This window comes from Rhamphochromis longiceps, linkage group LG18 (genome assembly GCF_057381845.1).
Source record: "Rhamphochromis longiceps isolate RC_006_pf linkage group LG18, R_longiceps_female_GT1.1, whole genome shotgun sequence".
Lineage (NCBI taxonomy): Eukaryota > Metazoa > Chordata > Actinopteri > Cichliformes > Cichlidae > Rhamphochromis > Rhamphochromis longiceps.
Genome location: NC_140574.1, coordinates 2,297,995 through 2,408,504, shown reverse-complemented (window position 1 = coordinate 2,408,504; position 110,510 = coordinate 2,297,995). Strand labels below are relative to the sequence as shown.

General features: G+C 46.5%; 1 protein-coding gene across 15 annotated transcripts; it reads left to right on the top strand.

The window, feature by feature from the left end:
• Nucleotides 1–6,992: 6,992 nt before the first annotated feature.
• dlg1b (discs large MAGUK scaffold protein 1b) lies at nt 6,993–109,910 on the top strand. 15 transcript variants are annotated; one of them, XM_085388821.1, is made up of 27 exons: nt 6,993–7,758; nt 11,206–11,337; nt 28,669–28,832; nt 33,108–33,179; nt 67,031–67,195; nt 72,275–72,421; nt 92,512–92,607; nt 93,245–93,298; nt 94,014–94,064; nt 95,086–95,210; nt 95,893–96,062; nt 96,532–96,668; nt 97,673–97,817; nt 99,435–99,564; nt 99,775–99,931; nt 100,153–100,255; nt 100,644–100,758; nt 100,842–101,018; nt 101,412–101,478; nt 103,620–103,719; nt 105,725–105,766; nt 106,876–106,926; nt 107,035–107,136; nt 107,218–107,390; nt 107,483–107,592; nt 107,669–107,760; nt 108,417–109,910. In XM_085388821.1, the coding sequence occupies exons 1-27, from the start codon at nt 7,740–7,742 to the stop codon at nt 108,521–108,523; spliced, it is 3,003 nt and encodes a 1,000-aa protein (XP_085244947.1). In that variant the 5' UTR covers nt 6,993–7,739; the 3' UTR covers nt 108,524–109,910. The 15 variants fall into 15 exon arrangements, with proteins under 15 accessions (XP_085244947.1, XP_085244952.1, XP_085244949.1 ...); XM_085388824.1 differs by lacking the exon at nt 103,620–103,719 and adding an exon at nt 104,031–104,064 and having other exon boundaries at nt 6,994–7,758; XM_085388822.1 differs by having other exon boundaries at nt 6,994–7,758; nt 103,623–103,719.
• The last annotated feature ends 600 nt before the right edge of the window (nt 109,911–110,510 follow it).

The window sequence follows — 110,510 nt, the reverse complement described above, 5'->3', positions numbered from 1 at the left end:
TTGATTTTTCGTCATTTGATGAATCAGATAAGAGTTTGTTTCATGTCTGAGGCTCGCCCTGGTTTCTGGATGCCTGGGAAAGTGACACGTTCCTGTAACGAGGTTCTCAGCAGCCACCTGAGCTCAGACGTTTGCTTTGGATCCCTGGACATGGACTTTAATCACTGAAAAATGATTATGGAAGCAAACAGATGTGTGTTTTTATACACATCAGTAATGTTATGGTCGTATTTGTGGAGGATCCTGAAACAAACTGTGCAGAAGTGATGCTCTGGGTGACGACTTTGAGATATCAGAAGTGGACTTAGTTGCTCAGTGTTGTAAGCATCAGGTCATCACAGGTGATTCATCGGCTTCTGCTGCTGCTTGAAAGAAAAATGTGATGATGATGATGAAGACTGTACAGTAACAGTGTGGTCCAGAGGATATGATTCATGGTTTCTCTGCTCTCTAACGTCATTAACAATAAGCTGACCCAAAGTCATGGGCGCTGAGGATAAGTCATATTATAGAAATCAAAGAGAGGAACCTGGTTTGAGTGGAGGCAGACGGGAAACAGATCTTCAAAAAAAAGTGAAAATTTATGGAAATGAAATGAACTCCTGCAGATCGTATCATCGCCTCGCTGAACATCTGCTGTGTAAAAATCAACACAAACAACGTTAAGTCAGTTTAACATGGAGCAGCTCAGAAATGATGGACAGGCACAAATCAGCATCAACAAAGGAGGGAAACACACCTGCAGCCTGTTTCCTCCACTGTCTGCAGTTCCATTTGAATCTCAGTCTGTTTCTCCATCACTGTTTCAGCTTCTTTATTCTTTAAACTGAACTTTAATCTCAGCGAGTCAGAACAAAAATGCAACCAGAGCCGGAAATCACTTCTACCCACTACAGAACAACATTTATAAACTTCTCATTTCTGATGTTTTCATATGATACAGACTTTAATTTGGTTAATGATCAGCCTGCAAACTGAAGTATCCACACCAGGGGGCGCTGCAGAGAGAGAGGTTAACCAGGTGCAGGTGTTAACTTTCACTGCTACAAGGACACTGATCCATAAGAAGCGCAACTTTTTATCTTCAGTACATGTTATAAGCTTTTTATTATTATTTGCAGGAGCAATACAAGGAATAAAAGTGATGCAGTCAAAATGAAATGATGTCTTTTGTCCAGTGATCGTGGAGTTTGTTAATCTGCTGTTATATTCAGCTCTACAGTTCTGCTGGAGATTATTTCTAACTGATAAGAACGTCTAAAAGTTGCATTAAATAAGGTTCCAGAGAAATGAATATTTATTTATTTTAAATGTTTTTTAAATATTTAGTTTGATTTAGAAACACGAGCTAACAGCTGCTGGTTTTACTGAGTCAAAGACAGACTTTGCTTTGTTTAAAGAAAGAAATCTTTGTGTGGATCTTTCCCTCTGCTGCAGTAAAGAAACCTTACACTGAGTTTTAAACGAACATATTAAATATAATATAAAATTATAAACATATCTTACCTTAGCTCAATTTAAACGGTTATATGGCAGCAAACAGGCCTGCTGGGCCACAGTCCTGGATCACAAACACAAAACAATCTCAGCCGTCTGTCCCCCAGCGCATCATTTTTCAACGTCAGTGTTAATGTAAGAGAGACGAAACCTTTTATTATTCCGGACCAAACACCTCTAAGAAAACTAAGTAAAATGTGGAAGTGATGACGCAGTGAGATCAAAACAGTGATTTTAGTTTAAACTAAACAGTTAAAAAGTGAAACCAAACAACAATGATCCAAAAGATGCTGGACGATAACCCTCCATGTCCAAGTGCTCCAAAAGCACAAAGTGCTGTTATGTGACCTCATCGTTGCTGCTCCTGTGAACTCTGAACATCATTTCTGACCAAGCTGGAAACACGAGTGTTCAGACAGGCTGGTATCCAATTAGCATCTCCAGAGACAGATACACGCAGAGACTTTCAGGTGCTGGAGAGGAGCTGATGAGATGTTCGCAGAAAACTCAGCGACTGCTTTGTTTCTGTTTGGACGGCTTTTGTTCCCTCATCAGAGCTGATGCAACGTTTGCTCCAATTTTATCATCGTCACTGTTTATAGTTCAGAAGACGACTATAGTGAGTCTGGAGGGTTTCAAGCCCAAACTATTACAGGACCGTGAAGAGGTGCACAACAACCAATAACTGGATGGACAGATGCACAAAACGACCGTAAATTTCAGGTCTTATTAACAAACGAGCAGACATAAATACTGAGCTGCTCTCAGGATGCCAAATAATCATTTTGGAAGTTTCTCAGATATGTCAGGGCGTTGTTTGAAGGTTACAACATGATTTAACCCAAAACATCTGTTTTAACCCTGGTTGGGTCATTTTGAGCAGCTAAAACAAACCAACAGGGTGAAAGTGGAAGTAAAAAAGGAAAAATGAGCCACAGGCTCATTGTGTGGACTTTGTGTCTCGCTCTGATATGTGCTGTTATTTATTGGTGGTCAGTAACGTCGTGGCTGTGGGTCAGAGCGCACAATGAGACACAAAAAACATCTAAAAGATGTAAAAATAAAATTACCAGAAGAGGCTCAGGAACCCTGCAGCTCATTCATAATGAAGGACGCTGTTAGAATAACGTGACTCCCACATCAGAATCACGTGATCTGCTCCTCTCTTCATCACAACAGTCTGAAGGTATCGGACCACGAGTCTCTCTGATTGGCTGGAGATCAGCAGCTTCTCTGGTTTCGGGTCATCGCTCCGTCTCGTCGTGTTTGAGGCGTGTGGATTGGCGGTGAGAGCACAGCGGGCTCTCCTTCTGTACTTTCATACGGCGAGCCCGGGACTCGCGGCGAGGTCATTCATTAAACATGACCGTCTAAAAATAAAGGCCTCCTCCTTTCACCAGAACGGCGCTCTTTAATCTGGGCCAGAGCTTCGAGTGGTTTGCATCAGCACATGAGAGGCGACACGAGAGACAAAGAGAGACAAAGAGGGATGTTTCACAGCGGGAGGCGGAGGAGGAGGAGGGCGCTTCATCTTCACAGTGACCGGCCGCTGGATTTGTACTTCAATGGGGACGCAGCGCGACCTCTGACCTTACTGTGTGGAAATCAAAGGCTTAAATTCATTTTGTTTCTCAGCACACAGCAGAGGATTCATTACAGCACGTTTATGTTGGCACATGAAAGAAAACCTGGATTTACAGCAGACGTGTTCATTATTCAGCTGTCGGCTCTGTTTTCAGTCTTTATGCTGAAACATCTTAAATACCTGCTGAGGACTAAATCAGACCAAATCAGACTCAATCAGACTAAATCAGACCAAATCAGACTCAATCAGACGCTCACAGAGGGAAAATCTTTGTGTATTTCACTTAATGACAAACTGCTTTCCCTTTACTTAAAAACATGTTTGCATGATAACAGATGGAGGTCCGTGAGAGAGCGCAAACTTCCACAACACCAGCGGTCCCACCGGCAGCGTCATCGGGACTGTCAGGATCCTGTAATCAGCACAAATACTGTAAAATGCATTTGTGGCAAAAATGCACCTGAGTCCAGTTTCAGGTTGGGGCTGCTGCCCAGGGCCGTGACACAGAACTCTGGGGCCATGGTCACAGAGTCTCTGTGGGCCCCCTTCACCTCGTTCATCCAGCTGTGCGGACAGCTGCACTGATTATTAGGACATGAACTGTTAACTGCTGACAGATCTGTAGCGCGTCCATGAGTCTCAGCACATTTTGACCTCCTCTGTTTTTACCATAGAGCCGTTCACAGCTTAACCACGGTTACACGTGTTTTACTTGGATTATTGAGCTGAAGAATGAATTCTTTTCTTTGTTTTCATTGAATTTTTTATGATTCCTGTGAGATAAAAAGCTCTAAAAATGTGAAGTCTGTTTTCTAAACCTTTCCTAACACTCAGTCCTCATCCTTCCCATCAGCCTCAGAGCAACCTTCACGGTCCCTGCTTCCATCATCCTGCAGCACTCAGACATCCAGATCATCACGGCACATCAGAATAACTGTAAACAGGGACATCTCAGGCCCTCCAAGGTATGGAGGCCCATCTCCACCACCACTTCCCCTGCCAGTGGCGGACTCCCTCAGACATTGGTGCATTGGTGGTTCTTTGTGTCTGGGGATGGGTGTCCGGGTACACACCGGCTCACTCTGCTTGTCGGGGCCTGGAGCCTGGGGCTCGCTCGGGCCACTGCGGAGGTGGGGTGCCCCCGGCCTCTCGGCCTGGGGCTCGGTCACTGGCACAGCTGGCTGCCGGTGGAGCTCACGGGCGCGTCACTGCAACCCCCCCTGGCTTCTGCTCCGCGGCTGCTGAGTGAGCCCTCATCTGGGACTCTCCTCAGCTCTTTCTGGGACAGTGGCGCGGCTGCCCCTCTGTTGGTCTTCCTTGGTCTCTTGTGTTCTGGGGGCCTCTGGATGTCTGGAGTTTTGATCTCCTCCATACCTGCTTCATGCCCTGGAGGACGGGGCTGTGGCCCCCCCACACCCTCTAGCAGATCATTACATGAAGGAACCTTTTAAAAAACAAAAAACAAGCGCATCCATGCTCACAGGTGTACACACAGGTGATCACACCCACAAACTACACCCTTTTTGGCTCCTACCTCAAAGCACACTGTGTTCTGTTGATCTTATGTGCTGCACAATAATGTTTAATATTTAGTATTTACTGTCATATTCCCATATATCATTGTGATGCTGTTTATTCTATTACTCTTGTTCTTTGCTTGTTTTCTCTTTTTTCTTTCTCAGCAGGTGATCCAGGTTTTGTTGGTTTTTGCACTTTATCCCCGTCCCTCTTCCTCGCTCTTTTTCTTCCCCTCTTTCTTTCTCCTGTTTCTTTTCCCCAGTCAAGTCTGTCCCGTGTTCAGCAAATGAAAATAAAATAAACAGTAAAAGGTGAATCATTTGGTCCATTTGGTAAAGTAAATCCGTTGGGCATCTTTCTTTACCTTTAGACAATAATTCTGATGAAAAAGAGCCAAACGGGACAGGCAAAAAATAAATAACTGTAAACAATGTCATTATCTTTATATGGAGTGAACTTTAAATATGTATCCAGATATTTTTATGTTTCTGAAACCGTAGCAGCAGAGTTCCCGCGCTGTGGGCGAGCAGGTGTATCTGCAGCGATGTGATTGATGTTTTTTATTGTTTCTGGGACGATATCGAACCCACGAGTTGCAGACGTCACACGGAGCAGAGTGATGGTCCTGCAGATGTAAGCTGCTGATTCACTGATGCAGAGAGTGTACACGGGTACGTCAGTGTGCTGCCTGTGCTTCATCACAGTGAACTAAAGCTAAGGAAACACATGTGACTCCCTGCACACATTCCTCTTTGCTTCTTATTGAATCAGGAAGTGCTGTCGCTGTGATGTTAAATGTCCCGTTACCTCAGAGCAGGTCTGGAGACAGTGAAGCTGAAGGCTGCCTGATGTCAGCAGATCTCACAGCTGCTGATAGCCAGACCATCCTTAGCCTGTTCGCTGTTCTTCAGAAAGCCTTCCATCACGTTGCCTTCTCTCCTTTCTCCCTTTTCTTTTTTGATGCTCTCTTTGGGAAAGCCGTGACTCACAGTGTCCATTAGCACTCAGAGAATAAATGAGCTGTGCTGTAAAGGTCAGTGTGAGTGCGGTGCAGTAAGCCACTGTATGAGCTCAAAGTGGGGTCAGCCTGATGCGTTCAGGTTATTTAGGACAAATTACTAAGAAATAAAATAATACAAACAACAGCAAAGTGGGACTTACACTTGACCTCCTCGCCACTGGCGCTACAACCACATTAAATATGGACGTAACCCTCTCGGCGTCGTCCACCGGGTTGTTTTGGCAGCTGCCGTGTTGTTTGTTTGGACTCACGATCACTGCTGCTGCTGAGCGCCGTGTCAACACCTGCAGTTCCTCTAACGTCCACCAGAGGCTCCAACAGTGAGTCCGCATGGAGTCATGTTAAAAACTTAGAGCAGAAATAAACGTGTTTACAGCCTGATACAAAACGGTTTCAGTACTTCCGCTTCGTAACACCTGTACTGCCATAACTCACCTGTTTAAATTGTATTAAGTCATAAACCTGCATTGTTGGGGGCGTGGTCTCTTTGATTGACAGCTGGATGGCGACACAGGCTTGACCTCAGCTCACCCCTGACCTGGACCTGTGGACTGTGTTTGGGCAGTTGGAGCATCCATCCACTGTTTTAACAGCTTCATCAGCTGCGGGAGGGTGGAGCCCGTCCCATCATGTGAAGCACAGGCTGGCTAACGGAGCCTGATGGGGTTGTTAACATGTATGTAAGTGAGCGCACATGTTAGGGAGAACATGCCATCTGCACACAGCATCCATTCATCCTTCTTCTCTGAACTCAGTGAGAACTGAGTGAAACACAGAAGCCTGAAGCAGCCGCTGCAGATGCTTCAGGCTCTCTGAGCATCAGTGAGTTCACAGATGCAGGTAAATGGGTCGTCCAATAAGAAGCTGCCCAAACCAAGGTGTGCCACGCCTTCAGAGACTCGTGCTAATACAGGAGTGGCTCGATGGACAAAACGCCAGTTTTACCAGGTTATAATTAAACCTTGAACACAAAGGAGACACAGTGAGAGTCCTCGGGGCGTTTTGAATTCTCGCCTCTTATTTCAGCTGATTTATTTTTAATCCTTCCTATGATCTACATTTTCTTTATCTCATTGTTTTCCACGTGTGTTTGTTTTCGTTTCTATTTGGTTTAAATAAAAACAGAAGCCTGACTTTGTGTTTTCATCCATCTGTCCCGCTTTCACCTCCATCTCCTGTCACCTCTCTCTGCTTTCCTCAACTTTCACTCCTCTTCCTTCCTCTCACTTTCCCCCCCTTCACAAAGTTTATCCCCCTCTTCCCTGCCTCCTTCCCTCCTCCCTGACCCTCCTCTTCCTCCTCCTTGGCCTTGTAGGTGAGCTGCATGATTGGGCGGCAGGTCGGAGGGGTAGGCTTTTGGAAATCACATGGTTTACGTTTCCAGCTCCCTGAGTCGCCATTTTGGAGGAAAGTTTGGGAATTTGTAGACCTGGGGAGGTGCTGGAGAGGGAGAGGAGAAGGAGAAGAAGAAGAAAAGAGGAAAAAGGAGGGAGGAGGGATTTCACAGAAGTTTGACACGAGTGCACGTCGCAGGCGGGGACACGGCGGAGCGGTGCGGACCAGTGCGGACCAGTGCGGACCAGTGCGGGATAAGTGAGTGTAGGTGTGCCGCCAGCCTGGCTTTGAAGTTTTTTTTATTTCTGGACGAACCCGCAGCGCTCCGGAGCCGCTCCTCCTCCACCCAGCAGCAGCGGGCAGCTCATGCATGCGCCGCCTGCACAGCAGCGGGTGTTTCCCGGACTTTGGCACACTGCAGGTCCCGCTCGGTCCGAGCCAGATCTGCACTTTTCGGAGCCAGCTCCAGAGTCAGCCTGCGCGGTGCACGCCGGCGCACACAGCCTCTCCGGCGGGGAACTACATCTGTGAGAGTCGGCAGCTCAGCGGAGCTTCACTTGTTAGCGGGACTGCTGGCTGAGCCGTCCCCGGAGGCTCGCTGTTGTTGTGCCAGTCTGCCCCCCGACGCTCCGTCCGGAGGGCTTTTGGCTCGGAGGGATTTTCTTCAGCCCTGACTTGGAGCGGTGACAGCGGCGGGTTTATCCGGCGGAACCGCGAACAAAAACCGTCCTGTGTGAGGACTGCATGCGGCTGAGGCGGATCTAGCCGAGCCAGACCACCACCATGCCAGTGAGAAAGAAAGGTAAGCCGCTTTCACTTCACATATTAACTAGCAAGCTAGCAGGCTAGCCGTTCAAACTCCGGCTGCTCCTTCGTTTTTAAAGACACACAGGACTCGAACAAACACGGGACACGCAGCGGCTCACACGCCACACGAGCCGAACACGGCCCACACGGCTCGCTTTGGCCCTGCTGAGCTGAGCGGAGCCGTGCCAAGTCAGGTGAAGTCAGTTAAAGTAGGAGCTAGCCGGTTAGCCACTGCTGCTAACCAAGTTGTAAATGGGGCACCTTGTGTGGAGAACTAAAAATAAACTCTAATATGAATAAAATATTCACCTCGTCCTCAGCAGTCAGCGCGCGATTTAGGAATATAATGAACTGTAAAAATTTAGAAAAATATTCTGAGTTAGTTTACACGTTATTAACCGTGTATAACTGTACTGTTATCCCGGGAAAAATAAAGATTGTGCCCGGGGCGGTGGAGGCAGTGAGTTAAAGAAAAGCCACTTATTTAAGTCAATGAAAGATTCACCTCGTTCCCAGCGCTAAGTGCACATTTCATGAACTAGATGAACTGTAAAAATTTAGAAAAATGTTCTCATTTAGTGAACTCATTCATAAGTACGGAGACCTCCACTTTAATCCCAGGAAAAATAAAGATAATTTCAAAAGCCTTGCAAATGGTGCGTCAAATGCCTCCTAATTATCCATAGTAATTATGTTTAGCCTCCCTCAGTATGAAAAGACAAGAAACATTTTAATGATCGTTTTTTTTCTGCAAACTGCAAAAACAAACCTAAACTGTGCCATCAGTGTGGATGAGTCACTGCACAAAGTATTCAGTGTTTCAGTGTTTCAGTGATTGCAGTTCAGGTACAGCCCAGTCTGAGCTCAGGTGGGCTGCACCAGCAAAACCACTGCAGTTTAAAAAACGTTGCTTTTATTCAGTGTAAAAGCCTGAACTACGAAGACATCACTGCTGTATTTGTCCCTCTGCATTAAAAACCTTCACCGGTGGAGATTTTCTAACCAAACAGCAGCATTTTGTGCCTTTAACAAATATTTAAATATAGAAATATTAAATCCACACACACCCACTCCTGAGTGAAACGACACGGACATAAAACGTGTGTTTTATTGGAAAGTGTGAGCTGTTAATCACTGTCTTGAATAGGACCGTGTCCATTCTGGTCCTCGGGCCACATATTTGACAAACCTCATGCAGCTGAAGGATGACAAAGACATCAGCTGATACTTAAATGAAGTCTTTTAAAGTTGGCAGCTTCCATTGTAGCTCACACCACATAACGCACCAGCGTTCACCATCGTGTATTTAAGCTCCACGTTTTAGCGCTCACAGCGACGCGCGCAGATATGTTGATCTGGGTCAAACCTCAAAAACCGACACTAACGGAGAGAATTTAATTTAAAGCTGTTAATTGGCTGAGGTAATTTTCTGCTGTTTAGAAACTGACATGTGGGCTGTGAGGTCAGCTGTGAGGTCAGCGTATCAGGCTGAAGCATCAGGTCAGCTGAGGGTTTGTAGGCCGTCACAATCTGTCTCAAACTTTCACTTCCTAATAAACCAGAAGACGGAGGAGTGTGATATTAAATGTCTTCTGCGCTGTGACACAAATCGCCTGGTTTATGTTTTATGTTGTATTTCAAGTTCATACTTTCAATTAATGTGGCTTTTAAAATGAGATCTGTGGCTTTCCACCTCAGCTACAGTGTTACACCTTCTAACTCGGGCGTGTGTGCAGGTTTTCAGCAGCCCTTGAAAAGCTTTATTTCTTAAAGCTCTCGACCATAAAGTTATTAAAGTTGGTGTCTTTGATTCGAGAGGTCTTCATTCAGTGAAACATTCGCTCTGAGCTTGAGTTAGACAGTTTTTGGCGCTTTGTGAACGTAGACTTGGTTCCTTCCTGGATGTTATCAGTGAACAGGACCCCGAGGCTTTGTGTTTCGGGCAGTTTAATGCTGGCAGAGTCTCTGAGACACACTTTGGCAGATATCAGGATCGTTACAGACACTCGAACATTCGTGAGCGAGGGGACATTTATCGACATCGTGTTTCTTTCATCACGTCACTTTCGTGATGGCTGAATGTTCAAACGCGTATCGATAAAACCGTTCAGTCACACAGGCCTGGAGACGGGAAAAATAGTATTCCTAAACTGACCAATCCAACGTGACGAAGCAACCACAACCATGTTTCCGGTGCAGCGTCCTCTCTGTGACCGACTGCGACACCAGCAGCCTGCCGCCAGCACTTCCAGCTCCACGTTGTTTTATGGTTTTGATGGTTTTATGTCTTAGTCGGAGTTTTCTCTGCTGGTTCCAGCGTGAGCCGAAGGATTCAGGCTTCTTGCCTAAATTAGGCTTGAAACAACAATAATGAAACCAAGACCAGAAGCAGGACGCAGCGAACTGCCAATTCATCTAAATCAGTGCTGACGGAGGCGAGAGGCCCAATGCGCCGCCTCCTCGGGCTTTGTGTGTTTTATTTACAGGCGAGACTCACAGCCAATCAGCAGCAGGCATGAATCAAAGTGAGAGAGCAGGTTAATGATGGTAGAAACAACAACCTGATGGTAAATGTGTCGCTGTGTGCATAACTGTCCAGGAAGCTGTCTGTGTGAGGTTCTTCTGTCCTGTAAATGATCCAGTTAATTAGAAAGAAGTCGTAAGAGTCACATGACATCGCTCAACAATAACGACCTCGGTAGATTCCTTCGGGTTCTGACTTCCTGAAACTCTGCGCCGAGCCGACGCTCTCGCTGCCGTGCTGCAGTCACGCACTGACCTTTATTTAAAGCTGATTCACCAACAAGTAAACCAGCAGAAATGTGACCATCCAACAGGGTTACAGTCAAAGTCCTGAATCTTCTCCACGTCCAGCTGCAGCGATGTTACGCTGTTTGCATGTCTGTGATCGATCGGTGTTATTGGACGATGATCTGCATTAAAATGATGTTTAGTTGAAGCCTCGAATTTAAAACAAAGCTCTGAATGAAGCCTTCGGGTCATGATTTGAGGCGACTTTCTATTTACTACTTTCAGCTTAATCATTTTATCAGATTTGCTTTGGTCTGAATGTGACTGTCAGCAGCAGACATGTAGTAAATCTGTCCTTAATGCTTCCCTCTGAGCCGAGCCTGATACTCTGACCTTTATACTTATCCGCTGGGGAGAGGCCTCTTTAACTCATTTATACTCCTTTAAAACCTGCCCGCAGTCTTAAATGCATGCATGTTTGGATTTTTAAAGTATTATTTCCCTCTCCCGGTGCGTGCTGGCTGCCAGTGCAGCTCAGCGTTTCAGCACAGAGGGATTATTTGTGCCCGTCTGACGGTTTGAAGCGGCCCTCTGCTGCCATCTCGTCTCAGATCAGTCCTCGTTAGTCGCTGAGCCTCGGCTCTGTCGTATCCCCGGCTCACCTCTCTCGCTGCTTCCTCCTGTTGTACAGACGCACAGCGAGCGCTGCAGCTGCTGGAGCAGTACCGGGCCAAGCTGAACCACACCGAGGACCGGCAGCTCCGACACTCCATCCAGAGGGTCATCGACATCTTCCAGAGCAATCTCTTCCAGGCTCTCATAGGTACGGTCGCCTCTCTGACCACAGAACACCTCACACGGTTACCACACATCCTGGAAACAGGACGTCTCTAGTCCTGGAACATAACCCTGGAAAATAAGGACCTGGCCTGATAAAGGTTTCACATCACAAGAAGCAGTCTTTGTACTTCAGCAGTTTGTCACAGTCTTGACATGAGAACACTGAGCTTATCTGTAGGTGACACAACCACAGAGTTATTTAACCCTTTAAGCCCATCGAAGCGCGCACGCTCCCATTTGTGTACACAGCACATAAGCTAGCGCAATCATTTTTTTTTTTTTTTTTTTTGCATATGAAACCGGAGGAGTTGTACTTGCATAACATGCATTCAACTTGTCCCAGGTCGCAGTTTCCTTTTACATATGGCTTTGCAAAAATCGCATAAAAAGCGCTTGTGACATCAAAAACATCACAATCCAGAAGCGCGCTGCTGATCCCATCAGCTGTTCATTGTTTTTTTTTTTGGTTTATTTTGATGCACATGCTGTTTTTCTTTTTTCTTTGCAAATTGTGCACAATAATGTTCATTTTAGTTTTTGCTGCAGTTTATAAAAATGAGTTTGCCTCAAAAATGAAACTGAAGATGCTCAAAATAAATTTCCTGTTGTTGGAAACTATTTTGTGCAACGTTTGCATTTACAGGCTTGAGGGACAAACCTCTGAAGTTTCTGTAAAGAGAACGAGTTTCAATTTTGTTGTAGTTTATTGCACTTTTTTGCAATTTATCTAGTTACTGGTGGACTTAATCGTTACATCTTATTAAAATTTCCGATATAACGGTTGTAGTAATGTATAACATTACTCCCAAAATGCGCCCAAAATGTCTCTACAGCATCTAAAAATATAAAGATGAGCTCTGGTGGATCTATGTGGTCTATGGTGGGCTTCCATAATCCAGACCAAACCTGGGAAGAGTTTTGGGGTATTTTTGGTATTTCTTGTTCACATGTTGTGTAAAAATGTGTGTTTACATCATGGATCTGAAGATGTTTCAGTGTCTGTTTGCCATCTGATGTGTCATCAATCCTTTAATATTATTGTTATCATTATGATGATGATGATGCACTTGTGCCACGTTCATTGTCCTCCTCAGTGTCAGAGCTGTTTGATGAGTCACGCTGAGGTTTCCACTAACAAAGAGCTTTTAAAGGATTTGTTGTTTTGTGTTTTATTAAGTGAACAAATATCAAACAGCTGAGTCGGTCTGTGAGGACCTGACATCATGTCTCTGTATGTTTTTGGCTGCATGGCAGCGCACAGCGGAGCAGACTTATTGACGGCGACGTTTCCCTGAGCTCTGATTCAGCTCTGCGGGTGAAAGTCAGAGACAGAACGACACGGACGGGAGGAGCAAAGCAACAATGCAGATCAGTGTTGGGTCCTCGCAGCATCGTTTGCACATGTGCAGCTCGTTCATGTCCAAGTCAGCTGGCCTGCAGTTAAATGAACGCGCTGCGGCTGCTCGCTGAGGAAAGTAGACCCAAAACATTACACACGAATGAAATGTGAGCCACACGTGAACAGCATCCCTCACACACTGCGTCTGATTGGACCGCTCTGACCACGTCCACGTAACCGGAGTTGATTTTTGAGCTCTAATGTGGAGAAAACCACTAATTAAATCCTTTATTTAAAGTCAAATATCACATGATAATTCTCACTGAAGCGATAATGTGCTTCCACCTGCAGGTGACCTCTGACCTCGTCACGTTTGTGGGTCTGTAGGGTAGAAACGGCCTCGTGACTCGTGGCTGCCTCTGCTGTGAGGCGTCACAGTGGGGCGAGAGGCCGTGAAGTTTGTGTTCGTGTGCAGAGCTGTTTTCTGTAGACTCGCACAGTTTTACTGGATCAGGGTCATCATATATCAGCTCTGCATTGTTGCTAATTTACCACCTTAACAAGCCGACCTGCAACAATTTAGCTGCGACTAAACCCTGAAAACTGAGTGCAGCCTGAGACGTGTCCACATTCATTTCATCCTGACATTATGCAAAGCGATGAAATCAAACAGACTGATACTGCACTGAAACCTTGTCGGCTGATAAGATGTTTATGCTTATTGTGTCATCAGCTTTGTGCTGATACATCTTCAACTGTGTGATGAAGAGCTTAACGACTGATTTCAGTCCTCTGATGACCCGTGTGAAAGAATCGCGGTGACATCGTCGCTTTTGGCTCCAAAACAATAACTCTCTGTGCTGCGGGAACATTTTTTATTTTTTGTTACAAAACTCGTATTTTGCCTCGTTTGAAAGGCACCTCTGTCCATCACAGAGCCGCTCCTTCACCTCTCCCAAAAAGTCCACGTGCACTCGTGGTTCAGTTTGGCTCGAGATGATGAAAATAGCCTTTGATTAAAAAAAGAAAATCCGTGTAGAGCGAAAGCTGTGAAATGTGCCCGACTCCCTGCGTCCTGCCCTCAGGGTCATCTGGGTTCCCTCTAATTTTCGAGGAGATCCTGTTAAACTAAACCAAACCTGCTTTTTGTCCGTCGGTTTTCCACAGAGTCACATCCTGATACTCTGAGCCAACTCGGCCGGAGCAGCAGGAGCTCAGCTCTGAGTGACCGAGCCCAGACACACAACACAGATCAGTTAATACAACGTGGGTTTGGTTCTTGAGCAGCTTCTGTTCGCAGTCCGAACATCAAAGTTTAGATTGACCGTGTCACACCGACGCCTCCTCCGTCCATCCAGCATGGATGAACCCAAAGTGTCACGTCTTTCACAGGGACGCCAGGTTGACGTGACTCACGAGCTTCACATAATCAGCTGTCAGGCTGTGATAATGAGACGGCTGAGCTCCTAACGAGCTCCTGGCCGTGGACGTGTTTCTCCACAGTGCACCAGCGTGTCGGCCTCTGCTGTGAATATCGATTAGTTTTTCCTGCAGACGGTCGTTTCATTGAGAAAAACAACAAATCTGTTATTTAACTGTTCGCCTCTCCTCTGTAATTACGGCGAAGCAGAAGTCGCCCTGCAGGTTTGCAGATGTCTGCGTTTCTCTGATGTTCTGCCAGCGTCATGTTTCTCTGATTGGCTGTCGCCTCGCTGCCGGCTAACGGGACTCTCCGAGTAAACGCAGAAGCAGCTGCAGGGTTAACGGACGCCGAGCAGCAGGAATGTGGTCCGATGTGTTTGAGTTTCCCAGGAACGACTCGCTGAAAGACTCAAACACTGAGTGTGTTTGTGCCCCGGGACTCGGCAACAACAGGAAGTCTTTCTGGACGTTCGCTTTAACTTTTTAAACTTTCAGGCTTCGGTGCTGCCTTTCTGTCGGCTCACACGGCTCTGAGTGGGCAGGAGCAAGCTGTTTGTAGAGGTCACCCTCAGTGTCCTGCTGCTGCATCAGTTTGGACAGCACTTTCACCTCCTTATCATAAAGCAGCAGACAAAAGCGTTCAGTTTGAAGCCGAGCATCACCATCTTTGTGTCACGAGGAAAGAAAACTGTCACAGATTAGTCTATCGTTCCTCCTCCGTGTTTCCTCCTTTCATCAGCAGGAAGCTGAAATGCTGTCGTGTGATTGGTGTAAATATTCCTCAAGTATAATTCGAGCACGGCGGCTCGTTTCCCTCAGTCCTGCGTGTCCTGCAGCGCCGCTCTGTCTTCATCACTAATACATGAGTGGAGATCATCACTGGCCTGGATCCTGCCTTCCTGCGTCCTCCGCCTGCACGTTTGCTCTGCAGCTTACAGCCGAGTCACGCCACGCTCACGACTTTCTCATTCAGTGGGTGGAGGTGGTCTCGTCGCTGCTGGGTGCTCAACGTGCGATCACCTCCAGCTCCTCTGAGGATGTTTGTGTTCAGGTGTGAAGCAGAGGCCGAGTCTGTGGTCGTGGTTTCAGTCTGAAAAGGGTGGAGTCCCTGCTCCAGGGCGGGGATGAGCTGCTGCCTCAGGTAGAGGCGGGTTGGTGGACGCTCTCCTGATCCGCTGTGATTAAGACAGAGCTGAGTGTGAAGGCAGAGGTGCTGATTTCCTGGTCGATGTTCCTAAAGAGGAGGAAATAATGGCCGGTGTTAGAGGCAGAAATGAGCTCGTGTTCTTAGAGAGATGAGCTGAACAGGAGCCTGTTAAGGTGGACTGACAGAGATCATGTGTCCTGTATGTCGCTCTGCACGTCCAGAGGAGCTGGAAGATGTGGCTGATTAGATGATGTTTGAGTCTTTATGGCATCAGAAGAGTTTTCCTCGTCTTCATGTGTCTCGTTTGAAACCCGCCTCATCTTGTGATGAACTCCAGCTCCTCCGTCATGCAGCTGGGGGTCCTCGTTCTGGTCGGTGTAGCGGCTCACCAACCAGTGCCTGCTGCAGGCAGAGAAGAAGAGAGGGTAATGGTCCCAGTCCAAGGTGGAGCTGAGCACGCCCAACCATGGAGCGAGACTCTGAAGAGGAACCTGAATCACATCGAGGATCAACCAACCAGAGACCGGCTGAGACTGCTGGGACAGGCAAACACTAGACAGGAAGTGCAGGGCTAGAATGACTAAGGGCTGAACTTTCAAAATAAGAGTAAGGAGATGACATCATTCTGTTGCTTGGATATAAAAATAGGAAGTGAAATGTAAACTGTGGTAGACGATGGCTGGACGAGCAGCCCGAGTAAAGTCTGTTTTTATGAAACCTCTTTTTTAAAATTTATTAATTTACAGTATGAGAATACAAAACTTTAGGTCAGCATGGAAGACATACACAGTCTCAACATTAGTATCTACTTACATCATGGTAATATTTAATTGTTCAGTACAAAAGGACTACACAATAAATTTTTCCCAGAGCTTCTTGAATTTCTCAAGCTCAAGTCTAAGGACAAAAGTAAGTCTTTCCATTCCAAAAATTTCTTCCACTATCCCAAACCACTGGGCCCGAGTTGGAGGGTCAGCCTTTAGCCATCTTCGGGTTTTGGCCTTTCTGCTGCTAGCCAAAAGTATTTTTAATAAATAATTATCTTTATGTGGAAGCGCCGTAGGTAAATTGCCAAGATACAACGTATCAAATGAATAGTCTATTTTTATCCCGACTATTTTGTGGCCACCTCCCCCCAATATGGCTGGATCCTTGGGCAGGCCCAGAAGACATGACAATGGTTTGCCATGGGGGTTCCACAACCTCTCCAACATAGGCCCTGGCTCTGTGAGCCTGTTTGCTCACATTTGCTCACATTTTTCCAACCAAACTCTCTTAAGGACCTTGAATTTGCAGTGGTAGCCTGAGACTCACATATTCCCCACCAGCTGTCCTCTGATATTTGTGAGCCTGATTCTCTCTCCCAGTTTTGCTTAATATACAACGTAGAGTGATTTTTAGAGGCTTGTATACTTCCGTATATTTTTGAGACCAACTTTTTAGAGTACTTTTTTTTTGTATGCCTCTTGAAAGATATGAATTAGGTTGTATTCGTTTTCATCTCTGAATAGTAACGTCTTGTTGTAATAGTCTCTAACTTGCAAGTATCTATAGAAGTCATGCTTTGCCAATCCGTATGTATCTGAAATAGTTTTATAGCTTTGAAATCCCCCGTTTGTTGCTAGTGAACAAAAAGAAGTAATTCCTCTCAGTTTAAAGGTTCTGTTTAAAGGTCCCATCCAGCCTGGCAGGCACAAACTCCGGGTCATAAGCTATCCAATTCAAGGTCCTAGCCTGTTCTTCTATTTGTAGTTTCCTCACTACCCTGAACCGTAGTTTCAGGGTGAACTGGGTCAAATGGTTCAAATTTTTGTAAAAATTTTCAGCTTGGTTTTTATTTCCTAAAAGAGACTGTAATGGGAAGTCTAATTGAGTAATTTCCATGGTTTTCCATTTAGCTTCATGATTCGGGGAACACCAGTTTACCAGGGGTTTCAGTTGTGCAGCATAATAGTAATCTTGTAAGCACGGCAAAGCTCTCCCTCCCGTCTCTTTTTTCAGTTGCAACGTTCTGTACTGGACCCTCGGTCTTCTGCTGTTCCAGATGAACCGTGAGATCCATCTATCCCATTCGTCAAATTGTTTTTGGGGTATCTCCGGGGCAGTGACTGGAAGAGAGAGCGAATTTGTGGCAGAATGTTCATTTTAATTATTTCTATTCTATTACTCATATCCATGGGGAGGAGAGACCACCGAGTCAGATCTTTGTTGAGGGGCCATAATTGATTTCATAGAGTTTAGACATTTTATGAAACATCTTATCTGTGACACAAAGTGAGCTGCTGAGTATTTGAGGATTAAACCTGTGACGTGTTTTTGTTAGTCCTCCGTCACACTTCCTCTAATCTTAGCTCTTTGTTTTGGCTCATAGAAATAATTCCTGCCGGCTTTCTCCACACTCACGGGTCTTTGTGGGGTCTTGGTCACGCACACAAGCACCAAAGGTTTCCACATATTCAAGTCTGTGTTATCGTACTTCAAAGGAAATTAATAAATTTTTTCTTATTTATGGTAAAAATGTGATTCCTGCTGCAGTAAACGAAGCCCTGCTTTGAGTGATTAAAATATTTCCCGCTGATTTTCCTGTTGGGGGAACGCCGACGTTTCCCCCGACGACGGCTCGGTTTTGATCTGGTTTCAGATCGATAAGCTCGGAGCCGAACGGATGGCGTGTTGCTGACAGACGTTCTCCGTCTCCGCTCTTTATCTTCATCAGATTATGGCAGCTGCAGCTTATTAATGTTGATTCTCCGAGTTTCATGCAAAGCGCCTGTTTAATGAGCTTTCTGCAAGCCGCACTGATCAAAGTTAATTTGTAATTTTAAAGACGAAACATTTTGTTTGGAGAAGTCTTCACCACTGAGACCATCGTGCAAAAATAATTGGACCCAGCTGTATTCATTACGTTTCTTTCTGACTGACATTAATATTTAGGTGGTGTGGAAGGATACTGGTGTAGTAGATGCGTAGAAAAACGTCGAGTCAGTTTATATCAGGACAAAAGCCTCAAATCCTGGTTTTAATCGTTTTAATAGTTTGTTTTTTAGTATTTATTTATCTATTTATGTGTGTTTTATGAAGGGGGCTGTGAAGAGTTCCTTTTGGGACATCGGGGCTGACGTGAGATGCTCTGTGGGTCGGTGTGTGTCTGTGTTTTGTCCATCTTTCCTCTGATTGGCTGCCCCTCGTAAACAAAGCATTTGAAGAGCGGGTTGGTGGGGCGACTTAAAGGGGTCGTCACCTGTTCATTTGCAGCTTCATATTTGTCTTCTTGGACACTCCTAGGGTAGCTTTGCATGTTTGTCTTATACTGGGCAGCCAATCAGTTCATCCCTACATTTAAGCTAACTTTATTCTCATTGGCTGCCCCTCGTAAGAATGTGGATGGGGCTTCTGAGGTGAGCTTTGCTCGTACTTTCACTCGCCTCATCATTAGAAGCTTGAACATTCCCACGAGAACAGCAGATACGTGACGGGAAGACGAGAAAACTGCGTCGACAAAAGGCTGCAGCTTTGCTCAGCGCATGAATCCCAGTATAGAAGGCGTACGCCTGCGGTTTTAAATTACAGCGGCTCGAGCAGAATTATAACCCGGTATGATCTTATAATCCACAGAGAGGTCAAATGCTAGATCAGGAGCTGCAGTGTTGGATTAACACTCTCTGTGCTGCTGAATGAGTTTTCTAACGTGGCTCTTTACAGGGAATTTCCTCAACTTATAAATAAATAAATGAGTGGAGAACAATGGGGCGGGTGGTGGGGGGCACGGGGATGTCTGGCAGGGAGTTTTGGGTCCTGTGCAGGGAAGGATCTCACTAACCGACCCCCACTGAAGACCTGCAGGCATCACGTCCTCCACAGACAGAGTTGTACTTCCTCTTTGGGACGTCTAGACCAAAATACTTCATTTTGCTCTACAAGGGCCTGATATCCACTTCCAAGGACATTATGCTGCCACTGTGCTATCAAAATTTAAAACCAATGTCCTCATATGTGGATCTCAGGTAATTCTTTGTTTTGACATTCATCAGGTCCCAATCAGCCCAAATAGCAAAGGAAAAATAAATATGCATGCCATGAACGAGTTCGGGTCTTAGGAGGTTAAAGCTCTGTCATCCACAGCAGCGAGTGAGTTTGGACAGAGTCGAAGCTGCTGCAAAGAGGTGCGTTTGATTCATAACACAGCACAAAGGAAACGAGCAAGAAAATAAGTCAGTTTGTCCGGATTGTTTTGCTAATCTTCAGAAGGAAAATAGTCATTGCATGTAGCAGTCATGTTTGTGGAAGTAACGTTAGCATGTGTCACGTGACCTCGGCATCATACAGACTTCCTGTGACGTCGTCTGTGCAGCGCGATGAGGAAACCTCGTGTTAATGAATAAAACTACCGCCGTGGGTTTCAGTCGTTCTCCACTCTTCACGCCGTTTCCCGTTTTCCTGCGGTGCTTTAGCATCGGTCAGAGAATCTGCTCCACCTGCCGTTTGCCTTCATCAACCAATCACCTCTCATTCAAGCAGCTGCGGGCCAATGAAACGAGTGCCTGCATTTGAGCTGGAGTTTACATTTAGAAGCTGAACTCTGCCGTCGTGACTCATGACTTTAAATAATAATCACCTTCATCCGTCTGACTGACGCTGCCGAGCTTCTTCCCAAACTCCTTCCTCTGGCTCTGCGTGCCCGAGGCCTGGGCGTGTTTGTCACGCTCACCCTGACGTCCCAGCATCCCTGATGAAAAATAGATTTCTGCCACACAGTTTTCCAATCTGCCAACCCCCCCTTCACCAAAAGGAGACGTGTGCAGCAGGCCGAGCATGGTGTAATCCCTCTGTGGACACGACGATTACCCCCGGTCCATAATCCACCCCCCACCCCCGCCGCCGCTGATTTGCAGAGAGCGCGAGCCGCCAGCTTCAGTTTGTTTTCCTTCTCATTCTTTCTGTTCAGACCGGCTTGATTCCTCCGTCAGAAACAGATGGCGTCCCGCGAATCTTTTCAATTTAATAAATCAACATCGGGTTTTCAGCCCAGAAGATTTGGATGTTATTCTGCTCATTGCTGCCGCTCTGAACTCGGCTGCTTTTGGCTGCCCCAGAATTTAGGTTTCTAGCGCTGAAGGTCAAAACTGCGACTCATAATTATTATAATTAAACCAAGATATTCCCGCCTCAGAAAGGCTCAGGTGGAAGGAAAAGCATCCAACTTGTGTCACGTTATAAGATGTAAACTGTGGATTTTCTGAGTATTTCACAAACTGGAAAATGGAGCTAAAGTAACTTAACCTACCAACCACTGTAGGTGAACCATGACAGTAGGACGGGGCAGCGAGATGTGCTGCAGTTTTTTAAAGTCACTCGGACTCTAACATCAACATCACGTTCCCAACAACACTGCACGGAGTTTTGTTTCCTGGACTTTGAGTGGAAACATTTTAAATGCATCTTCTGTGTTTTATAACTGATGTGAGTTAACCCTTTAAGACCTTAAGAGCTTATCTTTATATTCTTTATATTCTTACATGCTGTGGAGCCATTTGTGGGAGTATTTTAAGTAGCTATACAGCAACACAACCGTTATAGCCCAAATTTTGATAATATGTCTGCATTAAGTCTATAATAACTACATAAATTGCAAGAAAGAGCAATAAACTACAGAAAAGTTAAATTTTTTTTTTTGTTTTGGTTTTTTTACACATATATTTCTATTTAGAGAAATTTTATCCCTCAAAACTGTAAATACAAAAAAGTTGCACAAAATAGTTTCTAACAACAGCAAGTTTATTTTGAGTGTTTTCATAGTTTTATTTTTGAGATACACCAATTTTTATAGACTGCAGGAAAAATAAATATTATAATGCAAATTTGCCAAAAAACAGCAACACAAATAAACTATTTCCAGCAGCGCAATGTGAGTTCTAAGCATCCCAGAAAATCATGAAGTCAACATGAGTTTTAAAAACACCAGTACAGGCTTATAAGGCCTCGAAGGTTAAAAAAACTGCGTCACTTCCGGTTCAGCCAGGTCATGGCGGACATGGGATAGTTCGGGCTGACGTCTGTTCCAACGTAGGAAATGTTTTGAACAGCTGATCGGATCAGCAAAGCGTGTTTCTGGAATATTATGTTTTTGTTGCTAGAAGGGCTTTTTATGCTGTTTTTACAAAACTATATGTGGAAGGAAACCGTGACCGAGGACAAGCTGATGGCATAAGATGTAAGTACAACTCCTCCGGTTTCATATGCAACAAAATTTATTGCACTAGCTTACGTGGTTGCAGAGCTACTGGGATTTAAAAATAGTTACACAAAACGGAGCGTGCTGCTCCGACCGGCTTTAAAGGGTTAATGTCGGTTTGCTTTCATCTTTGCATTGATGATATTTTAGGTTCCCTCCAGGAAAAAGTGTTTATACGTTTGGTTTGATGTGCTGCTGTTTGTTAGCAGGAATAATGGAAACGATCGGAGTCATTGATCCGGGAATGTTTGGACAGATTGTGCCGTAGCAGGATTTGGCAACATCGGAGACCTGGTGTCCTCGCAGATGCAAAACAGCCTGAAATAAGAAATGTTTGTACAACTTTGAGTGAATGTGGAGCTGCTGAGCTGCTCCCGATCGCGTCGTTAGAAACACAGAGGAAACGTTTGCATCACCTCTCAGTTTATTGTGTGATAATTCTGCCCCTCCTTTGTTAAAGCCGTGAGGACCACACACTGAACACAGGAAATCTCCACGTCTTCATCTCCTCACACAGCTGCACATTTAACGTGTACGGTCACGTCTGTGAGTGCGTGAGTTTGTCCAAACCACGCCTTTATCGAAACCAGCTCGAGTCTGCTGATGTTTCTCAGCAGTCCGTTTGCAGGACCAGGTCTGCCTCAAGGATCCAGGCTCCTCTGATTGTGGTTGTTGTTGTTTGTGATTTGGGGAATAATTATGATGATGACGATGATGATGAAGCTTTATTTGTCACTTGCAGTTGCCTGCAGTGAAATCGGACCTCTTCAAACCAAACGTACATTACACAAACATCACGTCGGGTAGACGGGTCAGAACAGGTAGCATCAAGAAACACAATGAAATGTTCAGCACAACAAATTCTGACTGAAGCTGTGATAATTCAGCAGGTTTAAGAGGCCTCGGGCTGCACAGAGACGTGGGAATAACACGGCGCCGGCTTCTGAAGACGTGACGATATGTTGAGTCAGATCAGTTTTAAGTGAAGCTTTTGATGTTGCATTTATAATCTGGACCTCTGCGATCCTCCCGACGTCACTCACAGAGGCCGCGGTCAGCGAGTCAGAGTTCATGGGATGAAGCACACGAACACCCAACGACGTTATTCGGAGCATCGTTATGAAACGTGAATCTGATTATTTCTCCTCAAACTCGAGCCCAGTTTCATCCTCTGGAAGCTGAGTGTTGTCGTTCCACTTGTAGCTGCACCGTGGTCACGAGGCAGCGCTCTTATTCTGAAACTACAGGAAGGTGTTTGTGAAATGTGAGTGTGGAGGTGCGTTTCTGTGTGCGATGGGAGAAACGAGTAGACGCACAGATTCACTGCTTGTGTTTCTTGTGTTTACATCACGATGTACAAACATGCTCGCAGTGTCATGTTCAGGCTTGTGAAACAGGTTGTTGTGGGTCGTTTTAAGAGTCGTGGTGTCGTTCCTGCAATCAGGAAACTTTTATGTGGCGTGTTTACTGTGCGTGGAACAGCTGAGAGACGCTCGCACACTGAACTACACGTTTGACGTGAGTCGTGTTTCACACACGTCCTCACACGTGCACGGCTTTGACGTTCAGCTGAGCAGCAAACCTGTTTGTTAGGCAGATGTGTGACACATTAAAGGAAAAACACCTGCCCACTCCACTGACACTGAGTGTTCATATCACAGACAGGCTCAAACCCCAAAATGTTTGGATGTTTATCAGTAAACACGAGCGGCTGCGGGAGAACAAAGGGACTTCTCATGATGTTAAAGCTGAAACGTATACGAGTGAGTTTTCAGGAGCACCTGAGACGAAACAGTTTGACTCCAGCGATCAGTCGTCGTCAGTATTTCATCAGGTTCATCTAATATTTATTTTCTCGTCTTTCTGTTTCTGCTGCAACAAAGCCGACCCTGGATCGGCGACTCTAAATCTGCATGTTGGTCTGCGGCTGTTTCCGGGCTCAGAGTGAGATTCATAAACCTGGAGATGAGTTAAAGCTCAGCTTTGGCGAGAAGGTTGCGAGGAAGGCGAGCGATGCCGTGACCAACAGCGGCGGCTGAGAGACTCGTGTAAACGTTTCCTTTGTTCTTCGTCGTTTTCAAAAAGACTTTCCAGCGTTCTGCTTTTGTTTGTAGTCGTCGGTGGGATTTAGATTAATCCGCGTCTGATCTGCACTGCTGACCTCTGCGAGCTCTGGGTGTGGCCAGTTCATGCCGCTGCAGTGTGGTCGTGCTGATGGCGACTGCAGTCTAAACAGGCGTGGTCTTTTCTTAGAGCGGACAACAGACGCTGCTGTGTCCGACTCGCTCTAACTGGCTAATGTGATCACAGTCACTGGGCCAGTTATCTGTCAGCTGGTTTTAATTAAATCCCAGTCCTGCAGGTCAGAAATGAGAGCTGAAGACGTCTGAGGAAACGTCCCACTGTGGATCTCAGACCTGTGGATTATGCACCGTGTACACGATTTATTAAACCTGATTAATAGATCAGTTTTTGCATTTAGGCCGATGATGTGCTGCTCTGCTTCCCAGTCACCCAGAGTTCCTCTGCCGTCCTGCAGCCGTCGAGCATTTTAGTCTCGGTCAATAATTAAATGTGGAGAGAAAGTCTCGGGTAAAAACAAAACTAAGCATCATCTTTGTGGTTAAGCTGCTCGGGTTTGAAAAGTTTCATGTTTGACTGAAATCAGGGAGTCTCTGCTGTTTTTTACTCTTTTATTTAAAGTAATGATTTGGTGTTTAAATTCTGAACCTTTCTTTGATTCCTGCTTTTAAAAAATCCCAGATTGCTGCCGTGTTTCCAGGTTCAGGGTCTCTGCGGTTCCTTCGTCTTGCAGACTGTTTGACAGCCTCTGCGGTCACAGCAGAGGCTGTCAAACAGAAAGCTCTAAGTTGGGAAGCAGCTCGCTGGTTTCACTGTAAAACGATCTCCGAGTCTCCCACAATTCCACAGAGGTCTCTCTGTTATTGGGCATCAATTCAGCGCCGTGTTTAAGGTCGTCCCCCGAGGACAGACGGACTGACAGCAGGGAAACCAGCGCTCTCACGGTCAGGTGACCCCGGATCCTTTCATTTACTCGGGCTCAGTTTGCACTGCTTAAGTTTAAAGAATAAAAAAGCTGCATTAAACCCTTCAGTGAAAGAAGCAGCTTAAGCTGGTTTGAAGTGCAGGTCAGTGTGTGCTCTCGATTAGACCTGTTAGTCTCCTCAGTTTAACAGTTTGGTTCATTTACAGAAGTCTGGAAACTAAATACTCAGTGAACATCCGTGTATTCAGTGACGTGACCTCGATTACTTCTGGCTGTTAAATTGTCGCACGCCCTTTGTTGGACTATATAAACCAGCTCTTCTCCTGCTGTGTGCGTTTGCTTCCACTAACCTCTGCCCACCAAAGCCATGTTCACCAGAGAAGTCTTTGAAAGAGTCCCGAAGGTAAATATTTGGTGTTTGGAGCATAACTGTCAGGAAAAAGTGTTTTAAAACCATTTTTGAGACATAATCAGAAACTTTTAAAAGAATTTTCCCTGAAAATCTGATCAGTGACTGCACATGCTGTTTACATCCCGGGACCAATGAAATTAAAGTTGCTGAGTGTGTGCTGCATGTCACAGCCTCTAGGGGGCGCTGGCTGGGAAAACAAAAGCAGACTTGACATTGAGCATCATTTCTGGTTTTTATTTCTCGTCATTCGTCTCCACATTTCATCGTTTAATCCTCTAGCCTGCTCATGGTGACCTCCACCTCCCTGTAATCCAACTTTGTCTTTCTATCTGTGTCTGTATTTGTTTAAATCTACGCTTTGTGCAGCATCTGGTCTCTGCAGGAGGAACTGCAACATGCTGCACACAGTGATGCAGGCCGGCGTTAAAATGTTATGATATCCTTCACTTTGTCGTCTTTAAAGGAACGGTCAGTAAATGTTATTTAGGTTAATAGAAAAAGTGAGTATGCTCATAAAAACAGATGCAACAGCATGTAGTTAAATCTGCCATTAAACTAATGCATCCACTAACAACTTATAATGAATCTGTTAAAAACACTGTCATGTTCCTCAGTCAGACTGGAGTACCTCAGCCTGGAGGAACACAGTGCTACGGCCTCTCCCAGAGGAAAGAAAGCTGGATTTTTATCAGCCGGCAGTCTGCTGACATCGACTGGTGGAGGTTTTATCCTCTAACTTTAACTTCTCTCATTTCCAGCTCATGATTTTGATTCTTGAACTTGAGCTTTGCATGATTTTTTCCGCTAAGAATAATCCTTCTTTGTCTCAGTTCATTCCTCCTCCGACTGAAACAAGCTCCCTCTGCTCCACTCTGTGAGGAGGTGCACATCTGCTGCACTCTTCAGGATTATTTCACTCATCAATAACTTCTGTGTATTGATCTGTTATCTTGTAACGATGTAACCTACCCCGGTGTTGATGCCGGTGTGTGGTGGTCGCGTCCTGGTGGTTTAGAAACAAACCAAACGCTGCAGCTTCGTCCCTCTGGCGCCCTCGCTGTTTGTCGTGGTTTCCTCACATCCTTTCTGATAGTTCCCAAGAATTACTGAGCAGGCCCGTCACAGGCGCTGCGTTGAGACGACGTGTAGTTATTCTTCCAGGGAGGTGTCGGCCTGCGGCTAATGACGTGTCCGCAGCGTGGATTTATCACAGAGTGTCAATCGCACAGCTTATGACTGTGGGGCTCAGTATCAGCAGATATCCAAAGCTAAAGTGTCTGTACGCTAGCTGAGCTTAAAGTCTGGATGGATCTCCACCGTCAAGTCTTTCACTAAGTACCAAAGGTGTCACTGGTAAAACAGTCAGTGGGCTTCACCCTGTGGGGTCATGAGTGTGGGAGCCTGATGGGATCCAGCTGCTGCTGAGACTCTTCAGTTCGGGGCCAGGATGCTGCAGACGAACAGAGTTCACACAGTTGTGGAAACAAAGAGGCGACTTTGTATTTTTAGTTCTTGCATCAGCTTCTGCGCTGATATCTGAGGCTATTTTCAGTCATCAAAGGCTTTTACAGAAGCTGCAGTCAGAGAAAATCACAGCGCTCTCCTGCACTGATGTTGGCTCCATGTTGTTCTCAGTCATGTGACCGACCGGCCCACGAAGCACACCTGATGATAAATGTGATAATTCAGCCCGGTTCAGGGTGAGTCTGCAGGTTAGAGACGTTGCAGCTCCACGTGGCACTGCTGGTAGCCATGGTAGAGGCTTTTATTGTGAAAGAGCAGAGCATAGGAAGCCCCTGAGTGCTCAGAAAGAACGTAGTTTAGTTTGGACTGTTACAAAGCAGATAACACCGTCATTAAAGGCTGCAGAGGCAAAGAGCCCAGAGGCTGAGAAAACAGTGGGCAGGTTGAAAGAATAAAAGTTTTGATGTTTGTCTGTGAAAAGCAGTCGTGTTTCTTTGTGCTGGGAAAGCAGAGAAAGGTCTGTGGGGGTGGGTCAGGATGCAGGTGGGTTGCAGTGGGTAAGATGGCGAGCAGAGCTGGAAGTTTGAAGGTGATCCGCTGCCTGTCGACAGGCGACGGTCTGCAGAGGTGGAGCCGGAGCAGCTTTTATTTGATTGGTTCGGATTGTAAATGTGGACCCAATGAAAGTTTCCAGTGGGTGTAAAAGTAGGAGACTTTATGGCGGAGCGGCTTTTTGTTTTATTTATAGCACTCGATGTGCCAAAGCTCCAAAATAGAGGCTGTAAAGCCTCCAGGAGCCCGGAGGATGTTTGGGATTCCTCATTAGTCATGATTCTGCTTCCTCGGATCGATCCAGGCGCTGCACTCGTTTTACATTTTTACTGAGCTCGGTACTTTCTGAGGTCGTTAGAAATCTGTGTGGAAAGGGTTAACAGGCAGCGAGACGCCGCTGCGGGCTGACGGCGGGGAGTGCCAGAGATTTAAAGGCCAGTGGTCATCCCGAGGAGCTGTTGAAGTGGTGATCTGACGGTTTAGGGGGAAACATCTGTGCCGGCTGGGCGGTCAGCTGCCACGGCGAGCCAAAGAAAGCCCGCTTATTTTAGATCCGCTCGCTGTGAGCGCGTTTCGGGATGTAAAAAAAGCTCGCTGGATGCGGCTGCCAGGGCGAAGCTTTTTATAATAACAGCCTACTGTAAACATCTGAACGTGGAGTCATGATATCAATCACGCCGTCAGTCGCTGTTAGTCCCTCGCTGCAGCAGTTTGACCTGCTGAGCTCAAACCGAGGAGGTCAAAGCTTCATTATTTGAGCGACGTGCTTCAGCTTGTGGCCTCATCAGGAACGTCTGCATATAATAAAACAACCAATCACAAGCATCCATACAGTGTGGCAGAAGCATGTACGGCTGAGTATGATAGCTCAGGTTAAAGTCAGCCATCGTCCCTGGAGACGATTCATAGTTCTTTAAAAACAGGACAGACCTGCTCGAACACTCACAGAGATGCAGGTGCTTTATTTTGAAAAGCTCTGCTTTAAAACTCCTGATCTGTCTGATTCTTTTACTCCTGCTTTAACAGTGAAATGAGTCACTGTGCAGGAAGATTTCCATCTGAGATTCAGTGTTTTTTGTTTGCTTTATTCTTCATTTCTCTGAATGTGACAGGTGTGTCTCAGGTGACTCACCTGTGGAAACCTGATCCTGACCTATAAATGAAAGCGTGAGCAGCATTTCTTTAATCTGTTTTAAAAGTTTTTAATGGCAGAGGAAAACCTCCAAACGTGTCACGTGCTGTACTTTTACTGAACGTTAATGTCGGCCTGATGAAGCCGTTTCCTGTGTGTCGCCTCCGCCTCGAACAAAACCCGCGGTCGTGACCCCGACGAGTGTCAGGTCGGTGTTTGTCCTCCACTCTGGCCTCCCTCGCCTGCTCCGTGAGCTCTGAGCTCAGCGAATTAGATTTTTAAGTGAAGAAATACTCAAATCTAAAATGTTTTATGAGACGGGAACCTTTCACTTCTTATCAAAGCTTTTATTGTGAAAAATTAGTAATGGAAACTGATCAGATTTCAGCTTAATTCTGATTAAATAAAATATATTTCTACTCTAATTACACCTGCGACCTGCGCCAGGGAGAGCAAAGGACGTGCAAGCTGTTAGACAGGAAATGACAAAATAGACGGAGCCTTCAAAATAAGAGCGAGGGAGGAGTCTACCAGTCAAAGACAAATAAAATAAGTGAAGCTGAAAACGACTCCATTACCAATTGCGTGTCTCTCTGTGTCCTCGCAGATATCCAGGAGTTTTACGAAGTGACCTTATTGGACAGTCAGAGATGGGTGGAGTCTTCCAAGGGGGCGGACCCCATGGCGCCCGTCAACCTATGGGACTTCTCCAGCCTTCAAAGTACAACGGTGACCTCGGACACGCTGCCCAGCCTTAGCACCAGCATCGAGGTAAGAACTCCAGCTGCTGACAGCTGCCGCTCCGCCTGTCAGGACAGGAAGTGCCACCAACACTCGGGTTCTTTTTCCTGCTTCCTGCTGCTCTGTAGCAGAGACGCCGACCGTTGGTTAAAAATAGAAAACGGTAAAAATAGATCAAACCTTTCAGACCTCGCAGGATGAAAAATGAAGCTGCATTTGATTTGCAAAGCAGCTCGATGGACAAACTGACGCCATCTGTTCCCCGCTCGCACTAAACGAGGAAAAGCAGGATTCCCGCCAGCGCCGGCTCCTCGACGGGTACAAACGGGTCGAACTCCTGGTCACAGCGTGTTTGGTTTGATTAGTTTGGGCTGATGAGCAACTCGTTTCACTGCAGCAATAATATTTCTGCTTGGGGCCTCATTAAGTGTCGGTTTTCTTCCTTCAAAAGAAAATTCACAAAAACTGTGATGAGACTGTTTTATCCAGAACGTTAAAATTACAGGAGCTGAAATACAGTTTTGTGCTTCTGATTTCCAAAACCCTGAAACGCATAAATGCATCTTTAGCTCACGCTACGCTGAGCGGTTGTGGTCGGTCGTCTCCTAAAGGCCAAGAAAACCCCTCAGTCAGTGTGTGGATGCCATCTGTTATCACTCCTCCTGCTCTTATTTTGAAATAAGAGCTGGATCTTCCTGTCTTGTTTACCAGTTACAGCAGCCATGTCTTGGTATTTCCTGGCAGTGACAGAAACAGTCATCACTCATACATGAGAGATTTAAAAATAGAGAATGACACGGTGGTGTTTTGGCGTTCGTAACTGGAGAAGCCAAAATGAAACCTTTTCTTTCCTGTTTACTTTTCTGGGCTTTTTTAAAATATAGACGTAACCACAGTGATGTCACCCTTTGGTTTTGTCCTCAGTCTTAGCAGTTTGGCTGCCACCATGTTGGTTTGTTTGGAGCCAGTAGTGAACATGTAGGTAGTTAAATGCTCAGTTACCTGGTAATGCTAGCAAGCATGCATTCAGAGACATGGAGTGGTGCTAATTAATGCTAACATCCAATTTAAATTGTTACATTTCATTAAATCTGGAAGTCAGACTTCTTGGACGGTCTGTTAGTGCCGTAACCTCACTGTTGGTCAGATGATGTCATTAAAACAGTCCAGAATACCAGCTCAAGCCTGGGAGCCAGCTAGCAGCTACAACCACCTGTGTCGCCATTCACCTGTCAAAGAGGCCACGCCCCTGAAACTACAAACTGTAAACCCTTAAACGGCTCTGGAGACCAAAGCGGTTTCCGTATCCGGCTGTGAACTTTTTATTTAAAAAGTCTGTGGGAACTCACTCGCTGCCGGAGCCTCTGGTGGACATTGGAGGAACTGCAGGTTTTCTTTTGATCATGAATTAAATGTTAACTTAATTTTTCATGTTTCAAATGAACTTTTAGTAATTATGTTCTGCAGAATTCGTTCGGCAGCACTTTCCTAGTTTGTGCTGTTTTTAACATTTGGCATTTCTTCTTAGCTGCTCTCACATGTTAACTAAAAACATGTAATCACTGCGCCATCTGGTGGTACAAATTGGTATTGAACAAAATGAAAGTCGCGATTCAGCCTGAGCTTCTGTTTCACGCTGTGCGCAGGTGTGTTGGACATAAATCTGGAGCGGCGTTTCTTCACCTTGAGTTTAAATGATGTTAAAACAGAAACTCTACCAAAGTGCTTTTAAATGTTTGACTGGGTCTGATTTTCAGCCATGAGAGCAACTGTTCAGTTTCTCTCTGCTGTACGTGACCGTGCGCCTCCGCAGCAGCTTTGAGCTAAAACACGACGTTTGTGTTGGAGGACACGATGGCGTCAGATGTCCTTCACTAGTCCACAGGACAGTGATGATGATGATGAAGATTTAGATCAGCAGCCTGAGGAAGAACAAACTTCATGAGTTGTGCAGTTGTGTGTTTAACCTCAGGTGTGGTTTTGTGCTTCTGACTTCCTGATGACATGTTTGAGGGGCCGTGTGTGTGTGTGTGTGTGTGTGAGTGAGTGAGTGAGTGAAGGGAAAGCAAAGACCAACTGTTTCCCTCCACCTGATTTTTATCTAAACTGTCATCAGTTACACTTCATCACCATCTGGCAGTTTGGTTACGTCAGTAATTTATTGATTGTTTGGTTATAAAACGACCAGAAAACATTAAAACTGATCCCTCGTTAGTCCCTGAATCAAAGCGAACGCATTAATGTTCGAAAATCCAAACGACGTTCAGTTTCAGGGAAAAAACAAACGATTGTTGTTGTCTGATGTTTTTAAACACGCATCTCAACAAGAAAACAAACAGAAATAATGTTGAACATCAAACTGTTATTGATTGGAAATCCACAGATTTAAGTTACACTTTCTATAATATAAGAAGAACAAATCTCCTCCAGTTTCCAGTTTTGTGCTGATCTGATGTAAACCTTTGTGAGGACGTTTAAACTTCTCACTTGAAAAACAGTCCGAGGTCACCGACGCTGAGATTTCACTCTCGTGTTGATCTCACAGTTGATCAAAGACATCATTGATCAGTTTATTATTGGAGTTATTTTACCTGCAGAATGAATCTGTGTGTGTGCAGACCTGCTGCTCAACCCTCAAACTACAACTTGGTTTATTCCAGATGTTGTGAAGTTCCAGAGTCAATGCAGCACATCAACAGTCTGTAACAAACATCAGAAATACAACAGAGCAGCTCGATAAAATGTAACGTCACAGAACAGAAGATAAAATCGCACAAAACCAAATCAAATGGGACAAAAAGTCAAATAAAATAAAGACTCGCTGAAAGTAGAACTCATGGAAAATGTTCAGTTTAGTAGAAAAAGTGACTCTGCAGGTAAAACGGGGGAAAAAGACAGAGTGAAAGTGGTGACTGATGTTTTAGTTTTCTGACGTCTTATAATTTGAAACAATCGATTGATTATTGGTAAAAGTGAGAGATTAATGCCAGCGATCTCCATCAGTCTGCACGCTTCACATGCTTTTAAAGTTATTTTCAGTAAAGTTTCTGTTTTCTCTTCCTGAAAAACGAGAGCAGAGGCGGCAGGTTGTTTGTTTGGTGCTTTAAATCCTCAGCTGAGCTTCCGTCTGCGGCACAAACACGTCTCCAAGATGTGATTCGCGACGTTGTGGTGAACGCCAACATGTGAAACGTGAAAGCCGGCGATTCTGTTAGTGAAACGAAAACGGAGCAGTCTGCCTCCTCTGCTTCTTTCATTCGCTCTAATCCCGTGTTTTCATAATAGCAGATGGGATCAGCCAGAAATTGGAGTATAATCCAGAAAATGTTATTTTGTGTCTTTGTATGAGATTGTTTTTTTGGGAGGGGGTTAAAGCTAAAGTCTGCAGAGGTTGCCGTGGCAAACAGCTGGAGTCTGGATGTAATGCATCATTATTCCCGTGCTGTGCACTCGGGCAGGTGGACGGAGACGTTCGTCCGCTTGCGGCTGGCCTGAGGTTAGCGTTCAGGGTTGCGGGGCAGCTGATGCACGCTCAGGATTTACTCTGACGCTCGCTATGTGAGTGAGCGGCACATCCAGGTTAAGTGGAGGTTACGGTTCTCATCCGATGGAGCTGGCCAACCGTTCCTCTCTTCAGGCAAAGCTAAGCCTGCACTTCCTGAGTGAGGCATCGGGCTTCTCGCTTTGAGGAAGACAAAGGAAAATGTCTGAATTTAAAAATGACACGAGAAGCTTCTCCAGAACGTCTTTCACCTGCTTGTCTGTTTGCTCCCGCCTGATCCAGTCCGTTTGTTGTGTGAGGAGCTTTTCCAGAGCCGGACTGAGCTCGTTCATCCTGGTTTTTCAGTCCTGTGCTTTCAGCTGTCCAGGACCCGGGTTTGGGTCACATGGGTGTAAAGGTGAGCTGGTTGTTTGACCAGGCGATCAGTACTCCATCTGTATCCTCTGGAGCCAATAAACTGGCTCCTTATTTTCAGAACAGGTCGAACGTGACAGCCATAATGACCCCGGGAGTTTTCTGCCAGCCACCATAACACGCTGCTGCAGGTGGGGACTCGTGTCAGTGAGAGCACAGCTGGTTGGGTTTCAGTCCTTTGCAGATGCATGAACGGAGGCAAACATGCGTCAGTGTGAGGTGGACATATTTCAGCAGTCAGAGATGGAGGGCGGGACGTACGCATCATGTTTAGATCGGAGCACAAACCTGACGTTGGCTGAGATGTTTCAACCTGCTGTTGTTTGATTGAATGCTTTTCTTCTTCTTTCCTCTTTTTCCCGACTGTAAATGCTCATGCTCCCCCGTAGGACTCCCCCCTCCTAAACGAAATCCTCCACACGTTGGCGCAGGCCAAGCGCCCGCCTGGCCGTGACGGACAAGTAAGTACTGCCTGCTGTTGGTGGGAGGGGCTGTCGGTGTCGTCCACCTTCGCCGCATGTCCCATCCAGTCCTCGTGTGCTTTTTTTGGGCCATCGGAGGGGTGGGGGTCAGGGGTCAGGTTCGCCCAGACGGCCTCAACGTGTCGCTTTGAGTCGTTCTGATCTGAGTTTGGATGAAAGTGGAACCAGAGCTGAAGTCTGAGGGTTGTTTTTAACACTGATCAATAAAACAAACTCGCAGCTCTCACCGAGGAGCTGTGGCTTTATGGTCGGCGTGTGAGCTGAACTCTGACCTGACGCTGCGCTCCTCCAGTTTTCATCCTCCATCTTCACGTCTGGTCTCAGTGTTTAAATATTTCTGTCAGCAGGAACGCGGCGGCACATCGAGGCTGTCTGTGCTGTGTTCAGGGGTCGTGGGTTCATCGTGCTTCATTCGTTTTGGTTCATGTTGTCGGGTCTGAACGGTACACCTCCGGTCCTCAGAGCTGCACACACAGACACACAGCTGTCACTGATGTGGTAAAAACTTTATTAACTGATTTACACGAACGACTTTTCGTCGAGTGAGTCTTCAGTCGTTTAGAGTTTACGCATCGAATCAGGTGTGACGAGCTTTTCTTTTCACGCTGTGACCATAAATGGAAAACGAGACACCATGTTTCACATGAAAACATCACAGCTAGCTAATAGATGCATGTGAGCTGTTATTCTGCAGTTATGAGCTTTGAGAACAGTTGGTGCTCAAAGGCTTCACTTTACTGGAACAACAAACCTAAAATGTAACCAGTGTTTCCAAAACAAGCTGTAAATCAAAGTTAAAGTGATATTAAAATCATTTAAAGTGTTAAACGTGGATTAAAACTGGCCGAGGGTCTCAAACTGAAGCCAGATGAAATAGATTCATTTACCCACAGCACAATAGAAACACAGTAGATTTAATAGAGCTGTTCACAGCAGCAGTAAATGTGTTTAAGAACATTTTACTGATGCTTTTAATCTCTTTAAATGATGCAGATTAAAAATTCACTTTAAGCTCAGGATACGGCAGCAGAAGTTTGTTCGTTAGCGCCGTGCAGATGTTAGTTCCTGATTTCAGCTCTGCAGCACGGTTTCATTTACATTCAAGTCCAAATGAATCTGAAATTGAAGTGAAACTCTTCGATCAGTTCATGTTTATTGTTTTTGATTGAATTTCACTTCCTTATTTTATCCAAACTGAGCAAATAGACGTTCAAACTTCACTCAATTCATGTCAGCATGTCTCAGATATCAGCTGATAAAAAGTAGTGTTTGAAATGGGTCAACTTTACATTTTGAGCTGTTAGTGAGAGAGTCCGTTAAAAAACACCGGGTATGACCCTGCAGCCAGGCTGAGAGCCTGCCTGCTCCTGACCCCTGAGTCTGCATGTGTGGAGCTTTTATTGTGAAGGAGCCTTGCGAGGCCTCCCCCGGACAGACTGGAGCTGTACTGGCGTTCAGCACCTTCGTGGTGGTGGTTCGTGTGGATTTCAGTTCAGGTTTCCGTGAGGCTTCGGTCCTGCGCCGCCTCTTCAGGCTCCTGTGTGTCTCGTGCTGCTTTCAAATACCATCCTCATGTGTTTCTCAGTGTTGTACGTTTCTGAGCGTCGCAGCTCGTCCGGGGGACTTTCTGACCTCACATTGCTGTGACCCACTTATGCAAAATCTACCTGCGAAGCTTCGTCCATAAGCAAACATTATTCACCACAAGGCAGCAGCGGCTCAGAGCCTCGGCCTGGAAAGAGTTAATAATTCACACAACATGAAGCTGTGGTCTGAGGCTGCTGCTGCTCAGTGAGTCAAACCATCTATCAAGGCTCAGCTCCCTTTTTATCCCACATTGTTTCACTGTCGTCAGGCTGCAGGTGGAGAACACCTGCTGACAGGTGAGGCTCCTCAGCTGCAGTGGAAACAGACTGTATAAAACAGATGGACGTAGCGTCGTCACCTGTTTGTTAGTGAAGTCACTGAAGGGTACTGTATGCTCATTGGTGAATGACTTTCAGTCACAAGTTGTTAGCCAATGAGCATCTCCCTCTTTGTCTTTTTTTACAAACTCTAATGGGAACAACACAATCAACACTGTTGCGTTTAATGACACCTGAAAGCAGCGACTGAGACCATGAACTCATCAGGATCAGATGATCAGGCTGGAGGGTCAGAGGAGGCGCCACCTGCTGGACATTCAGAAGAATGCACTGGCTTCATTTTGCACAGCTGGAAACTGCATCCATCTTTTATTTACAGTCTGTAGTCGGAACCCACAGAGCCACAGCATCATCGCAGGAAGAGGCGGAGACTTGGACACGGACGAACTGTGAACGCGTCCTGTAAGATGCTCATCGACCAATTAAAAAAACCTGCTGTGTACCTGGTGAGCAGGTGGTGAACAAGTAGTGTTTCAGAGGCGCTCACATCATCTCGACTTTACCTGAAATGTTTCCACAGTGCTGAAGCTGCTTGGGCAGCCGTGCAGAGAGCAGAACAACCAGCAAAGCTTTTCACTCTGACTTTAACTGATAACGCTCGTGATGTGTGACGACCACGGCGCTGTGAGCGGTTTGAGATGTCCACACCTGAGGCAGGTGCTGCTTCTCTGCAGCTTCTCTGCAGGGTTAAACTGTTCTTTTCATGTTACTGTGAAACAAAAGTCCAGTGCTAAACACAGTTGTGGGTCACAGCAGCTCGATAAAGGTTTTTTAAACTTTTCTGCAGTGAATTATCAGAAACGGGTCAAACATGCAGGCATGCTTCTCCCTGCTGCTGCGCGCAGACGTTAAACTGCTGCAGCTCATTTAAACTCCGATCGATCGCTCTGATGCTCTCAGCTGCTTGGAGAACAAGTACAAAAGCACTAATAACTATTTCTCTTCAGGGCAAACGAGCTCATCACTTTAATGTAAAGCCCGGCAAACTGTTCTGTGGAAAACGCCACTCGCATCACTTCCTGTTCTGTGTTAATGTCGAGGTGTGAAACACGCCATATGATGATGATGACACGCATGAGACGCGACGCAGCTACATGACGGATTCATGGAGCTGTGAACGATTCCCACCTGCCAAACGCCCACGCTGCCCCATCTCCTCCTCCCCCTGCTCCTGCTGAGAGGGACACTGCTCCTCCTCCTCCACCTCCACGAGCATTTGGCGTTGAGTCATACATGTCATCAGCAGCAGTTAGCGTGTTTTCAAACCTCAAGAGGAAAAGCCGAGGCACAGTCTGACTCAGACAAGATGAGTTTGTGGTCTATTATTGAGTAGGACGTCACAGCGCTTCAGGGACACTTTAAAACACACTGATGGTTACAGCGCAGCCACCAGTCCGTAATCCAGTTAGCCGATTGATAGAAAAATTACTCATGAATCCTTTTTATGTAAAAATGTCAGACATACTGCTGTTTCAGCTGTTTGTTTAATGTAGAAAATATCAGGGAATAGTCACATATCATATCAGTCACTATTTCACATGATTATTTGAAGAAATAACTGTTTTATTCTATCAAGTTGAAATTTATCTATAATCAAGTCTTTTTAGAGTCATGTTGCACTTGTAATAAAACTGTATTATTCACTGGTAAGTACAAACTAATTTCAGCCCAGATCGTCATCTGCAGATATCATTCATGCCTGAGTGCTCAGAACCTGCAGGGGAGAAAAATAATAATTGTAATGATTTCAATCACATGACATTTACGTCATATTTGCATCAAAACTGTTTTGGTTTTGGTTAAAAGTACAATACCTGATGGCAAATGTAATTACTGAAAGGTAAAAATACTTGACTCAGTTCTTTATTACAGAATAAATTCATATTTTAATTAGTGTAAATTTATAATATGATAAATAATTAACTACATAATTTAAGCTGCTCCAAAATGTATTATTTAATGTCTTTGTTTATTTTTTTTAAGTGTTAATAAATACGCTGGTCTGCAATTACGCAATCATTACAGTACAGGTATTTAGTGTTGCATTCAGATACACTCTGAAACTATTTTTCCAGTCAAAACGCGTTTGATTGATCGGTTTAAAGTGAAAACTTGACTGGATAAAATTATATTAATAATTTCTATCTCCTGTAACCTCGCTAACAAACAATACAATACACTGGTTTTAATAGTCCCGTGTTAATCTTTTAACCTCATAACTTGGAGGGAGTGGGTTTTTCCCAAAGCGCCTGAACGCAGCTTGTGTGTGTGGAGGAGCCGGGTTCGCTGAGCGCTGCTCCTGCTGAGCTCCGGATACGGTATGAAGGAGGACCGGGGGAGGGATGAGGTGGCTCTCCGGTGAGCGCACTCTCTCTCTTGGGCAGATTTATGACCGCAGTCGGTCGGTTTGTGAGTGAATGTGAAGCATTTATGAAGAGTGGCGCCTCGCTGGAGTTCGCTCAGCAGGAAGGACGGACGGAGATGAGATGCTGATGTTCCCGGGCTTCACTCCCGGCTCGGAACGATGGACTGCATTTGTATTGTCACCACAAAGGTAACGCTTGAAGAAAGCTCATAAAATACCGACACACGCACACACTGGAGGGCGAGTTTAGTTAAGAGTGAGTCGGTGTTAAATTCGGCTTTCATTACATCATTCAAACGGCTTTTTAATTAGGTGAAAATTCACTTTTTTCAAGGGTCCGCGCCTCATTCCCGCCGTTGGTCCCCATTAAAACAGCACCGCTGATGAAGTGGTTAGTATCGATTTGTGACGATACATTTATAAAAGTGAGATTTCGACCAAAAATAGTGCTACCTCCTAATAGGTGGTATGTTGTCATTAATTGTGAGTCGATGGTCAATTCGGCTAGTATATTATAATAAAGACGACTTTTTATTCAGTAAAAAAACTTACTTTTCTGAAGGGTTCGCGCCTCATTCCAGCCTGTTATACCCATTAAAGCAGCATCGCTAATGAACGGAGGTTGGTAACCGGTTTGGATGATATGAAGCGATGATTGTAGGGAAAGTAAAACCATTCATTTTACTGTATCATTGCCGAATTGAAGAAAAGTCGATGGACATATACAGCCCCAAGCCTTTTATTCTTACTCATCGGTTTCTTTTCTAAAAAATAAGGATTAGAAATAAATTTGACTTTTCCTAATGCGAGTTTGGCGTGACATTTTCTTTGCTCTTTATCTTATTGTATGGTCTTTACCTTACAATATAACACACCTTAAGGCAACAGTTGTTGTGATTTGAGGCTATATGGATTAAATTTAATTGAAATTTTCACGCCTTTGGTTTATTAAGCCTCTTCTCTTTTTAAAGTCATACTTATTTTTGGGATTCAGTTCAATCCATTTATTGATTACTGATCAGGATAGTTACCAGCTGACTGTTTTCACTTTATGCTGGCAGTGTGTGGGGTCTGACTTTGAACTGAACACAGGCTTCTTGGTGTTTTTAGAGCTGTGAATGAAATTTGAAAGCATCCGGAACATATTGACATTTTGATTGTTCATTTTTATCACATTATTAACATGTAATAATGTGACAGAGCTAATAATGCTGCGTGTGATCTGCTCTCTGCTTCCTGTGGCGTCACTGTAGTTGCTGAACGAGACAGAGCTGATTTTTGCGCTTTCACGTTTTTTTTTTTTTTTCCACACCAGTTGGAAGTCTGGAGCCGTCACCTTACTGAAGCTATTTTGAGCTCTTTGTGTTCCTGGACAGTCTGTAAGTTGTAGTTTCGTAGGTCAGGGAAAGATTGATAACTGAACATTGTCTGTTGAGATCCATGGAGCGTTTTAAATTCATTATGAGTGTTTTTAGGTGACACATGTCTACCTGTGTCCTTGAGCATCATGGTCAACCTGAAGAATCCCAGGTTTACTCCGTGATGCACTTTCTCTTTGTGTCATAGTGTTTGGTTGTTTTATCGGGTTTATAAAAGCTACTAGGGCAAAAACATTTATTCAGTTATTTATTGGTACTTTCAAACTGTAAAAAAAAAACCTTTATGATGTTGTTTTAAACAACAAGCATGAGTTTAAAAACCAAACGTGAACCATGACGTTCAATAACAGAACATATCGCTGCATGTATCTGGTTATGATGACGACTTCTCAACCTGTCGTGTGATTTAAGGTTTGGGTGGCCTGCAGCAGTGGTGCTGGTGTTTCCTGAAGTTCAGATTTGGCTTTTTGAGGCACTGTCAGACTTCAGCCAGTCGCCATCTTTGTGCGCTGAAGTTGCTGCTCCTATCCTGGAAGTTCAGAAATAAGTTTCAGGTTCAGCGCGTATCCATGACTTGAGCTTCTCGAGGTGAAACGGTCTAATGGGGGTTTTAAAACATCTGCTGTAAAGGTGACAGAGGACAGGAAGATGTTGTAGAAATGAGAGAGACGCCTCTAAGACCAACGATAGAGCAGAAATGAAAGCAATAAAACAGAAGCTGAGGTTAGAACAGGAGGTCGGGTCAGTGTCCATGTTCTGTCTGTGGGAAGCGTTAAAGGAGCAACTTTGTCCTGAAAGATGAGTTTCAGTCTCTTAAATGTGTTTGCTGGGCTGAATCGTTAGTGGCTGTATGTAAACGAGGTTAACGTCCTGATGCGGCGTCTCCAGCTGGTCTGGGATCAGTGTCCCTGCAGGCCGTCATCTCTTCTCTGAAATCCCATTTCTGTGATCCGTGTCTCTCCTCTGATCTGAACCCCCGCTGCCTCGTCCTTAAAAACTCCCTCCGTGTGACATTAAACTTAAAGGACATTTTTCTCCCTGCACCCGCTGAGCACTGATGAAGAGTCCTCAGTGGATTTGAACCAGCAACCTCCGTGTTCCTGTTGGTTTCAGGCGTCTCCTCCCCGCACAGGAAAGGTGTCAGAGCCTCAGGTGTGTGTTTGTAGGGCAGTGCCTCGGCGTTGGCGCTATTTTCAGCTCCTTATTAACGACGAGCTGCAGCTCGGTGATTCAGCAGGACAAAGCACAGTCGGCTCGGTCTAAATACAGGAACACCAACAGATCAGCACTCGAGGAACACCTGAGGACACGGCTACAGGACGCACGCTGCCCGGGTGACTAAATATGTTACTTAAGAACCAAAACCAGCGTTTACAGTTTGAAATATGGTGAAAATTATCCACAGAGACCAAAACTGATGTGGGTTCAGCCTGTAAACATTTCAATGTAGGAACTGAGTCACTGCTGGAGCCTCCGATTGGAGGTCGGTGCTCGGATCAGAACCTGGCCGGGAGTTCAGGTCCTGGTGGCTCATCACTGATAGAAAGTTTGCTGGTTTCAGGCAGTTGTGTTTTTAGATGTTTCACGAGGACCTGTTGTTGTTCCTGGCCCCTCTTAGAGCTGCTTTGCATGATCCACAATTCAAAACAATCCTTCTTTGTCTTCCTCCAGGCCTCGATGCAGCCCCTCAGTTCATCCAGCCTGATTAGCTTTGATTAGGTTTGAACACCTAGTGGGAGTGGTGGCTGTATCCCCTCTCTGTGACATCATTCAGGTCCAAGAGTAGAAAAAACCCTGATAAACTGAGAGCTTTAGAGCAGTCTGACGCCTGATCATTGGAACACAACGTGAATGACAGGAAATGAGGAAAATAAAACATCTTTTTTGTTTATAAAGAGATGCAAAAAATGACATAAATTGATTGATGTGTATAAAATCTCTCTGCTGTGTTTCTCGCCACGCTGAAACCAGCAGTGCAGGCGCTCTCACGCAGATTCAGACACTTCCTGTCAGAAGTCTATTTATGTCGACGTCCTCACCCCCCGGAGCGAAAATTCAAGCACGAGATGATGTTTAATTTAATTATGACGCTGTGACAGGACGCGGCGTTTCAGCGTCTCCGTTACGGTGCAGTCATGTCCTGTTACTGTCCATTTCCTTGTTGATGTGAGTCTGTGCGTCCTCACAGCTCTAACACAGCACTGAACCTGTAACGAGTGTGTGGGTGGGAAAGAAGTTATCCAATCACAAATCAGCTCGTTACTGTGGGTTTAAACACGGAGTCGTCCTCACAAACGCAGAAACATTCAGAGCCGCAGTCTGTTGCAGCCGGAGGTCGGAGGTCAAATCGGCCGTCTCCACTCCTTCCAGAAAACAACCGCAGTAGCAAGGGCTGATGGGAAGGCTGATCGGCCGCTACCTGCAGAGAAGCGTAACGAGCTCATGCTGTCGGACTGTTGATGCTTCGATCAGCAGCTCGCCGCTGCGCCTGGAAACAGCCGCCTGAATTATTGATGATGGTTACGGGCAGAGCGAGGAGAGTGAACCTGCGAGCACGAAGAGTTAGAAACATGGAATCATTCCTAGATTGACTTTTGTCTGTTGGTCGTTACCTTTGTTTTTACCTGTGTTCAACTTAAAATACTTTAATTTACTTTCATTTAAAGCTTTTTATGACCTTGATGGCATTTTGTTATTTAGGTTTTCACGAGTTTACTCGACAGTTTTCTCTGATTTGATATATACTTAATGCTTAATGTCGTCAATAACATTCATACTTTTAAAGTTTGCATTTTTAATTTATTACTTTTTTGCTAAATAATTTTAATACTAAAGTAATTTTATATTTATTTTAATAACTTTATATATCTGGTATTTTTTTATATGTAAGTTCTTTTAAAGTATAATTTCATTTTAATACTGTCTTAAGTACTTTCAGAGCCCGTATTGCAGTACTTCATGGCCCAGAGATGAACACCTGCATTGAAGCTATTAGTGATGATTATGTGCATAAACTACATCCTGAGCTGCTCGGAAACACTAAACCTTCTGACCCCAAACCTTTATCGGTAAAGCCGGTCACATGACTCTCTGCGGTCACATCTGTCGCACGGTCGTGAGATGCGGTTTATTTTCTCTTTGCTGTAGTTTGACAGGACGGCAGCAAATATCCACACAGATGTGCTGATGTTCAAGCGATGCCCGGAGGAGGAAACAAACCCTCGATGAAAGCCCTGCGACAGACTGGCGACCTGTCCAGGGTGTACCCCGCCTCTCGCCCTATGACAGCTGGGATAGGCTCCAGCACCGCCCGCGACCCTGGACAGGATAAGCGGAAGCGAATGGATAAAGTTGAGGAGTTGTAAAGTGTTTTGTCTGGTGTCAATTATATCGTCAGTTATATCGTTATCGCAAATTTTCAAATGTATATCGTGATAAATATTTTTGGTCCTATCGCCCTGCTCTACTGGTTTCACCTGTTCTGCTCTAAGCTGGTGGTGTTAACCCAGCAGATAAACCGCGCGACACGTCGTGTCGAGTCCAGCTGTGGCGGCCGAAGCTCGGCACAGGAAGCTCAACAGCTATCTCTCCCCTCGCTGTAACGGCGCTCCTGCTGTGAGTGACGTCGAGGCGCCGTGAGGAATTTTTAATGGCTGTGTTTGCACTGCAAGAGGCTGATGGGCCCTGAAGGAGGACACAAGCCGAGAGGAGCAGCCATGCAGTTTAATAAGACACACACACACACACACACACACACACACACACACACACACACACACTCACACACTCAGCAAGCTGCCAGCAGTCTGCAGGGAGGTGAGGAGAACAGAAGGAGAGGTTGGAGAGGAGGAGGAACAGAGAGGATGCTGGGAAGCGTGGGCAGGGCGCTGAGATGAAAACAGAGGCAGAAGACTGGCTCTCACTTCTGTTTGCTTTCTGTGCGCTCTGACCCTTGACCTCTGCTGATGATGCCATAATCGCGTGGCACCACTGGGAGTTAAATTGGCAGGTTTCTTAAGAAGCTTCTCTGTGAGTGAGTGGAAGGTTCACACTGACGCTGTTTAATAAACGAATCTTCAGGTCAACATTTTAATTTGTCTGTTGTTTCAGTCTGTGGCTGGATACCTGCAGAGCACCTGGCCTCATTCAGGACTGTGTCCAACCCTAAAAACAGCTGTGCGACACATTTATCGCAAAACTTCAAGTATAAGGTGTCATCTTTTTAAGAAAATGTGTAGCTTTCATTCTGTTACTGTTACACACTGGAGCTGATGCCTCACGCCTCCATACTGCTGCAGGGGGTTGAATAGTTTTGAAAGGCGTCTGGTAACACAGGTGTGTGTTGGCTGTTTGAGTCGGTTTCTTCTGTTGCTGTTTAACTGATCAACTTTCTGTGTGCTGACTCTAAAAACGTTTTGTGTAAAATCAGACTGTATATAACATTTGTTATGTTTAGTTGTTTATGAATCCTTACTAAGATGATATGACAGTGCCTGAAAATAATTTGCTTTATTGGCAGCTACTCGTCTTATGCTCTGCTCGACTCGGATCAGCCGATTGCTGTTTGTGACGTTGCTGACAGGGACGTTGCCCCCTGGTGGACAAACTCACAGCATTGGACTGGGAAAGGTGCAAGCTATCCACCTGTCAGTGCTGCAGGGCAGGTGGACCAAAAGTCACGAGCTTGACTGGGATCACAGCAACGAGGTGTTTGTTTTGGTTTAACCACACCACCCCTGACACCATCCGCTGGGCTGGGGCACCCAGATTCACCTCATCCTGCCAGATGTTGTTCAGGTTGTTTCAGACGTGACCTCCGCTGGTTGTGTTACTCCGGGCATCAGTGCTGACTCTACCCTCTGTCACCAAAGACAGAAGCTGGGCATTTGTGGATTTTCAGTTTAAATTCTCACTTGGTTAATGTTGTGCTATCCACCCACCATAACACTGAGCGCTAGCAGCCGCGGTGGAGCAACTCAGTCGTTTACACATAGCAATGAGTGATATCGCCTGCTTTGAATAGTGGACATAAGGTGATATCAGCTATCTGCTAAAAAGCCATTCATTCACATAACGAGACAAAAAGGCTGCAACAGCATCAGATTTTATTTTAAAAATCTATTTTTGTCAGTTTTTCTGTTCCTGTGTGAAACTTTGCTGTTTTCTCTCTGATGAACAGACGGAAGTCAAACAGATGATAAACACCCGTCATTAACTGTGACGTTTGTGGGTCGCTGTCATCCACGTCTTTTATCACTTTGATGGAAATAATCTCTATTCTTCTAATTTATTCTCACGAGTCTGCGGCACTTTCTCTGGATCTCTGTGTTTCTCTGCTTCAGTCGAGTTTCTGCTTCTCGTCTCCGTCGTGTTGAAGTCTTCATTAGGCTGTGGTTAAACATGCTGTTATTGTGCTTAAGAGCTTGATGCTTTGCTCTGCAGGCGTTTTTACAGCAGAGGAAGATTTCCTCCTCCTCCTCCTCTCTGATCCTCTGCTCCCCCCGGGCTTCCCCCCTCTTTCCCCCTCTCCCTCCATTTGTATGCATGCTGATGGAGAATCTCTGTGGTTTCCCTGCATATTAAACCGAGCTGTCATATCTCTGCTGCGCTGAATAATAGATTTTCCCTCTTTGTTTTAGAGAGAGGGAAAGATGAAGGAATAGAGAAGGATGAAAACACAGAGAGCAGAAGGAAAAGAAATGTGCAATATGTTAACATGATTCATTTCCATTATTAAACAGATCCTTTTATAGTAGCAAAATCACAGGACAAATGTTGAATTTGGAGAGTAAATGTTTGATTAAAGCCACAGAGCTGCAGCTGTTCCCTTCATAACCACAAGAAAGGAGGAGGAAAATTAATCAAGTAATCGTTTGACTTATTTATGGCTCCAAAATGGAAAATTAATCACTTGGTCCAGTCTTTCCAGTGTGAGGTCTTTGATTTGTGCTTGATTTCTGTTATTTGGGCAAAGAAGGACATTTTAAGGGTGAGCTAACTTTTAGACCAAAAGAACTAACAGATTAATCAAAAACTCTTCGGCCAAACTTAATTTTTACCAGCTGTGGTTGGTAGACACTGCAAAATCTCTTAATGCTCTCTGCAAATGTATTTTTTCAAATGAAGGAGAATCAATCATAAGAACTAAATATACTACACTGTAAGTAAAGTAAAAAAGCTCTACTTCAGTCTGCTTTTAATATATTTGGAGCTAATGCACTCAGACACGTTATAATAAATAAGCTTCGTATGAATAGATTTTTGTTAATGTTGGATCTGTAGAAGAATATATTTTGTTCCTGTGCCCCATACACCGCACGGCTGCATGAAAACGGGCTCCGCCGTCACTCAAACAATAAAAACACTAGAACTAAAGTAGAAGCACAACTATGTGACGTCTTCAGGTTTCTTGTTTGATTCATTTTATGTGAAAAAAAATGTTCCGTAACAGAAACGTGTTTAGGAAGCTAGGTTTATGTTGTTCGTTTTTTAAATTAAACTGAAGTCAGTTTTATGTATGCAGCACCAAATCACACCAGCAGTCGCCTGAGGTTGCTTTATATACTGTGAGGACCTGACAATGCTGTTAAAAACATGACATGCACGCTGTTTTGAGAGACAGCTGTGGGGTTTTTGTTAAATGTCGGTGCCCCATACACCGCACAGTCGCACACTCTGGTTGTATTAACATTTGTTGTCAGTTCTTGGGTTTCCTTTCATTAAAGTGTATTTTTAGGTTGCAGCAGACTGATAAATGCAGGCACTGATGAGCAGAACTCAGTTAATGTTGGTAGATAAATTAAATTGGAAGTGCATGACAAATTAGTGAAAACATTTGCTTCAAATGGCAGGAAGCAGAGATTCCTTCCTGTGCGGAGCAGGGAGGAGATTTTCGGTGATAAGAGTCCCGTGGGGATCAGAGATCGTGATGTTGGACGGCAGGAGGACCCGAGCTGCAGACTCCGAGGGGAATCGCCTCTCAGTGCAGTCTGGTAGTTTGTCATTGTTTTCACGCCGCCTCTGACTCTCTCAGTGTTTGTCGCGGCCGCTGTCGAAACAGGAAGTGGCGGCCTTATTGACTCACTCCAGGGCTTTCCCATAGAGAGCAGATCACAGAGCTCCGGCTTCCTTTGCCTGCACTGCGCTGAAAGATTTTCCAGCTGCCACTTTCTCCTGAAACGTGCTGCGTGCCTCGGCCTCGCTGCGTGTCTGCAGCCCGAGCTGATCTCAGGTCAGACTTCTCCCTACCTGAGTCTCTCCTGCAGCTGTGTGACACCTGGAGGACTTCCTGTGGTCCGTTCAGTCTGCTAATTATGGTCGTTGAGTTAAACTTCAGTTATTATTCGACGAGAATGGATTGGCGTCTGCTTTATATTCTTTTGGGTTTGACCTGCTGGTCAGACAGAAAGTGAAACAATGAGGTCACTGCGTGGAAACGGTGGACGACTGGAGACGATAATCACGGACTCCTGGGCTGCTAAAGCTTTCAAAGCTGTTGGGCAATTATTACAATTATGGTTTTGTCAGTTTCTTTAAATAACGGTGAGAAATCAGGTGATTGAACAAAGTAGAACTGCAGCTAATCTGCCCGCTGTGTTCCCGGCCTCCTTAATTTCACTGTGACGTCTTCAGTTGTTGACCTGCACAGTTACAGGAGAAGAATTAAAAGCATAAACATTTAAAACTTTAAAGTTTCTTTACAGGCTTTAAAGAGTCTTTGCAGTCATGCTTTTAGGTAAAAACTAAACGTTGCAGATCCAGAATAATCTTTATTATAATTATGTGATAATCTGGAGCAGCTGCTGGTTTTGTCTTCACACGGTCCTCTGACGTCTGTTATTTATGCAACATCTTGACTGTAAACCGATTTGAAAGTATTTGGTTTCATAAAAAGATGACGTGGGTGTCTTTAATGGAATTGTCGATGATCTCACTGGGAAGCTAAACATTGGCTTCTTTTTTCAGGAATAAATCCGCTTTAGAAAACTCTTCTGTCTGCGATTGTTTATGCTGATTTACTTTTGTCTCCTCAGGTTTGCTCAGATGATTCAGACTTGTTTGACTACAAAGTCTTTGACTCACCACAGCAGACTTCTAGAGTTTAGCGGGTTGGTCATCACGGACCGCTCGCAGGAAACGTCTCTGATTTGTTCTTATCTGTAAATGATTCCAGTTTATCTTCTTCTTCAGTTTATCTTCTTCCTCCTGTGTGCTCGGGTTTTGACAGACATGGGAAAATCCGTCTCACTGACGTCCTTGGACCAGGAAGTGTTTCCAGATGTTAGATGTGAACTTCATTATAAGTGTCGCTGTTTGCTTTTTAACATGTTACGGGCATAACTGTTAAACGTGCGTGGAGCTGATTGATAATCTTTACAGATCAGCTGGATTACAGTGAATAATACATATGTTTAGATTTGACGTCACAAACACGAGTGAGCGTGTTTGATGTGTTTATTGTTGCTTCGCTGCTTGTTGACCACAAATGGACCCAATCGATCGTTTGATAATTAAGGACGTGTTTTTAAAGCAGTACTTCTTGCGGCTTTACTGCAATCTAAACTAAAAATAGTTTGGGTTGGCGGCGTTTCATGATCAATATTTATTGGTGCAGTAATGCAGAATAACGCAGCTGTTGTATTACGCGAGTCTGTTGAGTTTGTTCGGCGTTTTGTGTGCACGTGTGACCCGACGGCCAGTAACTTCAGGTTGGTTTGCACATCTGTTCTCTGGAGAGAGCTGAGGAGTCTTCATTTTAAAACCTGCCTCTCTCTGCTGCAGCGTGGGAGCACAGAGGATTGTGGGTAGGGAGTGGCGCTGAGCCGCTGCAGATACGACAGGGACGCTAAGATGCGACCTCGAATGGCTCAGACGTCCCCCCCTCCTCCTCCCTCGCCTCAGGGCGACTCCTCGCCATCTGGGTCGGCACAGGCACAAGAAGTCACTGCCAAACTGTCATTTGGGACAAAAACACTCACAGGCAGACGTCTTAGAAACACTGAACGAGGGGGCGTGGCCTCTGAGGTACAGGTGAGACAGAAAACCTGGATGGTGATCATAGTTTATGAGCGGATGAAACACGGCACTTTGTTGGAGTTTGTCTTGGAGGAATAAGGAGAACACAGGAAGCTTCACAGGAAGTTATCAAACGTGTGGACTTTTATTTATGAAGGAGCACGTCGGCCCCAACGCCATCAGCTGTCATTGGATGATTATTGGTCAGCTGATACGTGGGGAGTACGTGTTTTTCATCTATAATTAGTTTGTGTGCTTTCAGTGCATATTAAATTATTAACAGTGTGTTATCTCTGATACTTCTGGGAAATGAAGGCTGGATCACGCTGTGCGAAAGCTTTCCATTCAGTTTGGTGCATCAGTGTCTGTTCAGCTGCAGCGCAGGAAAGGAAACTTTGGTGTGGCTGAGGCTGTGCTGCCCCCTGCTGCTGGTCTGTGGCGGTGCTCGTTTCCTGCACATTGATCGGTCTGTTCCAGCCGGTGTTTAAAGTTGGCAGAGATTTGTAAGATTTCAGTCCTGGTTGCTTAGCACCAGCCGCTGCCAGCAGCTCTTATTAATATATTTGGGGGGTTTAATGTTTGTGGTTGAGGACTACGAACAAAAACAGTGAGCACACAGCGCAGCAACGATCTTCTCCTGTTTATTCTCGGGGTCATCTGCTGGCAGAAGATCAGCTGATTGGTGAGGTTTGTCATTTGTTCTGATCTGAGATCTGCTGGAGTCGTGTTTTAGGAGTGTTCAGGTGTTCAGCTCTCCGTTTCTCAGTGTGTTTGACAAAAACGAAGCCCTCGGCTGCTGTCAGCTGGTCTCCTCTGGACCGTGAGGTCGGCTGTTTTCGTCTTTCTTTGGTGGATTTTGGATGTTTGGGATCTTCAGCAGGTTGTTTGGTTAGCTCGGAGCGTCCTCACTCTGACAGAGGAGCACATCTCTCTGTTTGGATGGTTTCATTCAGCTCTAATTGAGGTCCAGCAGGGGGCGCCACCTCTACAGCTGTTCACCTGACTGTGCAGGTCAGATACAGGCAGCAGTTTGTTCTGACTGGAACTGATAAAAAGTTTAATTTACAGATTTTGTTTTTCATGTGGCATGACAAACTATGTGTGCCTTATGTAAACCCAAAGTCTTAGTCAAACCAGCTGTGTGTGAACAGCTGCAAACACCTGGATCAGACTTTTCTGTAGTTTTGTTTCAGAGTTTAGCTTCTCTAATCAACATCACCAGTTTTAATGAACTGATGAATGTGCAGACATGTGAAGACCATCTCTGAGTTTAGGGCTTTTGATTGGTCAAAATGAGGATTTATACACATGTGACTTTGAGTGAAATGTTTCCTTATTGAAGTTCCAACAAATCAGTTTTCAAAGAGCTTTGAAAGGTGAAACATCTGCTGCGGCCAGCGATGAGAAGAAAGCCGTGAACCCCACAGCTCACTGTTGTTTCTGTTTCCGTATTTTTATCGTGTCGAGTGTACGGCGTCTGCCGTAATGAGAGCTGAAGGCGTGAAGCAGCAGCTGAGATCACAGGTGTGCGGAGGTGAGCTGCTGGATCGGGCTGTAGGTCGCTGGGTTGCACGGCTGACCTGAGGTTTGCATGAAACTTCTGTGAGAAACTGGGAAGAATATCTGTGTTTGCAGGTGTTATGTTACCTGTTTCTTTCTTTATTTTTACTAAAATACTTCAAGATAAATTCCTGAAGAAAATACATTTTTATTCCAGCCCAAAAGGAGACAAATGTGCAACTTAAGTAGAACATAGATCAGCTGGAAATGTTGATATCTGCCACCACTAGGGGGAGCTGTCCTGCAGCAGGCATTCACCTGACTCAGGTGTTGCTGCAGGTTTGATCGGGTCTTTTGTTTCCTGACTGATTTCCAGCTGGCGTTTCAGAGGGCTCGTTTGTTTTGCAGGCGTCTAAAATGCCTCCCACTCTTCTGTTTTTTTGTTTGTTTGTTTGTTTAAAAAAATAAATTAAAGCAACACTCACGTTATTTTAACACCTGTATTCCAGGAAATTGGCCTAAAACCAGCATGAACAGCAGCGATGGAGCCTGTTATACTCCTGTTTTCTGTCTGAACTCCCTGAGAGGACTGAGACTACCTGATCCCGCTCACGTGCTCCTGAAACGACCCTGCGTCTCTCTGCAAGCTCCTCGGTGTGGCGGCCGGTCGCCGAGTGGCGTGTAAAAAGCAGCAAGGTCGCTGTCACTGCACACGCTCAGTCTGCTCTCCCGTCTCTGAGCATGTGCAGGCTTCTTGTTTGTCTGCACGTGTGCGAGCCTGACTCAGACTTCCATAACAAGGCGCTCAGACAGACGCACGCCCAGATGGAAGCTGATTGGTTGAAGTGTCTAAAGTGTAATGAGAGCCTGAGCGTCTTGCTCCAGTCTGTCTGTGCTCGGTTTAAGGCGTCTGAATCAAGCGCCGTGATTGGTGTGTGTCTTTTTTCTTTTTTTCTTTTTGAAGGGCAGTAAGTTTGGTGACCTGAGTCCTAAAACTACACTACCCATGATCCTCAGTCGCTGCTAAACCTGGGTCCAGTGTGATGGTAGTAAAGCACAGTTCACCCAGTCTGAAGCCTGAACTTGATGGTTGTTATTACCTTTAAAAACATCTTGTGATTATTGAACTTTTTAGTGGGGAGCGATGTTTCAGTCGAGTTGGACTTAAGAAGCCGGGGTGGGATCGACTCGTCAGCAGAAAGGCGAAGCCGAGGAGCTCCTGCCTCCAGCAGCAGCACAAGCTCTCTCTGAACAGCTGAAAATAATACAGAGGTCATCGATGAGTAAACGGACTTCTCCTCTGCACACTGCTGTTTGTGGTAACCGCTCACTACCCATGATCCTTAGCTGCTGTTGGGGGATTGGGTTTGGATGATGCGCTGCTGGTTTTCAGGTTGCAGGTACTGGGACTTGGGAGCTGTGTCTGCTGTTCTTTAGGCCCGCAGCTGTGGGATAAACAAGTTTTATTTGGATGTTTTGAGTCGTTTACCAGAAATATTGGAGCTCAAACTGTTGGTGGATTTATTGATTGGACACTAAATGGAAAATAATGTTAAACTAAATGAATATTTTCAGTATTGATGAAGTAAAATAATGAAAAACTCAAAAACTATTTGCCGACTCCAGCCTGTAAAATTACAAATGTAAACATTTAAAGCTGATGTCTTTTGTAGTTTCCTGATGTGGGCTGAGTGATTGATTTTAGAAATAATCAACAGATTAGTCGTCAATAAGCCCGATCGGCTCATTCCTCTGATGTGAAGCAGCTTCCTCAGAATCTGGTTTAATGGTACAGAGCTCCTTTCTTCTCACTTCTCACATTTTCTCTCTTCACCCTGAATGACTAACACACACCGAGGAGGCGAGCGGCAGACAGTGGGTGGACGTGTGTGTGTCTGAGAGTGTGTGTGTGTGTGTGTGTGTGTGTGCGCGCGCGCGCGTGTCTGAGAGTGTGTGTGTGAGTGTGAGAGACGGAGATAAAGCGGCAGATTTCGGGTGGAGCAGAAGGTACAGAGTGAATCCGACCGACTGTCTGTTTGTCTTTCTGTGCTGGTTCTTAATTGGAGCGTTACTCTGCAACACACACACACACACACACACACACACAGGATGAGATTGGGGGGGTTGTTTATGTTGATGTATTCAAGATTCTCTTCGGTATCAACATATTTTAGAAGAGACCAAGAAAGGAAGTGACTTAAACAGAAAGCCCCTCAGACGTGCTGCAGTCACAAACACGTCGCTGCTGTTACAGGAGGAATAAAGGGTTAATAGGAGGCTTAATTGATTAGAATTAAGGCTTTTGAGAAGTGGAACGAAAATCATACATGATTCCAAACATTTTTTACAAATAAATAACTGCAAAGTGGGGTGTGTGTAATTATTCAGCCTCTGAGTCAACACTTTGTAGAACCACCTTTTGCTGCAGTTCCAGCTGCCAGTCTTTCAGGGTCTGTCTCTACCAGCTTTGCACATCTACAGACTGAATCTTTGCCCATTCTTCTTTGAAACAGCTCCAGCTCAGTCAGATTAGATGGACAGCGTTTGTTAACAGCAGTTTTCAGATCTTGCCACAGATTCTGGATTGGATTTAGATCTGGACTTTGACTGGGCCAGTCTAACACATGGATATGTTTTGTTTTAAACCATCCCATTGTTTCCTGGCTTTATGTTCAGGGTCGTTGTCCTGCTGGAAGCTGAACCTCCGCCCCAGTCTCAAGTCTTTTGCAGACTCCAAGAGGTTTTCTTCCAAGACTGCCCTGTATTTGGCTCCATCCATCTTCCCATCAACTCTGACCAGCTTCCCTGTCCCTGCTGAAGAGAAGCCCCCCCAGAGCATGATGCTGCCACCACCATATCTGACAGTGGGGATGGTGTGTTCAGAGTGATGTGCAGTGTTAGTTTTCCACACATAGCGTTTTGCATTTTGGTCTCATCTGAGCAGAGCAGCTTCTTCCACATGTTTGCTGTGTCCCCACATGGCTCGTGGCAAACTGCAAACGGGACTTCTTCTGGTTTTCTGTTAACAGGCTTTCTTCTTGCCACTCTTCCATAAAGGCCAACTTTGTGCAGTGCACGACTAATAGTTGTCCTGTGGACAGATTCCCCCACCTGAGCTGTAGATCTCTGCAGCTCGTCCAGAGTCACCATGGGCCTCTTGGCTGCATTTCTGATCAGCGCTCTCCTTGTTCGGCCTGTGAGTTTAGGTGGACGGCCTTGTCTTGGTAGGTTTACAGTTGTGCCATACTCCTTCCATTTCTGAATGATGGCTTGAACAGAGCTCCGTGGGATGTTCAAGGCTTGGGAAATCTTTTTGTAGCCTAAGCCTGCTTTACATTTCTCAGTAACTTTATCCCTGACCTGTCTGCTGTGTTCTTTGGACTTCATGGTGTTGTTGCTCCCAATATTCTCTTAGACAACCTCTGAGGCCGTCACAGAGCAGCTGTATTTGTACTGACATTAGATTACACACAGCTGACTCTATTTAGTCATTAGCACTCATCAGGCAACGTCTATGTGCAACTGACTGCACTCAGACCAAAGGGGCTGAATAATTACGCACACCCCACTTTGCAGTTATTGATTTGTAAAAAATGTTTGGATTTTCGTTCCACTTCTCACGTGTGCACCACTTTGTGTTGGTCTTTCACCTGGAATTCCAATAACATTGATTCATGTTTGTGGCTGTAATGTGACAAAATGTGGGAAACTTCAAGGGGGCCGAATACTTTTGCAAACCACTGTAACTTGTGCGTTGTGGTTTCAGAGCTGATGGGAGACGCACAAAAGCTCGTGATCCCGCCGCGTGCTCAGATCCTCCTGAACTGTAACCAGAGACTAAACGAGAATCAAAGGACACAAACGGCAGTCTGCACTGATGCTGCCAAACCTCCTACTGTAATATCAGTTAAAGCGTTAGGTAATGTTAGTCACAGTGTTTAAATTGTTAAACATTATTAAACATGTACTGTGTCAGCCAACATCAGCAGCAGCTTTACTGCAGAAACCAGCTAATGTTCACAAATCAGGTTAAAAAGCTGCTATTTTTATTTTTCCTGATTTAGTGGTGATGAGGGTCGATGTGTTTACAAAGAGACTCAGTGTCTGAGACTAGTTTCTACATTTCTGCCATTAGTTTTAAGTTATTAACGAGGTTGAAGGACCTGGTTTATGTCGGTTGCTGTTTTTGTTGTAGCTCGTCTGTAGTGAGATGAAGTGTGATTCAGTCAGATGATTAATGAATATTAAAAATACGAATAAACGGTGATCAGTGAAACTTTAGAGCAGTTATATCAACTTTACTGTCCAGAACTGGTGCAAAGAAACAAAAACCAGCCGAGCAGTAAAAGTGACGAAAGTTAAAAGTCGTTGTCATGAAATGAATTTAACACTGTCGCGCTAAACAACAGGAGAGAGAGAGAAATAAAAATGATCCGGGCTGATCGGATGGTTCGTCTTCCATTTGCTCGTTCCCGTCAGATTTCCATGAAACGTGGGGCTTAGTCCGTCCTGGAAGAGACTTTTGGACAGATGTGGATCCAGGATCGTTTTCTTCATCAGAAGCACGGGCTAATGCTCTCAGCAGGAAGTTGTGCCCCCTGGTGGCTGTTAGAAAGGCGGCAGGTTTGAGGCATTGTGCGCCGGTTCACTTTTCAAACCCGGAAGCTTCGTCCATCTTTTATGTAACGCCGCCGTCAGCCCAGCCGACCAATCGCCTGTCGTATCTTCTTCTTCGCTGTCAGATTAAAACGCACCTCTCTGATGGAGGGAGCGCTCGCTGCTGTGTGTGGGCTCGCTCTTCCTCCTCAGTGTCCTCCTCTTCCTCCTCTCCTCCACATCACTGACTCTGTCCTACATCACTCTACCTTCCCTGAGGATACACCCCCACTCTCTCTCGCTCTCTCTCTCTCTCTCTCTCTCTCTCTCTCTCTCTCTCTCTCTCTCTCTCTCTCGTTCAACCCTCCTCGTTTCCGATGAGTCATGTGACCAACCTCTCTCGCCTCCCCCCGCTCCCCAGAGACCAATCACACCCCCACAGAGGGACGCTTTACGAACACACAGCAGCCCTCGCTCTCTCTCGTCATCATCGCGGGAGAGAGAGAAAGATAGAGGAGGAAAACAAGCGTGAGGACGAGGGAGAGAGGAGTCCGGGCGTGCGCCTGAGAGGAGGTCAAGAGGGAGAGGAAAACATTCAACCAGCAGAAGAAGAAGAAGGAGGAGGGGTCAGCAGGGAGGAGGAGGGGGAGGTTCTCCCTGAATGAAGGAAGAGCTCTGGGAGTCGTTTCCTCCCCGCCGTGATGGAGCGATGCGAGGAATGAGGGCGGATGGTGAGAGCAGGGAGCAGCAGCAGCAGCAGCAGTGGAGGAGGTGGAGAGGCAGGAGGTGGAGGCGGAGGAGGTGCTGCTGGGGGAGCCGGAGGCGGACGGCGCGGGAGGAGCCGGCAGCGCTCCCGGAGGAGGCGGCTGTCGGCAAACTGCCCCGGCGTCGACAAGATGTCCCCCAGCAAGAAGGTGGAGTGCTTCTCGCCCATGCTGTGCCACTGCAAGGTGGCCTGCACCAACAGCACCATCTCCCTCATGTTCGGCTGCAAGGTGGGTGTAGGAGGGGGCGGGGTCGTCGGTGAAGTGGGGTCACGGCGAGGGGGCTGGGTTGGTTTGTGGTAGGTTAAAAAGTAGAAACCCAAAATAAAGTTTGAGGAAAAGTCTCCCGATCATCGTTAAATGATGCCAGAACGTCACAAGTTACAAAAACGAGTTCGGAGAAATGTTTCTGAACGCTCGGCGACGAATCCTCCTGCAGACGCCGAGCTGCTCAACGTCTGAACGCGAAAGCCTGACAGGCGGGTCACATGACTGTCGTTTACCAGTTAACTACGATTTCTTTTGCTGTTTTGTTGTTTTGTTTTTGTTGACTGTCTAAATCTTTGTGAATCTTGAAAAGCGCCGAATTTATGATTCTAAAAACAAAACCTCAGGTTGGGTCGTCGAGCCGACCCCCAAACGATCCTCGGCTGAGTTTAATACAGTTGAAGATGTCCCGTCTTTGAGCAGCGGCTTCAACGGAAGGTAAACATTTTCATCCCAACAAAACTGAAACTGATCCCAGGTTCAGTGCAGATTTTTAAACTCGTTGGGAATCGCTGTCCTCACGTTTGCATCAGCAGAGGCCAGATTGGCCCTGATCAGGTCATCCTGATCCAGTCAGAGCGATAAGTGCTGAGACTTCAGCGTTTCATCATGGGATCACAGGATTTGTCCGTTTATTTCCAGAAATAAGAAACGAACAGAAACTACACGACGTTTTTGATGACGATGGTCGCCGTGCTGGATGAGGAGAATTTAACCTTTTTATGTCACACCTCCATGGTCGTTCTGGGCGTTATAAATCAGGAGGCGCTGGCCAGCAATGATTTCTGGGTAAAAAATTTAAAACCATGAGCGGCGCTGTTCGTGGTTCTGACTACATTTCAGTGTCACTGAGCTACAGCAGCGAAAATCTTTCCTCTGGAAGAAAAACGTCAGCTCTCCGTTTGTTCATCGGTCTTTCTGGCGCACTCGTCCGTCTGCTAGGATGCTGCGGGCGTCTCGTAGGTAGCATCAGTTTTATAATGCTCGCCGTACACGATGCCGTCTTTCATCTCCAGCTCCGGAAACACACTCTTAGATTTCCCATAATCCACCTCCACAGCTGCATTTGTGAGGATTCTTCAGGGTTGTGTTTTAAATGGATGAAAACGAAATGATTTCCTATTTAAATCAAACACTTTGTTGCATTTAAACGTCAGCGTGATTTCAAACACAGGATAAAGTTGCTGTATGTGTGTATTTATGCTGTTTACACTTCAGTGCATGTACACGTGTGGAGTAATCAGAGTAAATCGAGCTCATCTTCATTGAGATGGAGCTCCAAAGCTTGATGATGTGCCGTCAGGTTCCTCGGTGACGAGCTGGTATTAAATGAAAGTGTTTACACCGGCCTGCTGAAGAGTGCAGCCCAGATTATTCTGATCTTTAAAATGAGCCGGCGGTCTCACAGAGAAGTCGTTAACATTTGCTCCTGTGATAAAATGGAATAAATCTTTGATGGTGATCATCGCCGCTGCAGTCACACGGGTCTAAATTTACTTCTACAACTCAAACCAATCAGTAGCTGCTGATGTTTTCTTACATAAAGCTGTGCAGGAGCAGCGATGGCTGGACTGTGAGCGTAATCAGAAGTGTGTGGGTGAGACAGAAAAGCTGCAGGGCACGTTGTCAAACGCACACTCAGACGAGCTGCGAATCACAACCCTGAAAACGATGAACATATAAACCTGCTCCTGCTGTGTCCTCCCGCTCTGCTCCTGTCAGGCGACAGCTGAGGGGGAAATAACCCGTGTTCGCTGGCTGTCACCGAGCGGCTGTGTTTACCGTTGTGACCTGACGCCATGCCATTGGCCGCCCGAGCTGCCCGTCGCGCCCCGCTCTCCGTACCGTCCAATCGGAGGCTGGGTTTGAAGCGTCGCTGAGGCGCGATTGGCTGGCGGGGAGCGTCAGCGGCAGGCTGGAGGGCACGTGCGTGTGTGGTCATCATGTGCTGTGCAGGGAAACGCCAGCGAACCGAAAGCTCGCTCCCTCGTGAGCTCTGCTGTCAGCCGAGAGACGTCAGGGCACGGCGTGCACACAGAGACTCTGCAGAACTCATGAAATATTCACACGTTTTAACAGATTTACTGTCTCAGTACTGAAGAAAAAACCCATAAATGCACAAATATGGAGACAAATGAACCTGAAAAGGATCCAAAGTAAAGACGCACTTACAGTTAACAGATTTCATCATGTTGCTTTCTGTTCACCACCTCTGCATGTTTGACTTTGATCAATCTGTAGAAGCCAAGAAAGTTTCCCACGAGCTGCACGGTTACAGAGGTGATATCACGACTGCAACAATAAAACAGAACCTTCAGGGAGTAAAATTATGATAATTATGACGTCATGTCAGAGAGTAGACGGAGTATTTGAATTACAATGATCATGGCAGCGTGGTGGCCTCACAGCAGGCAGTCCAGAGAGATGCCAGTCAGGTCTCTGGGAGCGAGTTTGTGCATGATCTCTGCATTTATTACAAACTGTAGTGTTGTGAGAATAAGGCAGAGTAACTACGCAGTTTAATGTCTCAGTGGGGATTACACTCTGGAGATCACTGATTGGAGGAGACAGATCAGGTGTCTTTTTAAACTCAGCCAGTCGTCAGAGGGGCACCAGCAGACCCGAGGATGTACAAAGTGATCGTATAAACTACTTTAACAACATTTCATTTAAAGAACTTGCTGTGAGCAGCTTCACACGTCTTCAGAAAAACAATAAATCTGTTTTTCCACGTTTCAAATCATGTTTTAGTAAATTTGGATTAAACTTATTATGACAAACAAGTTAATTCAGGAAGATGTCCCGATTTAAACCCCAGTTGCTCTTTAATGCTCCATGTGTATGAGATGGGGTGTCTTTAAACCTGTGGTGGCTCAGCCTCTCCTGATCGTGTCCGCCGGCCTGGTTTGGAGGTTTGATCTTGCTCGGCTGTTTCCTGTTGTGCGGCTGTGTCTGAGCGTCTTTGAGGAAACGATGAGCGTAAAAACTTTGCTGTTCAACAAACGGCTCCATTTTTCATGTCTCGCAGCTCGTTTCCGTAATTGCTCTTCTCTTCGTGCCGGCCCTTGAACGACCCCTCTTAATGTGATTTCTGTGTAAGTGAGCAACACGTCACAGTCGTCCTCCTTTACTTGATTCAACTCCGAGGCTTCAGATGTCTCTGTTGGTCAGATCAAGTCGACTTCTTCCAACGATCTGGCATGAAATTACAGCCGAGGAAAACAAAGAAGGAATTCTTTACTGAAGCGGGAAAAACTGGAAGATTTTCTCTTGATTTGAGATGCTCAGACTACTGAAGCCCGGATTAGCTTCACAGGAAGTTTAAAGGAGACGGCTCACCCCAAAAGCTCTCATTTTCCATCTGCCCTGTTGAGCCGTTGTTTTTCCTGAGTGTTTTGAACTAAATCAAGTGCTTAAACTCGGAAAACTTGCACCGATTCTCAGCTGGAAAACATGGATTGGCAGCTCCAGGTTGTTGAAGTTAACTCAAAGTCTTTCTCTTGATGAAAACCAGAGTTGGAGATTGGCAGACGGATTGGTAGTGAGGGCTCAGCTGTTGATCTGCAGGTGGACTGATGTTCCTGTCCTCGCCTGTGACCACGAGCTGGTGGTGACTGAAAGGTGGTCCGACCGATAACGCGATGTTTTCTGAATGGGATGTTTTTAACGTTCCTAAGAGCATCTGATTGTTCTGGAAACTCCTTTAACCAAACTCTCTGAGCTCATTGATCCCAACCCTTCGTCTCTTTAAAGTTGGTGCTTTTAATTTGGCTGTGTCCTCCCGTTTATGACCTGACTGGCTCTCAGGTGATGTCACAGCAGAAGTAGGGGAAGCTATTCAGACTCAGAGCAGCGTCTGTCCCAGTTGACCTCTTGGCCCTCTGGGCTTTGATTGGGCAATAACCCATCGCCTGGAGGAGGAGGGGGAGGGGTTTGTGGTATCATGTGGAGCAGCGTGTTGACCTCTGAGCTGTGGTTCAGGAGCCGCTCGGATTACTCCCGTGTGGATCAGGGTTTGATTGGAATCTGGTGTTAATCTGTCGGGATCGGGATGCTCATAAATCAGGAGCTTAGACGTTCACACGGAGACGGTCGGAGTGCGAGCTGCCGCCGCCGCCGACACTTCTGCTCTGCTCACAGAGCTAGACTCACAGACTAGTCTTAATTAAGTCCCATTGATCGGCTGCCATCGACCGCTCTCACAGCCACTCACTCGATACATTGTGCCGGAAGTTATCAATCATTGTGGCGTCGAGTATTTAGGGAGCTGCTGTCTTTTTCTGAACCCATTTTCAGACTTTTGAACGGCCGTCTCTCCGGGTTTGTGAGATCATCTCGATTCACAGATCAGACCGACGGCTGTCAGATTCAAACGAGAGCGACGTATGAGGACCTTCTGCTCTTCACAGAGCGCATATTAATGAGCTCATTTCACATGTTATTAATAAAGCTGGAAGAAGAGACGAATTTAAAATTCCAGCCCTGAAAAACTGCAGATTTAGAGTCTGGAGCCTCAGGCCCGTCGATACACTGCACCAGTTTAACGTCTGTGGCACAGACGAGCAGGAACAAGACCAGGACCTGGATGTTTTTAGCATCGCTCACTGGAGGAAACTTCAAAAAGTTCAGGTGAACTTTACAGAGTTGTCACCCTGTGGGTCAGACGCTGCTTGAAACCAGTTACAGCTCATGAACACTGTGGTTTTTACCATCTCGTGTCGTCGCAGGCTTGTTTAATTTAGTCATCTCACTTTGATCACACAGCCCTGTGGGTCCTGATGAAGGGCCTGAATCACAGAGCTTCTCTTTGGCCTATCAGTGACTGTAACATGTAGATTGCAGCCAAACAGTGTACCTAATAAACTGTCCTTTGAGTTTTTACCTCACTCGTGTAGAAAGCATGTTTAAAAGCTAAATAAATGGGCAGTAAATCTGATCTCAGCAGCGTGTGCTTAGCGTGTTTTTCTGTTCTGCTCTGCGGCTTTTAACGACACAAACAGCAAAGTCCTCCAGTTAGGTGGTGGTGAGTGAGTCCTCCGTCGGTTGTTTCTATCTTTCTCTTTGCATTCCTCTTCATCACCCCCTGAATCATCCAGCAGCCCTCCTCCTCCTCCTCGTCCTGAACATCCTGCTACATCCTCTCTGCGGTGATGCTCCTATTTATAGCAGCTTTTGGCAGGCAGGAGTCGGCGCTGTGCCGCCTCCTCCTCCTCGACAGCTCTCAGAGAAATGAGGAGGAGGAGGAGGAGAGGAGGAAGCTCTCTTCATGCAGAGAGTGTCATCAGTGGAAACCTCCCCGTTGCCTCCCACGTCCACACTTCCATTTGTGCCGCGGTCCACGGTGAGTGGGCTCGGCGTCTCGCTGATGGACCCTCTGACGTTACGCCGCATCGCTGCTTCAAACCTTTATTTCTCTTTGAATGTGGCCCATGTGGGCCCGGGCAGAGGGATTCGAACCTGTGACCTGATGCTTGGTTTGCGTGTGAGCGTCGCAGCGCTTCGATCTGCTTGCAGCTGCCTGATGCTTCGCCGACTGCCGCTTCACATCCAGCTCGAACTGCTCGAACATGCAGCTACCTGGATGATTAACCAGAGCAGAAGCTTCTCGTGTTCAGTCACAGGTCAGGTCAGAGCAGCGCCTGCAGTGGAAACTGAATCTTTGACCAATAAAACAAAAAAAACAACCCTGATGATGACTTTAAAATGTTTGTAGGAGAGATGGCTGAAAACTATGAATAATTAGTAACTAAACTTTAACCTCAGAGGAGTCGAGCTGTGGCGACCTTTAGACTCCCCGTGCTGCTCTCTGCCAGATAGTTTATATGTAAGCTGACAGGTTTCACACACAGCTGTGGTTTCAGTGGATTACAGTCTGTGGATGGAGCAGGCTCTGAAAAAGGTAACAGGATCGATGATCAGCGTTTCTGAGGACAGGAAGAGCCGTTAGCGTTTGTGTTTTCTAAGCAGAGAAAACACAAACGCTCACTCTGCTGGATTCTCACTGTTTGCTGGTGTAACTCGACTTGATGACTGTTAACAACGAGAAAATCGGCGGCACTGTCGTGCAGACTTTACATGCTTGTAGTTCACAGCTCTAACGGAGAGATTTTCTTATTTTAGGTTTAGGAATCTCGCTGAACCCACTCAAAAACAAAAGCCTGTTTCCTGCCAGGACGAGTGATGAGTAACCTCGCTGTTCCTCGAGTGCTGCGGCGCCTTGGTGAAGCCTTCGATCTGAGCTGCAGAGGAGCGTTTCTCTACGCTGACCTCAGCTGCTGCCGCCCTCACTTTTATCTGCTCTTCAGCACCATATGCCCCGACAGCGGCGGCGGGCGACCCGACCTCGCCTTAGCTGCAAGTCATCGCGTCCCCTGGGCTCCTGGTCATGTGACCTGGCCCCTTCTGTCCGGTCCCTTCCCAGCTGTCTCAGCTGATTTTTCAGTTCTGTGCAGGAAGCAGGAGGCTGAAGATGCTGAACCGTCAGCGGTGCTTCCCCTCGGTCACGTAATCTGTGTTAATCTGTGGAGGGAATTCCAGCAGTTACTCCAGTAATTAAAGCAGGAATTAATCAGCCCGCACACCAGCGTTCAGCTTCACTTCCTGCTTTCAAATACTCAAACGACATAATCAGGCCACAGCGCTACAGAGCGCGCTCACCACGATGTGTTTTCCTTCTCTGGCTTCGCTGAGCCCAATGCGATCAATCGGGCTGAGAGGTCACACGAAGCGGTTATCAACTGGATAAGTTGCCCGGGGTTTATCCTAGCTGTGGAGGAGTCGGAGATTACAGCAGATACTCCGTTAAGTGAAAGTTCAGACGCGTGTGAGACGGTTTAATTCTTCCAGCTGAAGCTCTGATTACAAATATCTGATATCAGGTCAGTTCCAGGATCACACATGAAGCAAAACCACACAAGAGAAAGCTGGAGTAAAGTTGCTTCTGAGAGTCTGTAGGATGTGGTTCCACACCTGCTCATCTGTTACCATAACAACATAATGTTCTGTGGAGCAGGTTCGGTTTCCATGGTGAAAACACTTCTTCGTGGACATGTTCGCCTTACTGTTCGCGCGACTGTTGACCTCGCGAGCAGCTGCTGTCACAGAAGCTCATGAAAATGTAAATCTAAAAGTTTTCATCTCAGCGGTGGTCTCCCGTCACCGGGGTTCCGGCTGTTCGGGGACGTAGGTACAGAGGCCGTGCAGCTGTAGGTGATCGGTGGACGTTCTGCAGAAGCGTGAGTCAGACGATGTGATTGGCAGCATGCGATTAACACGAGTCTCGTCCAGCTGCACGGTAATCATGCACCCGTGAAATTATTCCTCCTCTTAATCGAGGTTATCTGCGTTTCAGATTTCTGCAGCGAATCATTATTTTTAATGATTAACTGAAGTGAAAGTGTTCGTATTAGTGATGATCTTCAGGCTGAAGCAGCAAGATTCAGTTTTACTGTGAGGTGTGACAGCAAACCGTCATCTGAAGAGAGGTCAAAAACACGTCAGCAGACATGTTTGAGTTACAGCACGAGGCCTGCTCGCCGCTCAGCGTAACGTTTGTACCGCTGACCTGAAACCGTGCAGAGCCCAAAACAGTAAAAAGTTACTAATAAGTTAAAACCTTTTAGCTTGTGAAGGTCATGTCTGTATGATGTGCTGGCTGTAAGTCATAAGTGAGCAAACTAAAGTGACCCAGAAAGACTGATCCAAACACTGGGTGACAGTTCCTCTAATGACCACTAGAGGCTCCAGCAGAAATAAAGATGTTTACAGCCTGGTCTCTGGAGCTGACGCCTCCCTCATCACTGTATTCATAAGCAGCCAGGCTGTGCAGGTTTAGAAGAGTTGAGCTAATCCACTTATTTATCCACTTATTCTGAAGTTTACACAGGTTTGTTTTAAATATAGTCCTTCGAGCGACCTTACTCTGAACCTTCAGAGCTTCAGCACGTCGACGGGTGACTCATGGCGGCATCATCCATGTTTTCAGTGGACGAGGACAAAACTGTTTCGTTTCCATAGAATAAGCTACAGTGGTCGTGACATCACACACAGTCCTCTGTGTGGTGCTGTCATTAACAGCTGAGCGGTGTCTTGCATTGTTTAGCAGTTAAAGCAGGCGTGGAGGCAGAAATCGCAGCTTCAGTTTGATAAAATAACAGAGAGGTTTGGTGGAAGCAGTCAAGAGTGCTGAACACGACTCGGAGACAGAAACTACTCCAGTGTTTTTCCAGGACGATCATCTCAGACTGGACAGTTCGAGCTCCTTCTCACGGCCGGATGTCTGAGCTTCCTGAGCTTCCTGCGACCTTCCTCTGTGTTTGTCCCAGCTGGGCTAATCATGTGTCTCTCCTCTCAGACCGGCTTCATGATGCAGAGATCGGAGCTCTGTGGGGACCACGCCATCTGCTGCTAGTTTTTGCATCTTTGTTTTGGTCTTCCTCTGATCAGAATTGTGTGTCCTGCCATCCTCAGCCTGTGTGTGACAGTGAGAGAAAAGCTGACGCCTCCACAGCCGGTTCCTCCATAAAGAGCCAGCAGTCAGGTTAGGTCAGCATCAGACTCCATGTCTGTGCAGATCCGACTGCTGCAGACGCAGCCTCGACCTCATTTCCATTTGGACTTCCTGCTGGATCTGAGAAACATCAGCTCACAGTCAGGCTTCCTGCAGCCTCACAGACCTACACGGGTTTTGTAACAGCAGCTCAGCTGTAATTCAGCCAGTCTGACAGGATGAAGGTGTGATGGAGGCACCTGCACCGACATCAGGGGGACTGCTGTAGTTTGAAACATGAATCTGACGATGCTGCTGAGAGCTGCATCAGAGACATTTCAAATGAGACTGAGGTTTTTGAAGAATGTGATGGCACTCAGCAGCTGGAAGTCATGGTGTGGATGTTTTAGACCAGGCCGTGTTGACACCAGAGTTTTGGTGCTGTTATGAAGTTGAAATGAGTCGCTGTGCCTCAGACTTGTTCAGATTCACACTCTACATCTGTGGGTGTCGTCTGCGTGCCGCTGCCGCCTCTGTGCCAGCTGTCGTCGTCCTTCTTGAATTCACCAAACGCTGGCCGGCTGGCGCCTCTCAGCCTGATGAACGGAGGTGTTGCCCTTCGCGCTGTTTGCTGGCTCTGTGCCGGTCAGCAGAGGGATCGGGAGGACGGAGGCGTTAAAGGTTCAGGCCCTCAGCGATGATGGGAGGTCTGCAGTTTGAGGCGCTGCTCGTCCAACAGCTCAGCTTCTGACCTGCCGGCTGATCCGGCCCACAGCCAATCAGGCGTGGGATAATCCCGTTCAGCCGCAGCTTAGCATCTCTTTGAAGTTGCTGCTGAAAGTTTCTGAGGTTCTTAGAGCGCCGTCAGGGTTTCACCAATCTGCCTCACGGCAAAACCTCCAACTGCAGCAAAGCGGGATCAGTGTTTGAGACCCTGATCGAGAAAAAGCCAAAACACTGGAGCCAACACCCGGCTCTGAAATCATCCCGAGATCCTGTCAGCACGTTATAAATGTACTCAGGTTACTCCTGATTTTTTTTCCCCCCCTTTTTAACCCATTAAAGTTGAATAATTCCCCCTCTTTAAAATCCCTGAGTGAAAACAGCCCCTGAAAGCCGAGGATTTCCTCAGAAACACTCACAAACCCCCATTTCTCCGACTCTGAAGCAGGCAGAATGAAAACCAGCAGAGAGCTCAAACCCTTGGATTTTCTCTGCATTATTCTCTTTGCTCCGATATTAAAACCAAACAATAAGACTTTGACGCTGAGAAATGCCGATCCAGCTGTGAGTGAAGAGGATGTAAGCGTTGGAGTAGCTCGGCAGTTATAAAGAAACTGTTTAGTGTTACAGCACAAATGAAACTGTGGCTAAACTGTGATCATACGTGTCTGTTTGTGTCATGTGACCTGAAAGCCTCGTCCAACGCGCTTCCTGTGCTGCTGTGTGTATACGAGCCTAACCAAGACACTGCCCGGCGTCGGTAACCCTCCAAAGCTGCGCTGGTGTTGTCTCCATTCATCAGCCACACTCATCATTATGTTGGAGCTGAGCACAGTTTGACTTTCTTTAGAACTGAAACAAACACTGTTTTAGTCTCTGAGGTCGGGATTCACACGTATCGAGTCTTTTAAATCGACTTCTGTTGGTCTCACTCTCATTTCTGAATTTAGTTCTTGTCCTTTGGGGCTCGTTTAACGCTCCTCGTGTTCAATTAGAAACACTCGCATTTTTCTTTTCAGACTCCTCAAAGACTCTTCGAAGTGTTGAGATGAAATAATAATAAAAACGCGCTGATGTTTCTTTAGCCGAGCCTCAGATGGTGGACTGAGTGTTTTTACTTTCGCAGCACTTACTGGAGCTGCATTAACTTCTATTTTCCTGAGCGTGGGCGAGCTGCCTGCATGTTCTCACAGTTTGTCTCAGCTGTTTAATTCTCAGTGGACTGGAGACGAATTTAGTCCATAAAAGTGTTTCTTAAAGTCAGGCCGACACAGACGGAAGGTTGCAACAATGTTACCACTGCCCTCAGATCGAGCAACGTGATTGGCTGCTGAAGCGTTTAAGTCCGTAGCTCCTTCACTGGGTTTTTTTTTTCTTTTTTTAATAGGGAAAAGAAAGACTTACTTTCATAAAGAAACTTTATGATTTTAGGAAACAAATAAATCCTGCGATTTTAGTTTTTGGTTGAAATGTTTTCAGTCGGTTGAATTCCTGTTACACCTCCGTGATGTTCAGGTTTCTGATGTCCTCCTCCCGCTCAGCGAGTTGGCGCTCTGAAAAGTGCCCATCACTCGGTTTGGTTACGTAACCGCGTCTGTGCAGGACCGTCGAGTCGTTCACCTGTCACACTGAGCGTCTCTCCTCCCAAAGCCAGAAAACAGATGAGTAAGACTGGAGAGCTCTGACTCATCAAGATGTGAAGGCTGCCGATCAACGGACGAGGCCTCCGAGGAGGACTTCTGCTCTTTTTCCATTTATATCCTTGTTTTTATTTTATAAACTACACCGACTGGAGCTCTGACCACAACAGAGACCCAAGCTGTGATTGGATGTTTGTTGGAGAGGTGCACTCTGGGACTTGAGTTTCTTCTCTTGCACAGGTTTTCTTCACCTGCACCGATGATTCAGTCACAAGGGTTTGGTGCTGACGAGCAGTGAGTCACCTCCTTTTGTTGAGAAAAGCAGTCAGAGGATCAGAGAAGGATTATCCTTTAAATGGACTGGTTCTTATATAGCGCTTCTCTACTCTGAGCACTCAAAGCGCTTTATACAACTAATTCATTCACCCATTCACACAAGCACTTCCAAGCTTAAGTATCTAACATTCACACACATTCACACTCCGATGGCTGCATCGGAGAGCAACATGGGTTAGTATCTTGCCCAAGTATATTTGGCATGCAGACTGGAGCAGCCTGGGATCGAACCACCGACCTTCCGGTTAGTGGCTGATCGGCTCTGCCACGCTGGCGTTCTTTCTGAATTCCTTCCTGGGAATAACAAACTCACTTGGTGACACCTCCAGCTCACCAAGGCCAATCAGAGCCCCCAGAATTTTGGCTCTGTGGACCCGTGGGTCACATTACTGACCAAAAACTGCCCGTTTAGAAAGCTGAAACACAGAAAAGCAGGTTAGCTCATGTTTGGGTTTAAAATTTATTACAAAAAAGGTTTTAAATATGAGGTCTCTGCTGGTTTGTTTGTCTTTTATCGCTTTGTTTTCCCTTCTTTACGTTGAGGTTTTTGTTTTGTTAGTTTGTTGCGTTTTCTTCTCTGTAAATAATGAACCCGTAATTACTGATTCTCACCACATGGTGGAGCCGCCTGCACTGTTGTTGCGCTCGAGTGGAGAGTTTCATGAAGATGTGTCGTGTATAATCGTGACAGCTGCTCCTCCCCGAGCCTGATTCTTTTGGTGGTTCTTCCTCCCCGCTGTCGCTGCTCATAGCGGTTCAACTCATTGAACTAGAGTTGTTGTCACATTGCTGTTGGCCCCGTTTTGCTGATTTTTGTGTTTTCCTGTTGCAGAAGTACAGGCACCACGATGAGGACTCGTCCCCCCAGGACCAGAGCTCCCCCCAGCTGACGGAGGAGGCGGGGGGCCCAGAGCTGGTCCAGGTAGCAGAGAAGAACCTTTCCCTGATCGAGAATGTGCACGGCTACGTCACCCACGCTCACATCTCACCGATGAAGGTAGGAGATGGCATTGTCTCAGCCTCCCGTCTCTCTCATTGGTCCAAACGGCGACTTTACTGGCTTCTCTTTCAAACAGTCAGCGAGCCACAGCCTTCATTTCAGACGTCCGTCACAGTCAGATCATTGATGAGCGGTGCATCATTATGTTCTGTAGCTGCAGCAAATAAAAAGCTTGCTCTCAGTTTCAGTGAAAACCTGCTTCTGGAGGTTTTTAATGTAATGTTTTTAAGTCCAACGGTCCTTCTGAAAAGACCTGGCTGAGCCAACATTCAGGCAAAATCCAAGATTTCAGCTCATAAAATATTCATGTAACGGGAACGTTTCATGGTGCACGAACGAGCCTGATATTCTGACCAGAGTTTGTTAAAATGCCAGTGAAGTTAAATGTTTTCATGTGTTTCTCATCTCTTTACATTTGTTTCCTGATGGCGACTTTTCGTGTTTATGTGTGCACACCAATCAGAGTCGCCGCATTCCACTTTAATCAGTCAATCAATCGACGAAGCAGGTTTTTGTCATAAAATGAGTATAAATGTCTTAATCTTAATCTGTTTTAGTCACACACACACACACACACACACACACACACACACACACACACACACACACACACACACACACACACACGTGGAGGATGAGGCTTGTTGCTTGTATGTGTTGCATCATGTGACCCATTAAAATGCTGACGCTGCTCTGAAGCTCACACCTGTTTCCTCTCATCGCGCCATCACACACCTTTCAAATTCCTCTGGTCCACGTTTCAGTGTTACAGCTGCAGCAGGTAAAAGTCCAGGTGAGATCACCGCATGGTATTGTGGGCGGAGCCTGAGAATTCCCCCTGAGGTAAACCTACAGGATTAGATGTTTGGGGTCTCGATGTTGAGGCCGTCCAGGAGTTCCCGCTAGTGGACGCTTCCTAAAGTTTTCCATGAACAGAATCAAAGCTGTGCGATCATAAATGTGAAAGGACAGAAATTCTGTCAAACATGGATTCATCCAGCTCCTGATGTTTCATCCAAACATTGAGAGGGAAGTAGCAGCCCTGGCTGCTGGAACGCCCTGTTAGAGCTTCCTACTAGTTTCCCGGATTTTCCCAGTCTGAAAATAATTTAGGTGACTCAAACGCTTCAGGACAAAAGCACGAGCTGATATTTAAACACTTTCCTCGTGTGATGTGAGCAGCTTCTCTCACAGCCGGGCCTCGGTTTGGAAACCAGATCGCGCTCGGTCTGTTTCTCGCCGTCCTGGAAGCTCGACCAGGGGAATTTGGCGTGCTCCCAGTCACGTGACTCTGCCTCCTGTTCGTGCTGCTTCTGTCAGCGCCCGCTGTGTTTGTGTCTGTCGCCGCTCGGGCCTCCACGTTACTCTCATAACGACTGTGTGTGCCGTTAAAGGAGCATTTCACCAACTCCACACGTCCACGTTAATGTGTGTGCCCATCGTCTGTGGAGAAGAGCTGTCACGGTGCATTATGGGAAGTGTAGGATCCAGTGTTTTTGTAGCTTGGCCGATTAATTAGGGACAAGTGGACAGTATTTAGAAAGATGCTTTTTTCTGACGAGCTGTTAAAGTAAGACTGAAAATCTCTTTAACGCTTTCAAAACGTTTGAAATTATCTTTAAGTTTGTAAAAATAAAATGGATACAGAAAATAACCTTCAGTTTAAGCCGTTCTTGACAAAGAAGGTGATGAATTATAAATAGTCATTAAAATGACTTTTTCTTCCCACGTTTGATGAATAAATCGTTTAATAAAAGATCAGTTTAAATAAAAACCAAAGGCTGCTTCGGTGAGATGTCGCTGTATTTCCAGCTGATTGTCACATAAATGTGTTTCCTCATCAGTGTGCAGCGGCGCCAGAGAACAAACGGAAAGGCCTCCTGCCTGAAATCTGCCTCCGTGTTTCGTGCTCAGAGCTGATTAATCCGATCTCCGATTAGCTGAGATGTGATATTTCACGGAGGTTTGACCCGTTTCACGCTGCACTGCTCGTGGTAACGGAGAACATGGGATCAGATCAAAGCTGGGTGGCTGTGACTCGCAGATGGAGCTCTGCTGCCATCGTGTGGAGATCAGATCATCTGCAGCACGAGGCCAAAGCGCCCTCACAGAGGGTGTTGATGCCGCACCAGGTGGATCTAACCCGACTTTCTTTGAGGCTTCAGTCTCTTATTTAAACCTTATTTAACAGAAATCTCAAAAATGTCTCTAATTTCTTTTTAATGTCTCGTGCTTTAAATATGAGACCTGTATGAAATCTGTAGGTGACTGCCTCCCAGTGTTTGTGAAGGGTATTACATCATAAATCACATGAACGAGGGAAATGAAAACAAAGTCATGTTTTATAATCTCTCTTAATATAGAAAGATTTGTGTTCATTCTAAAGACTTTCGAGATCTGTCAGATTTTTGATGCTTTGTTCTTTGAAACAGAATAAAAAGCTCGTTAATTTTAAAGATAAGGCACGTCCACATAGTTCAGACAGCGGCTGACATAATTATGTCAAAGTAACGCTTAACATCGGCGTCCACAGCGTCAAAACTGGGAACCTGCTCGTGCTGAAAACACGGCTCACGCCAACACAGGTTCACGTGAACATCTGGAACTCCTGGAATAAAAATGCACCACAGTAAATGTGGAGAGCTGAGAGGAGCACTGTGTTTGGTGTAAAGATTTGAGATGATGTGAGAAGAAACTCCACTAAACTTTGTTTCTATGCAGGAAACAATTACCGTTAAAAAGAAAAGGAAAGAAAAAACAGCCGAACACGAAACAGTCGAGCTGCAAACGGTTCAAACGCTCCGTCAATCGAAGGGAAGGACGCGCATTCTCACATCTGACCAGCCAAACTCGCTGAAACAGTCGGACCAGCGTCAGATAAGCCTCAGAGAGCAGAAGGCATGAATAAAAAACTCTGTTCACGTGACTGAGTGAGTCCATCGTGGTCCAAGGGTTGGAGAAAGATCCGCTCAGTGCAGACGATAAAGTTTTAGTTGATCTAAAGAGAGAAACTGATCTCGATGAGGCTTTTTTGGGCCAGATGTTAAACACTGGATGAGGAGAATGAAGTCAAAGCTGTTTTGGTTTGTGTGTGAGCTAACGTCGGCCTCTGGGCTGCAGTTCTGTGGTGTAGTTGGAGGTTTATTGTGATGTGTTGTAGCCTTCACCTGTTCACTGTGTGTGTCCCCCTGTTGTATGTGGTTTTCCACACGTGTGTTGCAGCAGCGTTCACGCCTGATTCGGACTTGTGTGTTCGGTCCTGACAGTGTGACGGACTCGTCTCTGAGAGGGTTCAGCCTGCCGTCCAGTAAAAGCCTCAAAGTAACAGAAATGAACCAAAAAGTGCTGCAGAATCAATCAAGTCATAAATGTTTGACCCATTTTTGTTTCTACTGAATAAATCGACATGAATAAAAAAGACAAACCTCAGCAGGCTCATTGATCACTGATCTTCTCCTGACCTGTGGTCACGCCGTTAACCATCAAAGCTCCTCCTCCTCTTTGTCCTCCTCATCAGTTTATCGCTCGCTCACCTGTGAACGCTCAGGTTTCTGTGATTCCTCTCCCTCAGATTTCTTCTTAAAGCAGATCTGACCTCATTTGTAATGATGTTCAGACTCTGATGATATTCTGTTATTCTTCTCGTCAGGTCTCATCTACAGATTCAAACCATCGAGGCGCTCTGTGTGCGTAAACATCGGTATGCGAGATGATGTCCAGTTCTGAGTTTAACTCTGGCGAGATGTTCAAATCGTCCCTTTTAACAATAATTTTTCTTTGTTTGGTGGAAATTAACCAAAAATTCAATAAATGGAATCAGTTATCAGCCTAGAGTTGTATATTTGCTGCAGCTCATCGAGAGTTTGTCATGAATATTAAGATAAAAATAATACGGCTTATTCTCTGTATTAGCAGCCAGGCTTTAAGTGCCTAAAGTCCCTCAGTCTCTCAGCTGGGCCCAACTGTCTAAAAGCACTAAATTGTCTTTAGGCAGTGACTTCTGATTGGTCGGGGTTAGCCAAAGATAGTAGCGTGCATGAAAACATCCCGTTTTACAGCATTAACCTTTCAGGCTGGTGAAAAATCGAAACAGCAAAGCATTGCAATATTTTGTGTACAGTCTGAATACTACAAACGAGAGGGCAACCTCTCTGCAAACAGTGGCAGTCTGACTCTGACTGCACTCGTTGTCAAAGGTTTGCAAATGAGTGCATCTACTTTACAAACGCAGACAGCCGGTTGGCATCAGTCTGAGTCTGTCAGGCAGCTGCAGGCATCCTGCTTAGATTCATGTAGAACAGACAAACTCGTGTAACAACTACATGTGAACCTCTGTGTGGACAGACGGCAACAGAGATGTGATTTTCTATGATTTCTCACAGTAAATTGTTGGTTAAGGTTAAACTGACTGTGCTACGTTCATTGTGTCCATGTCTGTCAGTCTCATTTTGCAGTGAGAACCATTATGCTGTTAGATGAAGTTATTGTAGTGGAGTCTGCCTTACAGTCTAAAGGACCTGCAGGTGACTGTTGCTGTGATTTGGCGCCGTATAAATAAATAAAACTGAACTGACAAAGTTTAACTTCAGTTTAAAATAGTGATAAATCACAGTATGTTTTTGCACAATAGTACAAATTGTTCAGAAAATGTTAAATTGCAGTAACATCACATGATGGGGTGAATCTGCCCTCTGACAGGAAGTGGACTCAGAGGAAGTTGATGTAAATTACAGAGTGTCGGTTTGAATCTGTAGATGAACGAAGGTAAAAGGTCCTGCTGACCGAAAGTCTTGGATCAGGTCTCGCATGTGTGCGGCCCCCGGGGGTGGAGGTGTCTGCGACTATCGTTAAAGCAGAAAGGTGGTGGAGACGAGTGCACTAGCCAATCAGAGGGAACCATGTTTGTCTGTCCAGTGTTTTCTGTGTTGTTTTGGTCGTTCAGTGTAGAAACATGTCACCTTCATCCGTACGGAGACGCCTCCCTGAGCGCTCCTCCGTGTCTGTCTGTCTGTGACGCTCCTCCTGCCGTGTCTGAGCGAGCCGCCGTGTCTCCTCCTCTGCTCCTCTGTCCTTTAGGTAGCGTCTCTGGAGTGCATCTTTGACGGCTCAACTTTAGGACAGCATCACCCGGAGCTCCCCTCCCCTACGTCCTCCACTCTCTACCCCCACGGAGAGGAAAGCCCCCTCCCCTCCTGCTCCTCCAACCCTTACCCCCCGATCCAGGTAAACCCCCACCCCTCACCTTCCCATCCCGCCGGGTTGTTTTCTTGGTACTGCTGTATTATTTCACATCGCCATCATGTTTCACACCTATCTGAAGCACGACATGCTCTGATTACAAATGATTTGCTCTGTGGTAAAAACTCACATGTTTAAACTGTAATAAATTAGCATTTTTAGGGGCGTGGCCTCTTTGGCTGACAGGTGGATGGTGACACAGGCGGCTGTAGCTGCTAGCTCTGTGCGTGTTTGTGCTGTGGGAGTGTTTTGGAGCGTGTTTAGTGACATTAGCTGACAGTAATATGGCTGCTGTGAGGTTAGTGTACCGACAGGCCGTCCAAGAAGTCTGAGCGCGAGCGCTGGGGAACTGTTAGGATTGTATTTGGAGGTTACTGAGCGTCAGTGAGCCGGTGTCTGTGTGATGCACCCGTACAGCTTGCTAACATGCTAATTCTGGTGTTTAACCCTGCCATAGAACCAAGTCTGCCAGAGCTTACTTTATATTTTTACATGCTGTGGAGCCATTTGTGGGAGCATTTCAAGTTGCTATACATCAATACAACTGTTATAGCCCAAATTTTAGTAATATGTCTGCATTAAGTCCACAGTAACTACATAAATTGCAAAAAAGTGCAATACACATATTTTACACATATTTCTACTTAGAGAAATTTAAGAAGCTTATCCCTCAAAACTTTAAATACAGAAAAGTTGCAAAAAATAGTTTACAGCAACAGCAAATTTATTTTGAGTGTCTTTATCGTTCTATTTTTTAGATACACCAATTTTTATATACTGCAGAAAAAACAAAATTAAATATTATAATGCAAATTTGCAAAGAAAACAGCAGGTGCATCAAAATAAACTATTTAAAGCAGTGCAATTTCTGTTCTAAGCATCCCAGCAACTATTCAGAAAAGCATGAAGTCCAGCATGACTTTTAAAAACACCAGTATAGGCTTATAAGGCCCATAAGTAAATTAAAAAAAAAAAAAACAACTACATTTCGGTTTCGGCCAGGAAATGGCGTACATGCGATAGTTCGCGCTGACGTCTATTCCAACCTAGGAAGTGTTACAAACAGCTGATCGGCAAAGCGTGTTTCTGGAATATTATGTTTTTGTTACTGCAAGTGGTTTTTATGTAATTTTTGCAAAGCTTTATGTGGAAGGAAACCGTGACCGAGGACAAGCTGATGGCATCAGATGTAAGTACAACTCCTCCGGTTTCATATGCAAAAAAAAAAAAAAAATTATTGAGCTAGCTACGTGGTTCTGGTTCTACAGGGATTTAAAAATAGTTACCAAAACGTAGCATGCTGCTCCGACCGGCTTTAAAGGGTTAAAGGGTGATGGTGTAATAGCTGACTGTCTCAGTGACTCAGTGCAGATGAAGTCCTGCATGTTTTGAGTCACACAAGTGATCTCAGGCCGTTTTCTCACCTGTGGGTCGTTTGCTCTGCTCTGATCCGGTCGATGAGTTTGTAAACCTGTAGCTTTGACTGCGGTTTGGTTTGTTTTCAATCACACCTGCACAAACGACCCGCACCAAGCTCTAACCCGAGGTCGATTTAAAAGGACTAAACATCGTCTTCAGCACATTAACAGGTATTCATTCTACAAGCTCACACCTGTGAATCTGTAAGTCTTCATGTCGCACATGCAAAGAGCCGCACACATCTCGACTCCTCACTGGTTGCTGTGGTACGTTTGGTGGTGAAGCTGGAGCTGAGAGTGAAATGTGCAGAGTGCAGGAAACGTGAGCAACGGTAGACCAAACCGCAAACTTGGCTGTGTGCACAACTTATCTGTAGTGAAGTTTGAGGGTCTTGCAAACTGCAGGAGTTTCCTGTGTTGGCAGGCGTGCCGATGAGTCAGCAGCAGGTCTCTGTTCGATTCCCGCTGACCCGCAGCTTTACTGAATGTCACTGATTTGTTTTCCACATGTTTTACCTGCAACTGTCCAAAGATAAAGAACAGAGGTGGGGGGGGTTCTGGCCCTGATCCGTGCAGCTGTTTGTGCCTCAGACTCTTCAGCACCTCCAACACTCTTTGGAGGAATCTCTTCATCCAGCTCTTCATTGTTTCTTAAACGTTTGATCTGCAGCGGCCGCCCTGCCTGACGTCAGCAGGTGGATGCTATCTCCACCGCCTCCACGGCGATAACGCAGCAAATGGACTGTCACATCCCACAAAGACGGCGAGGGCCGCGAGGACGTACTGTACGCCCCTGTGTTTATTGTCCCTTTCATTTTTTTTTTCATCTCGTTTTCTCCACCTCTCACTCGACTTGCTGTCCTCAGCAGCGCCATGGCAACACAGGAGATGAATGTCGACAAAGAAAATCCAGACGGCAGGAAAATGGAGAAGGAGGAGGAGGAGGGGTGAACCTGCACGGAAGGACAAGGAACGATTTAGTGAGGCTTTCAGTAACACTGTGAGGGGGTGATGATAAAATGGAGAGCTGCCCTCCTCTTCGTCCCCAACAGAAAGATTTACAGCTGCTCTCAAGTATATTTAGCAGCAGAGCTCATGAAACGAGGGCTCCTTCGTCTCCGCTGCACGTCGGTCCGGGGAGGACGGGCCAGCTCTATTTAAAGCTTTATGAAGTTTCAGGGAAACCGTTCAATGTCGGTGCGGACGTCTTCATGAGCGGGAAACTCGTGGATGGCGGGGAAAACGTGTTCATTTAAGCATTTATGATAGGTTCGTACACTGTAAGAAGAAACACGAGTGGCCGATCTCACAGCAGACAGAAACTTACATGAGTTTAAAGTTTATGTGCCAGGTTTTCTTCTTCATCACATCAGTGAGATAATTTATTAATTTATTTAAAAAAATGCATTTCTAACATGTTTTACTGAGGTTTTCTCTCCTGAAACTAAGGTTTCTGCTGCAAACAGGCTTCAATGTTTCCCTTAAACACTATGTTCTGCATCTGGACCAAACGTGCTCCTCCTTTTGCCCCGTTTGTACCGATTCAGTTTTCAGGAACTTTGGTTCATTAGTTTTCGTGTAATCGAGAAACGGTGAAAGTGTGCAACAAACTGAGTAACAAAGAAAAATCCAAACCTCGGTACAACTCAGAGTCTTGACCTCAGAACTTCTACTCAACATATTTACTCTTAAATTCATCTTAAAATCAAATAAATGTGAAGCTTTTGACTCATCGCTCTCTTCTCTTTGTATAAAATGAAGTTTGGTCTTTGGGGTTCATCCACAGCCTGGTTTAAAGGACACGGTGGCCTCAGGTCATCAGGATCAGCTGCTACGTAAAGCGGGGTGTCATCATCGTACAGGTGTGTTTCCTCTGGCTTATGGATCAGGTAACTGTTTGAAAGGCGTGTCCTGGGCAGAGCCTGGTGGGACACCATGTCAGAGGTTTAGTGTCTGTAAGAGAAGCTTTTAATCACTGTTTTCATCAGTGACCTCAGGCCCAACACGGCGCTTACAGCAGAAAACCTTTAAAGGACTAAAATTGAGACAAACATGATTCACCAGAAAGTCTTGTTTTATTAAGAATATGACCACAACTTTAGACTCTTGATATCAATCTAGTAAAAATTATACAAATTAAAGCTGTTTGACAGTTTTAACCCTTTAAGACCTACCATAGAACCAAGTTCGCCAGAGCTTATATTATATTTTTACATGCTGTGGAGCCATTTTTGGGAGCATTTCAAGTTGCTATACATCAATACAACCATTATAGCCCAAACTTTAATAATATGTCTGCATTAGGTGCATAGTAATTACATAAATTGCAAAAAAGTGCAATAAACTACAAAAAAATTGAAAATCGTTTTTGTTTTTTTAACATATATTTCTAGTTAGAGAAATTTAAGAGGCTTATCCCTCAAAACTGTAAATACAAAAAAGTTACACAAACTAGTTTCCCACCACAGGAAATTTATTTTGAGTGTCTTCATAGTTTTATTTTTGAAATACACCAATTTTTATATACTGCAGGAAAAACGAAAATAAATATTATAGTGCAAATTTGCAAAATAACAGCATATGCATCAAAATAAACTATTTCCAGCAGTGCAATATGAGTCTTAAGCATCCCAGAAACGACACAGAAAGTCATAAAGTCAAACATAACTTTTTAAAACACATAACAAGTAAAACACAAGCTCATAAGGCCCCGATCGTAAAAAACTACATTTCCGCAAAATTACGTCACTTCCGGTTTCGGGCAGGTCATGCGGTCATGTGATAGTTCGCGCTGATGGACGTAGGAAGTGTTACAAACAGCTGATGGATCGGCGAAGCGTGTTTCTGGAATATCATGTTTTTGTTGCTGCAAGTGATTTTTATGCAGTTTTTGCAAAGCTATATGTGGAAGGAAACTGTGACCTAGGACAAGCTGATGGCATAAGATGTAAGTACAACTCCTCCAGTTTCATATGCAAAAAAAATTATTGCGCTAGCTTACTTGGTTGCAGAGCTACCGGGATTTAAAAATAGTTACGCAAAACAGAGCGTGCCCGCTCCGATCGGCTGTAAAGGGTTAAATGCAGTATATGCACCATACTTTAATAAGAAAACATTTATTTCGTTTGGACAAAAGGAAGCAGGCGAGCAGGTGGATAAAACCAGACTGACATTTTGGCCCAGCCTTCAGACTAGCACCACTTACATACGGATATATTTTTTTAGCAGGCAGTAAAGAACGAAGAGCTGACGTAGAGTGATGTGACTCTGATGCTGACGGTGCATGTTAATGAAACGGACACTTTGCTTCATCATGTGACAGACTTGGACTCATCTGTACTTCCTGTTCTCAGGTTTATGACCTTAAAAGGAAAATGTACAAAATCACGTAATGAAGTGAAAATTGCAGAATAATAACAGCCATTTAAAAACAAATGATGAGTGCAGGTTACAGCTGCGTGTTATAAATCATAGTTTTTAATCTATAACATTTAAATGACTAAAGAAAAATGTTGTATTCTAGATTTATCAAAATTATATCAATGCTGCGCTACAGAAATAAAAAGTGGTCTCCTTGAGACGTGCAGACGTCCATTGATCTCTGATGTTCCTGTGGGCCGGATTTGGACCCTGGGTGGCCTGTTTCTGGCCCCAGCACCACATGTTTGCCACCATTGCTCTAAATGAACTCACTGTGCTGTCGTGACCGCCACTCCTGTGATCTCCACACCGGGAAAACTCGGAGTCTTCCCTGCTGACTCATTTTCGGAGTCTGAAGTAGGACAAAGGTCAGCTGGACCAACCCCGCTGAGAGGGAGGAGGAGGAGGAGGAAGACTGTGTGAGGTTTCCAGACTGCAGAGAGAAGAGATCAGAGGACCAACTTCCTCCCTGCCTGCGCTCTCTTTAAACGCGCGCGCACACACGCACACACGCACACACACACACACACACACACACACACACACACACACACACACGCACACGCACGCACACGCTCTCTCTCTCGCTCGTCCTCTCGTCAGCCCTGCAGTCTGCTGTTGCTGTCTGCTCCACACAGACGGAGGCTCGCCGACCGGCTGCCGAGCGATGCTCTCTCACCCCGTCGCCACGTTAATCCCCCCCCAGAGGCTCCGCGCTTTCTCCCCCCGTCACCCCCGCGCCACGACGAGCGTTTATCCCCGCTGACAGGAAGAGGACGACCGCGGTTCGGCTCATCTCCCGGTCACCTCCGTCGGCTCCTCTGCAGCCTCCCTGTTTGTGTCTGAGAGGAAGAAGACGAGGAGGTGGGGTGGGGGGGACCCAAGGTGGAGTGAAGCCCCCTCCCATCGTCTGTTCTCCAGCCAGCACCACCTCTGCCACCCCGCAGCCTGCAGCAGGAGCGAGGAGGCGACACACCACCTTCAGCGCAGCAGCAGTGGCGGCATCAACATGCTCAACTCTGTGTGGTACGCCAAAAAGATGGGCCGCCGCATCATGGGCACCCTGAGGAGAACCAAGCGGCTCCACCGGCGCCTACTGGTAGGTCGCCCCCCCTCCTCCAGCTCCTCCACCTCCCACCTATGAGGAAAATAAATCCTCCCAAAGGTTAGGAGGTAGGGGGAGGTGCTGCAGCGTGCAGCGTGACTCATTTCCTAGCACGTGTGTTCATACGGTCATGCACTCCCCCGTGTGTGTGTGTGGTGAACGTATTGATCGGGCCGTCTGCTGCGTGACGCTGCTGGCTGATGTGTAAAAGTTGCAACAGGAGATCTGCTGCTGCTGCGTCATGTGTCGGCTCGCGCACAAACGCTCACATCTGGTCCAGAAACGCCCTCGATCCGCATCCAGCAGATTTACGTCGTGATAAAGAACATGCGGCAGCGCGTGTGTGTGTCACTGAGGTGATTTGTTGATAAGGCTGCAGCGGCCGTGAGCGGGTTTTTACATTAACGTGTCGTCTCAATGTGTGAATGTTCCAGAGCTGTGCTTTGAATCTGACGGCGAGGACGAGGTGGCGCTCGGAGTCTCGGGGGTCCGTGTTGGTGTCGTACCTGTGCAGGTTTCCCTGACCCGCTCTCTGCCTCTGTGTGGCTACGCTGAACAGGTTTACCTGCATAAACAGCAGCATCATGTTCTGGGCAGATGTGAGGAACCCCTGCAGTAGCACATGCCTTCCCTGGCGTTGCCTAGCAACCTCTAGGCTCCTGACACACAGCGCTACCCGACCACCTCCCCCCGTTTACTGACACACACACACACTCATACGTTAACATACATGCTCGTCTGCAGCTGTATTTTTATCACAGCGAGGTTGTAACGGGTGGCGTCATGGTTACAGCGGGCTATGACGCGACGCCTGGACGACGTGGAAGGCGTTTTCGGTGGCAACGAACCAGCTGAGGATCGTTTAGCAGCTAAAGAGGCGATAATTCCCCTCAGGTGCTTTCACGCCTCCCGAGTCGGATCATATGTTGATGTTCAGTTTATTCGTGCTGCCTCCGGGTGGAGGATCAGACTCTGTTACAAACGGGAACACGCTGGACTTCCCAGGGACGCACTGATCCAACTTTTCCATCTCTGATGCCGTTCCTACGACACCTGACAACGTAGCATCGTTAATATTACTCTGTAATCCTCACTGTGAGAAAGAGACTGGAAGTCATCCTTTTATTTTCCAGTAAAACGCTGAGCAGTGGGTGAAATGTTTGCCACTGTGGGCTCTGTCCACAGGCCGATTCACCTGTGACCCAAATATCTCATCAGTGTCTGCTTCATCGTTCCTGCTGTTCTCATCGGTCACATCAGGAGGTCCTGGCAGGATTCAACTCTTAAACATGTTAACATGAGTCTGAAGTCAGACTCGTGGTCATTGTGGGTTAGCATTGTTCTTCGACTACACACAGAAAGGAATGATGTGAAATGCACAGGTGTGGTTCTTCAGGGGGCGAGCAGCACATCATCGGTGCGTAGTCCGAATGCTGATTGGCTGAAATGTTGTCATGAGGTTGGTGACATAAAGTTGTGGAAATGGTAGACTGAGATAAACCACTTCCAGATGGACGTCTGAGTTTAGTTATAATTAGGTAAATGAAGTCAGCGGACAACATTTTCATGGAAAATAATACGAGTGGTGATAATCCAGCTGTTGACACGAACGTCACAGCCCAACAATCACGCCGACGAGCGAGCTCACAGCTGGAATCAAACCTCGGGTAGTTTTGTAGTTTCAGAGCTGATTGTGACGACTCCTGGATCAGAGGCCACGCAGGAGGTGAGATGAGGACTGGAGCTGATGATGGGAAAGTTTGATTGTTTATAGTTTGTGAGTCATGGTGAGATTGCAGCTGTCAGACGATCATTAGCTGCTTTTCTTCAGAGAGAGATATGACACCCAGCAGGCAAACAGAGCTAAAAGCACCATTAATGACTGTTGTACATGAGCACAGTGTGAGGAAAGAGTAATAATGTGACGTGATGACTGAAGTGCTGTGTTTGGTGCGGGGCTGTTGAAATGCACGGTTTAATTTACCCCGAGCAGCAGACGTTACTTTGTTTGGCAGGCGAACCTGATGCAGGTCTGTGTTCATGTCAAAGTTACTCTAATTACATCCAGACATCACCGAAGTCCAAATCTTTCATCTTTCATTCTGACAGTTGAACTGTTAAATGGAAGATTTTACTGTCAGATCCAAAGTGACTCTCCTGGGTGGGTTGGTAGTTCTACTCCTCTGTTCCCTCGTGGGTTGTTTAGTGTTCGGGCAGAGCAGTCCAGACGTGACTCGGAGCTCTGATTCATGGCTGTAATCTGTTTCCTGTCCCGTCAGGTGTGACTCATGTCAACACAATTCTTTCATCTGTAATAAAACGATCAGCGTTGCTGCTTTAGCAGGTGTAACAATTAAGTTTAACATCCATGAAAACAGAATTTATTCAATTTAACGGAGTTAGAAGTTAACAGGAAGTACGCTCGCTAGTTTCCACCTAAACATGTTGTGCTACGTGATTGCTAGCGACACAGCTATGTTAGCATAACTTTAGCACAGTGAAGCTGGAGGATGAACGCCAACTTTTTTCCACTCATTAAAAGTTAACGTGAGGGATTCTGGTGGTTTGGGACAAATGAAATCGCATAGCAGGATGCTGTACACCGGGCAAACTTCAGTCAGGGGAACAACTGAGATCATTCATCCACAATACGAGGTTAGTTATTAATATACTGCAACAACATGGGAACAGAGCAGCTGCGAGAGAATTCAGCATTAATGAATCAATGTTACGGAAGTGGAGGAAGCGCGGTTTTTCGCTTTCCCCTTATTTTAAAAGTGCTTCATCTCTTTGCTGTGACTGTCAATCGCCATAATTTGCAGATGATAATGGTTTTAGCCGCTGCGATGCTTTCGATCAAAACAGGCGCAATTTGATGACATCATCAACATGCGCTATCGCGATAGAGCGGTATAGTCAAAATCTCTATCGTTGGCCAAATTTATATGGTTTCTATCGTTTCCATCGCCCACCCCTAGTTGAAGGTAAACCCTAACAACATGGGGTCAGCTACTTCAGTGATAACGCTGCAATCACCCATAAAACAGGGTTCTTCTCAGTCGTTGCCAAATATTTGCTAACTGGGGATTGTGGTGGTGTTGGGATTCTCTGATTCTCAAACTGAACCAACCTGAACAGAATTGAAATGATTTCGTTCTGAAGTAATTTTCTGGAATTTCAGTAAGCACGATTGACCCACCTGTAGTTAAGTCCGTGAATCTGTTTTAACTCACTGAACACAAATCTGCGGATTTTTTCTCTCTTAGTTTTTATAAAGAAAAGCAAACAGCAGAAATCGTGACAGAAATATCTCACATCCTCTGGCTGCTGCTGTTATGGAGTAACACAAACAGGCCGGAAACTATCGCTATATGCAGATGATGTCGTTTTGTAAAAGCACAAAATCAAATGGATCATTCCTAAAGCTGGTCGTAAAAGGCCTCCACGGTTCTGCTGATAACCTGCTGTGTTCCTGCAGTTTCCTGTGAAATGAGGTAGAGCTGGGCGATAGAACGATATGTGTTGCGAAATAACTTTTTCTCGATAGAAAAATTAAACTATTGCGATAGGCCTCATCTCTCTTGTCCTCTTAAAAAAACAAAAAAAAAACCAGCCAATCCAAATTAAGTAACGCAGAGCCGAACCAATCACAGCCGCAGCGTCACGTCACGTGACTTATTACGTACAGCACAAGTCCCAAGCCGGTGTTCTGACAAACCATCCTACTTTGGCAAAACATGCTACCGTAAGTAGTTTATGCACATTTCTGCTGTCACAGAGCAATTCCAGCATCAATTTAAGTAGGTATGATGGTTTGCCACCCAACTTTGCCCATCAGAGTATGCTTGTTGCTCATATGCATACAGCCAGAATGGTTTTCCACTTCATTTTACCCGTTAAAGTATGCTTGTAGGTAACATTCACAAAGGTAGGTTGGTTTGGCAGTTAATTTTACCGGTCAGAGTATTTTTCTAGCTAATATTCACAAAGGTAGGTTGGTTTGGCAGTTAATTTTACCGGTCAGAGTATTTTTCTAGCTAATATTCACAAAGGTAGGACAATTTGCCACTGAATTTCGTGTTGTGCGCAGAAACAACGCGTAGGATGGTTTGCCAGGTAGGATGGATTCCCAGAACACTGGCGCCGCACGTATTTGTTTGGCAAGCAGCCAGCCGCCGTGCCGCCCGGGTAATGGAGGAAATGAGCGTGCCGACTAGAGAAAAATCAACTGAGAGCGTGACCGAAGGTTACCGAAGATAAAACAGATGATGGTTCCAACGCCGGAGAGATTGTCGAGTGGAAGGGCCACAGAAGTTCCGTAGTGTGAAGGTATTTCTGCTATTTCAAGTCTGACAAAAACAGAGCAGCTGCACTGTAAATGTGCCGAACGCAAGTCTGGAAATACAATAAAGCGGTGCAGCTCAGTCTCTGACTGGAAGTGCTAATTCGTCATTTGGCTTTTGTCAGAATAAAGTAACTGTTAAAACTGTTTGAAAAGCTCAGCTATACAACAAGGAGAGATTGAGAATTTCCTTTTAGTTCTCAGTTTATTTGATACTGACAAAAGTTAGTCAGTTTTGTCTGTTCTTCTGTAAACAAACTAAGATTATTTTTAGAATTAATATTTTGTTTCTAAGTGGAATTGACAGTTTAGGCTGTTTTGTTTGTTCTATTTTGAAACTTAAACGCTTTAGCGGCTGCCTTTTGTGTAGTTTGCAATATTTGCCTTTATTTATCTGAAAAAGTCTCATGTTCCTTAAGTACATCTACCCTGTTGAACTTATTATGGGAAATAAATATTTAAATAAAAACAAGCTGCTGATTATTTCACATTTTACTTGTGAGCAACGGCACATTTAAATCTTACAAATATAGTTATTTGGCTTATATCGTGATAGATATCGTTATCGCCTGAAATGAAAAAAACATATCGTGATATAATAATAATAATAATAATAATAATAATAATAATAATAATGGATTGGATTTATATGGCGCTTTTCAAGGTAACCAAAGCGCTTTACAATACCACTATTCATTCACTCTCACATTCACACACTGGTGGAGGCAGCTACAGTTGTAGCCACAGCTGCCCTGGGGCAGACTGACAGAAGCCAGGCTGCCATATCGCGCCATCGGCCCCTCTGGCCACCACCAGTAGGCAAGTAGGGTAAAGTGTCTTGCCCAAGGACACAACGACCAGGACAGAGAGCCCAGGGATCGAACCGGCGACCTTCCGGTTACAGATGCGATTCCCAACCCCCTGAGCCACGGTCGCCCAATATGAAAAAATCTTATATCGCCCAGCTCTAAAATGGGGCCACTTTCGGTTTCTGTGATGTGGATAAAGATGTTTGCACTGTTCACACCTTCAGCCAGACTTTTATTTTGGAGGCCGGGTGTTGTGTTCTCACACCTGAGATTAATATTTTCTTTAGTGTTGGAGAACGGACGGCGAGAGAAGCTTTAGTCTGTATAAACCACTTTCCCTGCAGCAGACTTCAGAGCTCCTGCTGCATAAATTTGCACATTAACGAGGAAGGAGGAAGACTACTTAGGTTAATCCTCCACAGCTCCTTTACATGACTAAAACCACCCATGTTGTGTAGAACAAGCAGTGCCATTGAAAAGCTGTTGGTATTTGTGAATCGCTGGTTTGTTTACAGTGCAGCCGTGTGCTGACGTGAGTGGCCTGTAGGTGGAGCTGCAGACACACAGCAGCAGTTTAATCCTAATCTCCAGCAGATCCTTGGTGCTTCTCCTCGGCCCTCACCGTGGAGTCGTGATGTGGCTGTAAACGCTGGGTGATGAAGGAGCAGAGAGATGAGCCCTGATGTGTTTGTTTACTGTGACACACTCGGTGCGTCGACTTTCTGCTGTTTGTGAATCATGTGGCTCAGCCTCCATGACGGCGTCGTATGAGCAGATTTACACCAGTAGAAAGTCGAGGTGTCTCTCCATCGTCGTAAATGAAGGTGAGGCGTTCGGGGACTGTGGGGAGAACACACTGTTGGCTCTGGCCGCTCGGCTTTTTTACATCCATTTACGAAATCAAACCTCCGTCCAATGAACCCCACGCCGCCTCCTGTGCGATGGTTATTCTGTCGTATAATTAATTTGTCTGTTCACAACGAGCCTGAATGCTCTGAGTCCATATAATGAACCATCTGCCACAACAGGAAGTGCGTTCATAGCTTTGAGTTTTGGTACAGACTTGATTATTTTCAGTGAAACGCAGTTTTTGGATGTTGGTGTGGAAATGTCAGAGTATATGATGTGCAGGTATAAGTGTGAGATTTCAGTGTTAAACGTCTCTATCTGCTGCAGCTCGTTCTCCTCATGCACACTCAGGAAATCCCAGGAAACAAAATCTGCATTTATGATTTCTGAGCCAAGATCTTTTGTTTATGTAGCTTTGGGACAGTTTGGCATTTTTAAAAGTGTTTCCAACATAATCTGTGGGCAGTTTCAACAATATTTTGCTAAATGTGAATAATTTATCACCTCACTTGGAGGAAAACACAGTGTCAGAGCGACGTTCCTGCAGAGCTGCACCTGTAACCAGGCCGTGGAGGTCTGATGGAGTATATATCCACCAGGAGCGTCCACGCTGCTGTCACGGTGCAGATTTTATTTAAGTGAAAAGAGAGAAGGCCTGCATGTTTTTCACCTCCAGCTTCAGGTGGAGCTCTGTGGAGACGCAGCAGCCTGTGAGGATCGTCGGGTTTTTCTCTACAGCAGAGGCTTAAAGCAGCTTCCTGCCCGCCTGCCGCTAACCGGGAGTCCTCGTCGCACTCCCCCCTCGCTGCTGACACGCACGCCGCTGTGTCTGAATCCGGGGGCAGCATCGATTATTCATGCGAGTGGAGCTGCCCGTCACCCCCCCTCGCGCTGACATGTGCCTCGCTCGCTGGAGCCGATTAATTGGCAGGAGAACGAGAGAAGACGAGAGGGAGGGTGTCACAGAGAAAGAGCAGCCGGCAGGGAGGGGTGAGCCGGGAGAGAAGAGAGGGAGTGTTACTGCGCTGTGGTGCCGGAGGTGGAGTAACACGGCAGCGTTTGGAAGTATCGCCGTCTCGTCGTAGGCGTTGGACATTCTGGACTCGAAGGAAGCATCTTTCATTTACTCTTTATCCTCCTCCCCCAGCTCCTCCTCCTCCATTTGGGAAGATGACCACTCATTACCTGCAGCAGGACTTCCTGTCTAAAGCTGTGAACGGCGAGAAGAAGCTGCCGCGGGTCAACGCCAGCTTACAAGAGTCCATCGCCCACCTGCACCCTCTGCAGAGGCAGCACGCCATCGAGCTCCACCGACAGCAGCAGCAACAGTCGTTCAATCACCCGCAGGTCCAGGCGTCGCTGTCGACCTTCACCGCCTGCACCGTGCCGGCGTCCTGTCGAGCTCGCAGTCGGTTCCTCAACCTGCGGGACAGCGTGAAGAAAAGCCCGACCAAGAGTACGGCCAAAGTCCTCAAGAGCGCCAGGAAGGAGATCTCCTGGGTGCCCTTCGCTTACAGCAAGGTAGCGACATCATGTGACCTGTTCAGAGATTTTTACTTTTTCCACTGCGGGAACTAAAACTTTGTCGATTGAGCGCCGTACGTTTAAAGAAGTAAAAGATCGCTTTGTTAGAAAGGAGAGTGGGAGCTAAAGGCTGTTCCACAGAAACGAGCAGCCGACGGTGGGCGGGTGAATGGATGGAGGTTGTTCCCCTTTAACCACTGATTGATTTCTAAAGGACACACAGATTGTAGCAGAGTCAGATCAACAAGTGCTGATGTTTGTAGAGTTTCAGTAAAATCAGCTGAGACTAAAAACTACAGTCAGGTTTCAGGAGACTCAGTGTCGGAGTCTTTATATGAAACAGACTAAAACCTGCTGCTGCTCAAAACTCCTGTTTGCTGTGGTGAGTTCAAGGTCACATTGGAGAACTGGCTGTTTGGGTGATGGTGGTTGTGGTGACACGCAGAGCAGTTTGTACAGTGTTGTAGCAGGAGTGTGTGTGAATGAGACCTGCGGTCAGTCAGATCGAGTTACTACACGGAGAATCGATGGACTCTGTCCACGTGTGACAGCCACATCACCCTGCCATCACATTTAAATCCATACTTAAACACTCTCCAGCTGCTCGTCTTGTTTACGACCGAATACATGAGCAATGGTGTGATCCACGTGTTTTGGTTGGGGATTCATCTGCTGCACATTTCAAGCTCCCATCTTTAAGTGGTGGTCTGTGGTCACACCGTCGCTACGTTATGGCTTCATCACCGATTCGGTCCAAAGCGTCTGTGGCTCCTCCCACCAGCGGACATTCAGATCCATGTTATGGATGCAGTGAGCTAAGAAAAAACTGCAGCTACACTTTTAACGAGGGGCTCGAGTGGGGGGCTCGAGTGGGGGGGGGGTTGTTTGATCTGTGTGGCTTCGCTGGTACACTGAAGACTAAAGTGACACACGTGCCTCATTTACTGAAAGCAGGACATAGATTCTCTGTAATAAACCAGCAGGGGGAGACTCCTCTGACCTCTGACCTTGGTTAAGACTCCGCTGATGAGTTCATGGTTTCAGGCTCCAGTTTTGTGTCCTGTTGAATAAAACGAGGTGCTCGTGTTGGAGATGAAGGACCATTAAAGTTAAAAGGACTAAAACGGGACATTCAGGGCGGGGCTACCATGTCATTGACTGAAGGTCAAGATGGTGAAAATGGTCAGTTTGAGGCCGTCCATCTTTTATATACAGACTGCGATGATAAGTTTGGGGTCGTGTGGAAAAGATGTCATCAGGTAAAATCATCAACTGTAAAAGTCTGAGAGAAAAATTAAAAATACTAATTGTGTAATTTTATAAACTCCAGGTGGGCTCAGCTGTGTTAATGATATTTATATGAAGGACTGATGTTATGTCAGTGGTGTAAGTTCATCGGGGTCAAACATCAGCTTGGAAACCTGATCGGTCAATAAATCGATTGACGTATTGGGCGTCTGATTGGTTTTGGTTGTTGTTATGGATTTGATGGTGTATCATCGATCGCTCTCTGATAGATGAAATCATAACCTCTGCCCTCTCTGTGTCGCTGCATTTGTTAATCCAGTTTTGTGTCTTTTGGGAGTAATTAAGCCTCGTTGTCAGCAGCTTTCTGGCGAGCGGAGCCGCAGAAGTAGGGCTGGCGGATCAATGCGGTCGATGTGCGGGGCTAATTTTAGCAGCTGTTGGTTTTCCACGGGCTCCGGGTTCTGCTGCTGCAGCACAACAATTAAGCCTCTTGGAAACGCAGCGGCGCTTCCTGCCAGCAGCTTCACGAGGTCCTGCTGTTGCATAACAGAGGTCACAGCGGTGAGGGCCGCCGCTCGCTCCTCTGTGATGTTTCATGTGCACGCAGGGGTGTTAAATTACACGTAGACGTGAAAGAAAATCTTTGACTGAAACAGGAAACAGAAAAAAGATCTAAAAAATCCTTTTTTAATTCATTTAATTCATGTGCATCACACACATTTATGGGTTGTGTCTGAACAGTTTACAAAGGTTTTATTTTGTGTATTTTCATTCTTAGTAGATGAATAAACAGCAGCATGGCTGCAGTAGAAAGACGATCCACTCTTTTAAAGGCTGTTTGTTTCTCGAGCTGAAACAAACGAGTGGAGCTGCTGCCGGTGTGGCGTTCATGGGCAGATTGTGCGGAGGCTGCTGCTGTCGGGGAGCGCTGGTGCTAGTTAAAGTTAGCTTGTTCTGCAGTGTTCAGGTCAAAAACACATCCGTCAGATGCTGTAGTTCCCCAGCAGCACGTAGCATTGCAACGAGACGTCTGACGTCTAATACGCAGCATGTGATTGGCCAGCTGCTGGCTCGTTCAGACCAGTGATGATGTTTCCACTAAAACCAGTTACCAAGTTCACCTTTGAATCAAACGCCGAGTGGGCCCATCATGAAATGAAGAGGCTGCTGTGGAGTGAAAAACACGGCCTGAAGGCGACGCTGGTTACGCTCGACAGCATTGTGAGAACAATAGAACCACAATAGAAACGCGTTCAGCAAAAAGTGTCGCCAGACTGAGTCGGAGCTGAAACTCGACAGCAGCGAGGACGATGCTATCGTAGTTTTAATGTGGAGCAAAGAGGCGTGTCTTAATTTGGCAGCTGTGCCGTGTTCAGGTACATTTATTTAACGTTGTTTGCAGATATTTACTTGTAAACCTGCCAGCTGATCGTGTTATTGGAGCTGAATGAAATCGGTCCTCGAGCTCTTCGTTTGATTTTTGGGAGTTGAAGGTGAAACGATCAGTGACGTCATGGTGAACATGTGGGTGTGCGGTTTGAGCGCTTCTTTAGCGTCAGTAGAAACTCGGACGTGAGGTCGCAGATACAGCTGTGACCTTTGACCTTTGAGGGTCTGTGCCAATGTCATCACTGGCTGTCGGGGTTAAAGCTCCCAGATTGAAATATCCGCTGCTTTTCAGTAATGACATAAAGGACATCGGCCCCCTGCTGAAGCTGTACCGAGGGACTGAGGATTTAGAAGAAGCTGCCGCGGGTCAACGCCAGCTTACAAGAGTCCATCGCCCACCTGCACCCTCTGCAGAGGCAGCACGCCATCGAGCTCCACCGACAGCAGCAGCAACAGTCGTTCAATCACCCGCAGGTCCAGGCGTCGCTGTCGACCTTCACCGCCTGCACCGTGCCGGCGTCCTGTCGAGCTCGCAGTCGGTTCCTCAACCTGCGGGACAGCGTGAAGAAAAGCCCGACCAAGAGTACGGCCAAAGTCCTCAAGAGCGCCAGGAAGGAGATCTCCTGGGTGCCCTTCGCTTACAGCAAGGTAGCGACATCATGTGACCTGTTCAGAGATTTTTACTTTTTCCACTGCGGGAACTAAAACTTTGTCGATTGAGCGCCGTACGTTTAAAGAAGTAAAAGATCGCTTTGTTAGAAAGGAGAGTGGGAGCTAAAGGCTGTTCCACAGAAACGAGCAGCCGACGGTGGGCGGGTGAATGGATGGAGGTTGTTCCCCTTTAACCACTGATTGATTTCTAAAGGACACACAGATTGTAGCACAGAGTCAGATCAACAAGTGCTGATGTTTGTAGAGTTTCAGTAAAATCAGCTGAGACTAAAAACTACAGTCAGGTTTCAGGAGACTCAGTGTCGGAGTCTTTATATGAAACAGACTAAAACCTGCTGCTGCTCAAAACTCCTGTTTGCTGTGGTGAGTTCAAGGTCACATTGGAGAACTGGCTGTTTGGGTGATGGTGGTTGTGGTGACACGCAGAGCAGTTTGTACAGTGTTGTAGCAGGAGTGTGTGTGAATGAGACCTGCGGTCAGTCAGATCGAGTTACTACACGGAGAATCGATGGACTCTGTCCACGTGTGACAGCCACATCACCCTGCCATCACATTTAAATCCATACTTAAACACTCTCCAGCTGCTCGTCTTGTTTACGACCGAATACATGAGCAATGGTGTGATCCACGTGTTTTGGTTGGGGATTCATCTGCTGCACATTTCAAGCTCCCATCTTTAAGTGGTGGTCTGTGGTCACACCGTCGCTACGTTATGGCTTCATCACCGATTCGGTCCAAAGCGTCTGTGGCTCCTCCCACCAGCGGACATTCAGATCCATGTTATGGATGCAGTGAGCTAAGAAAAAACTGCAGCTACACTTTTAACGAGGGGCTCGAGTGGGGGGCTCGAGTGGGGGGGGGGTTGTTTGATCTGTGTGGCTTCGCTGGTACACTGAAGACTAAAGTGACACACGTGCCTCATTTACTGAAAGCAGGACATAGATTCTCTGTAATAAACCAGCAGGGGGAGACTCCTCTGACCTCTGACCTTGGTTAAGACTCCGCTGATGAGTTCATGGTTTCAGGCTCCAGTTTTGTGTCCTGTTGAATAAAACGAGGTGCTCGTGTTGGAGATGAAGGACCATTAAAGTTAAAAGGACTAAAACGGGACATTCAGGGCGGGGCTACCATGTCATTGACTGAAGGTCAAGATGGTGAAAATGGTCAGTTTGAGGCCGTCCATCTTTTATATACAGACTGCGATGATAAGTTTGGGGTCGTGTGGAAAAGATGTCATCAGGTAAAATCATCAACTGTAAAAGTCTGAGAGAAAAATTAAAAATACTAATTGTGTAATTTTATAAACTCCAGGTGGGCTCAGCTGTGTTAATGATATTTATATGAAGGACTGATGTTATGTCAGTGGTGTAAGTTCATCGGGGTCAAACATCAGCTTGGAAACCTGATCGGTCAATAAATCGATTGACGTATTGGGCGTCTGATTGGTTTTGGTTGTTGTTATGGATTTGATGGTGTATCATCGATCGCTCTCTGATAGATGAAATCATAACCTCTGCCCTCTCTGTGTCGCTGCATTTGTTAATCCAGTTTTGTGTCTTTTGGGAGTAATTAAGCCTCGTTGTCAGCAGCTTTCTGGCGAGCGGAGCCGCAGAAGTAGGGCTGGCGGATCAATGCGGTCGATGTGCGGGGCTAATTTTAGCAGCTGTTGGTTTTCCACGGGCTCCGGGTTCTGCTGCTGCAGCACAACAATTAAGCCTCTTGGAAACGCAGCGGCGCTTCCTGCCAGCAGCTTCACGAGGTCCTGCTGTTGCATAACAGAGGTCACAGCGGTGAGGGCCGCCGCTCGCTCCTCTGTGATGTTTCATGTGCACGCAGGGGTGTTAAATTACACGTAGACGTGAAAGAAAATCTTTGACTGAAACAGGAAACAGAAAAAAGATCTAAAAAATCCTTTTTTAATTCATTTAATTCATGTGCATCACACACATTTATGGGTTGTGTCTGAACAGTTTACAAAGGTTTTATTTTGTGTATTTTCATTCTTAGTAGATGAATAAACAGCAGCATGGCTGCAGTAGAAAGACGATCCACTCTTTTAAAGGCTGTTTGTTTCTCGAGCTGAAACAAACGAGTGGAGCTGCTGCCGGTGTGGCGTTCATGGGCAGATTGTGCGGAGGCTGCTGCTGTCGGGGAGCGCTGGTGCTAGTTAAAGTTAGCTTGTTCTGCAGTGTTCAGGTCAAAAACACATCCGTCAGATGCTGTAGTTCCCCAGCAGCACGTAGCATTGCAACGAGACGTCTGACGTCTAATACGCAGCATGTGATTGGCCAGCTGCTGGCTCGTTCAGACCAGTGATGATGTTTCCACTAAAACCAGTTACCAAGTTCACCTTTGAATCAAACGCCGAGTGGGCCCATCATGAAATGAAGAGGCTGCTGTGGAGTGAAAAACACGGCCTGAAGGCGACGCTGGTTACGCTCGACAGCATTGTGAGAACAATAGAACCACAATAGAAACGCGTTCAGCAAAAAGTGTCGCCAGACTGAGTCGGAGCTGAAACTCGACAGCAGCGAGGACGATGCTATCGTAGTTTTAATGTGGAGCAAAGAGGCGTGTCTTAATTTGGCAGCTGTGCCGTGTTCAGGTACATTTATTTAACGTTGTTTGCAGATATTTACTTGTAAACCTGCCAGCTGATCGTGTTATTGGAGCTGAATGAAATCGGTCCTCGAGCTCTTCGTTTGATTTTTGGGAGTTGAAGGTGAAACGATCAGTGACGTCATGGTGAACATGTGGGTGTGCGGTTTGAGCGCTTCTTTAGCGTCAGTAGAAACTCGGACGTGAGGTCGCAGATACAGCTGTGACCTTTGACCTTTGAGGGTCTGTGCCAATGTCATCACTGGCTGTCGGGGTTAAAGCTCCCAGATTGAAATATCCGCTGCTTTTCAGTAATGACATAAAGGACATCGGCCCCCTGCTGAAGCTGTACCGAGGGACTGAGGATTTACCCCACACACACACACACACACACACACACACACACACACACACACACACACACACGAGAGATGGCTTTAATCCTCAGAACAGCAGATGGGCGAGTTTGACACATCAGGATCGTCAGGTGTCACTCACACAGTGACCTCCTGTGATTGGCCGACCTCTCTGACACTTGGCGGTCCTTCTCTGTCAAACTCCTCCCATCTGGCACCTCGGCTCGACCTAAACGAACGCCCCCTATCAGTCAGCATGCACATACACATATACATCCTCTCCTCCTCCTTCACCGGCTGTTCATCTGTGTCTAACCTTTGACCCCTCACCATGCTATTGTTCAGCAGGCCGAGGCCGCCCCGCCTTCCTCACCCATAATCCCCGTGATCCCAATCTTGCCAATCCCAGCCGAGACCACCGCCATCCCTCCAACGTCACAGGTCTCCTTTTTTTTGTTCCTTTTTGACTTTCCTCCTCTCCTTCTTCTCTGCTCGATCCCTCCATCCCTCCCTCCTTCCATCCTCACTTCCCTCCTCGCTCATTTGGCTCTGCGGCTTTCTGTCGAGTTCGGTTTTCAGTGTCGGCCGTCCAGCTGTGGCGCTGATGAAGTGAGCAGATTAGAGATAGAAACAGCGGGAGGAATGCCACGCTCCCCCCGTTTGACTTTTCAGAGCCCATCTGGCTCCTCCCGGGCGAGCGAGCGAGAGTCAGAGTAGACGAGGAAGACGAGGTGAAGGAGCAGCTTCTCCCCTCCTGCACGACTGGATTTGATTGATTTTCTTGATTTGTTTCTTCATTTAAGGCTTCATGCTTCAGAACTGCATCTTCTGCAGCGTGAAGCGCCACCATGTACGTACCGCTCGTGCTCGCTAATCTGTGCTCAAATCCTCGGGCTTCCCGTTTTAGCATCATGAGGAGAGTTAGTCTTTTAGCAGCTGCGCGGCGGCCGACCCGGGCGCAGCGTGGGGTGTGATCGGAGGGGTGGAGGTTCAGGGGGGTTTCTTTATTGTGAGGGTGTTTGTAGGGTGGAGATGTTTTTCCTCTGTGATGTTCTGACGTGTCTCCTCGTCTCTGCAGGCCAATCCTCCGCCTGTGGTGGTCAACGCAGACAGCCTGGACACACCTCCATACGTGAGTGCTGCTCATTTCTGAATGGATGCATGAGTGATGGATAGATTGGAAGATGATGACAGATGCATGAAGGCACGATACCTGTGTTGATGATTTTATGGATAAAGATGGAGTCATGGGTGGATAGGTGGGTGGGTAGATCCACAGACAATGGCTAGGATGCAGGACTCTGTGGATCTGCAGATGTTTGGTAACTCCATCTTCACCGTCGGTCCAGCTGGAGCCTCACCTGCCTAGCACTGGACCCGTCTTTATTAAATTGATGTTTGCCTCCCGTGGACTCCGGCCGCTGTCAGCACGGCGTCGCTTCAGTTTCACCTGACGGGGAGAAATATTTGAAGAAGCATCTGCTTCGCTCTCCTCTCCCCACATCAGTTCAGAGTTCAGTGCTGCAGCACGTTTCTGTTAATTGGACGGTTTAAAGGAAATGTGTTAGATCAGAGTCTGTGAGTGGAGCCTGCAGGAGCTGTGGGCAGACGGCTGCATCGCACGAACCTTGAACTTCAGGCTTAAGAGGAGGAAATAAAAACTCTTCAGTTCTCCGAGGTTAGACGTGAGCCTGAGGAGCAGGAGGAGGCTCAGTTGAACCCTGGACTCAGTGAAGTGTTTCTAATGAAGTACAGTAGAGTCTGTGTTCTACTAACGTGTTTGCTTCCTATAAACTGCTGCTGGGAGGAGCCGACAGGTGAGCTGATACCTGTGTGTGTGTTTGCAGGTGAACGGGACGGAGGCTGATTATGAGTACGAGGAGATCACGCTGGAGCGGGTAAGCTGCCTTTACTGTTTACTTCCCTGTGAGTGACGGCCGTGCTGCTCGCCGCGAGAGCCGCCGTAACTCCGTCGCGTCTTTACGAGCCACATAAACGAGCCGCGGTCTATGACTCGCAGGACGGGCGACCCGCCGTCTGATGCTCTCTGTTTGACTTTGAGGCGCTGCTTTCATGGACCTCCGCTGCCTGCACCAAACCTCCCGACCGTCTGAGATTTCGGGGGAAACGAGGACGTAACGAATGAACCAGATTCTGTTAAACAAAGCAAAAGTTTCTGATCCTCTCACACAAACAGTTTCTCTTTAATCAGCTCTGTTTTAATCCTCCTCGCTGCCTCTGGTATTATCCTCCACATTGTTACCGTCTTCCTCCTTTTGTTCTTGTCCTAATTTTGCTCCTTTAAGTGCAAATTATTAGCACAGCTTTAAAAAAGTCTCACAGGGTCTGCCTGTCGTTCTGTCTGCGGTCTAACCGGCCTCGTGTTGTTTTTATCATCACAACCAAAATGTTTCCACACATGACACAAACTGAATCTGATGCCCGTCCACAGCAGTGGACACGCCGGACGCCCACCGCGGCAGGAACCAGCCATTCTACACAATAACTGCACATTTATAAAAGTTCAGTGCAGAACGGCATGCTGGGTAATTACAGCAGTGTATTTGAACCAGTGAAGGTAAAAACAAAATGTTTAACAGCGCCTCGGAGCCGGTGCACGCTCTCGGGTTCTGGATGTTTGCTGACGTTATCTGATTGGTGCAAACTCGTGCCGGGGGATTCGCGTAGCGGTACCTGCAGACGTGTTCATGCTTCGTTGTTCCAGCTGTCACTTCTGCTCCTCTTGGCTGCGGTTCGAGGTTTTCCAACACGGCGTCAAACTTCAGTCGTCACTGCTCAGCAGCATCGTCGCTCACCTGGAAGGCTTTTATTGTGAAACGCTGGCAGGAAGTGTGAATCCTGAGCATGCTCACAGACTCGGATCGTTATCATTACTACTGTGATCACTGTGGTTTCCAGGGAAACTCGGGGCTGGGCTTCAGCATCGCAGGCGGCACCGACAACCCTCACATCGGTGAAGACCCCAGCATCTTCATCACCAAGGTGATCCCTGGAGGAGCGGCGGCGCAGGATGGACGGCTCAGGTGAGGCAGCAGGAAACTGTTGGTTGGTGAAGGAGGTGTGACTGATGTCTGAGCGGCTCCTTCTATTTTTGATCCCTCTGTCACCTCATTAGAGGAGGGCTCAGATTTTCTTTTAAACTGAAAACCAGCATCTCCTACAACACCCAGAATGCTTTGCAGCAGTTCCTTCCAGGCTGCTGCTTTAGAGCGTAGCTGCTGTGGAGGACAGGCTGTTAAGCTGATCAGGGAGCAGTTAGTGGGACAGAGGGAACAACGTGTGACTCACACAGGTTTCTAACACTAACCTTTCTAAGATCACAAACTTTATGAGCTTTCACTTTTTACCGGCTCAGCTTGAAGCTGGCCTGACGGATTCAGCCTCGTATAAAAACATGTAGAGAGAGAAGGACCTCTGTCCCTCGGTCTGCGTGGTGGTGTCCTCACAGCCGGACCCCCGCTGTGCCCTGCAGCCTTTCATGGCTCATTCATAATGCAGAAAGTCTGTCACACCTGATCCAGGTGATGATGATGAGGACGAAGAGTACGGTCTCAGGTTTCCTTTAAACTGTTTGTAAGTTTGGATCCGTAGTTTGACTCTACTTCCTGCTTTAGCTCCAATAAATGAAAGAAAAGCTGTGACATCATCAGTTTCTATTGAAGCAGGTGACCTGACTGACAGCGCGGTGTTCACGCTCTGTTTCAGGGTCAATGACGTCATCCTGAGAGTCAACGAGGTGGATGTTCGGGACGTGACCCACAGCCGAGCCGTGGAGGCGCTGAAGGAGGCGGGATCTCTGGTCCGACTCTACGTCCGCAGGAGGAAACCCGTCTCGGAGAAAGTGATGGAGATCAAGCTGGTGAAAGGACCCAAAGGTAGCGTGAAGGCTTAAACTGTGCCTGCGCTCAGATCCGGCGCCCTGTCTGAGCGCAGGCTCATTATTAAACCTGTGAGTGTTCCTAATGTTTTGGCTCACGGCTGCAGCTCTGCGCAGATGGCGTGGATGTGTGCCGGCCGTGTTGCTGGATTGTCTCCGCTTGCTGAGGAGCTTTAGTGAAATCCCCGCGGGCCTCATGATTATTCAGACGAGGAGCCCGGCTCAAGAACAAAGCCTCGGTTTCCACGGAAACATCCTGAAATATGCTTCTGTGCATTTATGTGTCCTGATTCGTTCCCGTGTTAAACCAGCAGCGGCGCGTTTCGTGGTGTGGTTGTTATTTAAAGTTTGTCCCTGTGAAGGACGCTCAGGCGTCGGAGCTAGACTCCAGAGTTTGAGGGTTTTTACCCAGAATGCTTTTCCCGTCTCATCACCCTGCACCCTCCTTCTGGTTCTTTGTGTTGCAGGTCTCGGCTTCAGTATAGCGGGCGGCGTGGGGAACCAGCACATCCCCGGCGACAACAGCATCTACGTCACCAAGATCATCGAAGGCGGAGCGGCTCATAAAGACGGGCGGCTGCAGATTGGAGACAAACTGCTGGCTGTAAGGATCAAACACGAGAAATCACATCAGACGAATTATTTATTTACACCACGGCTACAAACTAAAAGAGTAAACACGAGAAAGTCAAACAGAGTTACAAACATTCAGTGCAATAAAATAATTAAGAAAAGCTCTGATGAGATTATTTATGAGACCTAATAAAGACTCAAATTTGAAACCAGTAAAATTTGAAATAATAATTAAGACAAGCTTAAACTTATGACATGAAGTAACTGGAGGAAAGAAATAATAGAAGTAAAGACGACTAAAAGTAGAAAAATATAAATAAAAAACAAAAATAGACCCGTAAAAAAAAATCAATAGACACACAAGACAGAATACTGTATTTGAAAAAAGAAGCACAATTAGAAATTAATTAAAATAACAATAAAAACAGAAAATGGGCAGATTAAAGGAAAGAGCTGGAAGTTAACATAAAATAAATAAAATATTTAAAAAAAAATTTAATTAAAACCTTTTAAATAATCAATAAACCAAAAAGAACTGTTAATGTTAATTAAAACCAATAAAGCCTGATTTAAATAATAAAAATAAAACAAACAAATTACATTATTTTAAAAAAGGAAAAAAATGAGACTAATAAAAGTTAAATATAATAAAAGCAGGTTAAAGGTCAGCGAGTTAATAAAATAAATTAAAATAAAGTAAAATATTTCTGATAAACAACCAACACGTGTATAAATAGTAGAAACAGGTTTCAGTGCTAACGAACAAATAAAGTTTTAGATCTGCAGTAAAAACAGGAAGTTGCTGAGTAGACGGTGAAGAACGAGCACCATGAATATTTCTGAGGTTTTAACAATAAGATAAAGTTTCACCCTTATAACATTTTATAATTATAAACGTATAAAATGTTTCATTAAGGGAAGACGCGCTGAATCTGCGGTGCAGGCGCACCTCACCACAAACTACCAAACAGCAGACCTTCAGAATAAAAGCACAGGCGTGTCTGACCGCTCCTCTCTTGGTGTGTCCGCGTTCAGGTGAACAGCTCCTGCCTGGAGGAGGTGAGCCACGAACACGCCGTCACTGCCTTGAAAAACACTCCCGACGTGGTCTACTTGAAAGTGGCTAAACCCAACAGTGTCTTCATGAACGACAGCTTCGCTCCGCCCGACCTCACCAACTGTGAGTGCAAACACACACACCTGTGACCTCACCACTAAAGTTTGCTTCTGTGTTTGCAGCTGAAGAGAGAAACGTTTTGATGCTGCGGTCGCGTTTCAGTTTGTTCTGGGTTCAGGCTTCCAGAAACAGTTGGAAAACCCATAGTTGAAAACTTCCCTGGACTTTTTATCCTGAATTGTTTTCCGTTTTAAGATCTTCCAGATAAATGAGGTCTCACATAAATCAGCTGACCTGGTTTTGAGTTAAAGGTTTCCCTGTGTGATTGTCGGTTTTCTGGAGTCCCGGCTGAAGGCTTGTTGGTTTGTCTTGAACACTGCGGTGGATTTTTGCTCTGACGTCGAGCAGATTAGAAGGTCCTGGCTCATGTGGTCAGGATGACATCCGACCCTGAGCCGGTGTGGACCGCCGCAGTCTCTGATGATCAAGTGGGGCGGGGATTCGTCAAACGACACGCCTCAAAGTGCAGACGAGGCCGGTTCCTTTAAAACATTTCTCTCTGAACCGGCAGCTTTAGCAGGGATGAAGACGGCCCAGCTCTGAACCTTGTTTTTACATCTCTCACTTCGCTGCAAATTACAGGAAGCGCTCTGAAACTGTAATACTGCAGGACAAACCTGCATCCCGGAGACTCGAAGCTGGCACCGAGCTGTTGAGGAGATGCCAAAGAAGGAAACACCCCTCAGAGATGCTGCGCGTCAGGCTCCTCGGCTATAGAGACCGAGGAGCTCCAAGCAGCTGTGGAGGATCCGGAGCCGAGGAGAGACTGATGGGAACGCACAGGAAGACACGGAGGCTGCAGGAAGTGTTGCACGTTATAATCTGAGTAATCATCATGAGTTGACATCCTTAAATCTAACAGACTCTGAGCCGAGCAGGCTGGTGCTGGTTTGAAGCCAAACGAGGAACGAGCACAAAATATCCGATCCCGAGTCGCGGAAGAACGATGTTTGGCAGCTCGGCTCTCACAAACGCCACCAGGTGCCTCAACTCATCCATGTGAAACACAGACTCCCTAAAACCGAGTGCTTCCTACAGCCTTGTGCTGACAGCTATGATTATATCTGAAGTTTGGGCCACAGTCGATCAGCTGTTCAGCTTCTGAGTTTGTGTCTAAACCGAGTCGTGGACCAACGACGCCCTTCGTCTCCTGCAGTGGCAGGAAAACCATCGCTCTGTTAATTATGCAGGGACGTTATTTGTTTAACCTTAAGTCTCCGGGGGAGTGTCCTGTTCGTAGAGAGAACAGTTTCCGATCAGACGAACATCAAACTTTCAAATGTTTTTAAAAATGGAGACGAATGGAAACTATTTTCAGGTTTCATCCTCTCGGTGCTGCTGTCACAGATCATAATAAACTGACTGCGTGTTCGTCGTCTCTGTCATCGCTCTGATGCTGCGGTTACAGCTGATCCTCAGCAGAAATGTGACAGGGTTGAGTTGGGAGGTGGTTGTTTCTCGCTCACCGGTGTCGTTTACGACCCCCCTCGACGGCTGCCGGCCTCGGCCAATCAGGTGGTTACAGGGGCCGGACAGGCGAGCAGATGCAGCAGCTCAGCGTCAGACACACAGCGGCTGTGATCAGACTGGTTTTAATGGTCTTCTCTCTTTCTCTTCCAGCGTACTCCCAGCGCATGGAGAACCATATCAGCCCCCCCAACTTCCTGGGTCAGCCCGTCCCTCCGCCAGCATCCTCGGGGCGTTACTCCCCGACCCCGAAGAGCACGCTGGGAGACGACGACGTCACCCGGTGAGAACAGAAACACTGTGCACGCGCACGCCTGCACTGAAACGTTTCAGTGTTTTTGTAGCTGAACCACAGCTGCTGCGCCCTCTGCTGGTGCACACCTGCAGTTACACCCTCCACCCTCCCGTCATAACACACACCTGCAGAGTCTGAGTGGGACCCTGCTCACATGACTTCAGATGATTGACGGCTGCAGTGCTTTTTTTCCTGCAGGGAGCCGAGGAAGGTGGTGCTTCACAGAGGAGCGACGGGACTAGGCTTCAACATCGTGGGCGGGGAGGACGGCGAGGGGATCTTCATCTCCTTCATCCTCGCCGGAGGACCTGCTGACCTCAGCGGAGAGCTGAGGAAAGGAGACCGACTCGTCTCCGTACGTAACAACGCGTTAAACTCTGAGATCAACAACTTAAACCAGAGTGTCTGTCTGAGTCAGTGATGAGTCGCTGCCGGTCGCTCGCCACACGCAGGCAAACACGCGGTTGACTTTCAAAATAAAAGCTGCACCTTTAGAGAAGTGCTGGATCAGACTGAGCCGCTCGTTTCCCCGATTGAGTCGTCGTTCCGCGTCTGACATTGTTTTTGTGTTTTCAGGTGAACGGCGTGGACCTCCGTAACGCCACCCACGAACAGGCGGCCGCCGCCCTGAAGAACGCCGGGCAGACAGTGACCATCGTCGCCCACTACAGACCAGAAGGTGGGACAGCAGCACGCACCTGCAGGATCACATGACTCCAGCAGCAGCTTAAATAAAAATAACTACATTTAAGTATATTTACAGTCGGGTGTGAGCAGGAAAGGGAACAAATCCTCTGCATTTAGCAGCTGGTATCAGAATATTTGGCTGTTTGATTATTTTCACTTTAAAATGATTGATTATTAATCCAGCTGTTCACAGATGTTTCAGCTCTGATCTCTGTGGGAAACTGAAACCAGCAGTTATCTCTGATTTTACCAGAGAAACAGTCCAGTTTAAAAAGTTTCAGATTCTGTTTGGCTTCATAAAATTCTTCTGTAGAGACTCTAACGTGTTTCTGTAATTTCCTGTGACCTCTGACCCCTGGATGGCCTCTGTGTCCGCTCAGAGTACAGCCGGTTTGAGGCAAAGATCCACGACCTGAGGGAGCAGATGATGAACAGCAGCATCAGCTCGGGCTCTGGGTCTCTGCGGACGAGTCAGAAGAGGTCGTTGTACGTCAGGTAGGCCTAAAGCGTGGAAGGCGCTCGCGTGCTGACGTCCTGTGTTCTGTTTTTAATCGGTTTGTTTGTCGTTCGTGTTTTAGAGCTCTGTTCGACTACGATAAGACGAGAGACTCCGGTCTGCCGAGTCAGGGCCTGAACTTTAAGTTCGGAGACATCCTTCACGTGGTGAACGCCTCCGACGACGAGTGGTGGCAGGCGAGGCAGCTGACGGCACAGGGAGAGGTGGAGGAGGTGGGGGTCATCCCCAGCAAGAGACGGTCAGTCCCAGTTACATCTGCTCCACCAATCAGGATTCAGAGCTCGAGAGGACGTTTGGCTGGAGTTTGTAACTTTATTTAAACAAACATCCGGGTCGCACCTGTACAGGTGTCACTGCGACGAACGAGAGCTTCACAGTGACGCTCTGAACATTTACCAGGTGACCTCCGAGGGTAAAGGCAGAGTTAGACTGTAAGGTCAGGATGTCGTCAGAGACTCGAAAGGCAAAACCTTCCAGTTTCTGGAGGAACGCTCGCGGAGTGGCGGCAAGCTGCCGACTCACTCGATTTGCCCTCGAGCTCTGAGGCGGAGCTCATCGCGAGTATCTGACAGATTCATGCATAAAGTCTGGTTCCCTTGTGATCTCTGCTGACCTTTGACCTTTCCCACAGGGTGGAGAAGAAGGAGAGGGCGAGGTTAAAGACGGTGAAGTTTAACGCCAAGTCTCGGGACAGAGGGGTGAGTGACGGCGTAGACGGTCCCTGGAGTCAGAAACGTGTTTTAGTTCCAGTAACGCGACTTTATTTACACACAAAGACGTTTTTCTGTTCTTTGTATTTAAGCTGTAAAACATTTTTTATTGCTTTTATTGTCTGTTTGATTTCTGCGTCTTTAAAGATGCTCAGTTTTCCAGACTCGACCTGATAGAACGAGTCGGACTTGTTTAGACTTCAGTGACTCGTCCCATCTGATGCTCTCAGGATCAGCCGACTTTATTTATTTTCCCCGCAGTGACGTGTAACGTGCAGGTTAGTGAAGCCATGCGCGGTGTTACCTTCGTACAGGCGGTTGAAGTGCACGCGTGTTTGGGCCGTTGTGACAGACTTCAGTCTGTTAGCTAACGACTCGGTTTTAGGGTTTTCATCAGTTACCGGACGTTACTGGATAAGTCCGTCTGTACCGCCCGCCTTTTTTGAAACCCGGCAGTGAGGGAAATGGCTGCCCGCGGCGCCCGCCACCTCGAGTGTGACGGGTGCTTGTTTTTCTGACCTTCCCCGAGCGTCGGCGTGTCGCACTTTAAACTGCACCAGATTCATTCGTGTGAAGGTGAAACGTGTTTGAATAAAGTCGGCTGATTCTGAGCTGGTTGATGACACGTTTCAGGTGTTTGGCGCCAGCTGTGTGCATCATGTGACCTCTGTGTGTTTGAGCCACAGCCACCTGATCTCCACCTACTAATGAGTGTTTGACTAATGTTGAAGCAGCCGGCCGTTTAACAGCATGACGATCTCTGAGGCGTTTCTTCTTCTTCACCAAATCGCAGCAGCGCCTCCCCCTCCCTCCCCCGCCACCTTTAAACCGTGTGCCGCTTTAATACGTGTCTCCACGGCGTTGCTCGCCAGCCGCCACGCTAACACGGCAGACTGAGGGCGGGGAGGCAAACCGTAGAACGTGCATGGTGCCCGCGGTCTGCTCCCCGCCTCTTCGCGAAACGCTTGACATTGACGTCTGCTGCTCTCAAACCTTCCTCCTCCTCCTCACCACTCACCCTCCTCACCCTGTTTTCCGTCTCCTGCTCTGTAACATCAAAGTGCAGCATGTGAGCTAATGATGTCACAGGTCCCGCCTCCTGCTGATGAACGACACGCAGCGGTTCAAATGTCTGCTTGTTCTTCTTGTTGAGCCATTAAACCCATTTATAGTTGAACTAATCAATAACTTGAACACAGACCTTTTTAGTACCATAGTACCATAGTAACAGACGGTTAAAGGAAAAGGGACACGACTCTGTTCTGTGTTTGGCTTCTATTTATACATAAATGTAGGTTTAGCGTTCGTAGCCTCAACTAATCAATATTTGCAGCCATGAGGTGGTGGAGACCAACAATGGAGCTGAAAGAAGGTGGATGCCGGACTCAGACGACTGCAGCTGCCGGCGCTTTTTAAATAAACCTAATATTTGTTGGTTGGTTGCCATGACATCAGCCGATATCGTTTTGTTATAGCCTCACATCTGGATGAGTTTATTTTAAATATCAGTGTTAACCCCACAGTAACCTTTACAGCCTGACTGGTGACGTCACGCTTTCATTTACACTTCAAGACAAACGAAATGCAAAAGCTTGAAGCTAAATTTAAGCTTCAGAAGTCCAAATGAAGAAACCACGTAAAGCTGAGAAGGCCTCTGAGCCCGACCCGCGGGACGTTTGTAATCCTGGGGTTTGTAGCACCAGTGTTTCCTCAGTGCTACACGAAGGAACATAAATGCTCTGTGGAACGACTTTTCCTGATGCACTTGAAGGCATCGCATCAGCACCATCTTCGAGCCGATTCGCCGAAATAACCAAACGGCTTCTCCCAGCTTGTCGCTGCTGTGTCTCTGCATGTCGTCAGCATGTTCACCTTCATCCTCCTCCTCCTCTCCGACCGACGCTGCCTTCACTGTCGGCGTGTGAAGCGGGGCGTCAGAGCAGGTTGCGTTCAGGGTTGGGGCCTCTGTGTCCGAGTGTTTTAGTTTAAACTTTGTGATTTTTGTGTTTAATGTTGAAACTGTGAGCCGGTCAGACGCAGACTCAGACACCCATCACACCCCCTCATCTCCCTCTCTTCCTCCTCTGTTTTTGTTTTACTCCATCACCCCTCCTCCTCCTCTTCCTCAGCAGTCTCTCAATGACAAGCGTAAAAAGAACCTCTTTTCCCGAAAGTTTCCGTTCTACAAGAGCAAAGAGGCGAGCGAGCAGGAGACCAGCGATGTCGACCGTAAGTACAAGCGCGGGGAAGCGGGGCGGGCGGTCTGAAAGGAGGTTGGCCGGCGACAGGAAGAGAGATCAGGTGGCGACGGCGTGCTGAGCGCGCGCTGGTCGTCACCGCTGCAGGGCGTGGCCGCGGTCGTGGCCGCGGTCGTGCGATCTGATTAGAAGCCGTTTCTAAAACCTGAAACCAGAGCCAACATGGCCGCCCTGCAGCGGCGCCCCGGCGGCGTTCCCTCTGCTCTCTCAGTCTGTCGCTCTGTCAGTAACTGTGTCTGTGGTTGTTTTCCCTCCTTCCTTCACTCGGCTCTGCTGCTGCAGGACAACAGCGAGGACGTGCTGTCCAAAGGACACAGTAAGTCTCTCCCCAACACCCCCTCCCCCAAAACTCCCATCAGCCTCTTCGGTCTCCACCAGTGTCCTCCCGAGAGCTCCACTAAATAACCAGAGCGTACAGACGCCGCTCGCTCTACAAGCGAGTTTATGAGTTGTGAGCACGAGCATCCTTCCATCCTAAAACCTCTGGGGGCGGAGCTTTACGCCGCCCGATTTGTATTTGAGGTTTATTCTACTGGTTGTTTGTTTTGAATTAAAAGCAGCTTCGTGTTTTAGAGCAGACGACTTTATTTTGTTTGTTTTGTGAAGTAAAATCAGACGAAGCATCAACGACTCCTGATCAGCCTTTGATCAAAGTGATTATTCAGATTTTAAATGATGTTCATAAAACTGCATATGGGACCAAAACTATCAAATAAAACTCAGAAAACCACAAAAACCAGTCAAACACGTAACAGAGAACCAGCAGGTTCAAAGTTCCCGACTGACAGGAGCTCTGATCCGGATCAGTTTGTTATATTTCATCCAGAACATGAAGATAAAATCTCAGTTTTTCTTATGTCAGTGTGTCGAGTGTCAGTGAAGGCTGCTGTCGGCAGGCCCGGATCAGCGCGTTTAGTTTTAATGCCGTAAAAGACGCTAAACTGAAGAGTCTGATGATGGTTCCTGGTGGAGTCTGAGACCCCTCCCCCTCCTCTTCCTCACCACAGACCCTCGTGGATCCTTCAGGCCGGCGCTCTTCACTCTGGCCACGAGTTTCCGCTCTTCATCTCTCACGAGACCTTTGTTTTTCTGTTTCATGGCAAACGTGTACAAGTTACAGGAAGCTCTAAAAGCTGAACACGGCGACCAACACGAGCAGATCTGAAGCCGAGCCGCTCGCTCAGTCATCGGGAAATAAACCCGCCCACAAACACGGCTGATCGATAAACCAGGGAACATTTTTAGTTTTGGTTAAATTACAGTTTAAAATGTGTGTATTCAGGTCTTGGTGGTGTTTCCAGATGTTTCCAGATGTTTGTCCAGCTGACGATCTAAAGAAAACGTTTAATATCCCAGAAAAAATCTGATTTTATTTTCTTATCTGAATATGATCATCAGCGAGCTGAAAACACAGACTGTATATAAAGGAGGGAAGCGTCTTAAAGCTGCGTTCTTTTTAATGGCCAGCAGGGGGCGATGCTGTCCTGGTGAGTTTGTGGTCTCAGTCTTTAGTTTTAAGTCTTACTGAGTTAAAAACGGGATATTTATTTAGTTAATTTTGGTCTAAGTAAAATGTTTAAAAGGTGATGGAGGGGAAGTTGCTGCCCACTGAGTGCGCCGTGTCCCTCAGTTCCCTCCCTGGTTCAGCCTAAATCGCTCTGCTCGAAGCAAACGGATGATGTCACGGTGGCTGCTTCCATCGTTTATATACAGTCTGGTTTTATCCACATCGCCCAGTTTTCAGAGTCGAGTCTTTGAACGTGAAGCAGTTATATTTGGATCTGAGGTCAGGGAAGACTCCTGGAAGTTTGGGAAATGTTTTAAATGTGTCCATTATTGGGCTGAAAAGAGTCGGACGGTGGTTGTTGCTGTGATTGATCTGCCGCCTCGAGTCCCCCTGCGTGATCACGGCTCGGGGCAAAGCATTGTGGGACGGCGATGTGACCTGTCGTGTCCTGTTTGTGTTGTGATTCCAGAACACGTGACGTCTAACGCCAGCGATAGTGAGAGTAGCTACCGTAAGTGCCGCTCGATGACTCGCAGGAAACACTAACGATCGGCGCGACCTGTCACTGAACCCGCTAACTCCCTCACTGACGCCGTTAACAAGCACAGACTGCCGATTGGCCAGTAACAGCATGACCTCACACCCTCACAGTCTGCCCCTCCCCCCGCTGCTGCATGGACGCTGCCGCCTCGCAGAGAGCGACACTTTCAGCCACACCGCACACCGAGCATGTCGGCACAGTTCACTGATTTCATGAAGCCACTATAAAAATATTTCACCTTAAAACTGGAAACCAGAAACGCACAGCATCACCTGTAACCCAGCGAGCGCTGCAGACTCGGGTGATGTTGTGAGAGCACTGTTATGAACCATTAACGGTTAAAAACGAGCTCAGCGAGCAAACCCGATCAGAGATAAAGGCTCCTTTAAACATGGAATCGGATCAATCTGAAGCAGCACAGCAGTGGGAGTGAAAGCCCGCAGGCTGAGCTGTGACTGCAGCAGAAAACCTCCGATACCCCGAAAATAAAGATGAGGCACAGGTGTAGAACGCCAGGCCTCGAGGTGTCCTGCAGGTTTTAGGTATCACCTGAATCCAGTGATTACTTCATGACCAGGCCTCTGGAGAACTTCAAGACATGTTGAGGAGGTCATTCAGCCATTTAGATCAGCTGTGATGGATCAAGGACACGTCTGAAACCTGCAGGACTCCGGCTCTCTGGGCCTGGAGTTCCCCGCCACTGATGTAAGGTGACCGCGGCTCACACAGCTCAGATTAAACAAGCATGAGTATGTGAGGAGTCGCGGCGTTTGTGCATGCTGAAAATTGGATCGTGAGCTGTTAGACGTGCAGACGTCAAAGTCGGCGTCGTCTCCGATTCCAGAGCCGTAACTGAAACTGTTTAAACGCTTTCTGCTCCCGTCGCCGTTCTCTAACGGGAGAATTTTAGTTCCTGAGCACACTGATGTAATCCCGCAGGTTCAGACCCCGCCTACTAACCAACCTCAGTAGATCCCATCCTCCCTCCTCTCCTCCGTTTCTCCTCCTCTTCACCTTCATCACACCTCACTCCCGTCTGAGCTCCGGACGCTGAAACTAACCGACCTCTGTGTCTCCAGGTGGGCAGGAGGAGTACGTGCTGTCCTACGAGCCCGTCGTTCAGCAGGAAGGTGAGACATCTGTGTTCGCTTAGCTTTCTTTTTTTAAAGTAATCTGATTACCACAGGCAGCACTCAGGTGTTCCTGCATATTCGACATGCTTCGATTCTGTCCCACAGTGAACTACACCCGCCCCGTCATCATCCTCGGCCCCATGAAGGACCGCATCAACGACGACCTGATCTCAGAGTTCCCCGACAAGTTCGGATCCTGCGTCCCTCGTAAGTCCGCCGAACGCCTGTAAACAGAGGCTGCGTTGTACGCTCGTGTCACCTGATGTTTAATGCTGACCCCGCCCGCAGACACGACCCGGCCGAAGCGGGACTACGAGGTGGACGGCAGAGACTATCACTTCGTGATCTCCAGAGAGCAGATGGAGAAGGACATCCAGGACCACAAGTTCATCGAGGCGGGGCAATACAACAACCACCTGTACGGGACCAGCGTGCAGTCGGTCCGGGAGGTGGCGGAGAAGGTAATGGCGACACGCCCCTTTGACCTTTAACCCCGCTCTGACCTCATTCAAGCGGCGGCGTGTGGTTTGAGATGTTCTCCTGCTGTTTTCAGGGCAAACACTGCATCCTGGACGTGTCAGGTAACGCCATCAAGAGACTCCAGCTGGCTCAGCTCCACCCCATCGCCATCTTCATCAAACCCAAATCTGTGGAGAACATCATGTGAGTCACTTCACAGGAAACGCCTCCACTCAGTTCTCCCACACGAGCGTGAAGGTGACGTGGTTTTTCTCTGCAGGGAGATGAACAAGCGTCTGACGGAGGAGCAGGGCAAGAAGACCTTCGACCGAGCGAACAAGCTGGAGCAGGAGTTCACCGAGCATTTCACAGGTGAGTGCCCTGGCTCCACCCGCCTCAGCTCAGGTGATTCTCCACCCGCGCCGTCGAAACCACGTTACAGTCTCGCATGTGGTTCCTCTCTGCCCCCTGCTGGTCACGTGCTGGAGCTGCACCTCAACATTAGTGCAGCAGACGGGAGGAAATGACGAGTCTTTGTTTGAGACGTGACGTTTTAAATTTGGCTGATCTCCTCTTCGAGGTCGTGTCCTCGTGCACCTCTGCGAGCGTGCATCCTGATGGAAGTTCCTCACGCAGACTGGCGCTATACCACCCTGCCGGGACCTTTAATAACGAGCAGAAATGGCGCCGCCTTATCAGAGAGCAGGAAGTCCGAGAAATGAGCTCGAAGGATCGATCAGCCAGGTTTAAATACGTTTGTAGTTTTATTTTTATGGGCGGAGCTTTTAAACTTCGAGATGAAAGGAGTGTTTTGATTGGTTTCAGACACAAGCAGCGCTCTGACACGTCCACAGCACTAATGACATCACAGCTGATGCAACAAGAGGCACCAATCATAACTTTATTTACAAACATTTAAAAACGATAATAAACGTCAGCGGAGTCGGGATGAGTGATGTACAGGTGGGCTGTGCCCGTCTTTGATGATGTCACGCGCTCGCCGCTGACTCTGCTCTGTGTGTGTGCAGCCATCGTGCAGGGCGACACGCTGGAGGAGATCTACGACCAGGTGAAGCAGATCATCGAGGAGCAGTCGGGTCCCTTCATCTGGGTTCAGTCCAAGGAGAAGTTATGAAGACGGCCGCTCCTCCTCCTCGTTTTGACGGACGAGTCGACCTGCAGACGTCCCCTCCCCCACGCCTCACCCTCCACTCGCCCCATCAGCGACGCAGCGGCCGACCCGAGTTCAGTTTAGCTTCTTTTCTTTCTTTTTTTGCCTGATAAGACTTCATGTTTGGGTTTCCTGACCAGCAGAGCAAAGCACACAGGAAGTTTGATGACATCACACTCACCGCGGTACAGCTCCTTAATGTTTAAGGGAGGAGAACTTTAGAGGAGACGAGGAAGGTACCTGGAAGTGACGAGAAGAAACGTACGAAGTGGATTTTATGTTTAGTTTTTTCTTTGTGGGTTTTTTTCCCCTTTTTTTGTCTTGTAAGGTAAGCTGGTGGGCGGAGTTTCAGTCTCAGGCAGCGTCTGTCGGTCCGGAGGAGGCGGAGACACAAAAAGCAAAACTTTGCACGTTTGAGCTTTAACAGCATGTCAGTTAATCCCGTTTATTTTCCCATCAGCCCCGTCGCCTCACGTCTGATGTCACCGCTTTTCTCTTCTGCTCGTTTTTTAGACTCTACTCACGTTTCGTTTGTTTTTTATTTTCGCTCCTCGCTGCTGCTGGATGTTCGTCAGGACGCTGCGAGGTTCCTGCTCTGCTGCTAGAGGGCGCCGCAAGGCTTAACGAAGGAAAACGACAGTTTCTTTACTTTGTTTTTAGAGGAAACGGTTTTAACATTTATAATTTTCTGTCAATGAGAAAGAATCTGACAGATTTTCTGATTTCAGGGATGAAAAAATAAAAGCTCTGATGTTTCTGCAGACGTCGAATCGTTTCTCACCAAACCACCGAGACAAAGAGACAGAAAAATATAAATATTTTTATAGATGAAAATAAGCTGAGTGCAATCATCAAAAATTATAAATCATATCTATAAAAAATATTTTATTCATTAACGTGTTTAATTTCACTAAAACACCAAATGCAAGACAGAAATTTCCAAATATGTTTATTTTATTACCAGAAAAATCTCAATATTAGAAATAACAAAAGAATCTAATAAAATCAAACTATTTTAATTTACTAAAGAAAATTATCTCAGAATTTTATGAAACTCTGATTATGCCAAATATGGTTTATGATAAAATCTAATTTAAGATAATTAAATATTAAAATCAAGAAAAATGCTACAAACATTTTCCGCCTGTTAGAAAAACTGCTCATAATTAATAAAAAACAGATTTTTATGAAAGATCCAGAACAGCAAGGAAAAAATAATCTAATACAAAAAGAATTTGAATCACCAGAAAATGCAAAACAAATTAAAATTGTTTTAACATAAATGAATTTAGAAAAGCGTGAAACTTTTAAGTTTAGAATAACTTAAAATCCCAAATCCGTATTTTATTTACAAACACACCAGAATCACAGGACAAAATAGATTTAATATTTTATTATAACCCCTAAAACCTAAAAAGTAAAAGATTTTATTTTACCAAAATATAAAACTTCCTGTAAACAGTGAAACAAGAATTATATTAACTTTTATTACAACAATCTATTTTATTATAATGAAATTATAACTGTAACACTTATGAAAAATTAAAAATATTTAAAAGCACGTCAGAGCTGCAGGACAACACGAGGAAGTAACGCCGACGTCAACGAGTGTCTCGTGAGATCTGAACTCCTGATTTTAGATTCTCTTCAGCTGATTTTTTTTTTTTTTAATTCTGGTCTCTTTTTTTTTTCTCACTTGGACGAGTCCACAGTCGCGTGATGCAGTGGCGCCCTCTGCAGTTAGAACCCCGCCGGTCGTCGCGGTGACGTCCATCAGCGTCGCCAGTGTCTTACCACAAAAACGATGTCGATCATGCGATTCGCGCGGCGAGCCCGGAGACGAGCTGCCACCTCTGGGCGTCCACAGGTGTCGGAAACACGATTATTGTACAATGAGATTTTGACAGATATTTAACCCTCGGTAAACTGCCTATTTTGTTATAATAAAGTC

Coding starts and splice junctions, on each gene's coding strand:
- dlg1b (XM_085388821.1), top strand. Junction 106,927..107,034: donor GCCCGTCGTTCAGCAGGAAG/GTGAGACATCTG, acceptor TCTGTCCCACAG/TGAACTACACCCGCCCCGTC. Junction 107,593..107,668: donor AAATCTGTGGAGAACATCAT/GTGAGTCACTTC, acceptor TTTTCTCTGCAG/GGAGATGAACAAGCGTCTGA.